The sequence below is a fragment of the Pongo abelii genome, chromosome 5 (genome assembly GCF_028885655.2).
Source record: "Pongo abelii isolate AG06213 chromosome 5, NHGRI_mPonAbe1-v2.0_pri, whole genome shotgun sequence".
NCBI lineage: Eukaryota > Metazoa > Chordata > Mammalia > Primates > Hominidae > Pongo > Pongo abelii.
This window is the reverse complement of record NC_071990.2, coordinates 95,251,958-95,396,136: the sequence shown is the minus strand read 5'-3', so window position 1 is coordinate 95,396,136 and position 144,179 is coordinate 95,251,958.

Here is a 144,179-nt window from a genome sequence, read left to right as displayed (position 1 = left end):
TGTATATTTTTCAAAAGAATTTCTGTATGTGTTCTCCGATTATTGGTCAGAAATAAAAATATGTTTATAATGCAAAATTCATAAAATGTGTATAAATGATAATGTATATGCCTATATATGTGTGTGTTTTTCTGTGTATACATATATGTGTATATGAGTGTGTGTGTATGTGTGTGCATTTTTTTGTAACTGATAATGTGGCCTTTTACATCTACCAAAATCCAGGACTAGTTTAGAAAAGAAATTACAGCAGCATTCTAAAATTTACTTGTTTGATATAAATATATTTTCATAAGTTTTTTTGCCTGACATTTGTGCTGTAAATCAAAAGTACTTTTGTGAAAGCAATTTTTTTAAACCATCTTCTCTGAAATTGTGTAGGAGGAAGTGAATCGCTACCACTCAATCCTGACGTTAATTCAACAGACACGTATTTTGATTTCTGAAGAATTATGGAAACATTCTTTCAGAAGAGAACAATGAAAGATGGCATTCTGTGTTTAGCACATTTTCCTTTTCCAAGTGGCAGTGGAGCGTTGTAACAGCAAAGTAAATTGCTTCTTATTTCTATGTGCTTTTTAAAACTGTGACACTGACTGAGCTGAACCACCAAGACCACATCTGTACACAGCTAAATAAAAGACTTTACATGACGGCAAAACTGGGCAGAATTAATTTGTCCTTGGATGTACTGATGATTGCAATGCTTACACCACTGCTTTATACACAGTAGGGTAACACTCAGAGTACTATCATGAAATTCAGTTTTTAATTTAAAAGATTTTGAATAAAGGACTCATTACACAGGTATGGCCAAGATGAAGAGACACAGAAACGTCTGATTGTATACTGTAGCATTAGTGACAGATTGCCTGAGCAAGGAGTGAGAAAAATATTACTGAAGACTCATAGAGAGTTTGAAGCTTTAGAAGTAAAGCTGCCTAGCAAGAATTGCAACCATAGAATATAGTCATTGCCCCAGATTGAAGCAAGGCAAGGACAGGGGTTTGTTAGGAGTGATAAATACCTTGATCTTCTTCTGTTCCAGCCAGCCCTCTAATTTTCTGTGATACTACCGGCCAAACCCAATCAGAGGCTAAAATTCAAGTGATATTGGGTGATAGGTGTGTAGGGCCAAAACTTGAAAACAGAACACGGAAGGGCTTGGAACAATGGAGTTTCAAGGAGAGTAGCAAATTAACATCGTAGACATACAATGCATATGTTCAAGTTGAGGGCAGAAATCAGTCTAGGCTGTTCAATGGTATGAAGTCAGGGACAAAGATCATACTTCTGAGCCATATGGAAGAAGCTAGAGGGAGATGTTAAGTAAGCTACTATTTTTTCCATTTATGTAAGTTGAAACAGAAAGGAGATAGAGTTATAAAAACAAGAATGTTTCATGAAGAGTTTTTTTTATATAGTGATGATAAAAATAAGAGAGAAAATAAGCGAAGGAAGAATGTTTTTGGAAAGAGAAATTTAAAAATCTATAGATGTCAAGAATAAAATGCATTTAAAGAACCTTCACTGTTTTGACCATATAATTCAGGATTCATACCAAGAGTCAGGATTAATTTTTCAGGATATATGGGGAAGGGGACAAAAGTAAAACTCTGACTCAAAATACTAGTGCACAGCCTCCGTTTTATTTTTATTATTGCCCTCTGAATTTTAGAAATTTCTGTTTCCATTGACTTTACATGACAAATAAAAATCAGCCATAAAATGTCTCTTTTTATATGAAGAAATATTATATTGAAGAATAATAATATAATTTCTTTAAAAAATTATCAGAAATTTGGGGACTGTGATTTTGGAAAAACATCAGAAAGAATTCTAGTAAGCCCTCCAGGCAGAGGTGAGTATTTGACAGATTTGTAAACTGTTACTTACACTCCAGACTTGTATATTCAACTGCATGACATTTCTACCTCGATGTCTGATAAGTATAAAAACCTAACACTGTAGGCTGGGCATGTTGCCTTATGTCTGTAATCCCAGCACTTTGGGAGGTCGAGCCAGGCGGATCACCTGAGGTCAGGAGTTCGAGACCAGCCTGGCCAACATGGTGAAACCCCCATCTCTACTAAAAATACAAAAATTAACTGGGTATAGTGGTGGGCACTTATTATCCCAGCTACTTGGGAGGCTGAGGCAGGAGATTCACTTGAACCCGGGAGGCAGAGGTTGCAGTGAGCCGATATTGCACCACTGCACTCCAGCCTGAGCAACAGAGCAAAACTTCGTCTCAAAAAAATAAAATAAAATAAATAACACTGTTATACTTGAATGTATTTTTCCCCATCAAACTTATGTTGAGTCTTGGTCCCCATTGTGGTGGTATTGGAAGGTGATGCCTTTAAGAGGTGATTAGGTCCTTAAGGGGGATTAATGCCTTTCTTTCAGGAGTAGGTTCTTAGTCTTGCTGTACTGGATGAGTTCTCTAGAGAGAAGGTTGTTATAAAGTGAGGCTGCCTCACGTGATTGGTCTCTTTGCACATTCCCACTTACTCTTTTGCTCCTCCAGCATGTTGGAATAAGGCACGAGGCCCTCACCAGAAGGTGACCATATGTGCCTGCTCAATCATGGACTTTCCAGACTCCAGAATCATGAGCTAAGTTACATTCTTTCTTTATAAATTCCCCAGTTTCAGGTACTTAGTTATAGCAACATAAAATGGACTAAGACACATCAAAAACAGACATTTGACTTCCATCTCACTCCATTATTCTAAATCTGTCTCTCTCCCAGTATTTCTCGTCTCTGTAAATGACAATGATTGGTTCAGTTGAGCAAGTCAAACCCTATTAGCTATCACTGGTTTCTGTTATATTTCCTGCTTTTCCAAATCAAATACCTCATAAGGATGTATAGTCTCCAAATTATATATGTATATAGAATCTCTCATATTCTATTCTCACCATTAATAGTCTATTCTAAGCCGTTAACATCTGTTCCCTAAAATAATGGAATTAACTCTATCTGCTTCTCATGCTTTTTTCTTTGCTGTCCGTCCTCCGCAAAGCAGCCACCGTGAGCTTTCAAAATCAGAATGCAGATTATATCAATTCCCTGCTATATACTCTATATTTTCTTACTACTTTTAGCCTAAAGGCCTCTTCACTGCTCTCCTGTAATATTTTTTGTCCCTTTGCTCCTCACTTAAAATTCCTTAGTCACAGTTAGGTTCCTGGAATCAGGTACTTTCCCAAGTCTTCATATTAGCAAGTTTCTTTGCATGTAGGGATCTTTCTTCAGATCTCTGTCCCTCTTCTTGTTGTTATTATTGTCTCCATATAAATATCATCTTCTGCTAAAAAGAAGTTAAAAGTCACAAAATAGCCCAAGGTAAACATAACACTATGAAACAATAGTAAGCTGAATCTGTTCAATAATGGGGAGGGGGAATCTTTCTAACAATTAAATATTGCTCTCATAAATACAAGCAGTCAGTAATAGCAACTAGAGAGAGTGATGCCAGAGGTATATAAATCCTTCATACAGGAAAATAGGAATCGTTTAATACTTACTTTTCAGATTAAGTAGTATATCAGCGGGCTTCATAATTTGACTATGTTATTCCTAATGTTATTTCGTGAGCTTTCTTAATTACAGTTAATGAATGTAGGAAATGAGTTTTATTAATTTGTATGAATGAACTGTTTTGTGGTCATTTTAATGTTATTTTCAGCTTCAAATTCTCTGACATTTAAAATGAAATAGCTGGCAGTTTTCAATTATCATTATGCAAAATTTTAGCACACTTAAAATTCCAGTTAATTTTGCTAGCAGGATTTTATTGATACTTGCACAATTAGAAAACTGAGAGAAAAAAATAACATACACTTACAGATCTAACAGGCTTAACAAAACTCTAAAATAATTTTTTAAATACCCTTTACCACTGACTATATTTTGAACGCTTTCTGTAGCAACAAAAATAATAAGTCTTGAAAACTACCCTTAATCAAATAAAGAAAAGGATAATCCACTTCTTTCTTTCTTTCCAACTTTTATTTTAGGTTCAGAAAGTACTTTTGCAGGTTTGTTAACTAGGTAAATTGCATGTCCCTGGGTTTTAGTGTACATATAATTTTGTCACCAACATAATCAGTATAAAGCCTAATAGGTAGTTTTTCAGTTCTCACTCTCCTCCCACCCCCCACCCTTAAATAGGACCCATTGTCTACTCTCCCCTTCTTTGTGTTCACATGGACTCAGTGTTTAGCTCCTACCTACAAGTGACAACGTTCAGTATTTGGTTTTCTGTTCCTGTGTTAGTTTACTTAGAATAATGGCTTATAGCTTCATCCATGATGTTGCAAAGGCCATGATGTCATTTTTTATAGCTGCATAGTATTCCATTGTACATATGTACCACATTTTCTTTACCCAGTCCACCGATGGTGGGCCTTTAGGTTGATTCCATGACTTTGCTATTGTAAATGGTGCAATGAATATATCAGTGCATGTGTCTTTAATAGTGGAACAATTTATATTCCTTTGGGTATATACCCAGTAATGGGATTACTGGGCCGAATGGTAGTTCTATTCTTTTAAATTCTTTGAAAAATTTCCAGACTGCTTTCTACAATGGCTGAACTAGTTTACATTTCCACCAGTAGTGCACAAGCATTAAGCATTCTGTTTTCTCTGCAGCCTTGCTACCATCTGTTACTTTTTGACTTTTTAACAATAGCCATTCTGACTGGTGTGAGATCTTATCTCATTGTGGTTTTGATTTGCATTTCCCTAAGGATTACTGATATTAAGGATTTTATATGCTTCTTAGCCATGTTTTTATCTTCTATTGAGAATTTTCTATTCATGCCCTTTACCCATTTTTAATGGGGCTGTTTGTTCTTGCTTGTTGATTCTTGCTTAGTTTTGTATACAGTAAAAGATAGGGGTACTGTGTCAACATTCTGTATATGGCTAGCCAGTTATTCCAGTACTATTTATTGAATAGGGAGTTCTTTCCCCATTACTTGTTTTTATTGCCTTTGTCAAAGATCGGATGGTTGCAGGTGTGTGGTTTTATTTGTTGGTTCTCTAACTTGTTCCATGTGTCAATGCATCTTTTGCGTGTGTGTGTACCAACAAAGTTTTTCACATAATTAGAAAAAAAAAATTTAAATATATCTGGAAACAAACAGAGTTCAAATGTCAAAGCAATCCTAAGCAAAAATGAACAAAGCTGGAGGCATCAGACTCCCCCACTTTATACTGCAAGGCTACAGTAACTAAAACAGCATAGTACTGGGATGACCTACTTCATTACTGAAAACATGGTTGTTTCTGGTTGTCAATCCTTTGGTCAAAATCCTATCGGTTGCATAATTTCAAGGCAGTCTAGTTCTTCAGTATTTCATCAAATATGTGAATACAGCTGCTATGTTCACCTTCATTGTTTTTTCATCATTTTACTCAGTTTACACATATTTATTTTGTATCCAGTATGAATAAGACATGAGTTCAAGACTTATGATACAGAAATGAACATGACCATCCTAACACCTCGCACAATGGAGACGACATTTATCAGATGACACAGCTCTGAATTCCTTTATAATGTTGGTTTCCTATATTTGCTTCTGTAAGTGCAGGCACATAAATCACACACTCAAAAATATGATTAAATGAAGGCAGAAGAAAATGATCACATCTTCTTACTCCTTAAAATATGGCCTTACTTCATACAGCCTAATGCTCATAATTTCTTAAACTAATATCCTATACACTTAAATAATATTTTGCTTCCCCTACAGCATATAGAAAATATGTGATTATAGAAGCCTTTAGATTGTTCTAGTCATTTTTCTGAGTAAATAATGCTTTCTTATCAAAATATTCCAATTGTGAATATCATTCTTCTATGCTTAATGGTCTTTTCATGGTTAAATTTATATTGTCATTCATTTCTTAATTGGATTATTTGCTTTTTTGCAATTGACTTCATTGATTCTGTATATATTCTGATTATTAATCCCTCAGCAGATGGATAGTTTGCAAATATTTTCTCCCATTTTGTAGACTGGCTCTTCACTCTATTGATTGTTTCCTTTGCTGTGCAGAAGGTCTTTAGCTTGATGCAATCCCATTTATCTGCTTTTGATTTTGTTGCCTTTGCTTTTGAGGGTTTATTCATAAAATCTTTGTCCAGATTAATATCCTGAAGTATTTCTTCAACATTTATTTCTAGTCATTTCATAGTTCCACAACTTATATTTAAATTCTTAATTCATTTTGATTTAATTTTTATATGTGGTAAGAAATATGGGTCTGGTTTCATTCTTCTGCATATGAATATCAAGTTTTCCTGGCACAATTTATTAAATAAACTATTTATGTTCTTATATATGCTCCTGGTGCCTTTGTCAAAATTGAGTTGGCTGTAAATCCATGGATTTGTTTCTGGGTTTTCTATTCTGTTTTGTTGGTCTATGCATTTATTTATTTATTTATTTATTTATTTATTTGTTGAGACAGAGTTTCACTCTTGTTGCCCAGGCTGGAGTGCAATGGCATGATCACTGCAACCTTTGCCTCCGGGGTTCAAGTGATTCCCCAGCCTCAGCCTCAGGAGAAGCTGGGATGGCAGGCACTCACCACCATGCCCGGCTAATTTTTGTTTGTTTGTTTGTTTTGTTTTGTTTTGTTTTGTTTTTTAGTAGAGACGGGGTTTTATCATATTGTCCGGGCTGGTCTCAAACTCCTGACCTCAGGTGTATGTATTTATTTTTATGCTGGTATCATGCTACTTCGGATTACTGTAGCTTTATAGTATATTTTGAATTGAGGTAGTATGATGCCTTCACCTTTGTTCTTTTTGCTGAGGATTGCTTTGGTTATTTGTGGTGTTTTGTGATTCCATGCAAATTATGGATTTTTTTTCTATTTCTGCAAAGAGTCATTGGCATTTTTATTGGAATTACACTAAAGCTAAAGGATACTTTGGGTAATATGATCACTTTAACACTATTAATTATTCCAATCTATAAGTATGGGATATCTTTATATTTGTTTGTGTCCTCTTCAATTTCTTTTACTAGGTTTTTTAGTTTTTCTTATTGAAATCTCACTTCCTTGGTTAAATTTATTTCCAAAGTATTTTTGGAGCTATTGTAAATAGATATGCCTTCTTTATTTTTTTTTCAGATTGTTTGCTGTTGGTGTAAACAAATGCCAGTGATTTTTGTATGTTGATTTTGTATTCTGCAACTTTACTGGATTGTTTATATGTTCTAACAATTTTTTGATGGTCTTTCAGCTTTTCTAAATATAGAAGTATGTCATCTGCAAACAAGGATAATTTGACCTTTTCCTTTCCAGTGTGGATTCTCTTTATTATTTTCTCTTTCCCGATTTCTCTGGCTAGGAATTCCAATACTATTTTGAATAAAAGTGGTAAAAGTAGGCACCCTTGTCTTATTCCAGATTATGAGAAAAGATATTTATTTTTTCTTATTTGGTATAATGTGAGCTGCTGTGAGTTTGTTTTAAATAATCTTTATTATTTGGAAGTGTTTTACCTATACCTAATTGTTCAGAGTTTTTAGCATGAAGAAATGTTGACTTTTATAAAATGCTTTGTTGGCATCTATTGAAATAATCATGTCACTTTTGTTGATTCCCTTAATTATGTATCATGCTTATTGATTTGAGTATGTGGATTCATCCTTCTGATAAATCCCACTTGGTGATGATGAATGATCTTTTTAATGTGTTGTTGAATCTGGTTTGCTAATATTTTTTGAGGATTATTGCTTACCTTTGTCAGTAACATTGAACTGTAGTTTTCTGTGTGTTTGTGTGTGTGTGTGTGTGTGTGTGTGTGTGTCCTTGTCTAGATTTGGTATCCTGGTAATACTAGCCTCATAAAGTAAGTTTGGTGGTATTGTTTCCTCTTCAGTTTTTTGTAATAGTTTGAGTAAAATTGGTATGATATATTCTTTAAATATTTGGCAAAATTCAACAATGAACGTTTTCCAAAAGAAGACTGATATGGTCTGGCTGTGTCCCCACTCCAATCACATTTTGAATTGTGGCTCCCATCATCCCTACATGTCATGGGAGGAACTCAGTGAGAAGTAATTGAATCATTAGGGCAGTTACCATCGTGCTGTTCTCATGATAGTAATTGAGTTCACATGAGATCTGATGGTTTTATGAGAGACTTTCCCTGCTTTGTTCAGCACTTTTCCTTCCTGCCACCATGTGGTTTGGTTTCCTGCCACATGTTTGTTTCCCCTTCCACCATGTTTGTTAGTTTACGGAGGCATCCCCAGCCATGCAGAACTGTGACTTAATTAAACCCCTTTTCTTTATAAGTTATCCAGTCTTGGGCAGTACTTTATAGCAGCATGAGAATAGATAAATATAGTAAATTGATACTGGGTAGTGGAGCGCCACTATAAGGGTACCAAAAATGTGAAAGTGACTTTGGAACTGAGTGAAAGGCAGAAGTTGGAACAATTTGGAGGACCCAGAAATAGACAGAAAAATGTGGGAAAATTTGAAACTTCCTAGAGACTTGGAATGCCCAGAAGACAGGAAGATGTGGAAACATTTAGAACTTCCTAGGGACTCGTTGAATGGCTTCAACCAAAACGCTGATAGTGATATGGACAATGAAGTCCAAGTTGAGGTGGTTTCAGATAGAGATGAGGAACTTCTTGGGAACAAGAGTAAAGGTCACTCTTGCTATCCAATTGAGTGGCAGCATTTTGCCCCATCTGTAGAGATCTTTGGAACTTTGAAATTGAGAGAAATGATTTAGGGTATCTGGTGAAGTAAATTTCTAAGCAGCAAAGCATTCAAGAGGAAGCAGAGCATAAAAGTTTGAAAAATTTGCAGCCAGATGATGGGATGGAAAAGAAAAATCCATTTTCTGGGGAGAAATTCAAGCCAGTTGCAGAAATTTGCATAAGTAAAGGGGATCCAAATATTAATTACAAAGACAGTGGGGTAAATGTCTTCAGGGCATGTCAGAGGCCTTCAGGGCAGCCCCTCCCATCACAGGCCCAGAGGCCAAATGGAAAAAAATGGTTTTATGATCTTGACCCAGGGCTCTCCTGCTCTGTGCAGCTTCCTGACGTGTTGCCCTGTGTCCCAGCTGCTTCAGCTCCAGCCATGGATATAAGGGGCCAGCTCAGGTCATGGCTTCAGAGGGCACAAGCCCCAAGCCATGGCAGCTTCTATGTGGTATTGAGCCTGCTGGTGCACTGAAGTCAAGAATTGAGATTTGGGAATCTCCACCTAGATTTCAGATAATGTATGGAATTGCCTGGATGTCTAGGCTGCAGTCTGCTGCAAGGGTGGAGCCCTCATGGAGAATTTCTGCTAGGGCAGTGCAGAAGGGAAATGTGGAGTTGGAGCCCCCACACAGTGTCCCATCTGAGACAATGCCTAGTGGAGTTATGAGAAGAGGGCCACCATTCTCCACAACTCAGAATAGTGAATCCTTCTACAGCTTGCACCATGCACCTGGAAAAGCTACAGACACAAAACACCAACCTGTGAAGGCAGCTAGGAGGTGGCTACATCCTGCAAAGACACTAGGGTGGAGCTGCCCAAGGCCCTGGGAGCTCACCTCTTGCATCAGTGTGCCCATGTGAGGTATGAAGTCAAATGAGATCATTTTGGAACACTAAGGTTTAATGACTGCCCTATTGGATTTTGTACTTGCATGGGGCACGTAGGCCCTTTGTTTTGGCGAATTTCTCTCATTTTGAATGGGTATATTTACCCAATACCTGTACCCCCATATAGGAAGTAACTAAATTGTTCTTGATTTTACAGGGTCATAAGTGGAATGGACTTGCCTTGTCTCAGATGAGACTTTGGTTATGGACGTTTGGGTTAATGCTGGAACCTGTTAAGACTATGTGGGACTGTTGGAAGGTCATGATTGTGTTTTGAAGTATGAGGACAAGAGATTTGGGTGGGGCTGGGGTGGAATAATATGGTTTGGGTGTGTGTCCACCCAAATCTCATCCTGAGTTGTAGTTCCCATAATCCCTGTGTATCATAGGAGGGACCGAAGGGAGATAATTGAATCATGGGGGCAGTTACTCTCATGTTGTTCTAGTATAGTGAGTGAATTCTCACGAAATCTGATGATTTTATAAAGGGCTTTTTCCCATTTGCTTGCCACTTCTCCTTCCTGCTGCCATGTGAAGAAGGAGATGTTTGCTTCCCCTTCTACCATGAATTTGTTTCCTGAGGCCTCCCCAGCCCTGTAGAACTGTGAGTAAATTAAACCCCTTTCTTTTTTAAATTGATCAGTCTCAAGCACTTCTTTATAGCAGCGTGAGAACAGACTAATACAAAGACATACAAATCACTGACAGGCACATTAAAAAAAGTTCAACATTCCTAATTATCCAGGAAATGCAAATCAAAACTACAATGTGATATCATCTCACCTTAGCTTAGAATGTTATTATCAAAAAATCGAAAAATAACAAATGCTGGCAAAGATACAGAGAAAGGGGAACACTAGTACACTGTGTATGGGAATGTAAATCAGTATAACCACTTTGAAAACCTCTGTGGAGGTTCCTTAAAATACTAAAAATAGATTTAGCATACAGTTCATCAATTTGTCTGATGGGTATATAGTCAAAAGAAAGGAAATCAATATGCAGAAGAGCTATCTGCACTCCCATGTAATTGCCACACTATTCATAGTAGCCAAAATAAGGAATCAACCTGTGTTCATCAGTGGATAAAACAATGAAGAAAATGTGAAACATAGGGGGAGGAGCCAAGATGGCCGAATAGGAACAGCTCCGGTCTACAGCTCCCAGCACGAGCAACGCAGAAGACGGGTGATTTCTGCATTTCCATCTGAGGTACTGTGTTCATCTCACTAGGGAGTGCCAGAGAGTGGGCGCAGGTCAGTGGGTGAGTGCACCGTGCGCCAGCCGAAGCAGGGGCAAGGCATTGCCTCACTCGGGAAGTGCAAGGGGTCAGGGAGTTCCCTTTCCAGGGGTGACAGACAGCACCTGGAAAATCGGGCCACTCCCACCCGAATACAGTGCTTTTCCGACGGGCTTAGGAAATGGTGCCCCAGGAGAGTATAGCCCACACCTGGCTCAGAGGGTCCTACGCCCACGGAGTCTCGCTGATTGCTAGCACAGCAGTCTGAGATCAAACAGCAAGTCGGCAGCGAGGCTGGGGGAGGGGCGTCCGCCATTGCCCAGGCTCGCTTAGGTAAACAAAGCCTCTGGGAAGCTTGAACTGGGTGGAGCCCACCACAGCTCAAGGAGGCCTGCCTGCCTCTGTAGGCTCCACCTCTGGGGGCAGGGCACAGACAAACAAAAAGACAGCAGTAACCTCTGCAGACTTAAATGTCCCTGTCTGACAGCTTTGAGGAGAGCAGTGGTTCTCCCAGCATGCAGCTGGAGATCTGAGAACGGGCTGACTGCCTCCTCAAGTGGGTCCCTGACCCCTGACCCCTGAGCAGCCTAACTGGGAGGCACCCCCCAGCAGGAGCAGACTGACACCTCACACAGCCCGCCAGGTACTCCAACAGACCTGCAGCTGAGGATCCTGTCTGTTAGAAGGAAAACTAACAGAAAGGACACCCACACCAAAAACCCATCTGTACATCACCGTCATCAAAGACCAAAAGTAGATAAAACCACAAAGATGGGGAAAAAACAGAGCAGAAAAACTGGAAACTCTAAAAAGCAGAGTACCTCTCCTCCTCCAAAGGAACGCAGTTCCTCACCAGCAACGGAACAAAGCTGGACGGAGAATGACTTCGATGAGCTGAGAGAAGACGGCTTCAGACGATCAAATTACTCCGAGCTACGGGAGGATATTCAAACCAAAGGAAAAGAAGTTGAAAACTTTGAAAAAAATTTAGAAGAATGTATAACTAGAATAACCAATACAGAGAAGTGCTTAAAGGAGCTGATGGAGCTGAAAACCAAGGCTCGAGAACTACGTGAAGAATGCAGAAGCCTCAGGAGCCGATGCGATCAAATGGAAGAAAGGGTATCAGACCTGGAAGACGAAATGAATGAAATGAAGTGAGAAGGGAAGTTTAGAGAAAAAAGAATAAAAAGAAATGAGCAAAGCCTCCAAGAAATGTGGGACTATGTGAAAAGACCAAATCTACGTCTGATTGGTGTACCTGAAAGTGACGGGGAGAATGGAAACAAGTTGGAAAACACTCTGCAGGATATTATCCAGGAGAACTTCCCCAATCTAGCAAGGCAGGCCAACATTCAGATTCAGGAAATACAGAGAACGCCACAAAGATACTCCTCGAGAAGAGCAACTCCAAGACACATAATTGTCAGATTCACCAAAGTTGAAATGAAGGAAAAAATGTTAAGGGCAGCCAGAGAGAAAGGTCGGATTACCATCAAAGGGAAGCCCATCAGACTAACAGCGGATTTCTCGGCAGAAACCCTACAAGCCAGAAGAGAGTGGGGGCCAATATTCAACATTCTTAAAGAAAAGAATTTTCAAACCAGAATTTCATATCCTGTCAAACTAAGCTTCATAAGTGAAGGAGAAATAAAATACTTTACAGACTAGCAAATGCTGAGAGATTTTGTCACCACCAGGCCTGCCCTAAAAGAGCTCCTGAAGGAAGCGCTAAACATGGAAGGCACAACCGGTACCAGCCACTGCAAAATCATACCGAAATGTAAAGACCATCGAGACTAGGAAGAGACTGCATCAACTAACGAGCGAAATAACCAGCTAACATCATAATGACAGGATCAAATTCACACATAACAATATTAACTTTAAATGTAAATGGACTAAATGCTCCAATTAAAAGACACAGACTGGCAAATTGGATAAAGACTCAAGACCCATCAGTGTGCTGTATTCAGGAAACCCATCTCACGTGCAGAGACACACATAGGCTCAAAATAAAAGGATGGAGGAAGATCTACCAAGCAAATGGAAAACAAAAAAAGGCAGGGGTTGCAATCCTAGTCTCTGATAAAACAGACTTTAAACCAACAAAGATCAAAAGAGACAAAGAAGGCCATTACATAATGGTAAAGGGATTAATTCAACAAGAAGAGCTAACTATCCTAAATATATATGCACCCAATACAGGAGCACCCAGATTCATAAAGCAAGTCCTGAGTGACCTACAAAGAGACTTAGACTCCCACACATTAATAATGGGAGACTTTAAAACCCCACTGTCAACATTAGACAGATCAACGAGACAGAAAGTCAACAAGGATACCCAGGGATTGAACTCAGCTCTGCACCAAGCAGACCCAATAGACATCTACAGAACTCTCCACCCCAAATCAACAGAATATACATTTTTTTCAGCACCACACCACACCTGTTCCAAAATTGACCATATACTTGGAAGTAAAGCTCTCCTCAATAAATGTAAAAGAACAGAAATTATAACAAACTATCTCTCACATCACAGTGCAATCAAGCTAGAACTCAGGATTAAGAATCTCACTCAAAACCGCTCATCTACGTGGAAACTGAACAACCTGCTCCTGAATGACTACTGGGTACATATCGAAATGAAGACAGAAATAACGATGTTCTTTGAAACCAATGAGAACCAAGACACAACATACCAGAATCTCTGGGATGCATTCAAAGCAGTGTGTAGAGGGAAATTTATAGCACTAAATGCCCACAAGAGAAAGCAGGAAAGATCCAAAATTGACACCCTAACATCACAATTAAAAGAACTAGAAAAGCAAGAGCAAACACATTCAAAAGCTAGCAGAAGGCAAGAAATAACTAAAATCAGAGCAGAAATGAAGGAAATAGAGACACAAAAAACCCTTCAAAAAATAACTGAATCCAGGAGCTGGTTTTTTGAAAGGATCAACAAAATTGATAGACTGCTAGCAAGATTAATAAAGAAAAAAAGAGAGAAGAATCAAATAGATGCAATAAAAAATGATAAAGGGGATATCACCACCGATCCCACAGAAATACAAACTACCATCAGAGAATACTACAAACACCTCTACGCAAATAAACTAGTAAATCTAGAAGAAATGGATAAATTCCTTGACACATACACCCTCCCAAGACTAAACCGGGAAGAAGTTGAATCTCTGAATAGACCAATAACAGGAGCTGAAATTGTGGCAATAATCAATAGCTTACCAACCAAAAAAAGTCCAGGACCAGATGGGTTCACAGCCTAATTCTACCAGAGGTACAAGGAGGAGCTGGTACCATTCCTTCTGAAAGTATTCCAATCAATAGAAAAAGAGGGAATACTCCCTAACTCATTTTATGAGGCCAGCATCATCCTGATACCAAAGCCTGGCAGAGACACAACAAAAAAAGAGAATTTTAGACCAATATCCTTGATGAACATTGATGCAAAAATCCTCAGTAAAATACTGGCAAACAGAATCCAGCAGCACATCGAAAAGCTTATCCACCATGATCAAGTGGGCTTCATCCCTGGGATGCAAGGCTGGTTCAATATACGCAAATCAATAAATGTAATCCAGCATATAAACAGAACCAAAGACAAAAACCACATGATTATCTCAATAGATGCAGAAAAGGCCTTTGACAAAATTCAACAACCCTTCATGCTAAAAACTCTCAATAAATTAGGTATTGATGGGACGTATCTCAAAATAATAAGAGCTATCTATGACAAACCCACAGCCAATATCATACTGAATGGGCAAAAACTGGAAGCACTCCCTTTGAAAGGCACAAGACAGGGATGCCCTCTCTCACCACTTCTATTCAACATAGTGTTGGAAGTTCTGGCCAGGGCAGTTAGGCAGGAGAAGGAAATCAAGGGTATTCAAGTAGGAAAAGAGGAAGTCAAATTGTCCCTGTTTGCAGATGACATGATAGTATATCTAGAAAACCCCATTGTCTCAGCCCAAAATCTCCTTAAGCTGATAAGCAACTTCAGCAAAGTCTCAGGATACAAAATCAATGTACAAAAATCACAAGCATTCTTATACATCAATAACAGACAAACAGAGAGCCAAATCATGAGTGAACTCCCATTCACAATTGCTTCAAAGAGAATAAAATACCTAGGAATCCAACTTACAAGGGATGTGAAGGGCCTCTTCAAGGAGAACTACAAACCACTGCTCAAGGAAATAAAAGAGGATACAAACAAATGGAAGAACATTCCATGCTCATGGGTAGGAAGAATCAATATCATGAAAATGGCCATCCTTCCCAAGGTAATTTACAGATTCAATACCATCCCCATCAAGTTACCAATGACTTTCTTCACAGAAATGGAAAAAACTACTTTAAAGTTCATATGGAACCAAAAAAGAGCCCCCATCGCCAAGTCAATCCTAAGCCAAAAGAACAAAGCTGGAGGCATCACACTATCTGACTTCAAACTATACTACAAGGCTACAGTAACCAAAACAGCATGGTACTGGTACCAAAACAGAGATATAGATCAATGGAACAGAACAGAGCCGTCAGAAATAATGCCACATATCTACAACTATCTGATCTTTGACAAACCTGACAAAAACAAGCAATGGGGAAAGGATTCCCTATTTAATAAATGGTGCTGGGAAAACTGGCTAGCCATATGTAGAAAGCTGAAACTGGATCCCTTCCTTACACCTTATACAAAAATCAATTGAAGATGGATTAAAGACTTACATGTTAGACCTAAAACCATAAAAACCCTAGAAGAAAACCTAGGCATTACCATTCAGGACATAGGCATGGGCAAAGACTTCATGTCTAAAACACCAAAAGCAATGGCAACAAAAGCCAAAATTGACAAATGGGATCTAATTAAACTAAAGAGCTTCTGCACAGCAAAGGAAACTACCATCAGAGTGAACAGGCAACCTACAAAATGGGAGAAAATTTTCGCAACCTACTCATCTGACAAAGGGCTAATATCCAGAATCTACAATGAACTCCAACAAATTTACAAGAAAAAAACAAACAACCCCATCAAAAAGTGAGTGAAGGACATGAACAGACACTTCTCAAAAGAAGACATTTATGCAGCCAAAAAACACATGAAAAAATGCTCACCATCACTGGCCATCAGAGAAATGCAAATCAAAACCACAATGAGATACCATCTCACACCAGTTAGAATGGCAATCATTAAAAAGTCAGGAAACAACAGGTGCTGGAGAGGATGTGGAGAAATAGGAACACTTTTACACTGTTGGTGGGACTGTAAACTAGTTCAACCCTTGTGGAAGTCAGTGTGGCGATTCCTCAGGGATCTAGAACTAGAAATTCCATTTGACCCAGCCATCCCATTACTGGGTATATACCCAAAGGACTATAAATCATGCTGCTATAAAGACACATGCACACGTATGTTTATTGCGGCATTATTCACAATAGCAAAGACTTGGAACCAACCCAAATGTCCAACAATGATAGACTGGATTAAGAAAATGTGGCACATCTACACCATGGAATACTATGCAGCCATAAAAAATGATGAGTTCATGTCCTTTGTAGGGACATGGATGAAATTGGAAATCATCATTCTCAGTAAACTATCGCAAGGACAAAAAACCAAACACCGCATATTCTCACTCATAGGTGGTAATTGAACAATGAGAACACTTGGTCACAGGAAGGGGAACATCACACTTTGGGGACTGTTGTGGGGTGGGGGGAGGGGGGAGGGATAGCATTGGGAGATATACCTAATGCTAGATGACGAGTTGGTGGGTGCAGCTCACCAGCATGGCACATGTATACATATATAACTTACCTGCACGTTGCGCACATGTACCATAGAGCCTAAAGTATAATAATAATAATAATAATAATAAAAGAAAATGTGACACATATACACAATGGAATAATATTCAGCCATAAAAAAATGCCATCATACCATCTGCAGAAAAACAAATGAACTGAAGGACATTCTGTCATGTGAAATAAGCCAAGCATAGAAAGACAATATTGCATGTTCTTGCTTATATGTGGGAGTTAGACAAAGTTTATTTATTAGAAGTAGAGATTTAATTGGTAGTTATCAGAAGTTAGAAAGGGTGGGAGATTAGGAGAAATGAAGGTTGTTCATTAGGCACAAATATACAGTTACATAGAAGGATTACATTTTAATGTTCTTTAGCACTGTAAGGTCACTATAGTTAACAATAATTTATTATATATTTCAAAATAGCTGAAAAAATTATTTGGAATGTCTCTAATACAAATAAATAATAAATATTTGGGGTGATGGATATGCCAATTACTCTGATTTCATCACTACACCTTGTACACATGTATCAGTATAACAAATGTATCCCATATATATGTAAAATTATTACATATCAATAAAATTTTATCATTCTCATTCAATTCTGAAGATTATTACTGTGCTTTTTGGATTAGAAAACAGACATGTGAGCAAATATCATTTTTTTTTCTCATAAATTAGTTGGCAAACCAAGCAGTGTTTTTTCTTTCTTTTCTCAATAAACACCTACCATGTATTAGGTACTACGGCACTTCCATCATCAGCAATGGTGAACCAAAGAAACATAACACCTGCCTTCTTAGAGCTTTCTTTCTAGTGAATAATGCAAATTATTTAAATCATAGTTAATTATATAAGAATAATGGTAATTTCTGTGATGAAAACTAACATGATAGTGATGGAGCATAGGATAAAAATATCTACTTAGACTCCTTAGGTCACTTCTCAGAGCAAGAAATCTAAGGTAGTAGTTATAAAAAGAGTGGAAGGAAAAAGTGATCCAGTAAGATAAGGTTTGTTGTTGTGTCTAAGTCATGAAATACTGTTGCCTTTGAGGGACTGAAATGAAGTATGTCTAAAGAACAGAGTAGGAAGAGATAGAACTGAAGAAGCAGGTAAGAGCTATATTTTGCCTATTCTACCGGATATTATTCAAAGTTAAGGCTTTCCAGTTTCCCTTGATGCTTTTCTCTCAGTTCCTATCCTTCTCCTTTTATTTTTAAATTTTCTGAGTTAAGACACTGGGTATTGATGAATCTCTCTCTCTCTCTCTCTCTCTCCCCCATTTCCCCTCCCTCCCTCTCTCTGTCTACCCATCTATCAATTGTGAAAAGAGAATAAATCCTGAAACCACAAAATCACTAAGCCAAATGGGAAAGTCAAGCTGGGAACTGCTTAGGGCACACCTGCCTCTCATTTTGTTCCTAAATAACATAGCTACGAAGCTAAGAAGCAACATATCACCCTCACAATTTGCCCACAAGAAATTCATTGTGGACAAAATACAGACAGAACTCATAATCATCCCTCTGAGGCTCACCTGAGACAAATACATATCTGATTGCTTCCTCTGCCCTGTCGTTTATGTAAAAATGCAGGTTCATGGCTGGGTGCGGTGGCTCATGCCTGTATTCCCAGCACGTTGGGAGGCCGAGGCGACCGGATCACAAGGTCAGAAGTCAGAGACCAGCCTGACCAACGTAGTGAAACCCTGTCTCTACTAAAAATGCAAAAATTAGCCAGATGTGGTGGTGTGTGCCTGTAATCCCAGCTACTCAGGAGGCTGAGGCAAGAGAATCGCTTGCACCCAGGAGGCAGAGCTTGCAGTACACCGAGAACATGCCACTGCACTCCAGCCTGGGTGACAGAGTGAGACACTGTCTCAAAAAAAAAAAAAAAAAAAAAAAAAACAAAACAAAATGCAGATTCACTGAGGAAGACTAAATTGTGTATTCAGTGGAAGGCTGATCAAGGACTCAAAAGAATGCAACCTTTCGTTCCTTATCTACTTCTAACCTGCAAGCGCCCACTTCAAGTTGTCCCTCCTTACTGGACCAAAACAATGTACATGTTATACATGTTATTTGATGTCACATGCATCCCTAAAATGTATAAAAGCAAGTGGTACCCCAATTATCTTGGACACATGTCTTCAGGGCCTCCTGAGGCCATGTCACGGGTGCATCCTTAACTTTGGCAAGATAAACTTTGTAAATTGACCGAGGGCTGTCTCAGATATTTGGGGTTCACACAATCAATCATCAACCCTAGGTTGTTTCTCTGTGATCATGACATATACTTTGAAAATCAGAAACTTTTGCTTTAAACAATCTTCACAGACAAAAGTTCAGTTTTCTTATAACTCTTTTATTTCACAGAAGATAAAAAATGTCTGAAAAAACAATGGAAAAATTATCCTGGCACCTGTCATCCAGATTCCTGCCAAAGATCTTTCCCAACTTCCTGTCATTTACTTTTCTCTGTCTCTCTGTCTCTGTATCTCTGTGTCTTTGCTGTGATTGGAGCATTTGCTAAATCTCCGTTTACTCTCAGAATATTCTAAGATCATACTTTAGGGGAACCAGAATACATGCTGAGTGTGCTAGTTTTTCAAGTCTGCATTCAGCCACCATTTCAACCGTAAATCAGGAAGCTCACCCATTTAAAAGAGTACCTTGTTCCCAGAGCCAGCTCTCATTTATTTATTCTTCAACATTTCCTCTCTAGAAAGTATAGGTTTATGGAATATTAGAGATTATTATTTATTGTGCAGCTTCCAATAAAGCAGACTTTTCTTTCTTCTCCATGCTCTACATTTTCTGTTTATGAATTATTATGAATCTGTTTCTCAATATTTATGAATGTTGTCTGCCTCATCATAATTTTATACCTCCTGATTTTCTCTTGGTATTATACCACCTAAGTGTATAGATGGACATTACCCAAAACTTAACTTCCTCCTACGTAAGTAGCAACTGGCTCTCATTTACCAAACATACATCTGGCTCTGGCAGAAAAGAAAATTTAACACACTTCTTTTTGCTATTAAAATAGCTTCTTAGCTTCCATATATCTCAGTTAGGATTGAAATATCACATAAAACTACAGTTCTATTTGGCCTCTTTTTATAATACTTTCAGCTTACTCTCTTAGCAAATTGCCAAGCTCATGAACTCCCTATTTTTCATTGGGTTCTGATAACATCAGATCCTGAGAGTTTGTCTTTAGCCATTTAATCATCTCACAATCTTCTATTTTATTAAAACAGCAGAGGAGGACTACTTCCTTTGTGCATTGTCAAAAAAAAAATCACCTCTAAAAAGTAATAAGATATTTTATTTTTCCAACATTCATCGGGCTACAGTATATCCCCTAAATAAATAACTCTGTAAGCTTTGGCAGCTTTATTTAAAGACATGTACTTAGGACAGAAGATCCAAAGAGCATTAAACAACACTTCTTTCTCTTTCTTTGATGTTTTAACCTGTGAACTGTCAATGGTTCTTTGATCTGTTTCGATTCACAGAGAAAGGAACATAAATAAGAACATACCTAAACTACATGGATTCTAAATTGCATGTCTGTGGGGTATCCTAAAATAACATTACAGATAGATAGATAGATAGATAGATAGATAGATAGATAGATTTTGCTTTAATATATGTGCCATAAACCACCACATTTATGATAGCATCTGCAATTATGTAATGTTGTATATCCCATAGGTATGTGAAATTTGTGGCAAAGTTGAATCTTATTAACTAGTCATCTTAAAATTGTATTATGTGCTTTATGACAACAAACCTTTGGACAGAACAGTCATCAAAAATTTGCCTGACTAAAGTATATTTTAAAAGCCCACAAACTGATATTGAATCATTTTTGTCAGTGTTTATAAATACATATAATATAGGTAAACCTACAGTCAGTGTGTGAAGTTTAAATTTGGGTATATAAGCCTACTTTTAAGAAACAGAATGAATGTGTATAAATTACTCTTGCATTAGGTGATTTAAATAGTAACAAATTATCCTAACATGAAAGGTAGTGTGTTCAGTTTTAAATGAAAGCATTTGACTTTGTGAGCTGTAGAAACACAAAGTCTTTAGTGCCATTTGTAAACCTGTGCCTCATTGTCTGTTTCAGCCTAAAGCAAAGCCAGTATGTCCTTGCAGACAGAAGCTTTAAGAAGTAGCAAACCAGGCTTAATTTACTCCAAGTAACTGGAAGAGAAAAAATGTGGCTTAGAAAACAAAACTTTCTACTCTGCTCACCGTAAGCTTTGGACATAAATTTAACTAAGAATAGATTAAAAATTGGATCTTTTTTTTTCAACCTCAAACCTTGTTTTCATGCTTGACTTCTCAGAGGTTTTGGAACATGTTTAGCCTGAGTCATGGCCCCTTCAGATGAAAACATTGGTTAGCTAAGAATTGAAATTAAGTTGTCAAATACAGCTAACTAACTCTGCAGAAATTTGGATAAGGAGGAACCTGTCCTTTTTCACTGTGTGTCTTTCACAGAATATCATGTTTGCATCTGTGTCCGAGAGAAAGCAGATTAATGAACACTCTATCATTGATAGTATTCAGTCTGAGTTTGAATGATTGTTTGTTAAGGAGATTGCAGAAGAGTCCTTGCACTGGATGGGAGATTGGGCTGTAAGTGGTAAGAAGAGTTCCTTCTAATTTTAAGATCCTAAAAGTCCATGAAACCGATTATAAGCAAAGGAAGTTCAAGTACATTGAAGTAGGAATATTTCAACAGAATATCAAGTTATGAAATTGCTCTAGTTAACGTTTACTCATCAAAGCATCTATATAAAGGGCAAAGTGTATCTAATAAAATCTCAGGCTGACAAACAAATGTACAACTAATCAATTGACAAATTCTCTTGGACCTACAATTATAATGACAACTTTTTAATGTGTCCCATTATTTTTAATATGCTTTATTGCAATACATTATCATACTTCTTTGGTCCTTATGTTTGTGTTTACTTATTTTGCAGATGTATGTTAATAAATACAAAATAAAATAGAAAGGGTTCTTATTCCAGAAATGGTATAGTAGCTTGTATTAGATTAACTATCCTACAGATAACAATTTAAAAGCTTGAGAAAATACAGAAACAAAAAAGAAAACAAAACAAAAAACAAATCACCTTTCTAAAGAAACTGGAGAGTGGCCAAAAGGAGATTGTGATAGACATGGAAAGGACTTGGCCCATGTAAGAAGTAAACTACTTTGAGCAATACTCTTTTTCACAGACTTTTCTTCTGAGGGCACTTTTAGTGCCACATTTAGTATTGCACAAATATCAAGAACTCAAGTAGAAAACTACAGTCTTCCTTCTTTGGGAAGTAGAGCATGGGCTTAAACATTGCTGGAGATTGAGTGGAAAAATCCTGGGAAAAATCTGACACAGATTGGGAACTCTAAAATCTACATACAATGTACACCTCAAACCTTGACTGAGTCTTGCATTTTATATATGTTGGGGATACTTGTAAGGACTTACCAGAAAGCATGAGTCAGCTGCAATTCTGAAACTTCTGAGAAGAGATCTAAGCTGTATCCAATGCAGGAGTAACTGAAATGTGAGTTTGAGACTTGTCAAATTATAGGCAGCTGGTAAACACCTCAGGCTTTCCACTGAGGCTCAATTTTTTGGAGTAAAGACTATGTCCAAAATCTAAGGTATTTTCCTTAGATTTTTTAACTAAATTTTTCCAAACATTTTTTAACTAAATGGAAAAGAGTATCAAAACTACTTTATTACCTGTTGGGAAAAAAAAAAAAATCAGTACACTTCAGAAGAGGGTAAGAAATCTAGATTATCTATAATAGACCATATATAATCTCTACTGCATAACCAAAATTACTTGACATGCAAAGAAATAGGTAAATATATCTCATAAACAAGAGATATGGACAAAAAGTAGAAAAAGACTTAAATTGGTATATTCATTTTAAGTAGCCGGAAAAAACTTTAACGCAGCTAAGTAAAAATGTTTAAGGACTTAAAGAAAATGATAGCCCAAATAAGTAAACAGATGAGAAATCGCAGCAAAAAAAGAAAAACTACCAAAAGGAACCAAACAGAAATTTTTGAACTAAAATAAAATATCTGAAATGGAAAAGTTACTGGATGGGATAACAGCAAACTGAAAATTGCAATAAATAAAATAGGTTGGTTAGTTTAATGGCAAATTAGTAGATTCGTCCACTCAGGAGAACTGAAAGAATAAACAATTTCTTAAAAAAAGTCCATAGAGGTGTTATTCTGTAATTACAGAGTATGAAACTGGTAAATAAATGTTGTTGATACCAGCTGTAAACTCAAGTTAAAACAAATACATAATATAATAACAAAATGCAGGCAGATTTTAAAGGAAGTTAAAACTTAAAGGAAACAACCAGGTATGCAGTAATATTCCTTCCTTCCTTCCTTCCTTCCTCTCTCTCTCTCTTTCCTTCTTTTCTTATATTTTCCACTGACAGCAACAACCAAGACAAGGATTTGGGGTAGCTACAAATGTAATAGAAAGCCCAGTATGTTTCTGGACAGGGGAGGCTGAACATTTTAAGCTATTAAAGAAGGAGTAAGTAGCCAAAAAGGAGAAAGTCAGAGAAGAGGAGCACAAATATGGTTTTAAGGTGTATCCTGGTTATTTAACGGCCTTTGAACTAAGAATTAACAGGCACATTCAAACAATGTTAGTCACTCACTATAAGCATACTAGAGTTTTCAGTTTGAACACATATCAGTTAATTTTCTACAAAAGACAAAAATAAATACTTCAGAGGAATATAACAGAATTTGCAGTTTTCATTATCTACAGATATAATCTAAAATTACTAAATATATGCAGATCCAGGAAAATGCCATCTACTATCAAAGAAAAAGACAATCAACAGATGCCAGCCATGATAATAACCATATGATAGAATTGACAGGCAAGACCTTTAATATAGATATTAGAATGATGATCAAAGTAAAAAAATTCATAATTAATGAAAATAAAATGAACCTTAGAAAACAAATATAATTATAACAGAAATCAAATAAATATTTTAAACCTATAAGGTATGTGAAAAAATTGATTTAATAGCAGAATGGAAATTGTAGGGAAAAAAGAGAACTTAGGAAAGAAGTGGAAGAAGACAAATTTAACTCAGCTAAATAAAAGTGAATTACTTTGTGCTCAAAGGAGACAAGACTCAAATGAAAATTTAGTAAGAAACATTGAAGAAACATAGGAAAATAATCAAGATAAAACAAGGAAGAGATTTAAAATGTCAAAAAATAAATATGAATATGGAACACCTATATAGAAAAATAACATTCACGCTATTTTGGAATCTTTGATAAAAAACAAAACAATGAAACAGAACTAATATTTGAAACTATAGTGCAAAACAACACTTCAGAAATACAACAAAGTCTGAATATATGCATTGAAAGGGCTCACCAGATACTTTGGAAAATTAACTCTGAACAATCAATGCTGAGAACTATAATAATAAAACTGTTACTTTTCAAAGGCAAAAATCTTCAAAGCTTCCAGGAAAAAAGATCAGATGACAAAACATTGTATACTAGCATTCCAAGACCAATTTACAGGGTAAACAATAATAGTGAATGATTTTCTAAAGAACTTCAAGAAAATGTGCTCTAAAGATTTTATATACAGCTACATTCTCCCAAATAAATTATTTAACCATTTAAAACAGTTTTCAATGCATAAGTAATGATGAAATTCTACACCTATCAACACTTCTTGAGACATCTACTTGAGGATAGATGTCATTCAAATCCAATATTGTAGGTTGTTATATTTCTCTCCTCTTTATAAATACAGCCAAAACACACAAATTTTATCCTGTATATTGCTCTTGGTTTTCTATTTCATTGATATTTGACTCCAGTTTTTTGTCATCTAATCATCCTTCTTTGTATATAGTCTATTTATGATCTTCTAACTTCTTAATATGGCCTTTTAACTTACTAAATTTCAATGTTCTTACTTTCTAACATAAGTTTTAAGGGTATACATTTCTCTCAAATATATATATTTTTCAATTTCACAAATGTATATTTAGTTTTATTATCATTCAATTCCAAATAGTATTATTTTTTATTTTCACTATGATCTCTCTTTTAACCACACATTACTTATGGGTATGTTTAGATTTTTCAAATAAATGGCGATTTCAAATTTTTTTATCCTCTTTAATAATTGTGCTTTGATTATATTATATTTTCAAAAACCATTTTGGATAGTTCATTAAGTATTTATTTATTTGTTGAGAGTCACTATTTGAGAGGTCATATAGCATTGGCTAACTACCCAGATTCTGGAGTGAAAATGGTAGATTTAAATACTAATCATGTTCACTTAATAGTTATATACCTTTCAATCATCTCCTCTTTAGATATATATTCTGTAAAATGAATATAGTAGAAGTATAGTAGAAGTATGGGTTATTTGTGAGAATTAAATGACCTAATATATGTACAGACTTCTGAACATGTTCTCGCCTGTAGTAAGAGCTATATAAAATATAGCTAATTAATTAATATCATAACCAATGCATGTTCCTTTTTGAGAATATGCAAAGTTTAATTTCTAATTGTTAAATGCAGATTTCTATACATAATTATCCAGCTTGATAATTACATTTTCCAACTAATCTTTGTTATCACTCTCTGCTTTCTTCTGTTTGATCTCACCATGTTTGAGAGACATAGGTTTAAATTACCTGTTCTCATGATGGATTTATACAATTTGTCAGGTAACAAATATGCTGCACTAAACTGAAAATTCAGAAATGTAGCAAAGTAATTTTGTAAGGTTGATATAACTCCATCTTAAGAAGCATCCCATAAGAAATAAAAGGATAGCCCAATATCATGTAGAATCATAAATGTTAAAATTATGCACTAACAATAGTAAAAGAATATGTTAGGATCTGTGAATCTTAATTTCAATGATGTTTGTCTCATATTATTTTTGCCCTTGTTTAGTCTCTCCATTCATTTGAGGCTGGCCTATTTGACCAATAGAATAAGAAAGAAATTACAGTGTGTTACTGCCAAGGTGAAGTCATAAATGTGCTGCAGTCTTCACCCAGGTTTCTTGCATTGCTAGTTTGGGGAGGAAGTCATCTTTTGTATAGTAAGAAGATGCAAGAAGTCCTGTGCAAAGATTCATGAAAAGAGAAAACCATTTGCTAACCTTAATTGCCAGACCTGTGAATAAACCCCCTTTGAACAGGATCCTCCAGCTCCACAGTTCAGATGACTACATCTCTAGTCAACGACTTTTGAGAGATGCTGAGCCAGAACTACTAAACTTAAATGCTACCAAATTCTGTACTCACAAAAAGCATGAGAAATAATAAAGGATTATTGTTTTTGTAGACTATTGAATTTGTTATGCAGCAATGGATAATTAATGCAGATATCTGAAAAAAAATACTTCATGTGCAAATGGAGGCAAAAAGACAATGCAAACATAGCTCAACCTGAGAAAATTTCTTTATAAACTTACCTAGATTCAATGAGAAAAAATGGTATTATCTGAATTGATTCAGAAAATCCATTTGAAAAAATTAAAAATAAATTTCAAATAAAAATATCTTAGTAAATTCATGAAAAAAGAAACTTATTTTATTTAGTTGATAAGAAACTAACTGTTCAAATCACACTTAAAAATGAAACATTTCTGCCATTCTCATGAACTACAGAAATGGCAAGTTTGGCAAACGAGTCACTTAGTACTATGCAATACTGTATGAGATTTTTGGTTATTAGAGCTGGAAATGGAATGGTGAATAACTGCAAATGGGCACAAGAGATCTTTTAGAGTAAAGGAAATGTTTCAAAATTCGATAATGGTAATGTTTGCCGAATTTTCTAATTTTACTAAAAAGTATTGAATTGTTTACTTAAAGCAGGTGAATTCCATTTTTTTGTAAGCCATACTACAAAAAGCTGTTAAAAAAATAGAGGACAAAAAATTAAAAAGATGTACTGAGGTCCAAACCAATGTTTAAAACAAATGACAAAAAATCAGAAATGTATAAACATTGTAAAAGAAAAGATAACACTGTTGATATTTGCAGAAGATAGTATCATCTAAATAGGCTATCCATGAGAACAATAAGAGAGGTCAGCAAGGTCTTTGGCTGCAAGACTATCATATAAAACACATTTTCTTCTCTATATGCCATCCTTAACCAGTAAGAAAAAGGAATGAAAAAAAGTTTTCAGTCACAATGACTATAAAATAAATGATAATATCTAAAGTGAAATGAGAAGACCAATAAGGAAAAAAGTACGGAACTTCATAGAAGGACACTAAAAAAAAAAAAAAAAAAAGAGAGTAAATGAAGAGGCTTATTAAGAGTCTGGATAGAAGACTCACCATTGAAAAAACTTATTGTATTAATGAAAATAATCTGAATCAAAATTTAAATAAGTGTTTCTATTTTACAAAGCATCATAAGCCAATTCTGAAAGTGACATGAAAGAAGAATTGCACAGGAATAACCAAGATGCTGATAAAAGATGTGATTTCCTGTATAAGTTCAATCGTATCAAAAACTATAGAAATTAAAAGAATCTGATGTTATTTTTTTAAAGTCATATATCAATTGATTCAATAAGACTTCATCTAAAATTTATTATACAGAAATAAATATGTGGGCAATAATGTATATATTAGGATAGTCATTGTTTATATTAGAAAATCACCAAAAATAACTTAGTCAAAAATGACATTAATAGAGATTGAATGGAATACCATGCAGCAGTTGAAAGTACTAGTATTCCATAAACATTTAAATAGAACAATCTTTGAGACTAGATGGCCATGGTTAAGAGGATACACAATAAACTAGTAAATATAATGGACACTGCATAAGAAAAATATGGCTGAAAATAGTGGAGAGGTGGTAGTGAGAAAAGACTTACATTTCCCTGTGTATGATTTGCAGAAATGTATGATTTATTTTCATTAATTTCTGAAAATTAAATTAAAACTTTATTTTAAAATAACATGCTATGTATGTCCAAGTTTAGTTATTTGACAATAAAAATAGATACGGTTTAAAACCTAAATGCAAATTTAGTGCATGATAAAGGCAGTTTTTCATTTGGACCATTTTTAGTGACCATTTTTTCCATTCAAAAGCAGTCAACCTCATGATGCCTGGTGAATGATTCCATTTATTATGAAACCAAAAACAAAGACCAAGATAACTTATACTTCTGAAAATTTTTCTTTTAACTTAGGAGAAATACTGAGATATCTCTATGACCTAATGGTAAGAAACAGTTTCTGATTTAAGTTCATTCATATGTTTAGTCACAGGTAAATTGCAGTTTTTCTTGGAAGAAAAAAAAAAAGTTTCCTGCAAAATTTAAGAAACTCCTTATTCTTAGTCTAGGTATGCATTTTATTAATGTAATTCCTGCTTCCAGATATGAAAAGCTACCTTGCATCAGTTTGCATTTAGAAGCATTCTCCTGAAGAAAAACAAAATTTGTATAAAAGTGCATCCTTTGAAATTAATTTGAGTAATCACGGCAACCAGACTTGAGTGACCATGAGACCATGGTATTATTGAAAAATGTACCCATAAATAAGTACACTCCAAAACCTAGCTGGCAAGTGGTTATGTGCTCATGTAAGAGTGATATCTGAGAAGCTAATTACCAACCAGAGCACTTGGCAGACTTATGATGTTAAGGAAACAAAGATTGGATTTTAGAGTCTATTAAGGTGTAGAAACAAAATAAACAGGCCAGGCCTTTTTTATTTTTTTATATTTATGAATTTATTTATTTATTTATTTATTTTTTGAGACCCCTAAGGTAAGTCTAACACCCTAAGAATCATCACAAATCAGAGAGAGGCCAACATCACAAACATTAAAATCTAGCCTCAAATCACCTCAATCCCTGACTTGAGTGGGGTGATCTGCCTTTACACGACTGCCTGCCAGAATAAGAGTCAATCATTTTTGCAGAAACATAAAATATTTGTCACACAATTTTATACACAAATATCTGTAGCAAATAAAAAATTGGCTGGTTTGATCAGAGACACTATCAGTTGATTAAAAATCAAGATAGTGAAAACCGAACGTAGAAACACAACACAGGTAATCAGAAAAGCAGAGTTCTCTGATTCTCTGTCACAGTCATAAAATAACTGTGATAACAGTAAAAAAAGTAGATAATTAGAGAGAAATTTTATTAGAAAATTATCAACTTTAAAATATCTACCACTGAAATACATTAGTGAAAATTAAGAACATAATAGACTTAACGGCAAATTAAAAACAGCGTTAGAAAGGATAAGTGAACTGAAAGAGGTCAGTAGAAAATATCCAGGTCAAAGCATGAAAAGAAGAAAAGACTGAAAGATACAGAAAAGGATGTTGAAAAATATATGGGACATAATAAAAGCATATAATTTGTATTCAGGTTTCAGAAGTGAAATTGGGAAGAAAGAAGAAACAATGTTTGAAGAGATACTGGTCAGAATTTTTAATATAGTAGTAATAAACGACATCCAAAAACAGGGTAAGTATTTCCAGAAACCACCAGGTGGATAAAATCAAAAAAATAATTACAACTTGGAACATCATAGTAAAACTGTCAAACAATCAAATATCAAAATGACAACAATCAATAATAAATCTTATAATTATTCAGAAAAAAATCACTATGTTTTCTAAACACTTTAAGTATATGAATGTTGGGATATTTATATCCCAACTTGATAATTCATTTAAGACTACAGAGAAGTTACAATTGAGTAATATTATTCTGTCTGTACATTTTCTAAATAAAACCCATTCTGTTTTCATCATACTATATTTCTATTATTTTTTTCTTTTAAAAAAATCCCTAAATTGTCACAATTTTACAGCTTAATATGAGTTTATTTCCCAAAATTGTCATCCAAGTTGCTGATAAATCACTTTTTCAATACACTTCTTTTTTTTTTTTAATTTTTTTTTCACCAATTTGTCCCCTTAAGCTAGATCTTATCAGTGTGTATTAGCTTCCTAATGTTACTGTAACAAATTACCACATACTGGGTGGCTTAAAACAACAAATATTTATTCTCTCACTCTTCTGGAGGCTGGGAGTCTAACACCAATGTATCAGAAGGGTCATTTACTCTCAGAAATTTTTAGGAAAGAATCCTTCATAGCCTCATCTAGCTTCTGGTAGACCAGGCCTTCCTTGGTTTGTGGCAGCATTACTCCAATCTCTGCCTTTGTCTACACATGGCCTTTACTGTGTGCATGTATCCAAATGTGTTCTCTCCTTTTTTAAGAACATTAGGGCCCACCTAATTCAGTATGACCTCGTATTAAATAATTACATCTTCAAATAGCCTATTTCCAAATAATGACACATTTTGAGGTTCTGGCTGGCCATAAAAGTTTAGGGGACATGATTCAAACCATTACAGGGTATGACTAAACAATTAATTTTATGTGAGTGTAATCTATTTTCACCCATGTATTTCAACACTGAAGATGAATGGATTATGTTTGAAAAATAAATACCTTATCCTAAATCAAAGAAATTGTATAACACAACTTGACACAATCTGTTATAAATTAACTTCATTTTTATTTATTTGAATTGATTATATATTACAATTCCCTGGAAAGTTCTGAATATTTTCTTTTCAAAAATAGCTAGCTCATATAAACTGGTGGATTTCAGAACCCTTAGAGATAGTTTTTGTAGCACCATAGTACATAATGCAATTATTATATTTATCATCTGTGAATAAAATAAAACCTTGTGAGATAAAGTATACTCATAAGATTAGAGCACAATGAAAGCAAAGTATTGATAAAAGTCACCAAATTGTTGATTCCCTTGGGAGGTTGATGTAGCATTACTGGATTGCTCAGAAGTAGGAAATGTGAGGTCCCATATAGAAATTTAGGGTTCCATGGGGAGAATGTTAGACCCATCAGGAGGAGAACAAATCCTTTAGACAAACGTCGAAACAGGACAAAAGGGCTGTAAGGTACAGAAAGGCAAAATAAAACACATGTGGGATAAAAGGCTCAAACGAGATGTTTAATGCATTAAAAACACATTTCCTTGAGTTCTTCAGGATAACTGTATAATAAAAAACAGCTATTTACCTTTATGCTAGGGGTTCACAAAAGGAGCCTAGAATAGACCTGCCGAGTATTCCTTCATTCCTTACTGATTTGCATTTATCTGAGGAGTCAGTAATTATATATAATGTTATGATTAAATATGTTGAAAATGTATTTCTTACAACCATGTCCTTTGTATCAACCTTGTTAATTATAAGAGCAATGTAAGATAATGCTAAAGCACTTTGGTTTTGAATAGTTGATAACATCTGTATATGTCAGAGCAGAAAATCAGTAGGCATTCAAAGTAATTTTTGCTTAATTTACTTAAACTATTTCTGATTTCCATTCATAACTGACTGATAGCATAGCAAGTAAATCTAAAGAGAAGATGAAAGCTGCCTTAGGGGATTATGCTAATATTTTTATTAGGTTGCTTACATATGGTAATTGAAATAATAAATGTCCTAACGCTTATTTTAAAAGTGGTGATTTACTATCAATAACATTCCGTTTCAGAGTATGTAGCAATTAACAAAACAAAAAATAAGGTTGACATGAATTTGCATGTTTACTTCACCTTATCAAATCAGGAAAAGTGCCTGCAACACTGAGGAAGATGATACTGACAGGCGTCTATCCAGCTGTCCCCTTTTCGTTTACAGTTCATAAGAAAAATACATTTTTATTTCTGCAAATGTATCCACCAAATCAAATACTACTTGATTTTTTTTTTAACTCTGGCTATTTACACCCAGGTATATTGTTAGTATAAATGCTTTGTGGTTGATGTAATCTCTGACCAAAGTAGACTAATAAAATAATGCAAAGATTACATTTTGATGACAAAGATGTCTTAAAGAACTTTTCTAAGAATTAAGTTGTTAAAAGCACTTAAGAGATTTCTGGGAATTGTAATATTACTATTGTTATCCTTAGTCAACTTCTCTTCTAAGATTCACTCTCTGGAATCTGTTATTATTTTAAATTAATATATAATAAAGTATTTGTTACAGAAACAAGAGGATCACATATGATCATATATAGTGAAAATAGTCGATTGTACACTACCTCCCCATTTTAAGTGACTGAAGCACCAGGACACAACTACTGTTACTCTCATAAGAAAACAACAACAAAATGTTGGATCAAATCCAATCTGATTGATACATTCTGAGTAAAAAAAATTGAATGACTTCAAGTCAAATAAACTACCATCAGTATAAAATTGAAGATGTAGATTCTGGCAAATTTTATTTAACTTTACTACTTGCAATGGATGTTTCTATTAGAAGGCATTTGCTCACCAAAATGCTAACCTCTGAAACTGCAGTCAAAGTGGCCTTTGTCTATAGTAGACAGATGTATTCAAGATTAATAAATAATATAAGCAAAGTTTTACTTCCATTGCCTATTAATTGTACAAATAGTATCCAATATAATAGAACAAATAGAGAAAAATAAATTTCAGTGCATGAATGCACTTTTTAAAAATGAATCATGGTTTTGGAAGGATTTCCCCAGTGGCTAAAGATTTAGTTTATGGCTTTGAAGTCATGAATGATAAACAGATGAGTTTTCAAAAAAATCCTAACAGTTAAAAGGAAGGTGAAATATGTAAAACCATTGAGATGGGATCTTTTCCATTCCAGGTACTTGATTAAAAAAAAATCAAGGAGGTTTAAAGTTTGATTGTCAGCATGATTTCCTCTTCTTGGCTTAAATGAAACTTGCTATTTATGTTAAGTTCACTTTCTCTTCCAAAATGTCTATCTACTGGCTTATTCTTCTGCCTTTCGTTCTTAGATTCTGTTGAAGATAATAATTTATCATTTGTTGAATGCAAAGATACACCACCTTTAAATGAAATTAACAATGGACACAAGAAAACCTAAGAGCAATCATCACTTAAGAAATGCATTTGTAAATAACTAAATGAATTAAAGCTTTCATTCATTTAATTAAGAAGTCATAGCCTTAATTTATGTTGTTGTGTATCCATTTTGTAAAAGCAAATTTTACTAGTTGCTGTTCTAAATATGCAGTGAAAGGGCTTTCACTCCAAGGTCTTGCTGTTAATATAACAATATATTTCCTTTTCTCGTTTTTCTATAGTGCCCTATAAAAAAGGAATGCTAGATAGCTGTCTGTTGTTTGTAATGTCACCAAGCATCTAAGGAAATTTCCCTGGGAGTTGATTTCAATCTTTCTTACCCACTGTAGGACCCCATTGCAACAGTCCCTGGCCCCTTGCAATAGGCCACTTACCCCCTTCCAAAATAAAGTCTGCCTTACTATCTTTAAAAAAAGAAAGAAACATATCTGAATTTTGTTTTATGATGACATGCATTTTAATGTCATTATATTTGAATTGAAATTTTTTTAAAATGTCACTTAAAAAGAAGTCTAGGCTGGAGAAACATGATTTATGGGAAATTTAAAATATAATAAATAATTTGAACCAATAAACTACTCTGTATACTCTGTTTAAATTATCATGTAAGAAATTTTGTTGTAAGCAAAATTAATTAGAATTAAGTCAATGAATTTAGTTTTATATTTATAGTATGTAAAATATAATCGAGTCTTTCATCCTTGAGTAAAAATTGCCATTGATGTTTTATCTACTGAGTGTCGTACCTCATACATGGTGTTTCAGATAATCACAATCTCACACAGCTTTTTAAATAAATGTTACTCCCATGTCCACAAATTGAAAGTGGGAGATTTAAGCAATATTTTTATTTATTTATTTATTTATTTATTTATTCAACACTGACATTTTATTTTCTGAAGTTTTATCATTTTTACAAAACAAAACGAAACAAAATGAAACAAAAAGCAGGTATGAAAAACAGCAAAGAGTTTATAGAATTTCTGCACCAGTTTGCACATAAGTCAGTGATTACAAAACTGGTGTCCAATGTGAATACTAATCACAAGCTGACTTCCCTCTTGGTCAGGTGGTTTGTTTTAGAGCTGCTCGATATTTATAACTTTTTATAAGCATTGGTCATTTTTTGAGAACTGATTTGGTTTGTCCAACAAAGTAAACAATTTTTTGCTATGTGGCAGTTTCTTTTTTAAAAAAACACTGAGCTAAAACACAGAATGTGTATTTGTTTGGATCTGAACCAAATCTTTTGAGATCCCAATTACCCTGAAGAACACTGAAGACATTTATGGGGCATATTAGCTTTGTTTTTGCTTGCTTCCTGATTATCTGTTCTGTGGGTGTAAGTATGCTACTTCCTCTCAGCATCCAATAATCATGGCCTCTCAATTTATTTGTGGTCACCCAGGGTTCAGAGCAAGAAGTCTTGCTCTATACAAATGTATCCATAAAATATCAGAGCTTGTTGGGTGGGCATGAACATCAAACTTTTGTTCCAATAATATGGCTCTGTTTGGAAAAAACTGCAAATCAGAAAGAAAGATTTGCAGAAAGAAAGAAAAACTATGGTGTAATTTAAACTCTGGGCAGCCTCTGAATGAAATGCTACTTTCTTTAGAAATATAATAGCTGCCTTAGACATTAAGCAATATTTTAAAATCAAAATAGGATTTATGTACCTAGGTACGCCCTCAAAGCCCTTTCCTTTCCTCACCTCCAACACTCTGGGCTAAACTACTTTTAAAATGTTGATCACAATTCTGGCTTGATCTTGCTAGACAGTTTAGTTAAAAAGATATATCAAGGATCCTAGTGTCTACTAGGGAAGAAATATTTGTAAACCCTGTAATTCTATATTATAAGTTCTCTAAGAGAAGTCCATATGGGGCATGGTTAATAAACAAAGAAAAATGATCATTTCTTCATGGCTTGGTGTCCCTTTCTTATATGCATCACTGAAATAAGTCTATATATTGATGTATAATGTAATTTTTAAGGTTTTTTTTAATATTCCAACTCTAAAGTAATCTGAATGAGAAAATATATAAACAATCAGCTTTAAACCCTCACAGAGACGTACTGGAATCAGATGGAAATTTCATGACTACACATTTGAATTTTTAAGAAATTTATTATAATGTGAATTAATGAAAACAGGGTTTCACGTTTCTTTTATGTATAGAGCCTTGAAACCTTGAAAATTGTCTGGTTTACTTACACTGAATAAATATGTATTTATTTATTTTATTTTGCTTTAAGTTCTGGGATACATGTGCAGAATGTGCAGGTTTGTTACATAGGTATAGGTGTGCCATGGTGGCTTGCTGCACACCTGTCCTCTAAGTTCCCTCCCCTCACCCCTTACCCCCCAACAGGCTCTGGTATGTGTTGTTCCCCTGTTTGTGTCCATGTGTTCTCAATGTTCAACTCCCACTTATGAGTGAGAACATGTGGTGTTTGGTTTTCTGTTCTTGTGTTAGTTCGCTGAAGATGATGGCATCCACTTTCATCCATCTCCCTGCAAAGGACATGGTCTCATTCCTTTTTATGGCTGCGTAGTATTCCATGGTGTATATGTACCACATTTTCTTTATCCAGTATATCATTCATTGAAATTTGGGTTGGTTTCATGACTTTGCTATTGTAAATAGTGCTGCAATAAACAAACATTTGCATGTGTCTTTGTAGTAGAATGATTTATATTCCTTTTGGTATATACCCAGTTATGGGATTGCTGGGTCAAATGGTATTTCTGGTTCTATATTCTTGAGGAATTGCCACGCTATCTTCCCCAATGGTTGAACTAATTTACATCCCGTTAACAGTGTAAATGTGTTCCTATTCCTCCACAGCTTCACCAGCATCTATTATTTCTTGACTTTTTAATAATAGCTCTTCTGACTGGCATTAGATGGTATCTCATTGTGGTTTTGATTTGCATTTCTCTAATGATCAGTGATGTTAAGATTTTTTTCCTATGTTTGTTGGCTGTGTAAATGTCTTCTTTTGAGAAGTGTCTGTTCACATCATTTACCCACTTTTTGATGGGGTTTTGTTTTTATCTCGTAAATATTTTTAAGTTCCTTATAAATTCTAGATATTAGACCTTTGTCAGATTGGTAGACTGTAAAAATTTTCTCCCATTCTGTAGGCTTCCTGTTCACTTTGATGATACTTTCTTTTGCTGTGCAGAAGCTCTTTAGTTTAATTAGATTCCACTAGTCAATTTTGGCTTTTGTTGCAATTGCTTTTGGGGTTTTTGTCATGAAGTCTTTGTGCATGCTTATGTCCTGAGTGGTATTGCCTAGATTTTCTTTTAGGATTTTTATGGTTTTGGGTTTTACATTTAAGTCTTTAATCCATCTTGAATTAACTTTTGTATAAGGTATAAGGAAGGGGTCCAGTTTCAGTTTTCTGTATATGGCTAGCCAGTTTTCCCAGCACCATTTATTGAATAGGAGATCCATTTTCCTTTGCTTGTTTTTCTCAGGTTTGTCAAAGATCAGATGGTTGTAGATGTTTGATGTTATTTCTGAGGTCTCTGTTCTGTTCTATTGGTCTGTATGTCTGTTTTGGTACCAGTACCATGCTGTTTTGGTTACTGTAGCCTTGTAGTATAGTTTGAAGTCAGGTAGCATGATGCTTCCAGCTTTGTTCTTTTTGCTTATGATTGTCTTGGCTATACAGGGTCTTCTTTGATTCCGTTATGAAATTTAAAGTAGTCTTTTCTAATTCTGTAAAGAATGTCAATGGTAGTTTGATGGGAATAGCATTGAATCTATAAACTACTTTGGGCAGTATGGACATTTTTACAATATTGATTCTTCCTATCCTGAGGATGGAATGCTTTTCCATTTGTTTGTGTCCTCTCTTATTTCCTTGAGCAATCGTTTGCAGTTTTCCTTGAAGAGTTCCTTCACTTCCTTTGTTAGCTGTATTCCTAGGTATTTTATTCTCTTTATAGCAAATTTGAATGGGAATTCATTCATGATTTGGCTATTTGTCTGTTGCTTGTGTAAAGGAATGCTTTGATTTTTGCACATTGATTTTGTATCCTGAGACTTTGCTGAAGTTGCTTATCAGCTTAAGGAGTTTGGGCTGAGATGATGGGCTTTTCTAAATATAGAATCATGTTTTCTGCAAAGAGAGACAATTTGACTTACTCTCTTTTTATTCGAATACCTTTATTTTTTTCTCTTGCCCGATTGTCCTGGCTAGAACTTCCAATACTATATTGAATAGGAGTGGTGAGGGAGGGAATCCTTGTCTTGTACTGCTTTTCAAAGGGAATGCTTCCAGCTTTTGCCCATTCAGTATGATATTTTATGTGGGTTTGTCATTAATAGCTCTTATTATTTTGAGACATGTTCCATCAATACCTAGTATATTGAGTTTTTAACATGAAGGGATTTTAAATTATTATCAAGGGCCTTTTCTGAATAGATTGAGATAATGATGTGGTTTTTGTCTTTGGTTCTGTTTATGCGATGGATTACATTTATTGATTTGTGAATGTTGAACCAACCTTGCATCCGAGGGATGAGGCCGACTTGATTGTGGTGAGTAAGTTTTTTGATTCGCTGCTGGATTTGGTTTGCCAGTATTTTATTGAGGATTTTTACGTAAACATTCAGCAGGGATATTGGCTTGAAATTTTCTTTTTTTGTTGTGTCTGTGCCAGGTTTTGGTATCAGGATGATGCTGGCTTAATAAAACGAGTTAGGGATGAGTCACTCCTTTTCAATTTTTTGGAGTAGTTCAAGAAGGAATGGTACCAGCTCCTCTTTGTACCTCTGGTATAATTCAGCTGTGAATCCATCTATCCCTGGGCTTTTTGTTGTTGTTGTTGTTGATAGGTTATTAATTACTGCTCAATTTCAGAACTTGTTAATGGTCTATTCACAGATTCAACTTCTTCTTGATTTAGTCTTGAGAGGGTGTATGTGTTTAGGAATTTGTCAATTTCTTCTAGATTTCCTGGTTTATTTGCATAGAGATGTTTATAACATTCTCTGATGGCAGTTTGTATTTCCGTGGGGTCAGTGGTGATATCCCCTTTATCATTGTTTATTGTGTCTATTTGATTCTTCCCTTTTCCCCTTTATTATTCTAGCTAGCAGACTATCTGTTTTGTTACTTTTTTTTTTTTTTTTCACAAAACCGCCTCCTGTATTCATTGATTTTTTGGAGAGTTTTTCTCTCTCTATCTCCTTCAATTCTTCTCTGATCTTAGTTATTTCTTTTTTTCCGCTAGCTTTTGTATTAGTTTGCTCTTGTCTCTCTAGCTCTTTTAATTGTGATGTTAGGGTGTTGACTGGAGATCTTTCTAGCTTTCTGACATGGGCATTTAGTGCTATAAATTTCTGTCTTAACACTACTTTAGCTGTCTCCCAGAGATTCTCACACATTGTCTCTTTGTTTTCATTAGTTTCAAATAACTTTTTTACTTCTGCCTTAATTTCATTATTTACCCAGGAGTCATTCAGAAGCAGGTTGTTCAGTTTCCATGTAATTTTGTGGGTTTGAGTGAGTTTCTTTATCCTGAGTTCTAATTTGATTGCACCGTGGTCTGAGAGACTATTTGTTATGAATTCAGTTCTTTTGCATTTGCTGAAGATTCTTTTATGATAAGTGCCATGTGGCACAGAGAAGTGCAGTTCTTTTATCACATGTGCCATGTGGCACTGAGAAGAATGTATATTCTCTTGATTTGAGGTGGAGGGTTCTGTAGATATCTATTAGGTTTACTTGGTCCAGAGCTGAGTTCAAGTCCTGAATATCCTTGTTAATTTTCTGTCTCATTGATCTGTCTAATATTGACAGTGGGGTGTTAAAATCTCGATTATTATTGTGTGGGAGTCTAAGTCTCTTTACAGGTCTCTAAGTACTTGTTTCATGAATCTGGGTGCTCCTGTATTGGGTGCAGTATATTTAGGATAGTTAGTTCTTCTTGTTGAATTGTTTACCATTCAATGGTTGAATCTTTACTATTATGTAATGCCCTTGTCTTTTTTGATCTTTGTTGGTTTAAAGTCTGTTTTGTCAGAGACTAGGATTGCAGCCCTTGTTTTTCTTTGCTTTCCATTTGCTTGATAAATTTTCCTCCCTCCCTTTATTTTGAGCGGTTGTGTGTCTTTGCAGGTGAAATGGGTGTCCTGAATACAGCACACCAATGGATCTTGACTCTTTATTCAATTTGCCAGTCTTTGTCTTTTAAATGGGGCATTTAGCCTATTTACATTTAAGGTTAGTATTGTTACATGTGAATCTGATCCTTTCATCATGATGTTATCTGGTTATTTTTCACACTAGTTGATGCAGTTTCTTCATAGTGTCATTGGTCTTTATATTTTGGTGTGTTATTGCAGTGGCTGTTACTGGCTTTTCCTTTCCATATTTAGTGCTTGCTTCCTTCAGAAGCTCTTGCAAGGCAGGCCTGGTGGTGATGAAATTCCTCAGCATTTATTTTTTTCCTCTGATTTTATTTCTGCTTCACTTATGAAGCTTAGTTTGGCTGAATATGAAGATCTGGGTTTAAAATTCTTTTCTTTAAGAATGTTGAATATTGACCCCCAAACTCTTCTGGCTTGTAGGGTTTTTTTCTGAGAGTTCTGCCCTTAATCTTATGGGCTTCCCTTTGTACATGACCTGGGCTTTCTCTCTGGCTGCCCTTAACATTTTTTCCTTCATTTCGACCTTGGAGAATCTGATGTTCATGTGTCTTGGGGTTGATCTTCTCGTGGACTGTCTTAGTGGTGTTCTCTGTATTTCCTGAATTTGCACGCTGGCCTGTCTTGATAGATGATTGGGAAAGTTCTCCTGGATAATATCCTGAAGTGTGATTTCCAGCTTGTTTCCATTCTTCCCATCTCCCTCAGATATTCCAATCAATCATAGGTTTGGTCTTTTTATGTAGTCACATATTTCTTGGAGGCTTTGTTTGTTCTTTTTCATTCTTTTTTCTCTAATCTTTTCTCCATGCCTTATTTCAGCAAGATGGTCTTCAAACTCCGATATCCTTTCTTCCGCTTGGTCAATTCGGCTATTGATACTGTGTGTGCTTCACGAGGTTCCTGTGCTGTGTTTTTCAGCTCCATCAGGTAATTTATGTTTCTTTCTAAACTGGTTATTCTAGTTAGCAGTTACTATAACCTTTTATCGGAGTTCTTGGCTTCTTCGTGTTGGATTTTAACATGCTCCTTTAGCTCAGCAGAGTTTTTTATTACCCATCTTCTGAAGCCTAGTTCTTTTAATTTGTTCATCTCATATTCTGTCCAGTTCTGTACCCTTGCTGGAGAGGCATTGCAATCATTTGGAGGAGAAGGGGCACTCTGGCCTTTTGGGTATTCGGCATTTTTTGGTTGATTCTTTTTCATCTTCCTGAGTTTGTCTAGTTTCGATCTTTCAGGCTGCTGGCCCTTTGATGGGGTTTTTGTTGTTGATGCTGTTGCTGTTGCTTTCTGCTTGTTTGTTTTTCTTTCAATGGTCAGATCCCTCTTCTGTAGGGCTGCTGCAGTCTTCTGGGGCTTCACATCAGTTCTTCTGGATCACTCCTGTGCCTGGAGATGTCACTCAAGGAAGCTGGAGAACAGCAAAGATGGGTGCCTGCTCCTTCTTCTGGGATCTCTGACCTTGAAGAACACCAGCCTGATGCTATTAGGGTCACTCCTGTATAGGGTGTCTGACAACCCCTGTTGGAGGGCCTCACCCAGTTGGGTGGCACGGGGAACAGGACCCATTTAATGAAGCACTTTGGCTGTCTCTTGGTGGAAGGGGTATGCTTCACTGGGAGGAAATCCACTTGTCTAGGCTGCCTGGATTCCTTAGAACTACCAGGAGAAAATGCCTCAGTCTGCTGGTCCGCAGAGACTGCGGAACCCCCTTCCCTCTAGGGGCTCAGGCCCAGGGAGATCAGGGTTCCCTCCCTGAGCCTATGGCTGGGGAGTTGTTGTAGTTCCTGCAGGGAGCCCCCGCCCAGTGAGGAAGGATGGGTCAGGGTCAGGCCTGAAGATGTGCTCGGGCCACACAGTCTGCCATACCCGGTGTGTTGGGCTGTGTAGGACAACTTTTGAGACCACGTTGTCCAATCTCCCTGGCTCCAGCAGGGGAGCAGGGTGCGGCCTGGAGCTATAGAGGTGGATGCCGCCCTTCCCCCGCCCAGGGAGCTTAGCGTGTTAGGCATTTATGAGTCCCAGTGTTGGCTGCTGCCCCTCCCCACAAGGAAGGAACTCAAATAGCTTAGAGAGCAGGCAGCGCAGCTGTGGCCCTGGTCGCCCTCCCTCCCCGGAGCTTGACAGGCTTAAGCAGATTCTAGCTAAGAGGCTGTTGAAAATCTGCATGGCTCCAGGGTTGAGACCCTAGGCCCTGGTGGCGTGGGTTGAAGAGTTCCACGGAAAAAACAAAAACATGGTTTCCCTGGCTGGGTAGCACGCGCATGCACCGCCTCCCTTGGCGGGGGTTGGGGGGGGGGCGTGGGAGCGGGGGACGGGGGGGCGGGGAGGAGTGGGGTGTCGGTGGTGAGGGCTCCCCTGACCGGTGTGCCGCTGCACCACATTGCTCTTCCTTTCTCTCCGTGGATCACACCAGCCACCTAGTCAGTTCTGATGAGAGAACCTGGATACCTTGGTTGCCAGTGCAGGGTCCACACACTATAGTTCTTTTTGATGGGGACCTCCGATTGCTGCTGCTTCTATTCGGCCATCTTGTCCCCACCCCGGGATGACATCTGGTTGCAAGATCCCAGCCCCATGCCTCATCTTCCACAAGCTCCTCTGAGGTAAGCGGCTGCCCAGTCACCCGCTCACACCCATCCCCTTCCTGGCTCAGGGGACAGCTGGCTCCCCGCCTCCTCCGCAGGCCCTCTAGGAGCTCGGAGCCTCGCCCTGGGAGTGGGGGTGTAGCTGGCGGGGACCTCGGACCCACGGTGGCGGGAGCAGGGAGTAGGAGAGATGACAGGCCGACAGGTGGCGGGCGGGGGTTCTGGCCTTAGTACTTCGACTGCCTCTGGTGCGGAGCCTGGTGGAGACGGGGCAGGCGGACTGTCCAGGAGGTGAGTTCAGTCCCTCTCTCCTCCTTTCGAGGGGCAGCGATCATCAGGGCCCGCACTGTAGGTGTGTCAGAGAAACTTTGCAGGGCAGGGACCTGAATAAATATTTATTAAATTTGAGCGACTAGTATAGAACTTGGCACACAGTAGTTATTCAATAAATGGTTGTGAGAATAATGAAATAATGATGGAATTATTTAAGAAGTAGTGTTAATATCCTAACTTACCACTTTCCTAAAGGTTAAATATTATTCAGATTATGTATTTTCAAGAAAGCGTTTAATTCTTGGTCACATGAAATCTTTTTTTTTTTTTTTTTTTTTTCCAGTTAGGAACATACTTTGCTGAGTGAACTTCCTTCAGATGACGTGTTGGTTTTTGGATAAAATTGTAATAAAACATATTTTTAACACAAATGTCCTAATGTGAGGCAATATGCTAAGTTCTGGGATATAATATTAACAGGACAAATGTAGTCATTGACTTTACTCAGCAGGAACTCTATAGCATAGAATATGTATTAATTACTATTATGTTATATTATATTCTCAATCATAGAAAATGGATGAATGCTTTAAAAGTAGCTCTCTGAAACAGAAAATATTAACAGCTTTAGTGAAATGTAAATAATAACAGCAAACTGCTCATATTTAAATTGTAACTATGAAAGGTTTGACACAAACACACATACATATGAAAACATCACCACGATGAAGATAACAAATACATCTCCTACCTCTTACTCTACCTACCACCTCCTCTCCCAGGCAACTGCTGATTTCTATTAGTAAAGATGTGTTGCATGTTCTAGAGTTGTATAGAAATAGAGTTACACAGTATGCAGTCCTTTTGTTTCTGTTTTTTTTTTCCCCACCCAGAATATTCATTTTGAGATTCAGTCATAATGTTGCACGTTCAATATTTATTTTATTGCCAAAATAGCATTCCATTGTATTTCTATAACTACAGTTCGTGGATCCATTCACCTGTTCGTGGATCCATCCGTGGATCTTTTGGGTTGTTTCCACTCTTTGGCTATTACAGGTAAAGCAACTGTGCCTGTACTTCTCTTAGATAAATAACTAAAAATAAAATAGCTGGATCATGTGGTAGGTGTAAGTTTAACTTTTTAAGTCTGCCAAACTGTTTACAGTTTGCAAAGTGCTCCATAAAAGCAATGGAATGTACCATTTTACATTCCCACCAGATGCATAAGAGAGTTCAGTTCTTTCACATCCTCTCCAACACGTAATAGGATCAGTCATTTTTATTTTAGCTGTTCTAATAGATGTGTAGAAGTATCTCATTATGTTTTAAAAATAATTTTTAAAAAGATCTCCTGTTCTTCTGTTTACTTTTATCCATGCATATGCATAATGTTTCTTCTCATAATTTTGTTGGTTTTACTTGAGATATAATTCACATACCTTAAGTCTTTCTTTTAAGGTGTAAAACTTTGGGGGTCTTAGTATATTTATAGAAATGTCAACAATCACCACTATCTAGTTCCAAAATATTGGCATCATCACAAAATTACACTCTGTACTCATTGAGAGTGACCTCCTATTTCTTGCCTCCTCAAGCCCCTGACAACAAATCTATTTTCTACTCATATGAATGCCTATTCTAGACATGTCATATAAAAATAATCTGGCTGAGTGCAGTAGTGCAGGCCTGTAATCCCAGAATTTTGAAAGGTGAAGGCGGGGCCGGGCACAGTGGCTGACGCTTGTAATCCCAGAATTTCGGGAGGCCAAGGTAGGTGGATCACCTGAGGTCAAGAGTTTGAGACCAGCATGGCCAATGTGGCAAAACCCCGTCTCTACTAAAAATACATAGTTAGCTGGGCATGGTGGTGGATGCCTGTAATCCCAGGTAATTGGGAGGCTAAGGCAGGAGAATCGCTTGAATCCTAGATGTGGAGGTTGCAGTAAGCAGAGATCGTGCCAGTGCACTCCAGCCTGAGCGACAGAGCAAGACTCCATCTCAAAAAAAGAAAAAAGAAAAAGAAAGGTGAAGGTGAGTGGATGGCTTGAACTCAGGAGTTCAAGATCAGCCTGGGCAACATGGCGAAACCTTCTCTCTACAAAAAATACAAATATTAGCCGGCTGTGATGGCATGCGCCTGTAGTCCCAGCTACTTGGCAGGCAGAGACAGAGGATCACTTGAGCCAGGGAGGCAGGGTTGCAGTGAGCCGAGATCACACTACTACACTCCAGCCTGGGTGACAGAGTGAGACCCTGTTTCAAAAATAGTAATAATTATAAATAATAATCGTACAATATGTAATCTTTTGTATCCTTTTTTAAAAATTTACCATAATGTTTTCAAGGTTTATCCATATTGTAGTATGTATCAGTAATGCATTTACTTTGTTGGCAAAATAATATTTCCTTTTATGGCTGGATCACATATCCATTTGTCAGTTGATGAACATTTGGGTTTTTTTTTGCAATTATAAATAATGCTCCTATAAAAAATTGTGTACAAGTTTTTCTGTGGCTATAGATTTTTCAATTCTTAGTTCTATATCTAAGAGTAGAATTACTGGGTAATATAGAAACCCAATGTTTCACTTAGTAGGGAACTGCCTACATGTTTTTTAAAATAATGGCATCATTTTACAATCTTAACACTAGTCAGTGAGGGTTTGAATTTTCTTACATTCTTACCAACATTTGTTATTGTCTCTTTTTTGTTTATAACTATCCTAGTAGGTATAAAATAGTATCTTATTATAGCTTTTAATTTACGTTTTTCTATTAACCAATTAAGTTGGTATCTTTTCATGTACTTTTTGACCATTTGTATCTCTTCTTGGAAAAATGCCTATTTAAATGTTTTGTCCATTTTTAAGTTGGGTTATATGTCTTTTTTATTGCTAAGTTTTAAAGGTTCTTTATATATTCAGGATCTTGGATATTATTATTTTTATACCTTGTGAATGTTTTCTTTCATTCTGTATATAGACTTTTCATTTTCTCGACAGTGTCCTTTTAAACACAGAAGCTTCATATTTAATCAAGTCCAATTTATTTATTTATTTTTTAGTTAACTTAATCTTTTGGTATCATAGCTAAGAAACTATTGCCTAATCTGAATTCACAATATTTTCACCTATGTTTTTGTTAAGAATTTTATAGTTTTAACATTTACATTGATGTCATTTTAAGTTAACTTATGTAATATGACGTGAAGTAGGAGGTTCAGTTTCATTCTTTTGCATGTTAATATTTAGCTGTCTAAGTACTATTTGTTGAAAAAACTATCATGTCTTTGAATTGTTTTCTCACACTTGTGGAAAATCCATTGACCATAAATATATAGGTTTATTTCTGGATTCTTAACTCTGTCCCTCTGATTGATATGTGTTTTTTATGAAAATATTACAGATTTAATTCTTGTTGATATGAGGTGGTTTCAAAGTTGGGAAATATGAGTCCACCAACTATGTTATTCTTTTTTCAAGATTGTTTTGGCTGTTCAAGATTCCTTGAATATCCAGGTAAATCTCAGGATCAGCTTGTCAATGTCTACAAAAATGTCAGTAGGGATTTTGCTAGAAATTGTATTGAACTTGTAAAACAATTTGAGGATTAATACCATTTTAATAATTTTGGTCTTCCAACCCAAGAACATCAAGTGTCTTTACATTTATTTAGATGTTCTTTAATTTCTTATAATAAAGTTTTATAATGTTAATTCTTATTTTCCAATCTAGATGCTCTAATTTGTTTGTTATTTTAAAATTTATTCTACTTGATGTTCTCTGAACTCCTCTGTGATTTAGTTTCTGTCATTACTTTTGGAAAGTTTTGTCTATTATTACTTCAAACAATTTTTCTGCTTCATTCTCTTTTTCTTCTCCTTCTAGGATTTTCCATTAGGCACATTTTATACCATTTTAAATTATTCCACATTTCTTTCTGTTCTCTTTTTTTCTTATTTTTAATTTGTTTTTCTCTTTGCATTATATTTTTATTTTATTTTATTTTTTGAGACGGAGTTTCTGTCTCCCAGGCTGGAGTGCAGTAGCATGATCTTGGCTCACTCCAAACTCTGTCTCCTGAGTTCAAGTGATTCTCTTCCCTCAGTCATCCAACTAGGTGGAATTACAAGGGCACACCACCACACCCAACTAAATTTTGTATTTTTAGTAGAGATGGGGTTTCATCATGTTGGCCAGGCTGGTCTCAAACTCCTGACCTCAAGTTATCTGACTGCCTTGGCCTCCCAATGTGCTGAGATTACAGGTGTGAGCCACTGCTCCTGGCCTCTCTTTGCAATTTAGTTTGGGAAGTTGGCATGGATCTATCTTCAGAGTCACTGATTCTTTCTATAACTGTGTTTATTCTACCAAGAGACCAATCTAAGGCGTATTCATTTTTGTTATAGTGTTTTTCATTTCTAGAATTTATTTTTGATTCTTTGAGTTGTCATTTCTTTGTTTACATTTCTCAACTGTTCTTGCATCCTGTATACATTGTCTATTAGCACTTTTAATATATTAAGATCCTTTAATATATCCCCTTCCTGTGTTAGTTCATTTAGGTTGCCATAATAGAACATCTGAAGATTGATAATTTATAAAGAAAAAATATTTATTTGGCTCATGATTCTGACACCGGAATGTCCAAGATTGGGCAGCTGCGTTTGGTGAGGGCCTCAGGATTCTTCAGTTTATGATGGAAAGTGGAAGGAGAACAGGTGTGTACAAAGAGATAATAAGGCAAGAAATGGTGCAAAAAAGAAAGTCTAGGAAGCCCAGCTTGCTCTCAGGTAACTAATCTATTCCTGCAAGAGAAGAATTCTCTCATGCCCACAATAGAAAAATTAGTTTATTCGGGAGGAATCCACCCCCATGACTCAAGCATCTCCCACTAGGCCCCACCTCTCAGCACTACCACACTGGGGATAAAATATCAGCATAAGTTTTAGTGGGGCAAATCACAGTCAATCCATAGAACTCTCTAATGATTTCAATTTCTATGGCATGTGTGAGTCTGATCTTTAGATGGTCTTGTTTTCCTCTTTTTCTGTTCCTTTCCCCCACTTGAAGAGCCTGTTTCTTAAGGCTATAACTTAAGATGTTTTGTCTCCTCTGTTCCTTACTACCTTCTCTTGCTTCAGTATTCCCAAATGATTCTATTGTAATCCTACTTTCTTTTGACCTAGTTTTGGACTCCTTTGGTAAGACAGAAAATCTAGAGGGGTTTAAGGTGGGAGGAATATCCTTTGTCCAACTGGGATTAGGTTCTACAAATGTTTTTTCTTGCTGAAGTGAAAACTTTGATATGAAGAAACTTCTGGGTGTATTTCACAATGATTAATCTCCCTCTCCCCTTGCTAGAGATAGAGAGGATATTTCTCAGATTTTAGCCATGAAAAATTATTGGGGTTCTTGGATGTAAAGCAAACAAAACAGAGAGTTCCCCTAAGCCCATCTAGCCAAGAATTATTTTCGCTCTTATGCTATACCATCCTCAGTCTCAAGCTATTTGTCAATATTCCCACTGCTGGGTTTCTTCCATTTAAGTTCCTATTGATTTAACAAAAGGCTTCTACTCCATGTAAATGAGCCATGCCTTCCCAGATTTGGGGGTGGAGATTTGTCTTGCAACCTCAGTTTCAGATTGGACCAAGAAAAGTCATTGTTATTCAGTTTTTCCATATTTTTTCTCATTTTAGGGATCTGAATGAGGATTCCAAGTTCCTTATATAGCAGAACAGAAATTGAAAATCCAGCCCATTTCTTTGTATTCATGTTTATTTGACCTTCTTAGAGCAGACATCTAAATGTTGGATTGTCCTGTTATGTACTGTGTTTTTCCCCCCCTTTTCTATTCATAATCAATGTTTAAGTGAAATCTTAAAAAAGGGTTTAAAGTTAAAGGTGTAAGTTTTGAAATCATACACATTTAAATGGTATTAGTGCCTCAAGTTTTTAATTTGAGGTAAAATATTAAAATATTATGGCATTAAAGACTCAAGTTTTTAATCTGAGGATTTAATGCCATTTAAATGTGTATAATATCAAAATTTATACCTTTAACTTTAAAATTTCCACTGAAGCCTATACTTATACAGTCAACAACCTCCCATCTCCCTTATACACTCTCACATATCTGTGTGGGGGGAGGGTGGGGTTGGTTGTGAAATATATAGAATCACAGTTTAAGAAAATGAAGGAATAAAATGTATGTCAAATATAGGATGACCATAGAGACACTGTCCCCGGAGACATGCCCTCAGTAAATGCCAGTACCTTAAAAATAACTCAACAAATATTTATCAAAATAATAAAAATGATATGCACTGAATTTATGTCTAAATGTTTAAGTGTATTGTATATTTTCATTTATATTAACTTCAAACTATTTGTTAGATATAAAACTGTTTTGAGAGTAGACCTTCATTTCAAGTATATTAGAATTTAATTCTTGTTTTTATGTACTATACATATTATATATATTTATATGATATCTTCTAAATAAAAACATTCAATACCTCAATCTTTCAAGAATACTGTGAAGAAATTTCTATCTAAAACTTTATTTTGCTTTTCTTTAAAAAGTAATTGTTGGAGACGTAATAGGATGTTATATCAAGAATGACAGCTTATTCCTAAGAATCTCTAAGGCTTTAGTTAAAAATAAGGAAAAACAATGATCTATGAGGAAATTACAGAATGAGAAAATAAAATTTCAAGCTGCTTCATTGTAGACTTTTAAAATTCATTTGTTTTAAGTAAACCGATATACATTTTTGGAATACAGCATGTCCCTTTGTTATACTTAGCAAGATGGATTCCTTGCTGTGATAAGTGGAGCAATTGTTAATTTCAGCTCAAAATGGATTCTAACAAAGCAGTAGGTCCTGTTTTCAGTTAAGCTGTTGAAAAGTTATTTAGTGCTATAAATAGTCTAAAATATTATGCTAAATATTATCTTTTTATAAAAAGTTACTGAAATAATTGAAATGACATTTATTGTTTGCTACTATAGTTGGTATGTTGCTGATTTAATCTTCACAGTAACATAGCAATGCAGGGATTACAAGCCCCATTCTACTGAAAGAAAAACTGAGTACCACAGAGACCATGACACTCCTGGCATGATGGATACTATGTGGCAAGCTAAGATTTGACCTGAGTTCTGTGTTATTCTAAAGTCCATGCTCTTTTTATAATATAATGTGCCTCTTATTTATTTAACATTTTAATATATTTATGATCAATTTCAGCCCCAAAACATACCTGAATATATAAGTATTAGCATAAATTCAATATTATGATATTAACTAGGACAATCATATAATTTATTGTCCAAATATGGGTAATTTTGAAAGTTAAAGTGGTGCTATTAATTGTGCAATGGCAATATGTGTAAACAAGGACTACTCAAATCACATGGGACATGTGTTTACCCTAAAATTAGAAGAACTCTAATGTAATGCGTTACAATATAAATTAGAGAGAATATGGTATAGTAGAATAGTCACTATATTTAGTTATTCCTGTTGGTTCTGGCTTTAATAGTTTTTGGTGGTATGAATTTAAGCAAGTCGTATACTCTCCATAAAATCAGAGAACCAGATTATTTCTAAGACTGCAATTTTGTATATAGAGATATTATTTATATTCAGTAAAACAACCTTTTATTGATTATTGGTTATGAGGAAGAAACAATGATAAGTGCCATGACATATTAAAATACTTTAGATATTGAATAATGCTGGAAATGTCTTACTTAGCAGACCTAAACCAGTGATCAAAGTATTGGTAGCAATTACAGTTTTAAATCAGTGATGACTACTTTGAGTAAATTGGGCTGGAGATAATTTTTTGACAAAACAATAAAGCAAAACGTTGCATGACTCTGGTTATAAAACATCAATTTATATTAAGTTGGTTTCAAACTGGAAGAATATTCCTTCAAAGTTCCTATACTGCAAGATTCACAAATTCTAACAGTTTTATTGCAAAACACCTTAAATCTAAGTTAAATGTTCGAAATATATAATGTTCCAAATACAAAGAAATCACCTTTAAAATGTTTATTTTATTAAATCTTCTTACTATACACATTTCATTTAATAATAAATAGGAAGACTTTATTTCTCAGTCTTAGTAAAATGTGATTTGATTGTATCATGCCAACTATAAAAGTAATTTTCCTAAGAGTCAGAGGTTTCTGATAGTTACCCTTCATCATTCAATACCATGTTGAAATAAGCAATTTTTAAAAAGAAAAAAAATAGCAGGCAATACTATAAGCACAAAGAAGAACTTGTGAATTTTTTTGAGTATGCAAAATATGTCATTTAAATAGGCTTTATAATTGCCTTATAGCTAATAAATTGTTTTTTTTAATTTGACCTAAATTACATTTGTAATCAAACATTTAGAAAGTACCACACATATGGTTTAAATATCACATATGCAGCCTCTTGAAATTTGTTTTCAGTATATTGTAATTTGCACACTCAGAGATCATGTTTTAAAAATGTCTACTCTTCTAATCACAAAGATCTATCTACACTCTACCTGTATCACACAGGTATCAGATGTTGCTGTTCTTTTTTATCCATAAGTAGAGTCCACTTAAATTACAGTTAATGTACAACTTTTCTTTTTCTATAGTCTTTAAGATACAATTTCACAGATGACAAAAAAGTTTCCAATAATTATGGAATATACCCTGCCAAGATTACAGTATCTTAGAAAACAAAATGGATTTCCTAAGTGAAATGTTCATGAAAAGTTTTCTTTCTAATAGCAGACTTTGTTAATATATGATTGGATTTTATATCATCAGGTAGTAGAGAAAATTTTCTCTAAATACATTGGATTTATTCAAGAATAAAAATAAGGATTCTAATCCAGAATGTATAGAATGGCAGGCCACCAGCCCATTTGGTCTGGGAAGTGTAAGGGGAACTTTTATTAGCCAAAAGAGATCTACATAAGCAGCTCAGAAACAGAGTTCATTGGTTCCGGAGGTTCAGAGTCTGAGTTGTCAGCTAGTTGGTGGAGATGCCATTACTAAGCAAGTGTTCTTTTGAGAACATCTTATCTGAATTACTCCAGGTTTAAAGAATGTCTAGTGATAAACTTTATAAAAACAGAGATGTGCGAAGGGCAGGAACGAGTTTCCTGTGGTGTTTTTTGAAAGTCCTTGAAAACAGTTCTTATATCAGACATGTAAGCATGTCTCAGACATGTAAGCCCTATTTTGTCTGGGTCTGACAAAAAGTGACATCATCTTGTAATTTGCAAACCCAGAGATCATCTTTCACAATATAAAATTAAGAAATAGAAACTCTAGCAATGGTGCAACTGTCCTGTTAGATGATGGAAACCTTTCTTGCATCTGCAAGTTCTCACTTTAATAACATTATTATTATTTGCTTCATCAAGATATAAAAATAACTAATTTCAGTACAGCACTTGTCAATTATGGTTCTATATTGGCTTAGTATACATGTCTGTAGAAGTATATTGATACTGTACTTCGGTCATCTACAGTTATGTTTTAGTTCACAACAGACCATAAATACAGCGGTGGTCCCATAAGATTAAAATGGAGCTGAAAACTTCCTATTGTCTAGAGGTAATTGAAGCCATTGTCAAGACATACTATATTCCTCACACGTTTGTGGTGATGCTTGTTTAGACAAACCTGCTGCACTGCCAATTTTTTAAAAAGTAAAAAAAAAATAAAATTTTTAAACATAGAAAAATGGTTATAGAATAAGGATATAAAGAAAATAAAATTTGTATAATGCTGAACCATGTGTTTGAGTTTTGTTACTACAAAAGAATCAAAAATTTTAAAAATTGCAAAGTTTATAAAGGAAAAATGTTACTATAAGCTAAATTTAATTTATTATTGAAGAGTTGATTTATTATTGAAGAAAACTTTTTTTACATTTAGTGTAGCCTAAATGTACAGTATAGTCTTCAGCAATATATGGTAATGTTCTAGGACTTCAGTTTCATTCACCACTCACTCCCTGACTCAACCAGAGCAATTTCCAGTCCTGCAAATTTTGTTCATGGTAAGTACTCTACATGCGTATAGCATTTTTTATCATTTATACTGTATTATAACTTTTTTAGGTTTAGATATGTTTAGATACAGCAATATTTATCATTGTGTACAGTTGCCTACCGTATTCAATGCAGTGACATGTTGTACAGGATTATAGCCTAGAAGCAACATGCTAAACGATATACCTTAGATGTGTACTAGGCTATACTATCTAGGTTTGTGTACATAGACTCTATGATGTTTGCACAATGACAAAATTGCATAATGGCATATTTCTCAGAACTTATTCCAATTGGTAAGCAATGCATGATTGTATTTCATATAGCATCTTGTTTTAAAGTCCTCACTACACTAACCAAACAGAGAAGGTTTTTTGTGTATTTTGGTATTTGAAGTAAATAGACACCATGAGCTTGGAACAGATAAATTAGATTTCTGAGAAGTATAAGCCTCAATCTACATTTGAAATATTCAGATTACATTTCAAAGAAAATGAAGCTTGAAAAGAAATGAGCACTCTGTCAGAAAATGTGTAATTCAAGGTGGTGGTCACAACCCAACCAAGTTGCTTTACTCCCCATAAGCTTTAAAATTTTTATTTATAATTTGAATATTATACTGTGTTGAAGAATGGAAATCCTCCCCACAGGCTATGAACAAATAGTGTACTGTAATATTTATGTTTATGTCTTGGAAATAGTTGCTGGAATGTGCTTCTTAAAGAAATGGATCTTGAAAGAGAACAAAGATATTGCTCCTCCAGTGAGAGTGAAAAATGGTCCAATGCATTTTTGAAATAGGTATTGAATTGTTACAAAGAATGGCAGAATCCAGGGAAATAAAGTAAAAGTGATAGAACTGTAATTTTTCTACATGATTACATAGGAAAATCTAAGTGTTAAGCTCTGTTAACTTTCAAAAATAGAGCATAAAATCTAAGGGATAAAAGAAGTTATTTTTCTTATTTTTGTGTGTAACAGTACATATACATGAGGGAAAAATAAACATCCAACTTTTTATGAATACCAGTATTCAGTTGGCTCGAAAATGATTCACATACCAGTGGAAAAATATTTCATTCATAATTAAAAGTCAGAATAATAAAAGTAAAACATGTGCCAGTACAATGGCACAGATGGTCATAATTTTGTATTTGACATTTAGATTAACAAAGCACTCTCTGTGAAGCAGATAGAATTTTTATGATCTAAAGTTGTTTCTGATAGGCCAATTCTGATACTGATCATTCTAAGCTCTTCAAATAATAGGTCAAATTGAGAAAAATATTAAATAAATCCATTAATAAAGAGCTATGCTGCCTATACTGGAATATTTTAGTCATAGGATTTTAAAGCTATTGCTTAGGAAATTAATTATATACATTCATTTACTGTTTTAAATACTTCTATAGTTCTTATTTGTGATATGTTTTTAAAATGCAGTTTTGTTTTATCAAATTCATAAGCAAATGAAGATGCACTTAATGAAATTATTTTAACACACTCATCTTTATATTGGCTTTAAATTATACCTATTTGCTATAAAGTAATATCGCATTATTTTAAAACATTTTTATGATTTATATATACTGTGTTATATAATGAGATACTGTATATATAGTTAACATGGTCTTTATACTTACCATTAAAAAGATGAAATGTATATTTTATACTCATCAACATTTCAGACAAACAATCATGAATACTGAAATATTCCTGGAATGTCAGAGGTAGATTTTATCAAATAATGGGGCAAAGGCTTTTAGTTTTCAGTTTATTTCATAAATATATGCTTTCGGACATACACGAACAAACAATTTCTTCCTGGAGAGTATATAGGTATTAAGCGCTCTCAGAGCTTGACAATGTAAAAATTCTGCCCTTTTTTTGAAAACATGAAGAGTCAAATATTTAAACAATTTAAAATGAGACAACTGCTCTATTTTCCAATGGAATAATTCCAATGCATACTGTGAGTGAAGGAAGGATAGAAAGTAGGAAAGATATCATCCACAGAAAACGACATATGAGTAAGAGCAATTACATAAATTTTTTAACACATTTGGTTTAATAATGAAGATTAACTATATCCTAAGCATTTAAGTAGCTGCAACCCATGTGTATTAAATTAACTTCAATTTTAAATTAATTTTTTATTGACAAATAATGCAGAAAAAATATATAGAAATTATAGTGTAGGGCTTGATGAACTGTCATAAACTAACCACACCTATGCAACCTCCATTTAGATTAATAATAAACATTACCAACATCATAGAAGACCCTTGTGCAAGTGCCATTTACTATCCTTTCCTTCCCATGCAAGAGTAACTATATTCTGGCTTTGAATACTATAGATTCTTATTGGCTGTTTCAGAATTTAAATTAATAGAAATGTAAAGATTATATTAGTCTGCTTTAACATCTTTCTCTCAACATTTTCTTTGGAAGATTCATTCATTTTGTTATATAGAACAAGAGCTCATGCATTTTCATTGAAAAATATCACTGTTTTATTGTATGATCATAACAGTATCATCCATTCCATGTTGTTTGAGATTAGTGTTGTTTTTTCCAAAGTTGACTTATTGTGAATTATGCTGACAAGATTGTTCTTGTACATTTGTGGTGCACATATGTATGTGTTTTCTTTTTTATATGTAGAATGATAAACTTTATTACATACTGCCAAATGATTGTCCAGGGGAACGGTTCCAGTTTACATTCTTACCAGCAGTATATGAGAGTTCAAGTTGGCCATATCTTAGTCAACTCTTAGAATTGTCGTTCTTTTTAATTTTAGCCACTTGAACTCTAAAATAACACAATAGTACAGTTTTATTTTGCATTCCCATGATGCTTTCCCCAATGTTGAACAAATTTTATATGTTTATCAGCCATTTGAGTAAACTTAAAAAGTACGTGTTGAAGGTTTTTGCCTGTTTTTCTTTACATAGTTCTGGATAGCAATCAGTTACATACAAAGCAAATATCTCTTACAGCTACTAAAATAAAATCCTTTGGGAAAAATTAAATTAAAATATATTTTATGTAGCTAGATAGACACATAAATCTATACCTCTCTATATCTCTACCTACTCAGCTACAGCTACAGCTACTTAATTTCCTATGTATTTCTTCTTCCCCTATATTTAATTTTCACAGTATTTCTTTTTTTTCTCTCTTTTTTTAAATTTATTATTATTATTATTATTATACGTTAGGTTTTATGTTACATGTGAGCAATGTGCAGGTAAGTTACATATGTATACATGTGCCATGCTGGTGCGCTGCAGCCATTAACTCGTCATCTAGCATTAGATATATCTCCCAATGCTATCCCTCCCCCCTCCCCCCACCCCACAACAGTCCCAGAAGTGTGATGTTCCCCTTCCTGTGTCCATGTGTTCTCATTGTTCAATTCCCACCTATGAGTGAGAATATACGGTGTTTGGTTTTTTGTTCTTGCCATAGTTTACTGAGAATGATGATTTCCAGTTTCATCCATGTCCCTACAAAGGACATGAACTCATCATTTTTGATGGCTGCATAGTATTCCATGGTGTATATGTGCCACATTTTCTTAATCCAGTCTATCATTGTTGGACATTTGGGTTGGTTCCAAGTCTTTGCTATTGTGAATAATGCCGCAATAAACATACGTGTGCATGTGTCTTTATAGCAGCATGATTTATAGTCCTTTGGGTATATACCCAGTAATGGGATGGCTGGGTCGAATGGAATTTCTAGTTCTAGATCCCTGAGGAATCGCCACACTGACTTCCACAAGGGTTGAACTAGTTTACAGTCCCACCAACAGTGTAAAAGTGTTCCTATTTCTCCACATCCTCTCCAGCACCTGTTGTTTCCTGACTTTTTAATGATTGCCATTCTAACTGGTGTGAGATGGTATCTCATTGTGGTTTTGATTTGCATTTCTCTGATGGCCAGTGATGGTGAGCATTTTTTCATGTGTCTTTTGGCTGCATAAATGTCTTCTTTTGAGAAGTGTCTGTTCATGTCCTTCGCCCACTTTTTGATGGGGTTGTTTGTTTTTTACTTGTAAGTTTGTTGGAGTTCATTGTAGATTCTGGATATTAGCCCTTTGTCAGATGAGTAGGTTGCGAAAATTTTCTCCCATTTTCTAGGCTGCCTGTTCACTCTGATGGTAGTTTCCTTTGCTGTGCAGAAGCTCTTTAGTTTAATTAGATCCCATTTGTCAATTTTGGCTTTTGTTGCCATTGCTTTTGGTGTTTTAGACATGAAGTCCTTGCCCATGCCTATGTCCTGAATGGTAATGCCTAGGTTTTCTTCTAGGGTTTTTATGGTTTTCGGTCTAACATTTAAGTCTTTAATCCATCTTGAATTGATTTTTGTATAAGGTGTAAGGAAGGGATCCAGTTTCAGCTTTCTACATATGGCTAGCCAGTTTTCCCAGCACCATTTATTAAATAGGGAATCCTTTCCCCATTGCTTGTTTTTGTCAGGTTTGTCAAAGATCAGATAGTTGTAGATATGTGGCATTATTTCTGATGGCTCTGTTCTGTTCCATTTATCTATATCTCTGTTTTGGTACCAGTACCATGCTGTTTTGGTTACTGTAGCCTTGTAGTATAGTTTGAAGTCAGGTAGCGTGATGCCTCCAGCTTTGTTCTTTTGGCTTAGGATTGACATGGCGATGCGGGCTCTTTTTTGGTTCCATATGAACTTTAAAGTAGTTTGTTCCAATTCTGTGAAGAAAGTCATTGGTAGCTTGATGGGGATGGCATTGAATCTGTAAATTACCTTGGGAAGGATGGCCATTTTCATGATATTGATTCTTCCTACCCATGAGCATGGAATGTTCTTCCATTTGTTTGTATCCTCTTTTATTTCCTTGAGCAGTGGTTTGTAGTTCTCCTTGAAGAGGTCCTTCACATCCCTTGTAAGTTGGATTCCTAGGTATTTTATTCTCTTTGAAGCAATTGTGAATGGGAGTTCACTCATGATTTGGCTCTCTGTTTGTCTGTTATTGATGTATAAGAATGCTTGTGAATTCTGTACATTGATTTTGTATCCTGAGACTTTGCTGAAATTGCTTATCAGCTTAAGGAGATTTTGGGCTGAGACAATGGGGTTTTCTAGATATACTATCATGTCATCTGCAAACAGGGACAATTTGACTTCCTCTTTTCCTAATTGAATACCCTTGATTTCCTTCTCCTGCCTAATTGCCCTGGCCAGAACTTCCAACACTATGTTGAATAGAAGTGGTGAGAGAGGGCATCCCTGTCTTGTGCCAGTTTTCAAAGGGAATGCTTCCAGTTTTTGCCCATTCAGTATGATATTGGCTGTGGGTTTGTCATAGATAGCTCTTATTATTTTGAGATACGTCCCATCAATACCTAATTTATTGAGAGTTTTTAGCATGAAGGTTGTTGAATTTTGTCAAAGGCCTTTTCTGCATCTATTGAGATAATCGTGTGGTTTTTGTCTTTGGTTCTGTTTATATGCTGGATTACATTTATTGATTTGCGTATATTGAACCAGCCTTGCATCCCAGGGATGAAGCCCACTTGATCATGGTGGATAAGCTTTTTGATGTGCTGCTGGATTCTGTTTGCCAGTATTTTATTGAGGATTTGTGCATCAATGTTCATCAAGGATATCGGTCTAAAATTCTCTTTTTTGTGTTGTGTCTCTGCCAGGCTTTGGTATCAGGATGATGCTGGCCTCATAAAATGAGTTAGGGAGGATTCCCTCTTTTTCTATTGATTGGAATAGTTTCAGAAGGAATGGTACCAGCTCCTCCTTGTACCTCTGGTAGAATTCGGCTGTGAACCCATCTGGTCCTGGACTTTTTTTGGTTGGTAAGCTATTGATTATTGCCACAATTTCAGCTCCTGTTATTGGTCTATTCAGAGATTCAACTTCTTCCTGGTTTAGTCTTGGGAGGGTGTATGTGTTGAGGAATTTATCCATTTCTTCTAGATTTTGTACTTTATTTTCCTAGAGGTGTTTGTAATATTCTCTGATGGTAGTTTGTTTTTCTGTGGGATCGGTGGTGATATCCCCTTTATCATTTTTTATTGCATCTATTTGATTCTTCTCTCTTTTTTTCTTTATTAATCTTGCTAGTGGTCTATCAATTTTGTTGATCCTTTCAAAAAACCAGCTCCTGGATTCATTGATTTTTTGAAGGGTTTTTTGTGTCTCTATTTCCTTCAGTTCTGCTCTGATTTTAGTTATTTCTTGCCTTCTGCTAGCTTTTGAATGTGTTTGCTCTTGCTTTTCTAGTTCTTTTAATTGTGATGTTAGGGTGTCAGTTTTGGATCTTTCCTGCTTTCTCTTGTGGGCATTTAGTGCTATAAATTTCCCTCTACACACTGCTTTGAATGCGTCCCAGAGATTCTGGTATGTTGTGTCTTGGTTCTCATTGGTTTCAAAGAACATCTTTATTTCTGCCTTCATTTCGTTATGTACCCAGTAGTCATTCAGGAGCAGGTTGTTCAGTTTCCATGTAGTTGAGCGGTTTTGAGTGAGATTCTTAATCCTGAGTTCTAGCTTGATTGCACTGTGATCTGAGAGATAGTTTGTTATAATTTCTGTTCTTTTACATTTATTGAGAAGAGCTTTACTTCCAAGTATATGGTCAATTTTGGAATAGGTGTGGTGTGGTGCTGAAAAAAATGTATAGTCTGTTGATTTGGGGTGGAGAGTTCTGTAGATGTCTATTAGGTCCGCTTGGTGCAGAGCTGATTTCAATTCCTGGGTATCCTTGTTGACTTTCTGTCTCGTTGATCTGTCTAATGTGGACAGTGGGGTTTTAAAGTCTCCCATTATTAATGTGTGGGAGTCTAAGTCTCTTTGTATGTCACTCAGGACTTGCTTTATGAATCTGGGTGCTCCTGTATTGGGTGCATATATATTTAGGATAGTTAGCTCTTCTTGTTGAATTAATCCCTTTACCATTATGTAATGGCCTTCTTTGTCTCTTTTGATCTTTGTTGGTTTAAAGTCTGTTTTATCAGAGACTAGGATTGCAGCCCTTGCCTTTTTTTGTTTTCCATTTGCTTGGTAGATCTTCCTCCATCCTTTTATTTTGAGCCTATGTGTGTCTCTGCACGTGAGATGGGTTTCCTGAATACAGCACACTGATGGGTCTTGAGACTTTATCCAATTTGCCAGTCTGTGTCTTTTAATTGGAGCATTTAGTCCATTTACATTTAAAGTTAATATTGTTATGTGTGAATTTGATCCTGTCATTATGATGTTAGCTGGTGATTTTGCTCGTTAGTTGATGCAGTCTCTTCCTAGTCTCGATGGTCTTTACATTTCGGTATGATTTTGCAGTGGCTGGTACCTGTTGTGCCTTTCCATGTTTACCGCTTCCTTCAGGAGCTCTTTTAGGGCAGGCCTGGTGGTGACAAAATCTCTCAGCATTTGCTTGTCTGTAAAGTATTTTATTTCTCCTTCACTTATGAAGCTTAGTTTGGCAGGATATGAAATTCTGGGTTGAAAATTCTTTTCTTTAAGAATGTTGAATATTGGCCCCCACTCTCTTCTGGCTTGTAGGGTTTCTGCCGAGAGATCTGCTGTTAGTCTGATGGGCTTCCCTTTGATGGTAACCCGACCTTTCTCTCTGGCTGCCCTTAACATTTTTTCCTTCATTTCAACTTTGGTGAATTTGACAATTATGTGTCTTGGAGTTGCTCTTCTCGAGGAGTATCTTTGTGGCGTTCTCTGTATTTCCTGAATCTGAATGTTGGCCTGCCTTGCTAGATTGGGGAAGTTCTCCTGGATAATATCCTGCAGAGTGTTTTCCAACTTGTTTCCATTTTCCCCGTCACTTTCAGGTACACCAATCAGACGTAGATTTGGTCTTTTCACATAGTCCCACATTTCTTGGAGGCTTTGCTCGTTTCTTTTTATTCTTTTTTCTCTAAACTTCCCTTCTCACTTCATTTTATTCATTTCATCTTCCAGGGCCGATACCCTTTCTTCCATTTGATCGCATCGGCTCCTGAGGCTTCTGCATTCTTCACGTAGTTCTCGAGCCTTGGTTTTCAGCTCCATCAGCTCCTTTAAGCACTTCTCTGTATTGGTTATTCTAGTTATACATTCTTCCAAATTTTTTTCAAAGTTTTCAACTTCTTTGCCTTTGGTTTGAATATCCTCCCGTAGCTCGGAGTAATTTGATCGTCTGAAGCCTTCTTCTCTCAGCTCGTCAAAGTCATTCTCCGTCCAGCTTTGTTCCGTTGCTGGTGAGGAACTGCCTTCCTTTGGAGGAGGAGAGGTACTCTGCTTTTTAGAGTTTCCAGTTTATCTGCTCTGTTTTTTCCCCATCTTTGTGGTTTTATCTACTTTTGGTCTTTGATGATGGTGATGTACACATGGGTTTTTGGTGTGGATGTCCTTTCTGTTAGTTTTCCTTCTAACAGACAGGACCCTCAGCTGCAGGTCTGTTGGAGTACCTGGCCGGCCGTGTGAGGTGTCAATCTGCCCCTGCTGGGGGGTGACTCCCAGTTAGGCTGCTTGTGGGTCAGGGGTCAAGGACCCACTTGAGGAGGCAGTCTGCCCGTTCTCAGATCTCCAGCTGCATGCTGGGAGAAGCACTGCTCTCCTCAAAGCTGTCAGACAGGGACATTTAAGTCTGCAGAGGTTACTGCTGTCTTTTTGTTTGTCTGTGCCCTGCCCCCAGAGGTGGAGCCTACAGAGGCAGGCAGGCCTCCTTGAGCTGTGGTGGGCTCCACCCAGTTCAAGCTTCCAGGCTGCTTTGTTTACCTAAGCGAGCCTGGGCAATGGCGGGCGCCCCTCCCCCAGCCTCACTGCCGACTTGCTGTTTGATCTCAGACTGCTGTGCTAGCAATTAGGGAGACTCCGTGGGCGTAGGACCCTCTGAGCCAGGTGCGGGCTATACTCTCCTGGGGCACCATTTCCTAAGCCCGTCAGAAAAGCACAGTATTCGGGTGGGAGTGGCCCGATTTTCCAGGTGCCGTCTGTCACCCCTGGAAAGGGAACTCCCTGACCCCTTGCGCTTCTGGAGTGAGGCAATGCCTCGCCCCTGCTTCGGCTGGTGCACGGTGCACTCACCCACTGACCTGCGCCCACTGTCTGGCACTCCCTAGTGAGATGAACACGGTACCTCAGATGGAAATGCAGAAATCACCCGTCTTCTGCGTTGCTCGCGCTGGGAGCTGTAGACAGGAGCTGTTCCTATTCGGCCATCTTGGCTCCTCCCCCCACAGTGAGTATTTCAATGAAACGGTGAAACACCCAAAAATGTTTTCTCTATAGCAAGATTGGAGCTAATAATTCTCACAACAACATATTTTGTTTTTTTGTTTGATTTTTGTTTGTTTGTTTTTGAGGTGATCATTAGAAAGCAGCAGTGGATACAATCTCTAGAGTAAAGAACGCAGAGGAAATGCTTACATTTCGATCTTAAGAAACTCCCTATATTAAAGATACTAAGATATGTAAGAAAATATACCTGAGTTGACATTTTTCTTGTTTTCCATATTAGCATTAGTATTTCTTATATTATATTATATATATAATATAATATAAGGAATTATTATATTATATTTATATTATAGTATATATAATGTTATATTATAGTAATTCAATTATATTATATTATAATATAATATAATATATTATAATATAATATAATATAATATATTATATTATAGTAATTCAATTATGTGGCTGACTGACGTAATACTGCAACCTCTTTGATAAAGTTTTCAATTGTCAGTTGGAACCCCATGGATATTAATCCATTAATTAATAAATGAAAGGGTTTTTAATCTAGCTAGATGTAGTTACATTATACATAGCAAAAAATAAGACTTCAAAAATAAAATATAATGTCATTATTAATTTCCAAACTAACAATACAGATCATCAGTGCATGAGAGAGAGAGAGAGACATTTGGGGGCTGGAAAGGTATTTAGGAACATAGATATAATATAAATGTTAAAAAATTGAGAGATGATGTGAATGTGGCTTTTTCCCCTCAGAGTATAGCACTGGTGGTTAGTACTGTTATTAGGACCTCACTTAGAGCTTAGGGCACTTATGTAAATGGTCAAAACAACAGTCACCTTTTTCTTTTCTGGAAGGTAATTATTAGCACAACCTCTGTGATCAGCATATTGGAGCATATGGTGGCTGGAGGGCTTCATCCTAGTTAGGCTCTGTTGATAAATAGACTAGGGAATTCACAGTGTCCATGCACAGAAGAAACCGTCTTCGCTTGTCTAGGACCAGGTTATGATGCTCATAGCATTATCTTATGGCTGACTGAGCACTGTTTTTTTTTTTAATATTAAAATATACTTTCAGATACCCCATCAAAATTTGTAAATCAATGGAGTTTCTAAATGAAGGTATTTAAAGTTATATATATTTTGCTTTACTTGATCAATACTACTTCTTCTTCCCTCCACCCTTTGGAAAATGTATTTCTCAAGCACATAAAATTGAGAAATATATTTACATTGTTAGAAAAATACTATTGTGTAAAAATTAGGTGTTTTCAGGACTATAGAAGTAATCATTACTCCCTTCTGGGAATAAAAAACTAATTTTACATTGCTAAGTCAGAAATTCTTAGTGTGTGGTTTCATGCAGTACAATATATCATTCACCGTCTAGTGCAGCAAGATCTCTGGCATTTTTCTTAGACAGTTATGGCCAAGAAAAATGGTAATGTTGGAAAAATTGTGCTTCCAATCACAATAACCAGGTGACAATATGTACACGCAGGGTTTTAAGCAGTGGGGAATCACACAGAAGTTTATATCCAAAACTCATAGTTTGATGGCTTGGAAGAGTGGGCTGGATTGCATGCCATTAGCTGTCCTGAGACAGGAGAGAAATCCAACAGTTTATATTTCTGTACACCAAAAGTCTGCTTCACTGAATTATAATTCTCCACCACTCAATTCAGTATAATATTTTTCTAATGTGCTACTTGACATACACAGACTTCTGTAGTTGGCAAAAAGCAAAGAGGCCTGTGACTGTCACTACAATCTAAAATTTTAAAACATGAATACACCTTACTGTAAAATCAGCACTCACAATTATAAAGCAAAGCCCCTCAGATACCTCTCCTGGGATTTCAGTGTCATCTTGATTGTACAAATGAAGAGACCAGGTTATGCAAGAGAAGGGATCTGCTACTCATTAACCTGCTCATTTCGATGGAAATCCAGTACTAGAACCATACAGGTGGTTGCCTAATTCACCATATTTTATTACTCTCATTTCTAAATGTTTTCTTCTAGCCAATGTCTGTATCACAAAGAATGAAAAGGTGCTTGTAGAAATGACAACAGTTCTATATTTGCCCCAAACCTTACCTACATTTTTCAATTATGAAACAAGTTAAAGTTATAATATGTGATCTCTTATGCACATTATGAAACAAAATAATTTGGAATAGAATAAATGCAAACCACAAAAGCAAAACAAAACAACCATCACCCCAATGACGCAATTATTGAAAAACAAAGATGTGGAAATAGATTAACTGTTATACCCACTCTGAAAATTAGATGTGAATGAAGAAATAATATATGTGAAATTGGGTAGCTGTAGCTGAATAGGTACAAATACAAAGAAGTATAGATTTACATGTGTCTACGTATCTATATAAAACATATTTTATCTCATTTTTTCCAAAGAATATTATTTTAAGAATATATTATAAACATATGTTTCTAGTTCTTTGGAAAATATACAAGGAATATGTTTTCAGATAATCTTTTATCCAAACTACAATACTGCTATGTTATATACAGTTATTTATGATAAAAATATCTTAGAATGTTAAGTAAAAGACTTCTATTCTCCTTTAATGACATCAGGCAGATTAACACCCCATTGAAACATGGTTTGGGCTTGACAACAATAAAAGTTGGTGTGGTATAGGAAAGGGAAGATCAATGGTTTTGTGCATGCTTTTAGAATGAAAACTCATGTTCAGTAAAGTATATTCATTAATTCATTCAATAAATAGTACTCAATAAATATTTTCAAGCACCCGTTAAGAACAAAGAGTTTCTCTAACTAGTTATATCAATAATAAAAAGAAACAGATTTCTGTCCTCATGAAGCCTACATCTCATCAGGAAACACACATATTAGAGAGATTTCAGCTCTTATTTTATGAGACCAATTATATATTTTTGATATATTTCACCTGTTAGTCTTCTATTATTATTTTTTTAATTTTGTATTGAATACATAGGAAATGACAAAAATGTATAGGAAAGCAAATTAAAAAGGGAAAACAGAGCAAACTTTCTTTAGACCCACTTCAATGTTTATATTCTTTGAGCTTATATAACTTGATCTTTATTTTTCAAGCATAAAATATTATTAGGTTTATAATATTAAAGGTTCCATAACCACTGTGAATACTCATGATGTCATAACTGCTTTCCAGTTTCTGACTGACTTGCTTTCTATAACAGCATGGATTATAGATTTTAAAATATTTAAAATAAAAAATTATTAATTACACAAAATTAGATTCACTAGAACTTATTAAATCAGGTAGATTCTAGCTAACAATAAAAATGATTTTTGGGGGGCTGCCAAATTCAATAAGAAAAAGATTATAATCCATATTTTTTCTTAAACATTTAAAATGTCATGAACTTGTGCAATATAAGCTGATTTTTCACAACTAGTTTTCTTACACTTGTGAGGGGGATATCCAGATTCCATACTTTTAAAATGTTAAAGACTACTTCATGCCTACAAAGAGTGGCTTCTCCATTATTGAGTAAAGAAACACAGTTATGGGAAGTATCTGGATCAAGTTTAACAGAAGAAATATTGTACATTTGAGGTAAAAAGATAAATAATATTTTATTGGGAAACAAACAGGAATTGTAAAGATTTTACTGCTTACACATTTGAGAGAGAAACTTGAGCATTTCTGTATTAACAGCAACAGCAGTGGCAGCAGCAGTGACAGAATTAGCAGTAATGTAACGATAATAAAATCAAATAACTTTCACCCCTAGTTAAATATAAACACCTGGAAATACTAAAAGTATAAAATCAATGCCTACATTACCTGGTACAAGTAAATTGATATAGATATAATGTAGTAGATGTCTGTGATTTTTAAATTTTCCTTACTTGAAAACTCTTCAATTTGGGATTGGTGTCCCACTATGATGCCAAAAGATATTGGCTTGGATTAGTTTAATGACAGGTTTTGTGACTGAAAAAAAAAAATTGTCTGCTTTGTGCAAGGAGGAAACAATCAGGAAACTGGAAAAATATATTAAACAACAATTTTTAGGCAGTGAAAAATAGACAACATTGGTCGTAATCATGGAGAGCAGGGAAACAAATGAAGTAAGCCCTACAATTAACGAGGCTTTCTGCTTAGACTCATTTTCTTGACTGTGAAAAAGAGAGGAAGAATCCAAACAGAGCCCAATGGAATCATTCAATCAAAAAGGTAGAAACTGTTTGAATTAAACAAGCTAGCTACCTTTTTATAGGCAGAGTACCACAGGATACATAAATGAAGAGAAAGATGTCCACAAAGCTGCAGATAGAGCCTATTGCATCTTTAGACAAAGCCCATCTGCAGGTCAGGCGCGGGGCTTACGCCTGTAATCCCAGCACTTTGGGAGGCTGAGGTGGGCGGACCACCTGAGGTCAGGAGTTTGAGACCAGCCTGGCCAACGTGGTGAAACCAAGTCTCTACTAAAAATACAAAAATTAGCCCGGCGTGGCGGGGTGTGCCTGTAATCTCAGGCTGAGGGAGGAGAATGGCTTGAACCTGGAGGCAGAGGTTGCAGTGAGCCTAGATCCACCATTGCAATCCAGCCTGTGCAACAAGAGCAACACTCCGTCTCAAAACAAACAAACAAACAAACAAACAAAAAAGAAAGAAAGAAACCCAATTTGCAAATTTATAGAATTAAAATCACTTATCAGAAATCACATGAAAATGGGAGCCATGTCAATTCTCCTAAACCAGAGACACCTTGTTAAATTCATGTTGAACATCTTGCTGAATGTAGCAGAATTACCACAGCTTAGGAGTGGGGCTAAATTAATTCTAGATTAAAGGAAGTGTCTGGATGAAGTTTAAAAGAAAAAGATAATTGTACATTTGAGGTAAAAATAAACAATTTATTGAGAAAAACAGGTATTTAATTTAAAGATTTTACTGGTTACATATTTGAGAGAGAAATATGAACATTTCTATATTAATATTACCAGCAGTGATAACAGCAGCAACAGAATTAGCAGTATTGTAATGATGATAAACTCAAATTCGATTTGTTTTTATTCGAGTAGATTAAAGGCTGCTCTAGATGTGCACTATTAAAGCTTAACAAAAAACTTAGAATGAGTAAACTGATCTTTAAATAACTTGATTGCCAGACAAAGCAAAGTTTAAAGCTGTTTAATAGAGTAAAACAAAATCCAGCATTCAACAGTGTAAAATTTATAAGCCTAGAATCCAATAAAATACTGCTATATATACAAGGAAGCAGGAACATTTAATTTATAAATAGGAAACGGAACTGATAGAAACAAACTGAAACATGATGGTTTTAATAGAATTAGCAGGCAAGAATATTAACTCTACTGTTACAAAAATACTCAATATGTAAAGAGATATACAGGAAAGCATGAGCATAATAAGGATAGGAATGAAAGATTTAAAATTATCACAAATCAAATGTCAAGAAATAAGAAACACAATATTTGAAATGCAAATTCCTCTTGATTGGATTAATAGAAGATGAGGTACTGCAGAACAAATGATCAGCATACTCAAAAATATGGCAACAGAAACAAACGGAAAAATTAAGGACATCTAGAAAAATAAAACTGAAAAAAATTGCAATACATCTATTGTGTGCAATGCATCAAACATACATCCAATTGGAGACTCACACATGTAATCAGAGTTCCAGAATTATGGAGCAGACACAAAAACAATCCTTAAAAATATAATGGCTATTTTTTAAAAATTTGATGAATATTGTAAATCCACAGATTCAAGAACCTCAGTAAACAAGTAGACTAAACTGAGGAAATACCAAGATGCTTCATAATTGAATTATTTACAGCAGCTGCTAAAAAGAAAAGCAACAAAAGGAAAACAAGGGGTTTACTAGCCAGAGAAACAAATATAAGTATTATCGTAGACATTTTGTCAGGAAGTCTGTAAACCAAAAGACAATGTCATTCAAAAATACTGTAAAATCAACAAGAATAACTCTGAATGTAGGACTCTATATTTAATACAAATATCTTTTAAAAGCAACGTCCAAGGACTTTGGTTTCTGGTTGAGGTGTATAAACAGAAACATAGAAAGTGCATTTTCATCCTTACAGAAATAGTAACAACAGCAAATCACTAGACAGTACAAAATGTACCATTTTTTGAACCCATCTCAGACCTAAGTTTGCAGAACAAAAACCAATTTGAAATCATTGCAAATTGAAATCTATGATATCTGAAATCTGTGAAATCAATGCAAACCTATAAGGAGAAAATGGTCATGTTTACATGATTATCTGGACACATGCAGCCAAACACTCATGAGAACTGTTATGGAAATAAAAATTGTTAAAAATCGGTAAAGGCCAAATGTAGACTCGAAGAATGTAAAATCCATTAAGGATGCAAATGCACCCACTTGCAGGGTCTTCCCTTTGGACTTTACTGGAAAATCTTACTAAAAATAATGATGAGAAACTTGAGAAAGCATTTCTTATAGCAAAAGCCAGAGAAAGAGTGACAGTAGCTGCTGCAGGAAAGCATCACACATTGCTGTTTCTTGTCTCTTATCTCTAATAGAGAATGAAAGTCTTAAATTGGAAGGGAAGAACAACAAACAATGTCACTCTTATTCAGGTTGAAGGAAATAGAAACAAATCCATACCTCTGGGAGCAGAGCAGGAGTGAATGCCAGACCCAGAACTACAGCTTCAGGAGAAGCAGGGACAGCGAAAGGCCGCACTCTCAAGACCCAGGGAAAGAATGGCTGCCTAAGAATGAAGCTTAATAAGAGTAATAGAGAATGTGCTCTTTCCTCTTCTGCAACAACCAACTACCAAGCTAACAAAAGTCAAAAATAAGTAGCAGTCTAACATATTCCTGGAAAGAAATTCTCTCTGAGACACAGCAAAAAGGGATGTCCTAAGATGAATGAATAGTAACTGAAAGAATATCTTTGAAAAATGAATCCTCCTTTTATTTTTTTATTTTATATATATATATATTTATTACACTTTAAGTTCTAGGGTACATGTGCACAACGTGCAGGTTTGTTACATCTGTATACATGTGCCATGTTGGTGTGCTGCACCTATTAACTCGTCATTTATATTGGGTATATCTCCTAATGCTATCCCTCCCCCTCCCCCCACCCCACAACAGGCCCTGGTGTGTGATGTTCCCCTTCCTGTGTCCATGTGTTCTCATTGTGCAATTCCCACCTATGAGTGAGAACATGCGGTGTTCAGTTTTTTGTCCTTGCGATAGTTTGCTGAGAATGATGGTTTCCAGCTTCATCCATGTCCCTACAAAGGATATGAACTCATCATTTTTTATGGCTGCATAGTATTCCATGGTGTATTTGTGCCACATTTTCTTAATCCAGTCTATCACTGTTGGACATTTACTGGCCATCAGAGAAACGCAAATCAAAACCACAATGCGATATCATCTCACACCAGTTAGAATGGTGATCATTAAAAAGTCAGGAAACAACAGGTGCTGGAGAGGATGTGGAGAAATAGGAACACTTTTACACTGTTGGTGGGAGTGTAAACTAGTTCAACCATTGTGGAAGACAGTGTGGTGATTCCTCAGAGATCTAGAACTGGAAATACCATTTGACCCAGCCATCCCATTACTGGGTATATACCCAAAGGAATATAAATCATGCTGCTATAAAGACACATGCACACGTATGTTTACTGCGGCACTACTCACAATAGCAAAGACTTGGAATCCTCCTTTTAAACACAACATATCATGAGTTGAATTTAAAGCCTATGGAGCACTGAGTGTAACCATAGTGACAGCAAAACCCAAATAACCCACCTCAACATCTAAGAAAATTAGCCCTAAATCTCAAAGAAACATCTACCAGAACAAAGGATATACAGAAATGTCAATTTTAAAGCATAAATATTATTTACTTCAGTATCAGTTATCTACATATTTGTTTTTCAAAATTAATGACAGTCACAAAACTGTAGACTTAAGAATCTCAGAGAACATTCAGCATGAGAAAGGCACACAAACACAATTCTAAGCATGTCATGCTCAAACTGTTAATAAACAAAAGGCAAAATAAATAAATAAATAAATAAATAAATAAATAAATAAATAAATAAATAATCTTGAATGCAGCCATAGTAAAAGGCATACATTATATACTGAGAAACAAAGAAAATATTTACAGGATATTTCTTGGTAGAAATTATCCAAAATAAAAGCAAATTGAGTGAAATAAAATATGTCAACCAAGAATTTTAAACTCAGTGAATGTACCTTTTTAAAATGAAGGATAAATAAACCCTTTTAAATACAATAAAAATACAGAAGTTGTTACTAATAGAATTATACTGTAAAAATGATAAAGGCAAATTTTCAGTCAGAGTAAGTCTGATACCAAGTAGAAAAATGTGTCTCCACAAAATTTGAAGGACACTAAAAACAGAATAAATAAACTTTAATGTTCTCTTATTTTTAATTGCTGTAAAATAGAACTTTTGGTATATAACTAGAACAGTAGGAATATCATGTTTTTAAAGCATATGTAAAATTAAAATTCATAACATAAATAACAGAGGATAGTAAGAATTGGTCAAATATTGTTGAAGTCCCTTACAATAGAAATCATGTGGCACAATATTGTTTGAATGTGAATGTTAATTAATTAAAAATGTTTATTTTAAACTCTAAAAGTCACAATTTTTAAAGTAAAAGTAATCAGTTAAAGGTTGCCATGACATAGAATAATAAAAATTATACAATTTATTGAAAAAAGCAAAAATAAAAAATAAAATAAGAGATGGAAAAAATAAACAGGAAGATGATAAATATTAATCCTATTATAAGAAACACATTAAATGAAAATGGTCCAAACACAACAATTAAACAACCAAGATTGTTATTTGAGGAAAAGAGAAAAAGAACACTATTCAGTATATGATGTTTATAAGACACTCATTTTATATACAAAAACATGGGCAACATAAAAGGAAACTGATAGAAAAAGTTAGGCTATTAAGAAAAGACTGTATAGACTTGAAAACAATAACTATTTTCAGGAACCAAGAATTCTTACATAATGATAAAAGGGTCATTCCTCCAAGAAGATATAATAATATTAAATACAAATGCACTTTAAAATAGCTTTAAAATACATGAAGCAAAAACTGATAGAACAAAAAAAAAATCAGTAAATCAACAATTCAAATTAAAATTGTCTATTTTTTTCTCATTAAATGATTGAACAGAAAACCAGTAAGAACACAGAATACCTGAACAACACTATTTGCCAGTTCAACCTAATTGAGATTTATAGAATGGTCCATCGAACAACAGAGAATACACAATTTTGTCAAAAGTATCTAGAACATTTATCAAGATAGAACACATTCTGGGCCATGAAACAATCTAACAAGTTAAAATAATGGAAATCATAAAAGTATTTTTGTAGATATAATGCAATACACTAGTAGTACTAATAAGATATTTGTAAAATTCTCAAATATTTCAATATTAGATATCCAACACCCTTCTAAATAATTCACGTTAAAGAGGAAGTCTCAAGGGAAGTCAATCAAAATATGTAGAACTGAATGAAAGCCAAAACATAATATGTCACATTTATGAGATAAAGTAGTTTTCAGTGCTCTGAGAATTGCTTAACTTGATAAGTGATATCTACAGAATACATAAAAACATCTTCATATTTAGTGGTGAATGAATCAATGTTTTTCCTTAAATTAGGAACACGGAAATAACATATTCTTTTTCCACTCCTACTCAGCATTGCCCTGATATACTAGAAGTCTTAGTCAGTTCAACAAGATAAGAAAAATAAATAGAATACAGATTGAAAATAAATAAATAGAAGCATTTATATTAGAAATGATATACTGGCTGCTGTGCAGATATGGATTATAGAGGTGACTATGTAAATTAATATCCCATTCAAAAAAAAAAAAAAGTATACCAGTCAGCTATTCCTGGTAAAGGAGAACATATAATCTCTCTAGATATAGAAAACATCTTATTTTTCTATAATTTTGCATTGTTTTCCTCATCTTTCCTGACAAAATCCCTATATTATTCAAGTGTTTACCCCTTTTCATGAAACCCAGGGAAGTTGATTCTAGTCTTGTTAACACAGACTTGATTTGTGTGAGATTACACCCAGAAATTGGTTCAGAAATGAGGTTTTAGCCAAAGAAGCTCTAACAAATAGTTTTCTGGGAGTTCTGTGAGAGTTTTTGCAGGTGATTCTTCCTATTCCTAATCATGTCATCACACGAATGTATCATCTCACTATGAGCCTGAAGCTGACACACACAGTACATCACAGCCAGGAAATTTGGAGAGAAGTGAGTCAGTATTAAAGAATCAAGTCAACCCTAAAGCCTAATTCTGCACTTCCAGTTTTGTGTGCCAATAAATTTCATATTATTTAAAACAGGCTGAGTTGAGTTTTATGCTAGCTGATGTGAAAAAAAAAATCTTTCTTGAAACAGAAGCAACAAGCAGTAGCAATAATAGGCATTAAATGGCTATTGTAATTGGCCAGGTAAAGGTAATTATGGCTTGGATGAGGAGAGGTGCAGTGAAAATGGACATGGACAGGTTTGGGATATACTTTGGAGGTAACGGAAATGTGTTTTGTGATAATATGAATGTCTGGGGTAGTGCATGGAAGGCAGCACAGATCATTAAAGAAGCTGAGGAAAAAGATTTTAAACAATTTGTCTAAAGTCACAAAGCCAGTTATCAACAGAAACAAGACTTAAACCTATAGTAACATATACCAAACACATGCTTTGAATTTACACGTCTATTAGAAAGACCCATATATTTCCGTGTAAATAATTCAAAATGAATTATATATTTCATTTCTTAATATGTACCTACAATAAATTTGGTAGGTTTCTTTTTTTCATTTCTATTATAAAGGAAGATTGCTTACAAACTAGAGAGAAGGCAGAATCACTTTGCTCAACCTCTTAATAGTCAACACCAGAATAAAAGCCCAGCTCTGTATAATTATTAAAATCTATAGCTATATGTAAAGTAAGTCAAAGAGTATGTCTTTAGTCCATTCTCTGTTGGTATCACAGAATGTATAAATTATAATCACAGAATGTATAAATTATAATCATTAGAAGTTTATTTGATTCTGGAGTGGAGAAGAGCAAGAGCATGGCTCTGGCATCTGGAAAGGGTCGTCCCATGGTGGAAGGGGGAAAGGTAGAAGTGAGCATGCAAAAAAGAGATAGCACAGGACTAAGCGCAGGGCTATCTTTATAACCACACGCTCTTGTGATAGTTAACCATTCCCATAGTACTGACATTAATCCATTCATCAGGGCTCTGCCTTCTTAACCCAATGACTTCTTATTAGGTCCCATCTGCCAACATTGTTGCAATAGTAATTAAGTTCCAAACATATAAACTTTTATGGGACCTATTCAAACTGTAACAGAGTATTTTACTGAAAATATTCAGGTTTATTGATCAAAGCACTTACCAACCTTGAAATTAAATTGTTTCCTCAATTTTTAAATTTATGTATTTAAACAAAATTGCTCACTAAATTTCTCCTCAGTGCTACTGAAACTTTTAAAAGATGCACGTATCTGGTATTTTGTGAAATGCATATCCATTTCATTCATGTGGATATGAGGATTTCATTTAAACAAAAGAAGGCAATTATGCCTGTGAACTGATTGTTTTGTTTTCTTTTTAAAAACAAACTCATTGAAGTGGTATGTTTTTATTTCCTACTTTTTTAATATAAACTTTTGGTAAAAGCTAATTTCAGGGAGTACCATTAATGCCTTTCATCTGGAAGTTCAGTAATTGAGATTATATATTGTAGAGTAAAAACATATTTTTTTACATTGAAATAATAGTAACTAAAGTTTACAAAAATTTCAAACTGCATCAAAGAAGGAGAACTGAACTGGAACCCTATACCTACTGACTGTGGCCTAAAGCAATTATATAATCACACTAGGCTGTAGTTTTTCATGTTTTAAAAAAGGGAAAAAGTATTTTATGTACTTCATCTTACTCATCTTTTCAAAAATAAAGCAAAATTAATTTTTCAAACAAGTATACATATTTCAATATTTGTTCTGAGATAAATATTTTTAAACTTTAAACATTTTATGTAATGTAAAAATGATTTTCCAATACAACATATCAGTTTCTGTGCATCTAGACCGAGACTGAAACAGCAATAACTAATTTGCTTTTATATTCCTTGATCATACCTTTAATTAAGATTAAGGAAGTCTGAGTCGTACATAAAAATATGCTTTCCTTTACTGTATAAAATTAGTAGAAATGAGAAAATTGGATGGCTTAGGGCTCCCTAACTATGAGACTATACAGCCTTTTAGAGACAATATGTGAGCATTCTTACCACTAACCAAAATGGAGTAATAGGGCCACATTTACTGTCCTAACAAAAACAACCACAAGCAAATATCAAAACAACCCACAATACATATATAATAAACAATGTATTTGAAGACACTACAAATAAGGCATTAAAGAACCGTTATTTCTGAAAGAATAACTGGAAAAAATTAAAGTGAATTCTATGATTACCTAGTTTATTTCCTTAGGACAGTTTCCAGGAAAATGGGCAGAAACAGAAAGCCCCAGTGGGACACAGAAGGTTTCCCAAAATTAAGAAATGGAGCTGACGTTTCGAGGAGCTGCAGTTTGTAGAACTGAACAACATAGGAGAACACATGAGAGAAACCTGGAGATGCACAATGGCACTCACAATGGTTCATCAGAATACTGATCTGTTCATGTGTATGATGAAACTACCAAAGACTCAGGTAAAATCACCAAATGAGACTAGAAGGAAATTATGTCCGTTTCCAACAGCCAGAACACAATTATTAAGTCACAGCGCATTGGATAGAGGACTCAGAAAACAATTAGTTGTAGACTGAGCCTGGTCTGAAACTCTGGAAAAAGTTATGAAAGCAAGACTTGAAAGGGTTATTCTTTCCAAGAAAGTTAACATTCTCACAGTGGAAATTTAAAGAATTTGTAAAGGAATACAAAAATATCCAGTACCCAACATAGTAAAATTACTAATGTTGAGGATCCAATGAAAGATTATCAGAAATATGAAACTGCTGAAAAATATGATCCATAATTAGGGAAATTTATCAATCAATTGAAACAAAACCAGAATTGACACAGACATTACATTTAGCAGACAAAGATATTAAAAAGTTATTTAAATACATTGTGTGTATTCATAAAGATAAGTAGAGGCATATGAAATATAAAGAAGACCCAAAATGAACTTTCAGAGATGAAAACTACAATGTATGAGGGGAAAAATATACTGGATAGGATTATCAACTGATTAGATATTATAGAAGAAAAGATTAGTGAACTTGAAGACATAGAAATTGATGCCAAAACTCTAAATAAAATTTTTTTAAAAAGCCTTATGTATATAGCGTTATCTATCTATCTATCTATCTATCTATCTATCTATCTATCTATCTATCTATCTGTCTATCTATCTATCTAATCTATCTATATCATCTGTCTGTATCTATCATCTATCATCTCTATCTATCTATCTAAATGTGTAATACAACATGACCAAATAGTTCATTTTAGAAATGCAAGGCTAGCTTAACTTTCAAAAAATAATGAGTGTAATTTAATATCTTTTTTAAAAACCAAAAGAAAATAAATATGATAATCTCAATAGATATAGGATAACTTGCAACACAAGTAGATTCAGATTAGAAGGGGTTTTACTGTACTGGATAAAGAGCATCTATGAAATCCCACAAATAACATCATACTTGGTAAAATACTGAATGTTTTTCCCCATAGAAAAAGTTCAAGGATATTACTCTTATGACTTCAATTTGACATTAAACTGCATGTTCTAGACATTGAAATCAGGCAAGGGAAAGACATAAAAAGCACTCTGGTTGGAAAGAAAGATGTAAAACTGTCACCTTTCTGAAGAGAATGTGACTGTCTATGTAGACGATATGACAAAATATACAAATTAAAATCAGTATATAAAAATAAATAGTATTACTGTATTATAACAAAGGAAAATCAGGAGGGGAAATATAGAATAATATTTATAGTACCATCAGAAATATGATATACTTAGAGATAAATCTGACCAAAGATATAAAAGACATGTTCACACTAAAAACTACAAAAATGATTGAGAGAAGCTTAAGAAGACTTGAGTAAATGGGGAGACATGTGATTATTTATGTTTCAGAAGATCAAATATTGTTAAGATGTCAGTTCCCCCAAATTTATCTATATATTCAACTTAATCTCAGTTGTAATTCCATCAGGTGTTTTGTGAGGATTTCCTAAGTGATTCTAAATTTCATTAGGAAGTTCAGATCACCTAGAATACTCCAAAAAATTATAGAAAAATTTAAAAAGTAGCCGTACTTGTTTCAAAATGTATTATAAACCTAGAGTAATCAAGATAGTATGGTATTAATGAAAGGATAGAAAAATGTCAATGAAACAAAATAGAGAATCCATGAATAGATCCACACATAGGTGGACAACTGATTTTCAACAAAAGTGCAAAACCAATATGTGGAGGAAAAATATGCATTAAATAAACTTTGATAAATACTGCAAATCTTATACAAAAATTAGTTAAAATTATATCACAAATCTAACCATAAATTCTAAATTATAATTTGTCTTAAAGAAAGTATAGGAGAAAAATCTTGTGATTTTAGTTCAGGTAAAAATTTCTTTGATATGACACCAAAACATGATCCATACAATAATAAATTAATATTTAGACTTCATCAAAATTTAAAATGCTTGGTCTTTGAAAAATACTATTAAAAGAATGAGGTGACAAGCCACAGAATGGTTGAAAATAATTACAAAGCATATACATCAAGTGGACACTAAATTAACACAAATATATGTTTATTTCTAATGGCTTAAAACAGGAAACAACCCAATATCACTCAGCAACTGAAAAGAATAAACTAATTGTGTTATATCTATACAGTAAATTATGACTTGTCAAAAAAGTAAATATTGATATATTTTCGACATAGTTGATTCTCAAAGCTATGCAGAGTGAAAGAATTCAGGCAAAATGAGTATATAATATATGATTGCATTTACATAACATGCTAGAGGGTACAACTTAAAATGCAATGACAGAATGCTATTGGTGGTTGTCCGGTGATAAAAGAGCAGGAGGGAGGGATTACAAAGAATGTAAAGAACCTCCAGGCGCTGATATATCTATTTAATGTTTTATTTGGTGAGAGCCTTACAGATGTATACAAATACCAAAATTTATTAGGGTTATTCCTTACATATGTACCATTTATATATGTATTATGAAAAATATTAAATTTTGAGTGCAATTATATATGCTGGATTGAATATATGCATTTATCTCCACTTTCTACTGAAACATCAATAAAACGAGAGTAAAATACTGAAAAAAAAATCTACTCACAATGAGGATATGGCAGAAAGTTTGGTGATGTAAAGCTATTTTTGAAAGGTAGAGATGAGGGTCTGTTTTTTAAGAGGAAGCTAGACCTTAAGTGCTTGCTGAGAAGAAAATCAGTAAGAAGCTGAAATGCAGTTGCTGCCACAGAAAACCATCCCAAACTGCTCAGGAAACAGAGGCTGTAGAAAAAAGTCCAGAAAGAGTGCTGATGCTAGAAACAAGCAAATTGTTTAAAAATGTAAACGATGTAATTAGACATGACTTTGAAAAGTTAAATCCATCTTACTATCATAAAAATAGGCCTAGAATCCTTCCCCTGCTTAGTACAGAGTTCAACTGTCTTAGGCACACTTATCTACACCAAGCAGACATTGGAACTGTTGCTCCTGGGGAAAGGTTTGCCCCAGAGGAAAGATCAGCAGCTTCTGATGCTGGAATATTCTTTTCTTAATAATGTTGAAGAGAAGCCTATCAATTAAAATTTAAGTTTCTCATACAGAAATTCCAATGAGCATTTTACTGCTTCAATCTCAAACAGAAACTGCTCACTATACATTGCTAGATATATGAGGAAAACCTACATAAACAATACAACGCAACCATAAAAATAATTAGGAGATTTATTGTGTATAAGAGAAGCAATTGCACAGTGAAATAACAACAGGATGTTATTTAGAAAAGGATCGAGGGAGCATGAAAATATTATTGGGAATTAGAATTATCAAAGTCAAAAATTAATAAGTATAACCCAAGTCAAAAATGTCTTAGAATAAAGGAATGTGTAAGCTGAGGAAATTGTTGAGGGATGAGATTTTTGAAAGGCAGAGATGGGCAATATTAGAGAAATAATGAGCATAATAGAGGTTTAATTTAGGAGATACCAAATCCATGTGAAAGGAACTCCAAAAACATGCAGCAAAGAAAAAGGAGAGGAAGAAAGTAACAACATATACAAAGTTAAGTTTCTGTGTTTTTAAAAGGTTCAATGATGAGATACTCAAATACAACACTGTAAATTTTTTGAGCATTAAAAATATTCTCATAAGAAAATAAATGAGTTAATATACAGAAGATTAAAATTCTAATGCCATTAGAATTCTCAAGAATAACCCTATGAGAGTAGAATCCAATAGACGTAATGTCATTTCAATTTTGAAGAATCATGATGTTCATTCAAATATTCTATATGCAACCAAACTATCAATCAAATATGATTTTTTAAAATGTCCCTCCCATGAGATCTTTCTCAGTAATCTTTTGGAAGGTATGTTCTATGAACACTGGAAGAAAGAGAAAGATATAAGACCCATGAAATATGGAATGTACAAAAGTAGTCAAGGGAAGACCTCAGAGGATAGTCTGAATTACCCTAATGAAAAGAGCCATTCTATCTTGGATCAGAGGAAACAGACCTCTAGAAGGGATCAATCAAAAGAGCAAGAAAAATTCTTGACAGGTTTGACTGCACTGAGTTGGGTTTTAAATTTCTATTGAAGAATCATGGGAGAAGAATTATAAAATGACAAAAGTAATCAACATAAAACATTCAATTACTAATCCTAGGAATACCAAAGTGTTGTACAACAGTACCAATGTATTTATTAAATGTTATTTAGATCCTATCATTAATAATCTTAAGATTTTTAATATTCATCATATCTTTAGTAGTCTTAAGAATGTAAGAAAGACATATTCACCCAACCAGTTCTTGATTATTGTTTAATGAATTATGAGATGCATTTCTTCTATTCTCTGAAAATATTTCTTCATCTCTGAAATTATAATACAATTTGATAACCAATCAATAGCATCTTACAAAGGCCCTTGGCCAGGCATCCTCATATAGTTATCATTGCCAGCACATGAAGGAATATGATTATTAATTTTAGTGGCATGTCTGGGCAACTATAACACCTGCATTTTTCAGGCAATAAACCATTTAATTACCATTTAAGCAAGAAACAAGAGCATCAATTTTTGTCTGAGAACTTTCCACTGACATCTCTTAAGATCAAGAAAATGTCAGGATGTTAGAAGCTTGGAAAAAATTCAAGAGACAATAGCAAGTGGTCTTTTACAATATGCTGCATTTTCAACATTCTTGCAGTACACAGAACAATAATATTGTTTTGGAAAACATAAAGAACATCCCTGTGTTGAAAAGTGATTCCTAAGTCAGATTCTTAATAGAAGGAAATTTTATGAAAGGCTTAATCAATTTTTTTATTTTTCTTCTTCAGTAAGCAAAATTATAATGTATGGTATGAATCATTGTCTAAATAAGTCTAAAATGGCTCTTTAAATGAGTATAATAAAAATTCGTAATGATAAGAAAACATTGTGCTATAGTTTAATTAGAAGCATTTTATTTTTCTAAGTACAAGCATAAAGTAATGTCACACCTTATAATCAGTGGCAGCTCAGGTTTAAGTGAATCAGTAACTCAGTGAAGGAATAGAGATAAGAAGGTTCCATTTCTATTGGTGGGGCGGGAGCAAGACAAAGGGTCTGCAACACTCAGCACAACTCCATGGATATTATTCATATTCATATTCATATATATATGTTACATCTTGGAGTGCAAGACAAAAAACTGTGCAGAATGGCAGCCAACTCAGAGTAAATGAGTTCAAACATTATATTTCTAAGGGAAAAGTCAGAACATAACACCTGAAATCAAAAGGTTAGGAAATTATAATGTAAAGACAGCATTTTGAAATACAAAAGAAATTAACATAAGAAACTTCTAAAATAATCGAACGGCATCATTCACAGGCACCAAAAGGTGGAGGCCATTGATCTCTGTTTTTTTTAATTGAAAGACTAATAATTTATTTGTTTTTAATCTAAGAACATAGGGCCCTTCAGTAAAATTTAAAAATAAGAATAAATATAACCAAATAATTTTAATAGGACAAAAGATATGTGAATGTCCATTACATGGAACAGAATGTAGGAAAAGGTAAAAGATAAACATCATGTTCATGTGGGCTACATCTGTTTTCTGTGTTTCTTTTGTGATACTTTAACTTACAAAATTTTATACTGTTCATAAAATGTTTATCTGTGAAATATCAGTATATGGCACTTACACATTAGGTATACTTCATAACAGTGTTTTTTGAAAGAATAGCATTAAAGTGTTTTACTGCTAATATTAAAGATGATTTTAGACCTTGGTAGCATGCAGAACAAAGGTTTCAGCAAAATTGGGTGAACTAGTATGGAGAATGAGAAGGCAGAAAAGTCGAGATGTGGCACTAGTTGATAAGAGACAGTCAGAGACAAGGACTGAAAGATGACATTGTTAGGAGATTTCCAGAGAAGGGAGAACAGCTGTGGATTTCCCTATTTTAAAAACAGAGCATGCTTCAAATGCCCAGAGGTCTCTTACCTACTGTAAGAGAGAGTTGGATGATCACTTTTCCTTTCCTGACAAAATTGGAGGCTGTACGAGTGATTATCTGCCATCTGTTGTCTACAGCGGTTCAATTGTTGAAGGGTCCTCTAGAAGGGGGGAGAAAGAGCTCATTCTCGATGGAAGTTTGAATGTGCATTCAGAGGTAGTTCAGCTGAGCAAGTGCCCAGCTAATCCCCTTTGCACACAGGGACAAGGCTGCCACCAACTCTAATTGATTCTGAAATGAATCTGTATAGAAAATTAGAAGGTTTTGGATTCCCATGTGAGCTTCAATGAAGAGCCAGGATGTTAAGCCTGACAGCTGAATGGATTCAGAAATGAAAATCTGATAAGCGGCTTAAAACTGTACTTAAGTCCAGAAATGATTTGAATGCTGTTGTTAGTGGCACATTGTATGTTGTCACCTAGTTAATTATCTCTGAAGATGAGTTCTTGCAGAGGAGAAGATATGCCATTCTTCCACAGCTTTTCCTCATCACATATTTATTAACAACCCCCACCCACCCCCCCACTATCATTACTAGAAGGCAGAAAGAAAGGATTAGGCCACTGCAGCTCCTCTGTAGCTGTCAGTTCACTGTGCCAAACTTCAAATATGAACTGTTGCATGTACTGTCACTGACATTTCCTTTTACATCTTCATTTGCAAATGAGGAACTGACATTTGTTAGGCCTTGTATTTGCACACAGTTCCACCACATGAAAAGCAAACACTGTCACTGCTGGCTACTTTGTTTATTCCTTTGCAGATACTATATGGCCTATTTAGAAATTTTCTTCAGAATTTTTTTTTACCTAACTGAGATAGATAGTCACAAAGCTACATGTCCTCATATTTTATTCAGGAAACTGTCTGCAGTTTATGGAGCGTGCACTGCATTTGATAGCTATTTAAAACTGTATTTTTAAAACCGATTTGCACTTTTCTGGTTTATATTCTTTGGGCTTATTTTCTCTAGATAAATTTAGGTTCATTTCATGATTTAAGAGTTCAGGTTTCTTACACATTGATTTTTTTTTAATAATAGAAAAATATTTTCTACCAAATGGAAACAAAGAAGTAAATTTAAAAAGCAGAATACATTTTCCAAACATTGTTCTAGGTTTATTAGAGTTTCATCTTTTCAAAACCAGCTTGACGATGTCAACATACTTGAAGTCATTGAGACAATCATCTATTACTATTAGGATCTTTTTGTGAAACAGATTTATAAGCAACCTCAAAGAGCATATTTATGCCTGCAGGTGAGCTCAGCTCAGAAAAGTGGAGGCCTGTTTGCTAATGTATCATCTAAAGGGTTGATTTTTTGCTTAATTCCCAATTAACTAAAAATGCTATAAGTGTAATTTTGAGTTTTCTAAAAACAATGATTCAAAATGTTACCTGTTAGGACAACTTAAGAAGAGAAAAATGGAAAAAACAAAAGAAACATTTCATGGTGATTAGATCATTTTGATTAATACAGAAAAGGCATTCGACAAAATTCAACATCCCTTCAAGATAAAACTCTTAACAAATTAGGTATGTACCTCAACACAATAAAGGCCATCTATGACAAACCCACATTTAGAATCATCTGAACAAATAAAGCTGAAACCTTTTTCTCTAAGATCAGGAACAAGACAAGAATGCCCACTTTCACCTCTTCACTCAACATTGCACTGGAAGTACTGGCAATAATACCTAGAAAAGAGAAAGATAAAAGGCATCTGCATTGGAAAGAAGGAAGTCAAATTGTTCTTGTTTGAAGATTACATGATCTTTTTCTTTTCCTTTTTTTTTTTTTTGAACATGCAGAATTTATTTTCTATGTGATTCAAATTAGAGAAATGGTTTTTACATCAAGCAAATGTCTTTTGCCATAAAACTACTTTAAAATTACTTTAATTTTTTTTTTTATTTCCATAGTTTATTGGGGGAACAGGTGATGTTTGGTTACATGAGTAAGTTCTTTAGTGGTGATTTGTGAGATTTTGTTGCACCCATCACCTGAGCAGTATACACTGCACCCTATTTGTAGTCTTTTTCCCCCTCCCTCTCCTACCCTTTCCCTGAAGTTCCCAAAGTCCATTGTATCATTCTTATGCCTTTGCATCCTCATAGCTTAGCTCCCACATATCAGTGAGAACATACAATCTTTGGTTTTCCATTTCTGAGTTACTTCACTTAAAATAATAGTCTCCAATCTCATCCAAGTTGCTGTGAATGCCATTAATTCATTTCTTTTTATGGCTGAGTATTATTCCATCATATATGTATACCACAGTTTCATTTTCCACTGGTCGATTGATGGGCATTTGGGTTGGTTTCACATTTTTGCAATTGCAAATTGTGCTGCTATAAACATGTGTGTGCAAGTAACTCTTTTGTAAAATGACTTATTTTCCTCTGTGTAGATACCCACTAGTGGGATTGCTGGATTAAATGATAGTTCTGCTTTTCGTTCTTTAAGGAATCTCCGCACAGCTTTCCACAGTGATTTTTTTTTTTTTTTTGAGACAGGGTCTCAAAAAAGCAAATGGCTGGAGTGCATGTGTATGAATACAGCTTACTGCAGGCTTCACCTTCTGGGTTCAAGTGATCCTCCCACCTCAACCTGCCAAATAGCTGAGACTGCAGGTGTCTGCCATCACACCCAGCTTTTAAATTTTTTGTAAAGAGGAGATCCAAGCTTGTCTCAAACTCCTGGGCTCAAGCAATATTTCTGTCTTAGCCTCCCATAGTGCTGGGATTACAGGCAGGAGCCACCGCATCCAGCCAACATGATTTCATATATAGAAAATCTAAAAACTCCACCAAAAAACTCTTCGATCTGATAAATAAATTCAGTAAAACTGCAGTATACAAAATCGTCGTCTGAAAACTAGTAATATTTGTGTATGTTAATAGTGAACTATCTGAAAAAGGAATCAAGAAAACAATTTACAATAACATCCAGAAAATAACTAGGAATGAACTTCACAAAGGAGGTAAAAGATCTCCATACTGAAAACTATAAAATATTCATGAAAGAAATTAAAGATGATACAAATAAATGGAAAGATATCTTGTATTCATAGATTGAAAAACTTAATATTGTTAAAATGGTCATACCACCCAAAGCAATGTATAGATTTAATGTAGATTGTCTATCAAAATGCCAGTGACATTCTTCACAGAAATAAAAAAAGAATCCTAAAACTCATATGAAACCACGAAAGATCCCAGTCAAAGAAATCCTGAGTAAAAAGAATAAAGCCAAATGCATCACATGTTCTGACTTTGAAATATATTACAAAGCTATAATAGCCAAAACAGCATGGTACTGGAAAAAATACACATTGTCAGATGGAACAGAAATAAATTCACACACCTCCAGACAAACGATTTTTGACAAAGATTCTAAGAACACACACTGAGGAAAAGATAATCTCTTCAATATGTGCTGCTGGGAAAATTGGATATCCACATGCAGAAGAAAAAAGCTAGGTTCCTACCTCTCCCCATATACAGATATCAACTCAAAATATATTAAATACTTACATGTGAAAGTTGAAACTGTGAAACTACCAGAAGAAAACATAGGAGAGATTCTTCATGACATTGAGCTCAGCAAGGATTTTCTAAATAAGATCTCAAAAACATAGGCCACAAAAACAAAAATAGAGAAATTGGATGATATCAAACTAAAAAGGTTTTGCACAGCAAAGGAAAGCAAAGAGTAAAAATTCAACTTACAGAACAGGATAAAATATTTGCAAGCTGACAAGAAGTTAATATCCAGAATTTATAGGGAAATTAAATGACTCAATAGGAAAAACAAAACAACCTGAATAAAAGGTGAGTAAAATATTTTAATAGATATTACTCAAAGAAGACATACCAATAGTTGAGAAGTATGTGGAAAAAAAAAATGTTCAGCATCACTAGTCATCAGAGAAATGCAAATCAAAACCACAAAGGGTTACCACCTCACTCCAGCTGGAATGTCTATTATCAAAAAAGCAAAAAATAAAATAAATAAATAAATGTGGGTGAGAATGTACAGAAAAAAGAACACTTACATACTGTTGATGGGAATGTAAATTAGTACAGCCTTTATATAAAACATTATAGAGGTTCCTCAAAAAACTAAAAATAGAACTACCATATGATCCAGCAATCTCAGTGCTGGGTATTGAGGAAATAAAATCAGTACATTGAAGAGATATCTGCACACCCGTGTTTATTACAGCACTATTCACATTAGCCCAGATGTGGAATCAATCAAAGTATTCATCAATGGATTAGTAGATTTCTAAAAAATTGTCTTATATACACAATGACATACTATGCAGCCATAAAAAGAATGAAATCCTGTCATTTGCAATGGCATGGATGAATCTTAAGACATTATACTAAGTGAAATAAGCCTGGCATAGAAAGATAAATACTGCTTGATCTCATTCATATATGAAATCCAAAAAAAGTTGACATCAGAAGTAGAGAGTAGAGCAGTGGCTATTAGAGACTGGGGAGGGACTAAGACAGGGTAGGCTGGGGAGAAGTTGGTCAAAGGTACAAAGTTACAATTATGTAGAAGGAATAACCTCTGGTGTTCTGTTGCACAGTAGGGTATCTATGGTTAACAGTAAAGTATGTTATTTCATGTATTACAAAATAACTAGGAGATTTTTTAATTGTTCTTACCACAAAAATGATAAACACATGTGGTAATAGGCTACACTGATTTGATGATACAACATACACATGTATCAAAACATCAAATTGTACCCAATAAATATATATATAATAATGTATTAATTTTTTAAAGTATGGTAATTAAAAATCATTACTCAACTTTTATCAGATTTCTAGGGCTGTATTTGTCAGTCTTTATTCCCTGTAACATGTGCCCCACAAATAACATTTCTCTAAGGTATTTAACCATAAACTGCATTCCCTTTCCTTATCATCTATATCTGATGCTATTCCATTTTGCATTTCACCAGACCCTACTAAATTACTGTTCTTTGCTTCTAATTTACCCAGAAGACAAGATTTTATAAACAAATTAAATATTATAAATTAGAAATGTAGAGTATTGTATAAAGTCAATGTTCTCTATGCCAACGATGATACAAGAAAATGACTCGTATCTGCCTAGTATCCTAGGAGGTATGTTCCTGGGGGATAGTGGGAGAGAAATTATCTTTATATTTCACACCTGCCATTTTTCAAGTAAAGATCAGCTGATATGAATTGAATAAATAATCTAAACTTCAATCAGTTATTTTTAACTGTTTCTCTTTAACTGTTTCTCTTTCTTATTTTTAACAGTTTCTCTTTAACTGTTTTTCTTTCACATTGCACTGCTTTTTCCCCTTGCAAAACAACTCATATATTACTAAAATATTATTATTAGGCTGATGTTCAAAAATACAAAGGATGGTAAGTAAATGTCAAAGGGAATATCTGCCTACATTTCATGTAAATGACAAAAAAACTAAAAATGGTAAGAAAATGTCAGAAATATAGCAAGTGAAGTTTAATTGAGCTCAGCTCAGAATTGTCTCAACTATTTATTTGAAAACCAAAGGACTATGTTCCAAATTGGTGCAAAAAAAGGAATACAAACTAGATATGTGGAAAGATATTTCTTTTTCAGTTCAACTCTTTCGTTGCAATTTATGTGATTTATGCACTGTTTTTCTCATGAGAAAATAAGGAACTTGAAACAAGTCTTGTAGAACAAGAATGTCCATAAAATATGCCTGTTACTTAGATGGGGTGTTTAGTGAAGAAAGCTAACAGAAAATCAAGTCTGAAAAAGAAACTTCTAAAAGTATCTTTTAGTATAAGTGTTTGCTTTCACTAATGAAAACATTTGCAAATGGGGTCACTTTGCGTCTTTCTATTGAACATTTAAATATTTCTAGTAAACTTAACATTTCATAGGTCTGTTATCTCTGGTAAGGAAAGGCAAGCTTAAGATCTGTGAAATAAGCAGGCACATGCCTCATTAAAACACAACCCTTCTACCAGATACCTGGGCTGGCTGAACTAAACTACATTTGAAAGTACTGTGAAAAATATTAATTACTCTTGATCTTTCACCATCCTTGATTGTTTAATTTATTTACTCATCTGATAGTTTGCTACACCCTCAGATTATTTCATTCCCATCTTAATTCTATACCATTTTATTTTTAATAATTGGACAATAGCTACACTATCATTATGGCAATGGTAAATAAAAGAATGTCAGCTTTACTCATCACTTACTTTTAATAATTGTTCAGATTATTTGTTTTTATATTTGTATAAAATACATTTTTTAATATTATAAAACAAAGATGCTATGCTTGGCCTCTTAGACAATGTAGATAGCACCATGTTCTAAAATTTTAAGTTATTTTTTCTCTTAATAAACTATGATTTGTGATATATACATATATCACAAATTATATATATTTGCATATATGTATAAAACATGCCTGCTATTTAGATGGATATATTATTTTCTAACTAACTTGTTTTGTGTGTATATATATACATACATATATGTATATATATACACGTACATATATATGTGTATATATACACAAAACAAATATAGAATATAAATATATATAACAAATATTATATATATATAACATAATTATTATATATATAGCATAATTATTATATATATATATATTATACCTGTTATTTAGATAGAGTATTTAATTGTTTCATGAAGAAAGCTAACAGAAAATCAAGTTTGAAAAAGAAACTTTTAAAAGTATCTTTTAGTATGAGTGTTTCCTTTTACTAATGAAAACATTTGTACATGAGGTCACTTTGTAAATATATGTATATTCACTAATTGCCTTAGGAAGTATTTTCTATGCCAGGTCCTTTGTTTGGAAATTACATTGGATACCACTTGCAGGATTACATCCAGTACAACTAAGACCTAGATCATCACTTTTTTTATTATAAAATGTGATGATCCAGGTCTTAGATGTATTGGATGTAATCCTGCAAGTGGTAGCCAATGGCACAGCTTGCTTCTAAGCAAACAATGAAAAGCAGCTGTTAACACACAGGATGCTATAATTTGTATAACATGCACTCCACCCAGTCTACAATTTATTGCATCAGGAACTAAAGAGTGATTCCTCAAATTAGGCTGGATAGTGGCTCATAAAATACAAAGCATGAGAGCAGTGTCTAACAAATTCATAGTATCTCATTATTAACTCATTGGCTAATTATTAGCAGTTCTTATTTTGGTCCTAGTCTTCATGCAAGGAATATAGTTTCAAACTGTAGAAAAAACAGGAAATACATAATAGAGAAAGAAGTAATGCATAGAACAACAACAAAAAATATAATGAATAGTACTAGAATAAGGAGGAGGGATCCTTCTACAAAAGAAAGATTGAATGACCAATTCATTAAAGTGCACTCCTATCCAGAGGTTATCTGTGTCTCTGCGAACATTATTATCTGTTTTTTTTTTTCTCAGTATATCCATTCACTAAGTATTCATTAACAGAGTTAATCTAAACATGACTCTCTTTTAGCAGTTTACAAAAGGCTCAAAAACAGGCATAGGAAAGATGACGGGTAAAGAATTTAAAAGAAGCCATATCTATAGAAACCAATTTTATAATTTTTTTTAAAATTTCTATGGGTACATGTTATTGATTGTTCATAAAAAATAAAAGATAGAAACAGCATAAAAAATTGTCACTGAACATTTACAGTTCAATATATGTGATAGTTAATTGTATATGTCAGCTTGGCTAAGCCAAGATATCCAGATCAAACACCAGTCTAGAAGTTTCTGTGACAATTATTTTTGCATGAACTTACTATTTAAATAAGTAGGCTTGAGTAAACAGATTACCCTCCATAAGGTGGATGGGCCTCATATAATCAGTTGAGGACCTTAGGAGAAAATCACTTAAGTCCTCTAAAAAAAAGAGAATTCTGCCCCCAGACTGTTTTGACTCAAGGTACAGCATCAGTTCTTCCCTGAATCTCTGGACTGCTCTAACCTAGAAATTTTAGACTTGTCAGCCTCCACAATCATCTGAGCCAATTTCTTTAAATAAATCTCATATCTATAGATAGAGATATAGACATACATAAAATCTCTCTCTCTCTCTCTCTCTATATATATATATATGAGTGTGTGTATTATTGATTCTGTTCTCTGAAGGATCCCTAATACAATATATTATCTTTTTATCAATAATTTTTAATTGATATCTATAATTGGTATTACATTAGCATTTAAGAATCTACAGAATGTAAATGATCAACATGTTTGGGAAATATCAAGGCATGGGATAGCTATACTTGATTTAATCCACCTTGTAATTAACTGAGGGACTTTGTTGTTGCCTCTGGGTGGCTCCAGGGTTTCCCATCAAGAACACAACAAAGTTCCCATTATTCAGGCTAAGCAGGAGAATTTTCATGTTCCTCACAGTAAGGAAACCTGGGTACAATAAAAATCAATATCAACCACAATATAATTAGCGACAAGTCCCAGTATTCACATTTGCTATTAGTTTCAGAGAGTTACATGCTAAAAACCAAGCTTGACATGTGTATGGACTCCATCTCTCTAAGGTTACATATAGATAATCATGGTCACATTGAAAAATCAGATGCAGAATTTCTAAGTTCTGAAGAGTATCTTCTCTTGAACTTGAGTGAATCCCTCCTTCCCTATTACAGAGATTGCCTTTTGTTGCTTTAATTCTCACTATCCTGAAACTCACAGTACTGTCTTCAACAGAGCCCTCATTTCTTCAGAGAAAATAAAACATTTAGTCATTAAGAAACAAGCAAAGAAAAGATCCAAAACGGATAGCATCAACAATTATTTCACATGCTAGAATAAGATTACCTTTCCCCAATGAAATCTTAGAAGGAGTTGCTAATGAAAGTCTTCTATCTCCTGTGTTAATACATACAGGCTAGATTGTACTTGTTATGATAAATCCCAAAATAAATCTTAATGGCATCTTAACAACAAGGGTTCTTTCTTGTTTGTACTATGTGTCCATCACAGAATGCACCGGGGATTCTGCTCCAGATCTCCTAGTTTCAAGTCTCAGGTTGAGAAAGTATGCATCACAGAGAACATTCCATCAGGATTGAAGGGTGACAGGAAGATGGTGAATCCTTCACTAGCTTTTGCAGCATTTGTCTGCAAAAGACGCACATATTTCCAGTCACTTTTCATTGGCCAAAGCATTGGCCACAACTAATTTCAAAGGATTGAAGAGGTCCAATCTTACCATATGCCTAAAAATGTATTAGTCAGAGATATTTGATTAATTAACAAACAACTTCAGTGATCACCACACTTTCCCTGCAGAGATGTACAGTTCAAGAAGGTGACTGTAAGCATTGTATTTGGAGAACATTGCTGAAGGTGATCTAGACCAGTGTTCCCCAAACTTTATGGCAGCAGGGACTGGTTTTGTGGAAGACAATTTTTCCAGAGACCTTCAAGGAGAAAGGGATGGTTTGAGGGTGAAACTTTTCCACCTCAGATAACCAGACATTAATTAGATTCTCATAAGGAGCATGCAACCCAGATCCCTTGCACGCACAGTTCACAATAGGGTTCCTGTTCCTATGAAAATCTAATGCTACCACTGATCTGACAGGAGGCTGAGCTCAGTTTGCTCCATTGCCTATGGCTCACCTCCTGCTGTGAAGCCCATTTCCTAACAGGACAAAGACCTGTTACCCATCATCTGCCCAGGGGTTGGGGTCCCCATATCTAGACTACAGGATTATTAATCAGCCAATACAAATGAAGCAACTACTAGGCAATAAGCAACATATGAAGTCACTGATACACATTTTCTCCTTTATTTTTCAAATTACCCTATAAAGTATTATTATTTTTACAATTATGTGGAATGAAAGCTGCCACTTTAATACTTAAGTTATTTGATCAAAATCATACTTCAAGTGAGTTATAGAGCCGGAATTCTAACTCAAGATTGTCTGATTCCAGAGCCAAAGCACTTAAATCCATCTGCTATTCTTTAATAGTGTCAGTGTTCATAGTGAAAGTTTGAGGATCAGAGACATCAAGAAAAACTACAACCAAAAAGTCAGGGAAGATAAATGCAGAATAATCAAAATGTAAAAGCACATGGAGACCTAGATAAATGGGATAAAGTGGGAGCAATTTTAATTGATCTGTGTGTAACTTGAGTTCATTGTAGTTTGAACTACATTGAGGACCATTCAAATAGTAGCAATAAGAGTAAAATGTAGGCAGGGTGTGGTGCCTCATGCCTGTAATCCCAGCACTTTGGGAGGCCCAGGTGGGCAGATCACCTGAAATCAGCAGTTTGAGACCTGCCTGACCAACATGGTGAAACCCTGTCTCTACTAAAAATACAAAATTAGCCAGGCATGGTGGGACATGCCTGTAATCCTAGCTACTTGGGAGGCTGAGGCAGGAGAATCACTCAAACCCGGGAGGTGGAGGTTGCAGTGAGCCAAGATTGTGCCATTGCACTCCAGCCTGGGCAACAAGAGCAAAATTCCATCAAAAAAAAAAAAAAAAAGAGTGAAATGTAAAATGCTGATTATATGTATGCAATTATTACTAATTGAGTATCTCTGGCATGTCACTTAATCTCTTTTTTCTCAGTTTTCCTACATCTCAGTTACAGCAATAATAATATTTAACTTAAAGATTAATAAATGGCCTTAGGTAAAGAGCTCCAAAACAGTTAAAGCACAACATTTTCAATATGTGTAAGGTATTATTATTTTATATATGTCAGACTCTAATTTTATTTCATACCCATAAGAACCTATGAGTTAAGTACTATTATTATTGCCATGTTACAGTTGGGTAAACATGGGCTAAAAAGGATTACATAATGGTAGAACCACAAGTTAAATCTAGTTCTCTGACATGAGGACCTATAATCTTTACCTTTTCTATAACAACAGAGAAAGACAGCCTTTGGATCTCCAGTAGAGGTAGATAATTACTTTCTTTGAATTTATGATATAAACCATTAATTTATACTGTTTTCTACAGCATCACATGAGTACACATGCATGGCCAACTTATGGGAATAGCCGGTGACACCAGTCACCGAAGTGAATACACTCAACTGTATTTGAAGCCAATGCACTCAGCTGTATTTTAAGCCAATACGTAATTTTGAAGAAAAAACACACATAAAGATAGCATGAGTTGAATATTCTCCATCTCTTTCTGCCACCTTCAAGTGCCGTGCACATTTTCCTTTCTATCTCTGGCTGAGAAGAGCTGGTTTAAGGATTGACTACTTAAAATAAGCTATACTACATGACATGGTAGCTACTTCGTGAGAATTTTCTTACTACCCATATTATGCTTTAATTATTTGTTTGTGTTAATATCATGAAGCATTCATTCAACAAATATATATGGGCTGACTTACCCTGTTATTAGTACTGAGGGAATAGCAGTAAACAAGATATGTCTCATGGACCTTACATTCTAAAGGGGCAAGGGCAAATGTGAAATTAATTATTCACCTAACTTATAAGTAAAAAAAAATCATTTGAGCTTATTTACAAATGAAAAGGAAGAAACTTCCTTAAAATATGGGGGGAAAAGGTCTAGACAGAAGCACAGTTAGTGCAAAGACCCTTAGGTGGAAGCACAATGAGTGCATTTAAAGAAAGAAACTGGGACAAGTTCTCATAATATGTTGCTGGTGAGAGGAAGGTGATAGCAAACCAGGAGCCAAATCATTATGGTTTGAAAGAAAAGAAATTTACATTTTGTTTCATTTGTGGGATAAGTTATATTGACAAAATATACTGGAATTCACAGGTGCATGCTGAGAATAGGATGGCAGTATGTTTGCCAAATCCATGTCACTTTGCTCTGGCTCTGCCCATTGGAATCACTGTCTGTGGGGCTTTTCACAGCAGGCATGTGCCTTGGTCAGGGTATGGAGATTTGCGATTCTTGTTTTTTATGCCCTTTCATTCTCCCTTTTCTGAATAAAGTAGGGCTACTACAGACAGATTTTTACTTAGCACATCAATATATTTTCATTAGGACTAACAATTTATCGTTCTTTCAATATACTCATCAGTCACTTTAAAATACTCTCACATGCAATATTATTTTTCTTTGGTAGAAGATTAAGATGAATGATCTGAATAAATATGCTTACACTTATGGGAATTTCTTGAGGGAAAGTGATCTAGTTCGTATATGCAAAAGATCACTATAAAATTAACACTTAATCATATATTGCTTCTTGAAGCCATCTACGGCCTTAAAAACTTTTATTTAAAAATCATAAAGAAAGCTTTCAGTCACAAAGGAAGTCATAGAATATTCTCCTGTGACTCAAGGTACCTTTTAGTGATGAAATAAACAGCCTGTGCTTTTTCCCCCTCCTAAGAAAGGCAGCTACGCCTCCTTCTCTTTGATCTGACATTTTTTCCAAGCTTGGAAAAAATCAGGTGAGATGGAAAAAAATGTATTCAGGCAAGAAAAATATTGTTTATAAGACAAATACATTTAACATCTTAGAAGAAAATAGACGTTGTTAGAATATGATGACAATTCTGAAGATGGGTTATGTTCTGAAAAGGCTTCAATGGAAAAAGTTGACGGTGTTTATTAAAACTTATTTATTGATTTTTTTGTTGAAAACTCTGCTATTATAATGAATTTTCTGTGCATGAACTAAGCCTGACCTGTCTGCCTATATCAGAAGCCAGCGAATGCTATTGAGGCAATATTTTAAGGGATTACTAACACACCCTGGCAACAATCCAAAGTTAACCTGTTCCAGTAAAGAAATATCACATTTAGGGAAGTAAACAGATGCTACTATGTAAAGAGAAGAAAGGTGAAAGAAGGTATAATACATATAACTTCTACAAACACCAGAATTTAAGGGATCAGCCTGGAAGATAAAAGTTTTTAAAAATTTGGTAAATGATGTAACCCATAATAACATTTCAGTATTTTAATTCAACATACTTTCGTTGATATTGTATGGGTTTCAACTAACAGGCACCAATTTGGGATAGTTCAACTGGCAGAAGCATTTGAACTACAGCAACTCCATCTTGAATAGGGGCTGGGTAAAATAAGGCTGAAACCTACTCGGCTGCATTCCCAGGATGTTAGGCATTTTTAGTCGCAGGACGAGAGAGGAGGTCAGCATAAGATACAGGTCATGAAGACCTTCTTGATAAAACAGCATGTGGCAAAGAAGCCAGCCAAATCCCACCAAAACCAAGATAGTGATGAAAGTGACCTCTGGTCATCCTCAGCACTCATTATACACTAATTATAATGTGTTACCATGCTAAAAGACACTCCCACCAGCACCATGCCAACTTACAAATGCCATAGCAATGTCAGGAAGTTACCCTATATGGTCTAAAAAGGGGAGGAACCCTCAGTTCTGGGAAATGCTCACCCCTTTCCCAGAAAACTCGTAATAACCTACCCTTTGTTTAGCATATAATTGAGAAGTAACTATAAGTATAATCAGTTGAGCTACAGATGCTGCTGCTCTGCCTATGGAGTAGCTATTGTTTCGTTTCTTTACTTTCTTAATAAAGTTGCTTTCACTTTATGGACTCACCCCAAATTCTTTCTTGCAGGAAGTCAAAGAACCCTCTCTTGGGGTCTGGATCAGAACCCCTTTCTACACAACCAATAAAGGAATTTGATAGAAGGATGCGGGGGCAATCAAAGCTGAAAGCAAAGGGTAGTCTAGGTGAATAAGAAGTAAGAACTGGAAAATCAACAAGGACTAGAGAGTAATTTCTATTGATCCTACATGACTCTGCTTTGCACCTCTGATTCATTCTTTCTTCTGAAGATTAACTTTACTTTCTCTACATCTCCATGCAAATTTATATTGTTATATTTATAGCATTATCATGAAATCTAAACACCGATCCCAAAGTCTTTTGAGAGAGAAGCTGTTTGCTTAGTTGGGAGCATGTGTAGATCTCTATTCCAATAATTTATCACTGAGAGTTTTATGGTTACATCACACAAACATTGGCAGAAGACTAATATCTTTAGTGAAAAGTCTTTTCTCATTGAAAAAGAAATTGTAGAATCAACCTTACTGTTCTATATGGAGAACAAGATATTATGTGCTCAAATCTAATATTAGAGTTCATATTTATTTATCACAATCAGGCGGTAAAAACCCCTTTGAAGTAGGTTTATTGCAAACAAATCAAGATGAGAATGTATGCCCTTCAAAAAAAATTATTCTCAAATGTTTTATATTTTAATAAAAATCCTGAGCTAATAAAAATTTGAACTTGCTGATTTCTCAGTTTTGGTGTCATGCCACAACCAGTACCAGGCTCCCTGTCCCCACGGCCTGATCTGCTTGAAAGAGGGAAGCTGCACTCTGCCTTGTTACCTCAGAGTGCAGCTTGAGCATTGATAATTATCGTTATTGGTTAAGAGCCCATCACTTTCTTTTGTTCTTCACTTCCTGAGACCTTTTGAACAGACAGGTAAGAGTGTGGTGTTAACATTTCCAGACCTGTATGTGAATATGTATTATGATGCGAATTGCACAGGTATTTGAATATTTGGAGGATAGTCACTAAAGAAATTTAGAATTACAAAGGCCCCTTTATACTTTTTAATAAGCAAGTGTGCTCATTTGAGAGAAGCGTTTGAACAAAAAGGAAAGAAATCATCATGAGGAGATTGTCTTTTCCATCTTTAAAATAAAGAGATCACTTAAGAAGGAGGCTATTTTATTAAATAAAATGTAACAAATCTTTGGGTGTGTGTATTGTATGTGTGTGTGTGCCTGTGTGCATGTATGTGTGTGTGTGCCTGTGTGCATATATGTGAAAATAGATTTCCTGCATCTAACCATCCTATTAAGAAGGGATAAGTAACATTTTACAAGAATTATCTGAAGCTGGCTCCTTTACTTCTTTGCTTACTTGTTTTTATTTCCTTCCCTACTTCTTTTTCCATTCTCTTAAAAAGTTTTGCACCATAGTCTAACAAAAATATTTTTGTGAGCAGGCAGAATAGAAGCTTCCAGCAATCATATCCCCAACAGGAATACCAATTAAACAACTATCCACACAAAGAAATATCTCCATAAGAACCAAAAATCAGGTGGGCAATCACATTGCCTGGTTTAGAGGCACTGAAGAGAGTAGGAAAGACTGTCTTGAATTGCTGACATCACCCCTGCTGCATCCCCAGGCAGTAGCAGCCTCATGGTACAAAGAGAGAATCATTTTACTTAGGGGAAGGAGAGCTCAGTGATTGTGGGACTTTGCTTTGGAACTCAATGCTGCCGGTCATAATGGAAAGCAACATGGGGCAGAATTCAGCCAGTGCCCACAGAGCAAGCATTTAGACCAGCCCTAGCCAGAGGTAAATTGTCCAGTCTGGTGGTCAGAACCTGAGTTCCGGCTAGCCATGCCACTACAGGCCAAAGCACTCTAGGATCCTAAATAAATTTAGAAGGTGGTCTAGGCCACAAGGACTGCAAATCTTGGGCAAGTCCTGGTGCTGTGCTGGGCTCAGAGCCAGTGGAGTTGGGGTTCACATGACCTAGTAAGACACCAGCTTGGGGCAGCCAAAGGAGTGCTTGTATCAACCCTCCTCCATTCCAGGAAGCACAGCTCTCAGCCTGGGAGAGACTGATTCCTTCTGCTTAAGAAGAGGAGAGGGGAGAGTAAAGAGGACTTTGTCTTACATCTTGAATACCAGCTCAGCCACAGTAGGACAGGGCACTAGACAGAGTCGTGGGGGCCCATCCCAGGGCCTAAACCCTGGATGACACATCCTGGGTCATAAGGGAACCTTGAAAAGAAAAAGGTACTTCCTTGAAAGTACTGACAGGATTTATTACCTGCTGACAGAAGAGCCCTTGGGCCTTGAATAAACCAGACAGTACTTTCTGTGGGCCTTGCCTGAGATCCAGTGCAGTGCTAGCTTCTGGTGTGACCCAACACATTCCCAGCTATAATGGACATGTGGAGAGACTCTTGCTTGAGAAAACGAGAAGGAAGGATAAAGGGGACTTTGCCTTATACCTTGGGTACCAGCTCTGCCTCAGTAAGATAGAGCACCAAGGGGCCTCCTGAGGTTTCTAATTCCAGGCCTTGGTCTGGGATGGTGACATTTCTGGGTTCTGTGGGTCAGAGGAGAACCCACTGCCCTGAAGGGAGAGACCCAGGCCTGGTAGCATTTAGCACAAACTGAGTGAAGAGCCCTTAGGCCTTGAATAGACATCAGTTACAGCCAGGCAGTGCTCACCACAGGCCTGGGGCAGTGGTGACCTTGGGGAGAGACTCCTTCTTGAGGAAAGGAGAGAGAAAAGTGGGAGGAACTTTGCCTTGAGGCTTGAGTGTCAACTCAGCTGCAGTGGAATAGAGCACCAAATAGATTTCTAAGGTTCCTGACTCCAGGCCCTGGCTCACAGTCGTTTCTGGACCTTCTTTGGAGCAGGAGTAAGGGGAGCTCACTGTCCTGAAAGGAAGAACAAGCCTGGCTGAATTCGAAATTGAAGAAATGAATTCTTCAATTCATGAGTGAAGAAAAAAAATACAAAAGATCAACAAAACAAAAAGCTGGCTTTTGAAAAGATAATATTGACAAACTTTTAGGCAGACTAAGAAAAAACAAGGGAAAACCTGAAGAAATAAATTCAGAGATGAAAAGATATATTACAACTGATAGCACAAAAATTCAAAGGTTCATTAGGGACCACTATGAGCAACTATATGGCAATACATTGGAAAACCCATAAAAAATGGATAAATTCCTAGACACATAAAACCTACCAAGATTGAACCATGAAGAATCCAAAACTTGAACTGACCCAAAACAACTAACGAGATTGAAGTTACAATAAAAAGTTTTCCAGCAAAGAAAAGTCTGGAACCCAATGGCTTCACTGCTGAGTTCTGCCAAATATTTAAGAAGAATTAATACCATTACTATGCAAACTATTCAGTAAAATAGAGAAAGAGGGAATACTTTTAACTTCATTCTGTGAGGCCAGTGTTATCTTGATACCAAAATCAGACAAAGACACATCAAAAAAAGAAATCCATTGGCTAATATCTCTGAAGGACATTGAAATAAAATTCCTCAATTCAGCAAACTGAATTCAACAACACGTTAAAAAGATCATTCATCATTACCAAGTGGGATTTATCCCAAGGACGCAAAGAGGGTTCAAAATACACAAATCAATCAATGTGATATAAACAGAATGAAAGACAGAAAAAATGGGATCATTTAAGTTGATGCTGAAAAAACATATGTTAAAATTCAACATCCCTTTATGAGAAAAACTCAAAAAACTTGGGATAGAAGGAACATGCCTTAACACAAAGCCATATATGACAGAAAAACAGCTAGCATTATAGTGAATGGAGAAAAACTGAAAGCCTTTTCTCTAAGATCTGGAACAAAACAAGAGTGTCCACTTTTACCACTGTTAAGTCAATATAGTGCTAGATATCTTAGCTAGAAAAATCAGACAAGAGAAAGAAATAAAGGATATCCAAGTTGAGGAGTAAGTCAAATTATCCTTGTTTGCAGGTAATATAATCTTATATTTGGAAAAAACTAAAAACTCCACCAAAAAACTACTAAAACTGAAAAACAAATTTAGTAAGTTGCAGGATGCAAAATCAATGTACAAAAAATCCATAGCATTTCTATATGCCAACAGTGAAAAATCTGTAAAATAAATCAAGAAAGTAACCCCATTTACAATATCCACGAATAAAATTAAATACCTAGGAATAAACTTAATCAAAGAAGTGAGAAAACCCTACAATGAAAACTATAAAACACTAATGCAAGAAATTGAGGAGAACACAAAAAAGTGAAATGATATTTCATGTTCATGGATTGGAAAAATCAATATTGTTAAAATATGCACATGACCCCAAGTAATCTACAGATTCACGTAATCCCCATTAAAACACCAATAACATTCTTCCCAGGAATATACAAAAAAATTCTAAAATGTATATGAAACCACAAAAGACCCAGAATAGTCAAAGCTATCCTGAGCAAAAAAGAACAAAACTGAAGGAGTCACATTATCTGACTTCAAATTATACTGCATAGCTATAGTAAACAAAACAGCATGATATTTGGCATAAAATTAGACCCATCAGCTAATGCAACAGGATAGAGAACCCAGAAATAAATTGATACTACAGTGAATTCATTTTTGACAAAGATGCCAAGAACATACTTTGGGGAAAGGCCAGTGTCTTCAACAAATGGTGTTGAGAAGACTAGATATCCATATGCAGAAGAATGAAACCAGACCCCTGTCTCTCACCATATACAGAAATTAAATTAAAGTACACTAAAGTCTTAAATCTAAAACCTCAAAGTATGAAACTACTAAAAGAAAATATTGGGGAAACTCTCCAAGACATTCCTCTGGACAAAGATTTCTTGAGCAATACCTCATAAGCATAGGCAACCAAAACAAAAGTGAAAACATGGGATTACATCAAGTTAAAAAAGCTTCTGCATAGCAAAGGAAACCGTCAACAAAGTTTAGAGACATCCTACAGAAGCAGAGAAAAATATTTGCAAACTATCCATTTGACAAAGGATTAATAAGAGTATATAAGGAGCTCAAACAAGTCAATAGGAAAATAGCTAATAATCTGATTTTAAAATGGCAAAATATCTGACTAGACATTTCCAAAAAAAAAAAACATACAAATGGCAAACAGACATGTGAAAAGGTGCTCAATATCATTGATCATCAGATAAATGTAAATCAAAACTACAATGATATATTATCTCATTCCAGTTAAAATAGCTTTTATCTGAAAGACAGGCAATAAGGAATGCTGGAAAGGATGTGTAGAAAGGAGAACCCTTATATGCTGTTGGTGAGAATGTAAATTAGTACAACCACTATGTAGAACAGTATGGATATTCCTCAATAAGCTAAAAATAGAACTACCACATCAACCAGCAATCCCACTGCTAGATATATACCTATAAGAAAGGAAGTCAGTATGTGGAAAAGGTATCTACACTCCCATGTATATTGCAGCATTATCGCAATAGCCAAGATTTGGAAGCAATCTCAGTGACCACCAAGAGATGAATGGATAGAGAAAATGTAGTATGTATAAACAATGGAGTACTATGTAGCCATTAAAAAGAATGGGAGCCTGCCATTTGCAAAAACATAGGTCAAACTGGAGGACATTATGTTAAGCAAAGCAAGCCAGGCAGAGAAAGACAAACTTCACATGCTATTACTCATTTGTTAAAGGTAAGAATTAAAACAATTGAACTCATGGGGAGAGAGAGAATAATTATGGTTACCAGAGGCCGGGGTGGGGAGTGGGGTTAGCGGGGATTAATGAGTACAAAAATATAGTTAGTTGGAATGAGTAAGGTCTAGTATTTGGTGGAACAACAGTGTGATTACAGTCTACAATAATTTATTGTACCTGTTAAAGTAACTAAAAAAGTATAATTGGAATATTTGTAACACAAAGAAATGATAAGTGGTTGAGGTGATGGATTTACCCTCATTTACCCTAATGTGATTATGACACACTATATGCTTGCAACAAAATATCTCATATACCCCATAAATATATACACCTATTAGGTATGTATCCATAAAAATTAAAAAAGTTAAAATCTCATGTCACTGTGCAATCTAGGAATATATAGTCCAGGTAAATAGTAAACTATTAAAAAAAAGAAAAAAATTAAACTGCATTTCTTTTGCTTCAAAATGTTTCTTAATGACATTAAATCTGCACCTCCGACATAAAGAAAAAAATAAGATGATTTAAACACTTTCAAAATCTTAACATTTGGTTTACTAACAAATAAATACATACATTTTGTGATGAGAGTTATCTTTTGCATACCTGAAAAATAGACAAGTTGTCAAAATAAGTTAATGTTTTCTTAAAGTCTAATCTTTTTTTAGATGTTATTGTATAAAATTAATCTCCATATAATATTCTAGTTTATCGGGGACTATTATCAAACTTCACATAATTTGAAATTTATAAATTACTATAATAGTTTCATGAGTCAAATAAGTTATCTTTTTTCTGAATTTTGCTTAAAATGTCAAAAATATAAAACTGTGTTTAAATAAAATTGTAATAGTGGATGTGTTTAAAAAAATGTTTAATCTCATTTCTTATCATGTCAAATATAATGGCTTCATGTGTAGTCGTAAATCATAAGTTTTATTTCCTTAATTAAATTTAACAACTTCCACTAATATTAAATTGTATTAATAAATACTGGTTGTTTAATTGAATAAATTTAAAGTAAGAAAAATATTTGAAATATTAATTATTAAACTTAGTTTTAGTTTTATCCTTACTCTTATTCATTACAGAAGAGGAAAAGGTTATCAGGATCTTCAAATGCCTTTGGGTGATGTTATAACTGTATTTATATATTTGAAAAGATAATACAAAATAATTGCTCTTGAAAAAAAAGGTAAGACATAAATTTCCTACTTTCTAGATTTACCTTACTCTGAAGGAACAAATTATTGGTTATTTTGATTAAAGATGAGAGATTCTAAAAATGCTTGAAAGTACTAAGTATAGAAATCACAGGCACAGGCCGGGCATGGTGGCTCATGCCTGTGATCCCAGCACTTTGGGAGGCTGAGGCAGGCAGATCACGAGGTCAGGAGTTCGAGATCAGCCTGGCCAACATTGTGAAACCTCGTCTCTACTAAAAATACAAAAATTAGCTGTGCATGGTGGCATGCATCTGTAATCCCAGCTCCTGGGGAGGCTGAGGCAGGAGAATCACTTGAACCCAGGAGGTGGAGGTTGCAGTGAGCTGAGATTGTGCCACTGCACTCCAGCCTGGGTGATAGAGCAAGACTATATCACCCAAAAAAAAAAGAAAGAAAGAAAAAAAAAAGAAACTATAGGCACAAAAATATCCACAAGATAGAGTGCTTAATTTGTCATCTTCTTAAGGAACCCATCATATTTTAATAATATTAAATAATAAATTAAAAAATATACATTATTTTAGATAATATGCTGATAATATCAATTATATTTTAAAGTTAAAGTCATTGTTTAATTTTATCATGTATCTAAATGACTATGTATTTGTATGTCTAAACTCATATATATAAATTTATGTAGAGACTGTGATTGTGAATATGAATATGCATAATAAAAATGACTAAAAACAATAAAAGATGTTAAATATTATAACAACTTTGACTCAGTGTAATAGCTTTATTAAAAAGAGAAAAGGTTTGTAGACCCTTCCCTGAAAAAATGTTATTAGATAAATACATAAAAGGAGAATTAGAATATTTTTCTATGAAATTATCAAGTCATTATCTGCTCAGATAGAGATGCTTCATTTTCATTACCAAAGTATTTTGTTAATTCTCAGTACTTCTATAATATTTTTGAACTGATTTATTTTTCACTTGATCTTAGCCAAAAGGCTGAGAAGCAATGAATGGTACCATTTTTAAGTGTTCTGATTTTGAAGAATATAATTTAAATGGGTAAAATCATTGTTTCTTATTGATGGCCCTTATTTCTTACTTTGAATAAATATGGCTTATCTCTGTGTTTTGTCAAGTGTTTCTTTTTTTGTGTGTGTCTCAAATTCAGTCACCAAGTTTAGAATAATAAATATCTGCAGATTTCTGGAAATGTCTACCAGATACCAAAATGATTGCTTCCTTCCTTGTATGAAAGAAAGATAATAAAAGTAATCAGGTTTGTTTGGCATTTCAATTCTTATAGTTCACTATGAATAAGCAAGATATATTAATATAAATAAGTTTTAATGATTGCATCATTTTTAGTTCAAAAGCATATTAATGTTTAGGCACAAAGATTGGCAAAATATTTGTGTATGAATGGATTTATGTCTCTAAATTGTATATACTAGTCACTCAGAGACAATGATCAACCCTTGTATGTCTTATGCCACAAATCAAAAGGTCCTAGACAACTGTCAATATCCTCACCATGAATAATATGTTCTTACTACTAGAGCAATCCTCTACTACCTGTTTATAAACTAATTGTGTGTTATCCCTCAGAAGAGGTCTCCAATCTCTTTGATTTTGATAATGGTGGCTAATAATTTATTACCAAGGACAATTTCATTCTATCCCCATGGCATAGATAAATTATCTGCAATCTTAAGCCAACATTCGTAGGGCAATTTTATTCAAAATTCCTGAGGTTGTTTCTGGCATATGTCACATCTGCCAAGCTAATAACTCAGCAAAGCAGTAAAATCAAGAGCAAAGGTCTATCTGGATATTGAAAGAGAGATTTCTTCATATGAAAATGTGTTACTTACCATTGTGTATTTTCTGGATGGCTTATTTTTTTGTCTTCTAGATTTGTATTTCCAACATGGTGTATACCAAATTACTTAGTCACTGACTAAGGTACCCATTTTATAGGGACCATACTCAAAGTGCTTTGTAAGACATTGTCTATCATTAAGAAACACCACTCCTATTCAACATAGTGTTGGAAGTTCTGGCCAGGGCAATTAGGCAGGAGAAGGAAATAAAGGGTATTCAATTAGGAAAAGAGGAAGTCAAATTGTCCCTGTTTGCAGATGACATGATTGTATATCTACAAAACCCCACTGTCTCAGCCCAAAATCTCCTTAAGCTGATAAGCAACTTCAGCAAAGTCTCAGGATACAAAATCAATGTACAAAAATCACAAGCATTCTTATACACCAATAACAGACAAACAGAGAGCCAAATCATGAGTGAACTCCCATTTGCAATTGCTTCAAAGAGAATAAAATACCTAGGAATCCAACTTACAAGGGACATGAAAGACCTCTTCAAGGAGAACTACAAACCTCTGCTCAATGAAATAAAAGAGGATACAAACAAATGGAAGAACATTCCATGCTCATGGGTAGGAAGAATCAATATCGTGAAAATGGCTATACTGCCCAAGGTAATTTATAGATTCAATGCCATCCCCATCAAGCTACCAATGACTTTCTTCACAGAATTGGAAAAAACTACTTTAAAGTTCATATGGAACCAAAAAAGAGCCCATATCACCAAGTCAATCCTAAGCCAAAAGAATAAAACTGGAGGCATCACACTACCTGACTTCAAACTATACTACAAGGCTACAGTAACCAAAACAGCATGGTACTGGTACCAAAACAGAGATATAGATCAATGGAACAGAACAGAGCCCTCAGAAATAATGCCACATATCTACAACTATCTGATCTTTGACAAACCTGACAAAAACAAGCAATGGGGAAAGGATTCCCTGTTTAATAAATGGTGCTGGGAAAACTGGCTAGCCATATGTAGAAAGCTGAAACTGGATCTCTTCCTTGCACCTTATACAAAAATTAATTCAAGATGGATTAAAGACTTAAACGTTAGACCTAAAAGCATAAAAACCCTAGAAGAAAACCTAGGCATTACCATTCAGGACATAGGCATGGGCAAGGACTTCATGTCTAAAACACCAAAAGCAATGGCAACAAAAGCCAAAATTGACAAATGGGATCTAATTAAACTAAAGAGCTTCTGCACAGCAAAGGAAACTACCATCAGAGTGAACAGGCAACCTACAAAATGGGAGAAAATTTTCACAACCTACTCATCTGACAAAGGGCTAATATCCAGAATCTACAATGAACTCCAACAAATTTACAAGAAAAAAACAAACAACCCCATCAAAAAGTGGGCAAAGGACATGAACAGACACTTCTCAAAAGAAGACATTTATGCAGCCAAAAAACACATGAAAAAATGCTCACCATCACTGGCCATCAGAGAAATGCAAATCAAAACCACAATGAGATACCATCTCACACCAGTTAGAATGGCAATCATTCAAAAGTCAGGAAACAATAGGTGCTGGAGAGGATGTGGAGAAATAGGAACACTTTTACACTGTTGGTGGGACTGTAAACTAGTTCAACCCTTGTGGAAGTCAGTGTGGCGATTCCTCAGGGATCTAGAACTAGAAATACCATTTGACCCAGCCATCCTATTACTGGGTGTATACCCAAAGGACTATAAATCATGCTGCTATAAAGACACATGCACACGTATGTTTATTGTGGCACTATTCACAATAGCAAAGTCTTGGAACCAACCCAAATGTCCAACAATGATAGACTGGATTAAGAAAATGTGGCACATATACACCATGGAATACTATGCAGCCATCAAAAATGATGAGTTCATGTCCTTTGTAGGGACATGGATGAAATTGGAAATCATCATTCTCAGTAAACTATTCCAAGAACAAAAAACCAAACACCGCATATTCTCACTCATAGGTGGGAATTGAACAATGAGAACACATGGACACAGGAAGGGGAACATCACACTCCGGGGACTGTTGTGGTGTGGGGGTAGGGGGGAGGGACAGCATTAGGAGATATACCTAATGCTAAATGATGAGTTAATGGGTGCAGCGCACCAGCATGGCACATGTATACATATGTAACTAACCTGAACATTGTGTGCATGTACCCTAAAACTTAAAGTATAATAATAATAAAATAAAATAAAAATAAAAATAAAAATTAAGAAACATGGCATTCTTAATTACCTTCTTATAGGCTTTATCTCCAAATACAGCCAAATTGGGGTTGGAGCTTCAACATAAGAATTTGGTGGAGGGCACAATTTAGTTTATAGCTGAAATGGTCAAATACTTTAATGATTTAAGGCAGTATACTTATGTTTATAGCAAGTCCCAGTGGCTTTTCTCAAGGACAAACTCCTGGAACCCCTGCATTACATTCATTCTGGAGAACTAGTTCTACCAAAATGGCACCAAGATAAAACTGATTTTAAATTTCGTTGAAATGGCCTTTAGGTACTATTAACTACAGATGTGGTCATTAAATCACAAGGATTAGATATCTAGACTCATATTTCCAAACTCGAAATAAATCATCACATTCCCCTAACCTACAGTCTTTACGACTCAGAGATAAATAATTGAGAATCTCTCAAGATACTCCAGAGCAAATGGCATCATGAAGACGACAGGTTTCTCAAGAACCTTGGATATTGCAGGAAACCTCCATATATAAACAGCTTCTACCCAAAAGATCCCTGGACAAAGATCCCCATATGCTAAGAGTCACTGACTGCCAAACAGTTCTTTATCTCATTCTCCTTACTTTCATAGTAGTTATTTTCCCCTTCTGTTACTTTAAGATTTTAGACTATTAATTATCAAAATGGGAAACTTAAAGATGAAACAAAGATGAAACCTTTGTTATAACAATGTGTGACTTGTGGTTCAAAATGTAATAAATAATAATAATAATGATAATGAGGAGGAGGAGGAAGGAGAGGGAGAAGAGGAGGAGAAGAAAACCTGGCCATTGTGCCACTCTCTAAATTACTTATTTCAGAGAATTCAGATGGAACTTGAGATTACAAACCTTCTTAAAAATCCAAAAAATAGTTACATAAGAAGGATCTATTTATAATCCTACTTTGTATGTTCCTTGGTATCCCATCCTATGCTATATCTGCCCGAAGTTTTAAATGTTTTTACATAGCTGATAACTTGGATTGATGATTAAAATCACCATAGAAAACCAGAAATCACATGAAAAACAGTGATTGTGCTCAAGACTCTAATAGCTCCTGAGATCACAGAAAGCTATTTTTCTTCAGGCTCAGAAATCACATGGTTGAAAGAATCTAGATTCTGAAATTTAGATTAGGCATATTGGCCCTGAGGCCCATGCTAGCCCAAACAAAGAACCACGAAAGACTCTAACGGCCTAAAATAACTATTCCACTGTGACCTTATCATGTAGCTATTTCTTCCTAGCCCTCTTGTTAAACCCAAATTTTCTGAGCAATGGTGCTAAACTGACTCCAGTCCTGCTGCCCAACATCCTGTCCTGTAATTAATCCAGCCTAAGCTGTCTTTTGGAAAAGTCTACTCCTTGGCAAATGTTTTGAACAAATAATGTTAAAAATCATTAAGAAACAATAAAGATTTGTGTTTTATAAATTATTTTTTCTGCTTTTCTGCTTTATACTTCAAGGCTAACAGCAAGACATGATTTGTTTACTTAAAACTTACAAAAGTCATGTTTAGCATGTCTACATTTACTTGAGTTATTGAAACACAAGACCAAATGGAGAAGGAGATAAAAACGGTTTTTGAGATGATTACTAAAATTTTCATGATCAGGATCTGAGACTACGAGTACCATTTCATCTCATCTATTACCGTAAATTAATCCTATACATGCTAAAGAGATAGATCCACTGTCTTACTTGTCTCATTCAGCCAATTTTTACTGAAGACACTGTGTAAGCAAGTGCTGACTTAAGCTCTTGGGATTCAACAGTGAACAAAGCAGGCAAACATCATTGCCCTCTTGAGACTTAAAATCTATTAGAGGAAGACAGACAACATACAAGTAACAAAAAAGAAATGCTGGGCAACATTATAGACCCAGATGCCAGGAAAGTACTAATATATGATTGCTGTCATGGAGTTTCATTCAATTTAATGTATTCATAAGAAGTTTTATTCTTTGTATTTTTTATTTTTTAACTATTTTTGAAAATAATTTTAGATTTACAGGAGGTTGCAAAGGTAGTACAGAGAGAATTTGTGCACCTTTCTCCCAATTTACTCAGATGATTAAAATTTACAAAATTTCAGTGTAATATCAAAACCAGAAATTAGACATTGATACAATGTATGGACATAGTTCTATGTCATTTTATCACATGTGCAGATTGGTGTAAACACCTCTGAAATCAACAGAAAATAAATTCCTTCACCACAAACATCTTCCTCTGCTATCCCTTTATATTCATACACATTCCCTCCCCCTGCATGGTCCCTAAACCCTGGCAACTACAAATCTGTCTTCTATCTCGATAATTTTATTATTTCAAGAATGATATGTAAATTGAAGCAGGCAGTTTTTGGCTGTTTAAATTTCCTGTTTTCATTTAGCATGATGCCCTTGATATCCATCCAAGTTGTGTTAGGTATCAATAGCTTTTTAATTACTGAGTAATATCCAATGGTATGGATGATCTGCATTTTGTTTACCCATTCACGAACTGAGGAAGATTTTAGTTGTTTCAAGGTCTTAGCTATTACAAATAAAGCTGCTATGAATATTCATGTAGAGACTTTTATGTGTACATAGTTTTCATATCTCCTGGATAAATACAATGGTTGAGTCCCATGGCAGTTCCATGTTAATTTTGATAAAAAATTGCCAAACTGTTTTAGACAGTGGCTGTACTATTTTACATTCCTACCATCAAAGTTTGAGAGCTTCAGTTCCTCTGAATCCTCACCAGCATTTGATTCTATCACTATTTTTGTTGTTGTTGTTGTTGTAATTTTAGCTATTCTAATAGGTATATGGTGGTATCTCATCATGGCTTAACTTGGATTTCCCCAACTACTAATGATGGTGAACATTTTTCATGTGCTTATTTGCCAATAGTATATCCTAATTGGTGAAGTGTCTCCTCATGTCTTTTGCTCATTTCTAATTGATATTTTTAACAGTTGAGTTTTGAGAGTTATTTATATATTTTATATATGAGTTCTTTGTCAAATAGGTGGTTTGTAAGTAATTTATTTTCTTTCGTAGTTTGCCTTTTCATTCTCTCAAGTGGAAATTTCACATCAAATATTTAAAATTGTGATAAATTCCAAATTATCAACTTTTATGAACCCTGTGTTCACCGCCAAATTTAAAAACTCCTCACTAGGCCCTAGGCTCTAGAGATTTCTCATCTATTAGTCCTAGGATATTTTTTGGTAAGTACATTTATTGGGGATTTGTATTAGTCTGTTCTGGTACTGCTATAAAGAAACACCTGAAACTGGGTAACTTACAAAGAAAAGAGGTTTAGCTGGCTCACAGTTCTTCAGGCTTTACAGGAAGCATGACTGGGGATGCCCCAGGAAATATTCAATCATGGTGGAAGGGGAAGCAGGCACATCTTACATGGTGGAAGAAGAAGGAAGATAATGAAAGGGGGACAACCATATCTAGTGAGAACTCACTCAATATAATGAGAACAGCAAGAGGGAAATCTGCCCCCATAACCCAATCTACTTCCCACCAGGCCGCTCCTCCAACACTGAGGATTACAATTTGACATGAGAATTGAGTGGGGACACAAATCCAAACCATTTCAGACTTTTTCATACACAATTATGTTATCTAGAAATAACAACAGTTTTATTTCTTTTTTTTTTTTCTGATCCATATGGGTTTTGTTAATTTTTCTTGCCTTATTGGATAGAACTTCCAGTACTAGGTTGAATAAAAGTGATGAGGGTGGATGCCAATGACTTCTTCCCAATCTTATTTGTTTTTTTTTTTTTTTTTGAGTTGGAGTCTGGCTCTGTTGCCCAGGCTGGAGTGCAGTGGCGCGATATCGGCTCACTGCAAGCTCCACCTCCTAGGTTCACGCCATTCTCCTGTCTCAGCCTCCCGAGTAGCTGGGACTACAGGCGCCCGCCACTGCGCCTGACTACTTTTTTGTATTTTTAGTACAGATGGGGTTTCACTGTGTTAGCCAGGATGGTCTCGATTTCTTGACCTCGTGATCCGCCCACCTCGGCCTCCCAAAGTGCTGGGATTACAGGCGTGAGCCACTGTGCCCAACCACCTTGTTCCCAGTCTTAAGGAGAAACTATTCCATTTTTTGTTATTCAGTTCTACAGGATTAGATGTAGATTTTTTTAAGATCTTTTTTTAAATAAAGTTGAAGAAATTTCCTTTATTTCTAGTTTTCTGATAGGGTTGCATTTATTTGTTTTTAAAATGAATAATTGTTCAATTTAGTCAAATTTTGCTTTTTTGGCATGCAATTGATGTCATCATGTTTTTTCATAATTATGTGTGTGTGTGTGTGTGTGTGTGTGTGTGTTTAATTTAGCCTATTAAAATGGTTGACAGCTGGGCGTTGACAGCTGGGCGCGGTGGCTCATGCCTGTAATTCCAGCACTTTGGGAGGCCAAGGCTGGCATATTGCCTGAGCTCAGGAGTTTGCGACCAGCATGGTTAACACGGTGAAACCCCGTTTCTACTAAAATACAAAAAAAAAAAAAAAATTAGCAGGGCGTGGCGGCTCGCACCTGTAGTCCCAGCTGCTCGGGAAGCCAAGGCAGGAGAATTGCTTGAACCCGGGAGGCAGAGGTTGCAGTGAGCCGAGCTTGTGCCATTACACTCCAGCCTGGGCGACAGAGCAAGACTCCATCTCAAACAAACAAACAAACGAAACAAAACAAAACAACAACAACAACAAAAAAACAATGGTTGACTACATTTACTGATTTTTGAATATTGCACATTCCTGGAACTTCTGAAATAAATTTCACTTGGCATGATACAGAATCCCTTTTATATATCACTGAATTCTATTTGCTAGTATAGTGATACCTTGGATACTGAAATCTGTGGTTACTCGAGCCTCCGATATAAAATGGTATAGAACTTGCGTTTAATCTATGCATATCCTCCTGTATACTTTAAAGCATCTCTAGATTACTTATAATACCTAATATAATGTAAATGCTCTATATATTAGTGTTATACTGTATTGTATAGGAAATAATGACCAGACAAATTCGGTACATGTTTAGTATAGAAGGAATTATTTTTTCAATATTCTTGATCCATTTTTGGTTGAATCCATGGATGCAGAAACAATTAATATAAAGAGCTGGCTGATTTTTGTTAAGAATTTTGCATTCATATTCATGAGATGTATTAGTTTATAGTTTTTATTTATCTTTGTTGGTACCAGGGTAATACAGGCTGCATAGAATAAGATGGTTAAATGTTGCCTTCACTTCTATTTTCTGGAAAGTAGTTGGTAGAATTTGTATTATTTTGTTTCTAAATGTTTAGTAGAATTGTTCAGTGAATTCCTCAAGGCCTTGAGTTTATTTTTCTCAGGAGGTTTTAATTATGAATTAAATTTCAGTGCTAATTATGGGACAGTTTAAATTATACATTTCATATTGAATGAGTGGTGATAGTTTTTGCTTTTCAAAGAAAAGTAATTGTCAAATTACTAAATTGTCAAATTTATGTTTTTAGACATTTGTATTATTTACTTATTATACTTTTAATGTCTGCAGGGTTTTTAGTCAGATTCTCTGTTTTATTCTTGATATTAGTAATTACAAATTACTAATCTCTTTTTTATCTGTCAATTTTGTTCAAAATTTATCAATGTATTTTTGATCTTTCAGAGAACCAGCATTTTGTGCCACTAGTTTTCTCTATTCTTCTTCAGTTTTCAATTTTGTTGATTTCTGCTCTTAGCTTTATTCTATTTTCTTTCTTCACCTTGCTTCAAGTTTATCCTGTTGCTATTATAATTTCTTGAGGTAGAAGCTTAGATTATTAATTTGAGTCTCTTTCTCTCTCCTGATGTTGACATCTACTATCGAAATTTCTGTCTCACCATATCTTGTATTTTCAGTTCTTTGAGTTCAATGTATTTTTAAAATTCCCCTTGAAACTTTCTCATTGACTCATGTACTATTCAGAAACATCATATTTAGCATTCAGTTATTTAGAGAACTTCTCACTGTTTTTCCTTTATTCACTTCTAATTTGATTACATTGTGCTGAGAGAATATATTGTATATTATTTCAATTTTTTAAATGTATTGAGATTTGTTTTATGGCCCAAGATATTGTCAGCTTGCTATATGTTCAATGAACACTATACAAGAATGTTCATTCTTTTGTTACTGGATGGAATGATCTATAATAAAAGTCAATTTGATCTTATTGGTAGGTGGTATTGTGAATTTCTATAGCCTTGCTAATTTTCTGTCTAGTTTTTCTATAAATTATTGAGGTAGAGATCCTAAAATCTCAAACTGCCATTGTTGATTTGGCCAATTTTTCTTTTTAGTTCTGTCTGTTTTGGCTTTGAATATTTTATAGCTCTGTTTTTTGACACACATACATTTAGGATTGACATTTCTTCTTGATGGATTGATTCTTTTATTATGTAACGTCTCTCTCATTCCCTGGTAGTTTGCTTTCTTTTGATTAATGTTTGCATAGTATATCCATTTCATTCTTTTACCTTCCATTTACCTATGTGAGTATATTTGCAATGAATGTCTTCTAGATGGCATAGAATTGAATTTTGTTCTTTTACACACTCTGCCAATTTCCATCTTTATTGGTGAACTTACACCATTATATGGTTTGGCTGTGTCCCCACCCAAATCTCATCTTGAATTCCCATATGTTGTGGGAGGGACCCAGTGGGAGGTAATTGAATCATGAGGGCAGGTCTTTCCTGTGTTGTTCTCATGATAGTAAATAAGTCTCACGAGATCTGATGGTTTTAAAAAGAGGAGTTCTCCTGCACAAGCTCTGTCTCTTTGCCTACCGCCATCCATGTAAGACGTGACTTGCTCCTCCTTACCTTCCACCATGATTGTACGGCCTTTCCAGCCATGTGGAACTGTATGTCCATTAAACCTCTTTCTTTTGTAAATTGCCCAGTCTTGGGAATGTCTTTATCAGCAGGGTGAATACAGACTAATACAGACTATTTATATTTAATGTGATTATTAATGCTAGTCCTTAAATCTTCCACTGTTTTTGTTGTGTTTTTTTCTTTGTTCTCTATGTTTTTTTTTAATTCTCTATTTTTTTTAACTCTTTTTTTGTGTTGCTTAAACATTTGTTAGAGTTTTATTTTAGTTTATCTTAGTGTTTTTTTATTATTAATATTATTATTATTATACTTTAGGCTCTATGGTACATGTGTGCAACGTGCAGGTAAGTTACATATGTATACATGTGCCATGCTGGTGCGCTGCACCCACCAACTCGTCATCTAGCATTAGGTATATCTCCCAATGCTATCCCTCCCCCCTCCCGCCACCCCACAACAGTCCCCAAAGTGTGATGTTCCCCTTCCTGTGTCCATGTGTTCTCATTGTTCAATTCCCACCTATGAGTGAGAATATGAAGTGTTTGGTTTTTTGTTCTTGCGATAGTTTACTGAGAATGATGATTTCCAGTTTCATCCATGTCCCTACAAAGGACATGAACTCATCATTTTTGATGGCTGCATAGTATTCCATGGTGTATATGTGCCACATTTTCTTAATCCAGTCTATCATTGTTGGACATTTGGGTTGGTTCCAAGTCTTTGCTATTGTGAATAATGCTGCAATAAACATACGTGTGCATGTGTCTTTATAGCAGCATGATTTATAGTCCTTTGGGTATATACCCAGTAATGGGATGGCTGGGTCAAATGGAATTTCTAGTTCTAGATCCCTGAGGAATTGCCACACTGACTTCCACAAGGGTTGAACTAGTTTACAGTCCCACCAACAGTGTAAAAGTGTTCCTATTTCTCCACATCCTCTCCAGCACCTGTTGTTTCCTGACTTTTTAATGATTGCCATTCTAACTGGTGTGAGATGGTATCTCATTGTGGTTTTGATTTGCATTTCTCTGATGGCCAGTGATGGTGAGCATTTTTTCATGTGTTTTTTGGCTGCATAAATGTCTTCTTTTGAGAAGTGTCTGTTCATGTCCTTTGCCCACTTTTTGATGGGGTTGTTTGTTTTATTCTTGTAAATTTGTTGGAGTTCATTGTAGATTCTGGATATTAGCCCTTTGTCAGATGAGTAGGTTGCGAAAATTTTCTCCCATTTTGTAGGTTGCCTGTTCACTCTGATGGTAGTTTCCTTTGCTGTGCAGAAGCTCTTTAGTTTAATTAGATCCCATTTGTCAATTTTGGCTTTTGTTGCCATTGCTTTTGGTGTTTTAGACATGAAGTCCTTGCCCATGCCTATGTCCTGAATGGTAATGCCTAGGTTTTCTTCTAGGGTTTTTATGGTTTTAGGTCTAACATTTAAGTCTTTAATCCATCTTGAATTGATTTTTGTATAAGGTGTAAGGAAGGGATCCAGTTTCAGCTTTCTACATATGGCTAGCCAGTTTTCCCAGCACCATTTATTAAACAGGGAATCCTTTCCCCATTGCTTGTTTTTGTCAGGTTTGTCAAAGATCAGATAGTTGTAGATATGTGGCATTATTTCTGACGGCTCTGTTCTGTTCCATTGATCTATATCTCTGTTTTGGTACCAGTACCATGCTGTTTTGGTGACTGTAGCCTTGTAGTATAGTTTGAAGTCAGGTAGTGTGATGCCTCCAGCTTTGTTCTTTTGGCTTAGGATTGACTTGGCGATGCGGGCTCTTTTTTGGTTCCATATGAACTTTAAAGTAGTTTTTTCCAATTCTGTGAAGAAAGTCATTGGTTAACTTGATGGGGATGGCATTGAATCTGTAAATTACCTTGGGAAGGATGGCCATTTTCATGATATTGATTCTTCCTACCCATGAGCATGGAATGTTCTTCCATTTGTTTGTATCCTCTTTTATTTCCTTGAGCAGTGGTTTGTAGTTCTCCTTGAAGAGGTCCTTCACGTCCCTTGTAAGTTGGATTCCTAGGTATTTTATTCTCTTTGAAGCAATTGTGAATGGGAGTTCACTCATGATTTGGCTCTCTGTTTGTCTGTTATTGATGTATAAGAATGCTTGTGATTTTTGTACATTGATTTTGTATCCTGAGACTTTGCTGAAGTTGCTTATCAGCTTAAGGAGATTTTGGGCTGAGACAGTGGGGTTTTCTAGATATACTATCATGTCATCTGCAAACAGGGACAATTTGACTTCCTCTTCTCCTACTTGAATACCCTTGATTTCCTTCTCCTGCCTAATTGCCCTGGCCAGAACTTCCAACACTATGTTGAATAGAAGTGGTGAGAGAGGGCATCCCTGTCTTGTGCCAGTTTTCAAAGGGAATGCTTCCAGTTTTTGCCCATTCAGTATGATATTGGCTGTGGGTTTGTCATAAATAGCTCTTATTATTTTGAGATACATCCCATCAATACCTAATTTATTGAGAGTTTTTAGCATGAAGGGTTGTTGAATTTTGTCAAAGGCCTTTTCTGCATCTATTGAGATAATCATGTGGTTTTTGTCTTTGGTTCTGTTTATATGCTGGATTACATTTATTGATTTGCGTATATTGAACCAGCCTTGCATCCCAGGGATGAAGCCCACTTGATCATGGTGGATAAGCTTTTTGATGTGCTGCTGGATTCTGTTTGCCAGTATTTTATTGAGGATTTTTGCATCAATGTTCATCAAGGATATTGGTCTAAAATTCTCTTTTTTTGTTGTGTCTCTGCCAGGCTTTGGTATCAGGATGATGCTGGCCTCATAAAATGAGTTAGGGAGGATTCCCTCTTTTTCTATTGATTGGAATAGTTTCAGAAGGAATGGTACCAGCTCCTCCTTGTACCTCTGGTAGAATTCGGCTGTGAACCCATCTGGTCCTGGACTTTTTTTGGTTGGTAAGCTATTGATTATTGCCACAATTTCAGCTCCTGTTATTGGTCTATTCAGAGATTCAACTTCTTCCTGGTTTAGTCTTGGGAGGGTGTATGTGTTGAGGAATTTATCCATTTCTTCTAGATTTTCGAGTTTATTTGCGTAGAGGTGTTTGTAATATTCTCTGATGGTAGTTAGTGTTTTTGAGTGTTTGTCTTTGATAGTTCTCTTAGTTGTTGCTCTAGGTATTAGTAAACACAAACAGACACTTAAACACACACACACAACTTATGATGATCTATTCGTGTCAACAACTTATACCAGTTCAAATAAGTTGTTTTTGAGTGTTTGTCTTTTATAGTTCTCTTAGTTACTGCTCTAGGTATTAGTAAACACACACAGACACTTAAACACACACACACAACTTATGACAGTCTATTTGTGTCAACCACTTATACCAGTTCATATAAGTTGTAGAAGTTTTACCTTCCTTAATACCCCTCTCTTTTCCCAATGTATAATATAATTATTTTAAATATTTATTCTCCAAACACTTGGAACATTACACAGTATTAGAAACTTTGCTTCAGCTGGCTAGCATAATTTAGAAAACTCAAGAGTAGAAGGAAATTTTATAGATAGAACATTTTTGCTCTCTTGGTTTTTCTTCCTTCTTGAAACTCCAAGATTCCTGCTTTTATTATGGATTGCTGTTTAAAAAACTGTCTTTAATAATACTTTTGGGGGATGTCTGCTGATGACAAATTCTGTTCATTTGCCTTCATGTGAGAATGTTTTGGTTTTCCCTCATTTGTAAAGGACAGTTTTGTTAAAAATACAATTCTGTATTGAAATTTCTTTTTCTTAAGGAGATCACTCTTGTTCAACTCCTTTCCCCCCGCCCCACCCATATAATGCATTGCTTCTCTCAGACTGCTTCCAAGAAGTTTTCTTTGTCTTTAGTTTTCAGAAGTTTGTCTATGATGTGTTTACATGTGAATTTCTTTGGGTTATCTTATGTGAAATTTACTCAGCTTTTACATATTGGAAACATATGTCTTTTGCCGGATTTCAAACAAAAAAGTCATTTTTGATACACTTTTCAACCCAATTCTTTCTTCTTTTATTCTAAAATTTGATAACATAAATGTTAGATGTTTTGTTGCAGTCTCACATATCCTGAAGCTCTATTTTTTATTGTATAAAGTTTATTTTCTTTCTGTCTTTCAGATGTAATCATTTCTATTTTTCAATCCTCAGGTTCACTGATTCTTTTTCTGCCCTCTCCATTGTGTTGCTGAGCTCATCCACTTAGATATTTATTTTGACCATATGTTTTTAATTCTATAAATTTCATTGGAATCGTCTTTAAATTTATTTGCTGTTGCTTTCTATTTTCTTTATTTGGTTCAAGTAATTGCATATTGAAGCATTTTTATACTGTCTTCCTTAAAGCCTTTTTAGATAACTTTAATATTTGTGTCATCTTGGCATCTATTGATTGCCATTTCTCCAAATGTAAATTTTTGATGAATGATTTTTTTATTGAAACATTGATATTTTTGGAATTATAATAATATTAAAATATAAATATTAATGTATATTAATATTATAATGTTCTAAATATAATATTTGTAACATTGTACAGTTATTTAAATTTTATGTTTTAGCAGTCTTCCTCTGGCATAGCTTTGATAGAGAAACTGGGATGCCATCTTATTATTGCTAGGTGGGTATGGAAGTACAGGTTCTCTATGATCATATTTCATTACGATCAACTCATACATCTTCTATGAAAAAATTTCCTACCACTCACATTAGCACTTTGCATATGACATATCTCAATACCAATCCTAATCTCCAGTATCCCACCTCAAACATAAGAAATATGTCTGACAAAAGAGTTACTTTGATATAATAAATTTTAGAGGTCCAAACCCTCCTATTTCTAGACTTAGAAGAATTGAACCAACCCCTGGGCATCCAAAATTATCTGTGCTACCCAACATACCACATCCTACAGTAAGGTCAGCTAAATAAGCTATTGGGTCCATACCCCAAAAATATTGGTTATACCCTTCCTGTATTAATTAACCCTCTAGTCCAATTTTCACCTGAACTTCTAGGTGATCGAGACAACTATACTTCAGCTAATCCTCTCAACACCCTGCCCCATATTAAACCAGAGTGGTATTTCTTATTTGCCTATGCAATCTTACGATCTATCTCTAACAAATTAGGGAGTGTATTAGCTCTTGCATCCTCCATTCTCATTCTAGTAATTATCCCTATGCTTCACATATCCAAACAACAAAGCATAACATTCAGACCATTAAGCCAGTGCTTATTCTGAATCTCAGTGCCTGACCTATTTACACTAACATGAATCAGGGGCAACCAGTAGAACATCCTCTTATCATCATTGGATGAACAGCATTCATTGTGTACCTCTCTACTATCCTCACCTTTATGCCTCAAAATACCCTGAGGCTTGACCATCTTTTGACACCAGGAAGTATGGGAACTCGTGAAGGCCTTGATTTTCCTGAGTTGGGGTGGAAAATAAGAATTGTCCACTAGGCCTCTCCTGATATCATCCTCTCCGGGAGTGTAAGGGGCGCCTCATTACCACTTTCAGGTGGTCGCCACTGATACTATAGGGGACTCTATAAAATCCTGTAAAATGCTGACTCTTTACTAGCCCTCTTTTGACATCACCTCCAAAATGGAAAGAAAAGGCCACCTTATTACTGCTGGATAGTTCTAGAAGTTCAGATTTCCTAGTCTCCACTGGCTGGCATGGCAGATAGAGTGAGGATGTTCCTTAAGACTGGGCAGAAATGCAAGTGCTGACTTCCACATGGTCTTCTGTGACACCACCTCAGTAGGGAGATTACCTCATCACAGCTTAGTGGAGGTGAAATTCCAGGCTCCCCATTCAGCATTTTTTAGCCAAGACACAGATTCTTTCCTCTTCTTTGTTTTTCTCTGTAGTGTTTCGCTAGAGTAGAGTTGTTATTGTTTAAAAGGTTGTCTGTTTTCCAGTATTTTTGCTAAAGAGAATAAGCTTTTCTTGCTTTTTGATTGTTTGTTTTGGGATATTTTTGCCTGTGTCAGTTGATGTTTCTGGGTCATCAGCCTCTTTAATAACTAGTCTGGGATATAGAAAACAAAAAGTCACCCAGGAAACTCATTACCATACCATTTCTTGTGTTCCATGGTCCCTATCCACTGCCTTTTTCCCCTCCGTCTTTCAGAATTTTCCTGTGTGTTTTATATTTTACAACTAGGAAATTTAGTTGTATTTAGAGAGATGATTACAGAAATGTTTGGCTACGTATGTTCCTTAAATGGCAATACCTTTTATCTTTATAAAAATATTTTATTTGTTTTACATTAAAATAAAGGTGAGTTTCATAGATCTTATATTGTACTTCTGGTTTCTGGCTTCTGCCTTCATTTGTAGTATTAGTGAGGCACATGCACAAAGAACAAGACTTTCACTTTAACATAACTAAGAATACAACTTATGTTTTGCCCAATACTTTTCAGATGGGATGTAACTAACTCCTATCCCAACTCATTAGATGTATTTAATGCATATATCTCCAGGGTAATTTTCAATATCTACTCCCATTTATCTTACTCTATTAAGTTCCACCTTCCCTGCTACAATAGCACTATTAGTTATCATTAGAATAAGGATAATTAAAATAAAATAGGTTCATATTCAATATTGCTATATTAGGTAGCTTCCCTATCTCTCTTGACTTCAACACTTTCTTCCTTGCCTTTTTATCCCATGTAGTACTGAAAGATAACTGTCCATTTTTACTGGACACTTCTATTAGTCTAATTTCTTCTCTATTCAAAAACATATATAGCTAATACTCTCTCTAGATGAACATAACATATCTTCCATTTTGTCAGATTGTATCTATCTCACGATTGGATTGCTTGAATACACTCACAGGCCAAAGTCAAAAATTTTTCTCTTCAAGATGAAGCTTCTTTTTACTTAAAGTTTTTAAGTGCTAGTTTCTGATTTGTAAAATGGGGCTAATTTTAATACCTACTGGATAAGATTTTTATGATTACTAAATGAAATTACATTTTATTTAAAAGTAAAGGTCCGGCGTGGTGGCTCACGCCTGTAATCCCAGCACTTTGGGAGGCTGAGGAGGGTGGATCACCTGAGGTCGGGAGTTCAAGACCAGTCTGACCAACCTAGAGAAACCTCGTCTCTACTAAAAATACAAAATTAGCTGGGTGTGGTGGCAAATGCCAGTAATCCCAGCTACTCAGGAGGCTGAGGCAGGAGAATCACTTGAACCTAGGAGGCAGAGGTTGCGGTGAGCCAAGATTGTGCCATTGCACTCCAGCCTGGGCAACAAAAGTGAAGCAAAACTCCGCCCCCACCCAATAACCTGCACAAAAAAAAAAAAAAGAAAAAAAATTATGTCTAGCATGTCAACACTCAAAATATTAGTTATGGTAATTATTATTTTCAGAAACCCTTTAAATTCTTACTTATCTTACCAGGTCATGGAAGATACACTTTAGTTTAAACATAAGAACTCCTTTAGATTATTAATTATTGCACATGTGTGACAATAGCCTTACGCTTTATGTTATAAGAATCACAAGAAAATAATTTTTGAAAGGCACATGATTATAGTGTTGGCATGTTAGATTTTTATAACCAGCTTATTGAGATGTCTGTCTCAATAGGGCACATGTTTTGCATTTATTATACTCATTATTCTTCAATGGACCATATATATGTTCTGTCACAGTCACTTAAAATTGTCTTAAGTGGATTCCATAACTTTCTTATCAGTCGAATTTAACGTTGCAATTTTGTACTGGATTCAAAGCTTTCCTCTCCTTTGTTGGCACAACATGTGGCTTAGGAGAGAGAGAATGAGAGGAGCATAGTGGTCTGCTTTTCCATTCCTCTTGCATCTTCACCTTCTGGAGGTGGCCCTACAGGATGGAGGTAGAGAAGAGCAATAGGGAAGATAAATGTTTAATTTGTAAAATTACCATACCGCATGTGGGGTGGAACCCTATGTGACACTGGCTTGGTCCTATTTTATCATGTTTTATTGCTCTCCATTGATGGAGTGGTCTCCATCAATATGCTGTTCTTTGTGAAAGAATGAGCGTTTGTCTGAGGCACTACTCAACTCCACATCCATTCCATCCATTAATTAAGTCTCTGTCTGCAGAGCTGCATGTGTAGCAGTGCAGGGAGCAATGGCAGCTGCTGTGGAGCTGTCAGGCGAGAGCCCATGGTTGGCTTCAAGTAAACAAAGTGCAGAGCAGCACCAAGACCGTCATCTGCCTTGGAACCACTGAAACTGGCACCCAAATCAGCTGCAAGTGCCATTAAAGGGAAATTGCAAGAATTGGGATCTTATATTGATAAAAACTTCCTGATTGCATTGTGGTAATGGTATCAAACAAGAAAAGACAGAACCAAATGACAGAAGATCTGTCCCTATTTCTAGGAAATAATACAATTTGGTTCATCGTATGGCTTCATGGTAAACTACTCCCTGTTACAACAAAACCTTCTAGTCTAAAGTCCTCTGACACCAACATCTTTAATAGTAACATGCCTTCAAGCAAGATCTCCCCAAGTTTCAGTTGGGGAGATGGAAGAAGGAATGAAGCTGCAGTGCTGCTCCTTGTCATTTCTAACACTAAACCTTAAAAAAAAAAAAAAAAAAAAAGATTCCAGAGTCTTTTAAGCTCACAAAATTAGAAAACCACTAATGTAAGACATATTGTAAGGCTGGAACTACAATTTGACTAGTGTCAACAGTGAAACCATGCAGGAAGCCAGCATCTTCTGAAGATGTGATTGACGATAAGCCAGAACCAGATAATCTCATTGAAGAAGACCTCAATTTTGTGCTGAGGAATCACTTATCTCAAAAAAAAAAAAAAAAATCTATAGCGACATGTACATATGGGCCTTCTCACCCTTCTGTTGAAATTTACTCAGCATCTTCAAGTTAAAATGCAGATAGAGGTCCATTGAAACAGGTAGTAGTTTCAACAACAGCAAAACAATATTCATGCTGCCAAGAGACTTGATATATAGAACAAATACATGAAAAGGAGATGTTAGCCAGAATTGCTTAACAGCTTAGAAAAGACTTATAGTCCTTTCTTCAGAAACAATTCAGAAAAAAATGAGTGTTAAGGAATAAAACTTCTTAAAACTTCTTACCTCTGGTAAGTTCAGTTGTTAAAGTAAAGAAAAATCAATTATAGAATAAGAGGAGGAAAGGTGTTGATTATGGCTCCTGAACAAGAAGCATCTCCAACAGTGTGTGAGTTCTAGCAAAGCCTGAAGAGACCTTACCTTCCATCTTCTAAACAAGCTACCAACAATATACTTTGAATGGCTATGTCTGAAGAATAACAGTCTAGAAGCAAAAATAACTGTTAGTCTGTTTGCATTGCTATAAAGTAGTACCTGATACTGCATTAAAAAAGAAAGAAAGAAAAAAGAAAAAAAGGATTCTATTTTGACTTATAGTTCTGCAGGCTGTACAGGATGCACAGTGCCAGCATCTGCTTCTGGTGAGGGCCTCAAGAAGCTTATAATCGTAATAGAAGGAGAAGGGGAAGCTGGCATATCACATAGCAAGTGAGAGGCAGGGGAAATGCCAGCCTCTTTAAACAACCAGCTCTCACCTGAACTCATTACTGCAAGTAAAGCACAAAACAAAAAACAGATAAATTTTTGGAGTATTGCAAGTACTGGCCTACTTGTAGATATGGGGATGAGTGTACTTACCATCATCCCATTTCACCTTGGAAAGCCTTCCCTAATTGTACATTTCCTGAAAAATGCTTGTTTGTTCACCAAAATTGTAAATATGTTGCAAATTGTACTAAACCAGATTGTCCCTTTACTCATATGGGGAGAATTACAGTACTGCCTCCAAACCCAGTAGCTGTAATGCCAGCACCACCTTCTAGTAGTCAGCTCTATCACTACTTCCTGGCTTCTAAGGAAACTGAACGTCACTTGTATCATCCAAAACACTGTCGATTTAACATTCAGTGTACAAAGCCAGGCTGTGCATTCTATCACCCCATTGTTACTGTACTGCCACTACATACCTTGGAATGAATTCTACCTCAAACCAGCAAATGACAGATATCCAGTCTTACCTGGCAGAAGGTCTTGCACTTTGAAATTTTCCAACTACTCATGAAAGATATTCTATAGAACTTGTCAAATCTTTGAAACTTGTAGTATATTGCTTTCATAAATTGGAGTTTATTACCTAACTAAAGTGTCTAATTTTTCAAGTTTTTACGTGTATTAAGTTGTGTAACATTGGGTGTTTGTTTTGTTTTACCATGAAAAAGTAGTTTAAGGAAAAGCTAAATTCTATTAAAACATTTGAGGCATTTTTGTATACTGCTGTTCTAAGTATCATCATTTATAATGTAATATCATTGTTAGTAATGATACTATATAGTTTAGGGCCATGTCATTGCTATTTGTAAAGAAATACAGTGAGAGAGGCAAGTGTTACAGGCTGAGTATGCTTTATCCAAATGATTGGGACCAGCAGCATTTTTAATTTTGGATTTTTTAAATCTTAAAATATTTGCATTATACTTACCAGTTAAACATCCCTAACTTGAAAATCTGAAACCCAAAATGTTCCTTTGGGCATACCATTTGGGAATCACATTGATGCTCCAAAAGTATTGGATTTTGGAACATTTCAGAGTTTGGATTTTTGGATTAGAGTTGCTTAACCCATATTATTCTAAAAGTTGAATTGTTGCTTCCACTTTTCCCAAAGATTATATAACGTTCATAATCCTCCATGAAAACAAGAGTGACCAAAAGTGCTGAGGTTGCTTAAGATAGTTATTTAATTCTGCTTTTTAAATTTTAGATGAATTTAAGTTGAAAAGCATGATAATATAGGTCTCTTGGGTTGCCTGCCACTTTGGTAAAATTGTTTCCAAGTCCCTCACCTTCTGCAAAAGGTGGCCGTGTAGGGTGAAAACAATTGGAATGATAATTACAAAAAATATGATCTTTTTTTAATGTTTTACTATTGAGGTATGCTTTTAAAATATATTTTGGGGCAACTACATCATCACAAAATTGTACAAATTTTTTTGCAAGTATGTACATAAGCTATCAGAAAACAGACTTCAAACTTACAAGATTATAAATAAACATGTCTATTCTCACATTCTAAAAAATAATGTTCTCAGAAATCACCTTGCAGAAAATATACTTAGTTACTACTGAAGATAATTTTTGAAATGTAAAAATTAGATTTAGATAGTATATTTTAAAAGGCAGAATTATATAATTACAGAGATCATATGGGTATACCCCAAAATAGTGTGAAACTTTTGGCCTACTCTATTTATTTCAGAGATTTATGTGTGTGGTTTTTAAAATTGTGAAGGCAAGAAGTGTCAAAAGCTTTAGAATTCAATAACAAACTGATTATTTATTTCAAAGATGTGATGTATAGTAATGTTTTCAAAAATTAAAGCTTAGAAGGTGGTTAGAAAAGAGTGAATTAATGCAAAAGGGATAATAAAGATTCAAACATTCTTAGGACAAAATTAAGCTAATTCTGTAAAAAAATATAAAAACTAAAACTATATAAAGCCTGTCTCTAGGAGACGTCTATGTCTCGCATTGGTCTCATATCTTCAATTCTCTCTCCTGGTGAGGCGTAACCTCAGTTGAACCAGCGGCTACCGAGACAAGCTCTGTTTTCTGCTTCTTTCTCTTACCATCTTCTATTCCCTCTGAGATTTTTCTGTTGTATTTAGACTCTTTATATAATCTCTTCTCGCCTGCTGGGTATATGTCACTCCAATATTCATGGCACTGGAGATTCTGCACTTTAATTACATAGCTCCTCCTCTTACAGGCATTCTATATCACAAGTGATTCTCTTAGGAACTTCTCATTTTTTTTAAAGGAAAAATCTCTTACTCTACATATTTTACTTCCTTTAAAATGAGTGGTCTTTTACTTTTCTCCTACTTTTCACCTTCCATTCCTTTTGCAAAAACAGAAGTAAAAAGCGGCTGCGATGGTGTCTGGGGTTTGCAGGACTGATTCTGACATCTCATAGTAAGCCATGGGGAGAGGTTTGCAATATCATCTGTTATGCATCTTTAAAATTAGCATGCATTTGACATGGTAACATGCAAAGTCCATTCGAAGATGGTTAGATGTAGTTTTTATGTAATTGTTACCTTTTAGTTTTATATAGATCTATATGAAATTATAGATACTATATTTGATATTTTACTTAAAACCAACTAAAACTTTCCAAGGAAGGATTATTTAATTTAAGTAATTTAATTTACCAAGAACTCAACTAACCTACAGAGCCATAATATAAAGTTTCTATTTTAAAAAAGGTAAACTAGACTTAATCCATGGAACTTGGAGGTATATTTTAGGTTAGTTCTTTAACACCATTTGACAAGTAAAAGTTGAATATGCAGAAATCTCCTTGTTTGTGTCAGATTGGCATGTATCAGGCAGTGTCAAGCAGTGAAGTAATGAGCATGTTTCAAAGCAATATATAAATAATGCAGGTTCACTGTCACGGCAAAGGTTTTTTTTTTTTTGGTTTATTATTTCTACAATTAAGAAAAATAGGATTCTGAAGCAGAATAAAGCTCAATTAAAACAAAATATGTTAGAATTGCAATTAATATTTTTAGAACTTGTTCTACATTTAATTAATAAGGCCAAATAATAATCGATGGTATGTGTAGAGCTCTGGGATTAAATAAGAGACCTTTGGTGTTAGATCTGAGATTTAATCCCAACTCTGTCACTTGCTATCTGGTTTTTGGAGAGTCAAAGACATTTCATTCTTCCATCTATAATGATAAGACAATGTTGTCTACCTTGCAATAAGATTGTAAGAATTACAGTTAATGTAAGTAGGAAACATAGGTCAGAATAGCAATTTTTAGCAACTTTTAGTATTGTTACAATTTAAAGATTAGATTGGTATCACAGAAGAGAGCCACTGAGGGGAAGAGCCGGAGAGCATCAGCTAGCAACTAGAAATGATGGTATAGCAATGATAGGATGATATAGGCAATAATAGGATGGTATAGAAATGATGGTATAGGCAATGATTTGGATGTTTAATCCAGTTTCACATCTTACTTGTCTTAATGATCTAGTTTGGCCAAGATGTGAAATGACTAGCGTAAATCACAATTCCATTCTAATAACTAGAGCGTGTTCTTGCTATTTCTCAGTGTACAATATTTCTACTGTCAGACTATAAAAACATCCATTTTTGCATACTACTTTTATATATACCACTATCAGTTAATAATTTTTAAACACATTTTTGAGGCAGTGTGTTTTGAGGCAGTGACTGGGATTTGAAAGTGGTAGTGACTAATACATCATCTAAGAGCACAGTTGTTGGTTTCATTCCACGTTACTTTGCAAATGGTTGAATTGTGGTTCTTTTTCAGACAAAAGCTAATTTCAGGGCATCTTCTTGAGTGAAATCAAGGAGAATAGTGATGTTATTCGGGAATTTTATCAACCACTAGTCTCTAGCCCTCTTGGTGGGTTTAAATAAAACAAATACCTCATTGAGTGAAATTATTTGGACAGATGTCAGAGTAAACCCAAAGAAAAAAACCCAGCCCACTGTGAAGGACTCCTCAATTACTAAAGGAGTGCACAGGAGGTGTGCAGACAAATCCTGTTACTGGGTAATGGGATTTATTCGCGTGTCCAGACACCAGTTTGAAAATGTGATCCTACTCAAGACATAAGCAGAAGAGTTCTTATATGGGACAAAATTCTGTCTTCGGGAAAGATAGAATTTATTTCACTAAAGTCAATCTGATTCTCCCTTTAATAAATTGCTTGAAGGAAAATAAAGTCTTTGCTGACACAGAAAATGCTGAAGCCTCCTGAGCTTAGTCCTTTGAAGTACAGTCTACAGCAGGGTGTAGGCAAGAGAATAACAGAATTTTGTCAGAGGTAGGCTCCAAAACACTAAAGATTTCTAGCTAAGTGACATTCCTTATTCTTACTAAGCAAGGCCTAGAATATGAATAGTAGAGTAGTTTAAAGTGTTATGTATTTTGTACCACGTAGATAGTGAAATATTTATAAGATGCAAGGCCAAAATCTCTCTACCCCAGGAAAAAAAATACTACAGAATTGAATATTAACTTTTTTTCATTGCTCTATTGTTTATCAACAATGATTTATCTAAAAATGTCATTAGTTAGAATTTTGCTGTATTAAACCAGGGATTGGCAAAAATTTTCTGTGAAGAGCCAGACAATAAATATTTTAGACTTTGTTGGCATATGGTCTCTGTCACTACTGTTTTTCTCTGCTGTGGTAGTGTAAAAGCAGCTGAAAACAATTCACGAATGAAGGGCTATGGCTGGATTTGGCCAAAGGGTTGTAGTTTGCTGATCCCTGACACTGGCAAATCAGCATCTTTAACAATTATCCCTCATATCTATTACAGTTCCTGTCACGTGATATAGATTAATAAATAAATATGAAAAAAATATATGTTTTTGGAAGTTCTTCCTTTCTGTAGAGTAGTCTTTTCTACGTTACCTCTCCTTTTATATGATTCTAGTTGATTAACCCTAAGATAACCTGGACATTCCAAAAAGTTAGCCTCAAAATATGTATTAGAGTTAATTTTATTACATGACTGCGAAAAATAATCACAACCTGAATCCAATCATGAAAGAATATTAGAATAACTCAAAATGTGGAATCTTCTACAAAAATATCAAGGTCAAGAAAGACGAAGCCTGAGATAATGTTATAAAGTAAAGCTAATGTGACAAATATTATTAGCCACTCTGGAGTATAACTTTGATCAGGAAAAGCAAAAAAATTATAGAGGGCATTTATTAGGCAAGTGACAAAAATGGGAAAAAAAGATGGAGTTTAAAAAATAGCAATGAATTAGGAAATTTCCTGAGTGAAGTTAGGAAAATAAATGACCTTGTTCCCAAGTAATACACCTTAAAGTATTTTTGATGGGAGTTGGAGAGCAGTGTCTCGATGTTACTCTCAGTGGTTCAGATGAAATAATATACATGCATACAAATTGATAGAGAGAAAATGATAAAGTAAATAGGGCAAATCAGGCTAAACAACATATAAGCTTTCCTTGTTAAAAAGTTATTTAAAAGTACTGTCGTCTGCTCTCTCTTTCTGCTTAGATTTGATACACATAAACGGGAAACATTGATATTTTCACATATGTTCTAGCTCTTACTAATCTCTTTCACTTTGAATAGATGAATGATTAAAATGGTAACAACTTGGTAAAGGAAATGAATGGATTCAATGTTTGTATAGGCATTTAAAAATATTACCTGTTTTCCAGTTTTTCTGCTAAGCAAATAATCCTTAAGGAAAAACCAATAACTGAAATTACTGTAAATTTTAAGCCTTGAAACGTTCAACCAAAGAAATTCTCAGTAATTCGCGAAATACTCAATCTGCAGGAAATACTTAAAATAGTTCCTTCAGCTATTTATTTAATTAGATTATATTTTGCCTATAAACCAGACTAACAAGAACAAGAACATACAGTGTTTGTGCAGAATGCCGAGCAAGGGCACGACATAGTAATTTAGTTAACCTAGAAAGCAAGTTTTCAAATTGAGACTGTAAGAGAAGAGTTTTAAGTAGATGGAGCCTGAAAGAATGTTAACAAATAATGGACCATTCAAAATTCCCAAATGGTCCAGGTAGAAGTTGGTTGGAGAGACAAATGTTTTTTCTGGATGGATAACTTGCTGGTTAGAAAGAATATTTCTTCTCTGTGCAATTTTAGAAGCACTTTGGGTTCATTCTAAAAGAACTTTGCTTTTAGGCTGGTTTACTTTTCCTGTTTCTCTTTACTGTTTTTAAATTATTATAGAACAGGGGAAGAAAATGAATAGCCTCTGATGTTATTCATGCTGGTTCACATGAAACTCTTTTAATTTAGAATATCAAAAGAATAAAGAAAGTCTTGAATTATTTTAAGCTACTTCTGTCTTTAAGAATAAACATGAATCTGGACCAGTCACCGAAACTGTGGGTATCACATCTGTTTGTGAAACAAGAAAAATATAATGAATCTTCATAGACATCAACAGGCTTAACTGAAAAATATCTATTTGGTTGCCTAAAATAATTAATCTGTAAAAAATGCTAAAACCTATTGATTATTATTATATCTATTTTTAAAATTATGAGCTAACCTGAAGCTTAAGTTTCATTATATGACATCCTTTCAGCAAACCTGACAGATTCCTCTTGTTATATTTTTATGGAGTCAATGCATTTGATTGCTATGAACGTACCGAAAGCAACAAATGGCAAAGTTATAAGAGTAGTTTTATAGATGAAATAATTATAAAGCAACTGGCAAAACAATTCCCTGAAAATTAAACTATCCTCAAATTTTGCTTTTTCAGAAATTGTGTTGATATGTTTACTGCTTTGCAGTAATATCAACTATTTCTATCTGAAATTGGCCAACTGACCTCCATAAATTGCCATTTATCTTACTCCAGACCTTGCAACATTTCTTCCTCTACAAACTCTTTTCAAATTATAGATATTGTTATCACAGTGGAAGGTCATTTTAAGTCTGTTTGTTGGTTCAAATAATGCTTAAAATCAATAGTATTTCCTGCCTATCTCCACACTTGATTCAATGGGTAACGTTGCTGCATTCTACAGCACATAGAATCTTTACTGCTGAAAGTCACCTTTATCAAAAGAAATAGCATTAAGGCCTTATTTATTTTTGTTTTAAAGCTTTACTTTGATTAATTTATAGCATACCAATACCTATTTCTGACTGATGTTTTTTGGGTGTAAAATATACTAATATAATTATGGATTATAATCTGGTATAAAGAATGTTTTACAGATCTTATTGAATTCTCGCTGTATCTTTTTTTTTTTAACAAAGTCAAGTAGCTTGGGGAAATAGAAAATAGTCATCTATTAAATGTCAATCACAGGTAGATTTTTACACACACATACACGTATACTCAAATTATGTATAACTGTTTGTAGGGAGCCCTGTTTTCAATGATTCTTGCTTTCTTTCTTCAGCTCCAAAGGCATTTTGATTCTGCCTCTGTAAAACATGCTATTTATAGCACCTGTGGTTTAAATCGCTGATTTGTCCTTGCTCACCAGTAGCAGCAAGTAGAGAATTACAACGGATATTCTACCTTAATATATTATACCATATTATTTGTTTAAATTTCACATATGTTTTGTCTTGGATCAAAAGGACAAATAGATACAGAGTGACATTTTATTATTATAATTGCTTCTATAAATTTATACTCAAGACTCTATGTGTGTGTACGTATATAGACATGTACACACACATATATAAATATATATATTCATATATATGAATTCACGTGTGTGTGTGTGTATATATATATATGAATTCAAGAAGTACAGTGCAATTTTGTTACCTGGCTACATTGCATAGTAGTAAAATCTAGGCTTTTTGGTGTGTATATATTTTAGCTTTTTGGATATAATCACAGCTACTTCTCATCTCAAAATTCTGAATGATTTTAACAGTTATATTAATTTGACTTTGACTTTTTTTTAATCTTAGTACTTTAATAAAAAAAGATCACCTGATTTTATAATTATTTGTTTCAAAGTGCAACATTTTATCTTTGTGTAATAAAAACAAACATGAGTGATCATATCTCTCACTACAACCTCAAACTCCAGGGCTCAAGTCATCCTCCCACCTCAGCCTCCTGAGTAGCTGGGACCACAGATGCATGCCATCATGACCAGCTAATTTTTGTGTATTTTGTAGAGACAGGGTTTTGCCATGTTGCCCAGACTGGTCTCAAACTACTTGGCTCAAGCAATCCATTCACCTCATCCTCCCAAAGTGCTAGGATTACAGGTATGTCACTTCTGTTATTGATATTAGTCATCCAAAAAAGCAGTCAATAAGTAAACCAATAATAAATGTTTTGACATAAAACCATCTCTAAAATATATAATTAGGTTCAATTTCTACATTTACTCATGACCATTTATGAACAAAAAATTTAAGAGGAAGAATCTTTTTTTCATGGCACTAAAATTCCATGGTGTTGTGCGGTACTTAGGTCCCATTATAAAATCTAAGTTTAAGTGTGTTCTTCACACAGCAGACTATGGTTAGTATGTGGAAATTAGGTTACTATGAAGTTCTGTTAAAGTGCATAAGGACTTGCACATTTATACATGAATTTGATGAAAACAAAGTGTGTAATTATGCATAATTACCACTGACTTTTTAAAAACAATATAAACGGTTGATAGGTTTCATTAACACTTTTTATTAAAATCGCATTATCAGAAGTCAGAATATTGCATCTTTGTTCATGTTCCAGCTATTATCAAAGATTCATGTCAAATGATAGTAAATTAATATGATCTAAAACAAATTGAATAAATGATACTAACATTAAGCATAAACACTAATTAATAAAGCAGTACATTTATATAAGTTCCTTATAATGCCTTATATATAAAATAAATTGGGGCTTTGCCTCTAACCTAAATTGTTATAAGTTAAATGTTAATTTTGAAATAATTCATTATATCCTTTTATGTATCATATTGATAACAAACAAATAAGAAATATATAAATGTCAGTACAATTTGGAAAAAATACAAAATGTTAGAAATTTGCTATAAATATAATGGGGTTGTTATTTTTTCTTCAATTTTTTTAAAATTATACTTTAAGTTCCGGGATACATGTGCAGAACATGTAGAATTGTTCCATAGGTATACACGTGCCATGGTGGCTTGCTCCACCCCTCAACCTGTCATCTACATTAGTTATTTCTCCTAATGCTATCCCTCCCCTAATCCCCTACCCACCAACAGGCCCCAGTGTGTGATGTTTCCCTCCCTGTGTCCATGTGTTCTCGTTGTCCAACTCCCACTTATGAGTGAAAATACGTGGTGTGTGGTTTTCTTTTCCTGTGTTAGTTTGTTGAGAATGATGGTTTCCAGCTTCATCCATGTTCCTGCAAAGGACATGAACTCATCCTTTTTCATGGATGCATAGTATCGCATGTTGTATGTGTGCCACATTTTCTTTATCCAGTCTATCGATGGGCATTTGGGTTGGTTCCAAGTCTTTGCTATTTTGAACAGTGCTGCAATAAACATACCTGTGCATGTGTCTTTATAGTAGAATGATTTATAATGCTTTGGGTATAAACCCAGTAATGAGATTGATGGTCAAATTGTATTTCTGGTTCTAGATCCGTTAGGAATCACCACATAGTCTTCCACAATGGTTGAACTAATTTACACTCTCACCAACAGTGTAAAAGTGTTCCTATTTCTCCACATCCTCTCCAGCATCTGTTGTTTCTTGACTTTTTAACGATCGCCATTCTAACTGTCATGAGATGATATCTCATTGTTGTTTTGATTTGCATTTCTTTAATGACCAGTGATGATGAGCTTTTTTTCATATGTTTGTTGGCTGCATAAATATCTTCTTTTGAGAAGTATCTGTTCATATTCTTTGCCCACTTTTTAATAGGGTTGTTTGTTCTTTTCTTGTAAATTTGCTTAAGTTCCTTGTAGATTCTGGATATTAGACCTTTTCCAGATGGATAAACTGCAAAATTTTTCTCCCATTCTGTAGGTTGCCTGTTCACTCTGATGATAGCTTCTTTTGCTGTGCAGAAGCTCTTTAGTTTAATTAGATCCCGTTTGTCAATTTTGGCTTTTGTTGCCATTGCTTTTGGTGTTTTAGTCATGAAGTCTTTGCCCATGCCTATGTCTTGAATGGTATGGCCTAGGTTTTCTTCTAGGGTTCTTATGTTTTATGTCTTATGTTTAAGTCTTTAATCCATCTTGCGTTAATTTTTGTATGAAGTGTAAGGAAGGGGTCCAGTTTCAGTTTTCTGCATATGGCTAGCCAGTTTTCCTAATACCATTTATTAAATAGGGAATCCTTTCCCCATTGCTTGTTTTTGTTAGGTTTGTCAAAGATCGGATGGTTGTAGATGTGTGGCATTATTTCTGAGGCCTCTGTTCTGTTTCATTAGAGGATACATACAAATGGAAAAACATCCCATGCTCATGGATAGGAAGAATCCATATTGTGAAAATGGCCGTACTGCCCAAAGTAATTTATAGATTTAATGCTATCTCCATCAAGCTACCATTGACTTTCTTCACAAAGTTAGAGAAAACTACTTTAAACTTCATAAGGAATCAAAAAAGAGCCCGCATAGCCAATACAATCCTAAGCCAAAAGATCAAAGCTGGAGTCATCATGCTACCTGACTTCAAACTATACTACAAGGCTACAGTAACCAAAATGGCATTGTACTGGGGTTGTTATTTTCTTAACTTACACTCTCATATGAGATTAATTTCAATCCAAAAAACAAATGTTAGGTTTTTAAAAACACATATTCCTTTCAAGAAAATTGTTTTCTGCTTTATTATAAGTAAAATTAAATGTATTTAAAACAAGATATATTAAAGATCTTAATGGACCATAAATCATGTTCAAATGATTGCCTTCATCCTCTAAATTTAATTTTCAAATCCACTTATTATTTTATGCCATGTGTAGAACTATGAAAGTTTTATTCAACTGCTTTTCTGAATCGTTTTAAACATCTGCATTTCTTTTTGTTGATATTGAGTACATTAGCTAAAGATAAAAATATACATAGGAAACTTATCTTGCCTAGTTTTAAAATTTGGCAAAAAAAAATTTCAGGAAAAAAAAACACACAGCTACTGTTGGTCATTTAAGCTTCTGAATGTATAACGAATATTTGGCATTAGCATAACAATATTAGCTAAGGGCAAGGCAACATAGGAGTTTTCCTTTTAAGTTATTTACATGAATTTAAATCAGATCACCCGTGAGGTATCTCTCGGCATTACTGGTAAACTATTTATGGACACAGAACACAAATGAGAACTGAGTCCTTTTTCTTTGCTAGCAGTCTCGTTAAAATCAGCACAGATAAAGTCATGACAGTAACAAACTTCAAGTAGCCATAAGTACTACAGATGTTATTTAGTTTTAATTTTCTATCAGAAATTTTTTAAATTATTTAATTGGTTAGAAATATTTATTGAATTCTAAGCAGAAATCACTTGCTTTGGGGAAAATTATTGCAAGACAGACAAAATATCTCCTCTTAAGTTCTCAGTCAGTGAAGGAGGTAATATTTACCTGCCCACATGAAAATACTACATGTTTTTTTAAAGCAGTCACATCCTGCGATGTATGAATACAATTAAAATATGATGACATTTCACTATTTTTAATGTAATAAATTGTTAAATTATAACTAGTTAAGTCTAATGAACAAAGAATAATGAAACTTGCTAGAGAAAAAGCAAGAGTATTTCTGAAGTGTGGGATTTTTGCTTGTTTCTTTGTTTGTTTCTGGCCCTGTAGGGAGATGGCATTTTGGGAGAGGAGTCATCCCATAGGAGAAATTAATCTTCAACATCAAAGACAGAAATCTGAAAAAAATTACAGTAAGCAAAAATGTTGCCTATTGAATAATTTTCAAAGAGTTGGCCTTAAGAATGTGGCCTAGTGTTTTGCCAAGAATATAGAAATATCGACCTGATTACTTGCTTAAACTAATTATAGTCGTGTTTATGTGAGTGATTTGTGTTTTTGCTGATTGGCTTCTTTTAATGAAGCATGGAGATATTAATTCATTTATTTAATAAACATTTACTGATTGCATCAAGCACATTTTTTCTAGATTTAAAAAGCATTAAAAACAATGAAAGAGAGAATCCCTGTTTTCAAATATCTTAAAGTATCACAGACAGTAACATTTGTCTCCTGACTCACCTCTCATGAATAGCTTGCAAACACATTTATAGGCTACTTTATAAAAGACACAAACAAATAAACAAACTATGTAACCAGGCAGCAAAAGAGATGCACTTAACAAACCAGACAATATTTAAGATTAAGGGAGATGACATTAGCAACATAGCAGCATGGAAACCTCTTGATTCTCACTCTACCCAGGGACACACCCAATAAACACGTATTCACGGATTTATTTTCTCTGAGACAAAGACAGAGACCAGTTGAGAGACTCCAACCCACTGGGCAACTAAGCAAACATCGAAGGGTAGAAAAAGCTAAGGCACAGTTGAGTATAGATCTCAGTCCAGTCAGTGCACCATAAAATTGAGAAAGAAATCTCTAACCTCTACCTTCTCCCTGTGGAGAAGAGGACTTGAACCTCACATGTACCACCTTACCTCTAAGATCTGTCTAACTGTAAGTCTATTAATTCATCACCTCTGTGAAAGAAGTGGGTTTGACATACATGAGTCTTTCTAAACAACAGGAAAAAATACAGTGGTTCTCTAATGGCACACACGTACTTCTAGGGGCTTCATCCCCCAGAAGTAGTCCAGAGAAGGGACTTTTAAAAAGCAGCTCCCTGCTTATCCCTACGAAAGGTTTATGATACACTCTTCCAGGGGATACTTAGCAGCCTGGCTTTAAATGAACTTGCATTGCAGAGCTAACAGTGTAAACTAACAGTAGCTCTTTGGCAGCCTAAGCCAGAGATTGGCACTTCACAAGCATTTCCTCTGGTTTTACTCATTTCCTCTGGTTTTACTCAGTGACAAATCCTGGTCTACCCATTCTTCTTGCAAGGAGTTTGGCCATGCAATGAGTGTCACAACTTTTATAGCTCCTACCCAATGAGTGTCTTCTTAACCATGTAGCTCTGAGAGCTGATGGGGCTTTGTATTCCTGAGAGGAGGCCACACTCTACAGAAAAATAACGGAACATATAATCAACCCACATCCAACAGCTATCTTCTCAGGATCAGAGGTTACAGCCTAAGTATGAGTACAAGTATTTGCCACAGATTCTCTCCATGGCTTAGTGCAGAGACTGTGGGACATACATTCCTATGTTCAGCTTGATTGTGAAGATAGAAGAAACTGGAACACACATCAAATACTCCAACCTTTCTAGCTACATCTACAGAATATGACTTCTACCTTACTCGTCTTGAGGTACTGACAGGACGTGGCATATCATGTACTCCAGGGAGCCAACAAAAACAGAAACAATAGTCTGGTCAAACACAAAGATTTGAGAGGTGCCTTAAAATCTCAGTCTAAATGGATTGGTGAGATTCTTCTCCTACGTTAGGCCAGTTTGACAAGACTGAGGGAGATAGTTGCCTTACTTTATGTGAATAAATCAACACACAGAGTCAAGTAAAATAAAGAAACTGTGAACTATATTCCAAATAAAAAGAGAAGATAAGGCTCCAGAAAGTGACCTGAGTGAAGTGGAGATGTGTGATCTACTCAAGAGGGAATTCAAAATACTGGTCAAAAAGATGCTCACTGAAATCAGGAAAGCATTGCAAAAACAAACAATTTCAAAAGGATAGAAACTACAGTTGGCCCAAATATTCATGTGTTCTGCATCTGTGAATTCAACCAAATAGGGATTAAAAATATTTTTAAAAGGCAAAACAATAGAACATAACATTACTACAGTGAAAAAAATACAGTGTAATAAATATTTAATAGTTTGCATTCTCTTAGGTATTATAAATAATCTAAAGATGATTTAGCATATACTGAAAGATGTGTGCTGGTTATATGCAAATATTAAACCATTTTATAGAAGAGACATGGGCATCTGTGGATTTTGGTATCTGTTGGCTGTACTTGAACCAATCCCTGGTGGATACTGAGGAACAACTGTATAAAAAAGCACAAAGTAGAAGTCATAGAGATGAATAATATTTTAAGTGAACTGAAAATTTCAATTGGGGTGGTTAAAATTATACTAGATCAGGCCGAAGAAATTATCAGTAAACTCAAAGACAGGTCAACAAAAAGCATACAGGCCCAGCACTTTGGGAGGCTGAGGCAGGTAGATCACGAGGTCAGGAGTTCAAGATCAACCTGGCCAGTCTTGAATGGTGAAACCTCGTCTCTACTAAAAATACAAAATTTAGCCTGTAATCCCAGATACTCAGGAGGCTGAGGCAGGAGAATCACTTGAACCCAGGTGGCAGAGGTTGCAGTGAGCCGAGATCACACCATTGCACTCCAGCCTGGGCAACAGAGAGAGACTCTGTCTCAAAGGAAAAAAAAAAAGCATACAATCTGAGAAACAAAACCAAGAAGGAATGAAAAAGAGTGAGGATAGTTTAAGAGACTTACAGAACACCATCAAACATAACAACAACTGTATTATCTGTGTACCAGAAGGAGAAGAAAGAGATAAATAGAAAATGTATACAAAAAAAAAAAAAAACAGAAAAATTCCCAGGCCCGAAAAAAAATATAGAAATTCAGATCTATGAAGCCCAAATATTATCAAATGATATGACTCCAAAAAGACCCACACTAAGACACATCAGAATCAAATTGTCAAAATATGAAGAGAACTTTCAAAATAGCAAAGGAAAAGCAAATTGTTACATAAAAGGGAACCTCCATAAGATTATCAGCAGATATTTCAGCAGAAATCTTGCAGGGCAGAAGGGAGCTGGAAGATAAACTCAAAATACTAAAAGGAAAAAATATGTTAACCAAGAACACTATAAATACTAATCATGTCTTTCAGTCCTGCAATCCTGTCTTTTAAAACTTACAGGGTAATAGGGGAAGTAGGCAGAAGAAGTTGGCTAAATAGAACACTCCAGTGATTGCCACGATCACCCCACTTTGCATGAAAACCAAATTGAACAGCTATCCACACAAAAAAGGACCTCTACAAGAACCAAAAATCAGGTGAGTGATCATACAGTACCTGGTTTCACATCATATAAACAGGTACTGAAGAGAATAGGAAAGGCAGTCTTGAATTGCCTACATTATTTCTTTTCCATGCCCCAGCAGCAGCCATGTTGCACAGACAGAATCTGTGTGCTTGGGGAAGGGAAAACAAAGTGATTATGAGACTTTGAGTTGAAATTCAGTGCTGTTCTGTCAGAGTAGAAAGCAAAATGGGGCAGAATTTGACTCATTCTCATGGAGGAAACATTTAGATTAGCCTTAGCCAAAGGGGAATTGTTTGTCCCAGCAGTTGGAACATGAGTTCTGGCTAGTACCACCAATATAGGCTAAAGTGTTCTGGGATCTAAATAAATTTGAAAGACAGAACTTCAATTTCTGGACAAGTTCTTGTGCTGTGTTAGGATCAGAGCCAATGGACTTGAGGCTCATGTGACCAAGTGAGACACTAGCTAGGATGGCAAATGAGGTGCTTGCATAACCCCTTCCCCAACTCCAGGCAGTGCAGCTTGCAGCTTGAGAAGGAGAGAGAAGAATAAAGAGGATATTGTCTTGCAACTTGGTTACTAGCTCAGCCACAGTAAAACAAAGCACCAAGAAGAGTCCTAAACCCCTCATTCCAGACCATAGCTCCCATATGACATTTCTGGACCCACCCTGGGCCAGAAAGGAACCCAGTCCTCTGAAGGGAAGGACCCAGTTCTGGCAAAATTCTCCCCCTTCTGACAAAAGAGTCTTGGACCTTGAATAAACATCAATGGTAGCAAGGAAATAGCTGCTACAGCCCTTGGGTGAGACCCAGTATTGTACTGACCTTAGATGTGAACCAGTACAGTCCCAGTGGTGATAGTTACAGGAGTACTTGCATCACCACTCCCCAACTCCAAGTAGCACAGCATGGAGAGAGAGGCTCCATTTGCTTGCGGGGGAAGTTAGGAAAGAGAATAAAAGACTCCACCTGGCAATCAAGGAAATTCTCATGGATCTTACCCAAGACCACTAAGGTGGTACCTCTATGGGTATGCAAGATTTAGAGCATTACTGTGCTTGAGGTGCTTCCTAATGCACATACAGAGGCAGTGAACAAAGATTTAGATAACCACACTCAATTCCATTTGAATGCTTGGAAACCTTCTCAAGGAGGATGGGTACAGACAAACCAAGACTATAAAGATTAGAATAAACAACTTGGTCTTTAATGACCAGATGTTGTTGAACATCCATAAGCATCAAGACTACCCAGGAAAACATGACCTCACCAAATAAACTAAATAAGGGGCCAGTGACCAGTTCTGGAGTAACCACATGTTTGACCTTCAGACAGAGAATTCAAAATAGCTCTTTTGAGGAAACTCAATGAAATCTATGATAACACAGCATAAACATTCAGAATTCTATCAGATAAGTGTAAGAAAGAAATAGAAACAGTTAAAAACAATCAAGTAGAAATTCTGGAGCTGAAAAATTTAACTGACAAACTGAAGAATATATCAGAATCTCTCAACAACAGAATTAATCAATCAGAAGAAAGAATTAGTGAGCTTGAAGTTAGGCTATTTGAAAATATACAGTCACAGTAGCCAAAATAAAAAACAATAAATTGTAAGGAAGCACACCTACAAGATCTAGAAAACAGCTTTAAAAAGGTAAATCTAAGAGTTACTGACCTTAAAGATAAGGCAAAGAGAAAGATTGAGGTAGAAAATTTAGAAAATTTATTCAAAAATATAATAACGGAGAACTCTCCAAACCTAGAGGAAGATATCAATATTCAAGTACAAGAAGGTTGTTGAGCACCAGCCAGATTTACCCAAATAAGAATACCTCAAGATGTTTAATAATCAGACTCCGAAAGGTCAAAAAAAAAAGTGGGGGGGGTGGGGATCCTAAAAGCAGCAAGAGAAAAGAGACAAATAACATATAAAGGAGCTCTAATACATCTGGCAGCAGTTTTCCCAGTGGAAAACTTATAGACCAGGAGAGAGTGTCATGGTATATAGAAAATGCTAAAAGAAAAAAAAAAGAAAGAAAAATTTTATCTTAGAATAGTATATCCAGAAAAGAATATGCTTCAAACATGAAGGAGAATAAAGACTTTCCCAGACAAACAAAAACCAAAGGATTTCCTCAACCACCAACCTGTCCGGCAAGAAATGGTAAAGGGAGTTCTTTCATCTGAAAGAAAGGAAAGTTAACAAGCAATTTTGAAGGTACAAAATTCGCTGGTAACAGTGAGAACACAGATAAATACACAATATTGTAACCTTGTGATTGTGTGTATAAAGTGCTCATATCTTTAGAAAGGGGAATATCAGATAAACTTGTCAAAAATAATAACTACAACAACTTCAAGACATAGTGTATATAATAAGATATAAATAGAAACACCAAAAAGTTGAAAAGCATGGGGGATGAAGTTAAAGTGTAAGTTTTTTTTGATCAGTTTTCTTTTTACTCGTTTGTTAGATTGTTTATTTGTTTATGTAATGAGGGTTAAGTTGTCATCAGTTTAAAATGATAGGTTATAAGATGTTCCTTGCAAACCTCATAGTAACATTAAATAAAAAAAAAACTAAAAGAGATACACAAAAATATAAGGCAAGAAATTAAAATGTATCACCAGAGAAAATTACTTGAATCAAAAGGAAAATGGAAGGAAGAAGGAAGGAAGGAAGGAAGGAAGGGAAGGTCATAAACCAACCATAAAACAAATAACACATGGCAGGAGTAAGTCCTTACTCATTAATACTAACATTGAATGTAAATAAACTAAACTCTCCAATCAAAAGTTATAGAGTGAATGAATGGATTTTTTAAAAGGCACAATGATCTGTTGCCTAAAAAAGAAATACACTTAAACTATAAAGACACATATAGCCTGAAAATAAAGAGATGAAAAAATATTCCATGCAAATGGAAACCAGAAGAGAGGGGGCATAGCTATACTTAAGTCAAATTAAAAAAATTTTAAGACAAAAACTATGAAAAGAGATAAAGAAGTTCATTAGATAATGTTAAAGGGATCAGTTCAACAAAAGAATGTAACAATTGTAATATATATGCACCAAATACTGGCATACTCAAATTTATACAGCAAACATTAGAAACACAGAGAAATAAAATCCAATACAATAATATTTGGAGAATTCAAAACTTCACTTTCATCAATGGACAGATCATTCCGATAGAAAATCAATAAACATCAGACTTAGTCTGCACTATAGACCAAATGTACCTAATTGATATTTACCGAACATTTAATCTAATGGCTGCAGAATACACATTCTTCTCCTCAGCACATGGATCATTCTCAAGGATAGACCTGCATGTCAGGCTACAAAGCAAATGTTTTAAAAATCCAAAGAAGTAAAGAAGTGAAATCATATCAAGTATCTTCTCTGACCACAACAGAATAACACTGGAAACAAAAAAAAAAAACTGTTAGATCTGGTAAACAAATTCAGTAAAGTTGCAGAATACAAAACAAACATACAAAAATCAGTAGCATTTTTATATGTCAACAGTGACCAATCTGGTAAGAAACCTAGGACTAAACTGAAGCAGAGTAGTGAGAGATGTCTACAATGAAAACCATAAAACATTGATACCAGAAATGAAAGAGCACACACACATAAAAGGAAAGATATTTTATGTTCACAGATTAGAAAAATCAATATTGTTAAAATGCCCATACTACCCAAAGCAATCTACAGATTCAGTTCCATCCCCATCAAAATACCAGTGACATTCTTCCCAAAAGTAGAAAAAAAATTCCAATGACATTCTTCCCAAAGGTAGAAAAAAAATTCTAAAGTATATATGGAACCACAAAAAATCCAGAATAGCGATAGCCATCCTGAGCAAAAAGAACAAAACAAGAGGAATCACTTTACCTGACTTCAAATTACACTGCAGAGCTATAGTAACCAAAACAGCATGGTATTGGCATAAAAACAAACACATGGATCTGCAGAACAGAATAAGGAACTCAGAAATAAATCAATGCATCTACAGTGGATGCATTTTTAACAATGGCATCATGAACATATAATGGGGAAAGGACGGTCTCTTCAAAAAATTGCTGGGAGGGATGGGAAAGATGGGAAATGGTGATAGTTAATGGGTATGAAAATATTTAGAATAATTAAAATCTAGTATTTGGTAACAGAAAAGAGTGACTACTATTGGTAATGATTTGTTGTACATTTTATAATAATTGAGGGCATATAATTGGTAGGTTCATTATATGAAGAAATTATGATTGCTTGAGGTTATAGATACTCCATTTGCCCTGGAGTATGTATGCCAGTATCAAAAAATTTCATGTACTCCATGAAGGTATAACCCTACTATGCACCCATAAAATTAAAAAATTTAAAAATGTAAAACAAAATTGAAGGATGATGAAGAGTTTTTCAGACTAACAAAAACCAATTGAGTTAATCACCACCATACGTTCCTTACAAGATATGTTAAGGTGAGTTGTTTAAGCTGTTTAAGCTAAAGGAAATGATGCTAATTAGTAATATGAAAACATATGAAAGTATAAAAATCACTGGTAGAGGTAAGTACACTGTAAATCCAAACACTCTAATACTGTAATGTTGTTGGGTAGGTTATTTATATCTCTAGTATGAAGGATAACAGAGAAAACAATTACAAACAACTGAATTCATAATGATTTGTTAAGGAATACTAATTATTTTAAAATGTAATTGCAACATCAAAAATATAAAACATGGAAGGAGCAGGAGAAAAAGTGTGTAATGTGTGTATGCAATCAAAGTTACATTATTTTTAGCTTAAAATAGTCAGCTGTTAGTATAAGAAGTTTTATGTTAGCTTCAGGGTAACCACAAAGCAAAATTCTGTAATAAATACAGAACAGTCAAAAAGAAAAAAAGCCAAAGCATACCACTTACAGAAAGCCATCAAATTATACACTCACAGACACCAAACAAAAGCAATAGAGGAAGAAAGAAACAAAAAGTCTGCTAAACAACCTGAAAATAAGTAACAAAATGGCACTAGTAAGTCCTTATCTATCAATAATTACTTTAAGTGTAAATGGATTAAATTTTCTAAAGAAAAATGTGGAGTAATTGAATGGATAAAAAATAACTCACCTCTATGCTGCCTAAAAAAGACTCACTTCACCTTAACAGACTCTGAGAGACTGAAAGTAAAGGGATAGGAAAATATATTCCATGCAAATGGAAATTAAAAAACACCAGGGGTAGCTACACTTATTTCAAACTAAATAGACTTGAAATCAAAAACTGTAAAAAGAGACAAAGAAGGTCATTATATAGTGATAAAGGTGTCAATTCATCTAGAGGATAAAACAATTATAAATATATATGTACCCAACATAAGAGCACTGAAATATTTAAAGAAAACAATAAGACACCTGAAGGGAGACAGATGACAATATAATAATTACAAGGGCTTTCAATACCCCACTTTCAGCCATACACAGATGATATAGACAGAAAATCAATAAACATTAGACTTGAAATACACATTAGACCAAATGAATCTAACAAACATATACGTAACATTTTGCCCAACAACAACAGAATATACATTCTTTTCAAATGTAAACAGGACATTCTCCAAGATGTATCATATGTTAGGCCACAAAACATGTCTTACAAATGTAAAAAGATCAAAATCATATCAAATATTATTTTATGACCACAATGAAATCAATAACGGGAAGAATCATAAAAAATTAACAAAAATGTGAAAATTAAGTAATATGCTCCTGAACAACTATTGGGTCAAAGAAGAAATTAAAGGAAAAATTTGAAAATATCTTGAGACAAATAAAAATGCAAATATAATATGCCAAACCTTATAGAATGTAAAAAGAGCAGTTCTAAAATGGAAGTTTATTGCAATAAATGCCCGCAACAACAAAAAACCATGTCTGAAATTTAAAAAGTTAACGTTACATATCAAGTTGCTAGAAAAAGAAAAGCAGACTAATCCTAAGTTAGTGGATGGAATGAAATAACAAAGATCTAAGTAAAAATAAATGAAAAAGAGACAAGAAAAACAATAAAGAATATCAATGAAGCTAAGATTTTTTTTCGTAAATTTAAACCAAATTGACAAAACGTTAGCTAGACTAAATAAGATAAAATAGAATAGACTCAAATAAAATAAAAATAAAAAGAGAAACATCACAACTGATAACAGAAATACAAAAGGTCATAGGAGATCATCATGAACAATTACATGCCAACAAATTAGACAACATAGAAGAAATGGATAAATTCCTAAGAATATAACCCACCAAGACCAAATTATTTAAAAAAATGGAAATATGAACAGACGAATAAACAATAACAGACCAATAAGAACTAGCAAGATTGAGTTGGTAATTAAAAATCTCTTACCAAAATAAAGTCCAGAAGTATTCACTGCTGAATTCTACCAAATGTTTAAAGAACATCAATACTTCTCAGACTCTTCCACAAAATTGAAGAGGAGGGAATAGTTTCAAATTCATCTCTTGAGGCCAGCATTACTCTGATAACAAAAGTCAGACAAAGACACTACAATAATAATAATAAAAAAACTATAGGACAATATCACTGATGAACATAGATGCAAAAATTCTCAACACAATACTAGCAAATCATTAAACCATACATTAAAAGGATCATTCATCATGACCAAGTGAGAATTATCCCTGAGGTGCAAAGTAGTTTCAAAATATGCAAATTATTTAATGTGATTCACCATATTTATTGACAAAGGACAAAAAAAATGACGATCTCAATAGATGCGGGAAAAGCATTTGACAAAATTGAATATCATTTTATAATAACAACTCAACAAGTTAGGTATAGAAGGAATATTCCTCAATACAATAAAGGCTATAAATGACAAGCCCACAGCTGTCATCATACACAATGGTTAAAAAAAACAATTGAAGGCATTTTCTTTAAGATTGGGAGCAACATTTGAATGCCCATTCATACTACTCAGGTTCAATGTAGTACTGGAAGTCCTAGTCCTATAGTTTAGTACTTCAGTATGGCAAGAAAAGAGAATAAAAGACATCAAAATAGGAAAGGAGGAAATGAAACTGCCTACTTGCTGATGGCATAATCTTATATAAGGAAATACTAAAGAATCCACCAAAAAAAAAAAACTGTTGAAATCCATAAATGAATTTAGTAAAAATGTAGGCTACAAACTCAACATACAAAAATCAGTGGTATTTCTTTAGACTAACAATAAGCTATCTGAAAAAGAAATTAATTAAACAGTCTTATTTACAACAATGTCATCAAATAAATTACTAGGGAATAAATTTAACCAGGGAAGTAAAAGATTTTTATACAAAAATTATAAAACATTGATGAGACTATTAAAGATCACACAAATAAATGGAAAGGACATATCAGTTTATGAATTGAAAAAATTAATATTTAAAAAATGCCCATACTACCCAAAGTGATCAACAGAATCAATGTAATTGCTATCTTAACTTTGTCATTATTCACAGAAATAAAAAAAAAATCTAAAATTCAAGTGGAACTGCAAAACATCCTGAATAGCTAAAGCAATCTTTACCAAAAAGAATAAATCTGAAGGTATCACACTACAAGATTTTAAAATTTATTACAAATCTATAGTAATCAAAATAGCATGATACTGGAATAAAAACAGAAATATTAGGTATTTCTCCTAATACCATCCCTCCCCCAGCCCCTCACCCCAAACAGGCCCTGGTGTGTGATGTTCCCCGCCCTCTGTCCAAATGTTCTCATTGTTCAATTCCCACCTATGAGTGAGAAAATGCAGTGTTTG